The 109,989-nt window shown below is 37.4% G+C and overlaps 7 protein-coding genes and 1 pseudogene across 14 annotated transcripts; 6 read left to right on the forward strand and 2 right to left on the reverse strand.

Annotated features, from left to right (window-relative positions):
• The first annotated feature begins 5,401 nt into the window (after positions 1–5,401).
• Positions 5,402–8,211, forward strand: LOC110268126 (uncharacterized). The gene is made up of 3 exons (XM_088506402.1): positions 5,402–5,798; positions 6,191–7,183; positions 7,283–8,211. The coding sequence occupies exons 1-3, from the start codon at positions 5,474–5,476 to the stop codon at positions 8,104–8,106; spliced, it is 2,142 nt and encodes a 713-aa protein (XP_088362528.1). The 5' UTR covers positions 5,402–5,473; the 3' UTR covers positions 8,107–8,211.
• Positions 8,212–14,960: 6,749 nt separating this feature from the next.
• On the forward strand, positions 14,961–18,612 carry LOC107622616 (F-box/kelch-repeat protein At1g67480). Of its 4 annotated transcripts, XM_016324582.3 has the most exons (6): positions 15,073–15,223; positions 15,402–15,500; positions 15,587–15,661; positions 16,285–16,352; positions 16,452–17,327; positions 17,674–18,612. In XM_016324582.3, exons 5-6 carry the CDS (start codon positions 16,768–16,770, stop codon positions 18,299–18,301), a joined length of 1,188 nt encoding a protein of 395 aa, XP_016180068.2. In that variant the 5' UTR covers positions 15,073–15,223; positions 15,402–15,500; positions 15,587–15,661; positions 16,285–16,352; positions 16,452–16,767; the 3' UTR covers positions 18,302–18,612. The 4 variants fall into 4 exon arrangements, with proteins under 4 accessions (XP_016180067.2, XP_016180068.2, XP_088362405.1 ...); XM_016324581.3 differs by lacking the exon at positions 15,402–15,500 and having other exon boundaries at positions 14,961–15,223; XM_088506279.1 differs by lacking the exon at positions 15,587–15,661.
• A 14,061-nt stretch (positions 18,613–32,673) lies between these two features.
• On the forward strand, positions 32,674–38,501 carry LOC148579201 (uncharacterized). The gene is made up of 3 exons (XM_088489191.1): positions 32,674–32,779; positions 37,775–37,918; positions 38,320–38,501. The coding sequence occupies exons 1-3, from the start codon at positions 32,674–32,676 to the stop codon at positions 38,499–38,501; spliced, it is 432 nt and encodes a 143-aa protein (XP_088345317.1).
• Positions 38,502–40,077: 1,576 nt separating this feature from the next.
• On the forward strand, positions 40,078–41,866 carry LOC148579202 (uncharacterized; annotated as a pseudogene).
• A 671-nt stretch (positions 41,867–42,537) lies between these two features.
• On the forward strand, positions 42,538–43,593 carry LOC148579203 (uncharacterized). Its single transcript, XM_088489192.1, has 2 exons — positions 42,538–43,143; positions 43,234–43,593. The coding sequence occupies exons 1-2, from the start codon at positions 42,538–42,540 to the stop codon at positions 43,591–43,593; spliced, it is 966 nt and encodes a 321-aa protein (XP_088345318.1).
• A 2,042-nt stretch (positions 43,594–45,635) lies between these two features.
• Positions 45,636–100,041, reverse strand: LOC107623457 (uncharacterized). 5 transcript variants are annotated; one of them, XM_088506293.1, is made up of 8 exons: positions 99,919–100,041; positions 48,681–50,376; positions 48,008–48,059; positions 47,176–47,582; positions 46,899–46,958; positions 46,697–46,804; positions 46,396–46,441; positions 45,636–46,107 (listed from the first exon to the last, which is right to left on the reverse strand). In XM_088506293.1, the coding sequence occupies exons 4-8, from the start codon at positions 47,566–47,568 to the stop codon at positions 45,869–45,871; spliced, it is 846 nt and encodes a 281-aa protein (XP_088362419.1). In that variant the 5' UTR covers positions 47,569–47,582; positions 48,008–48,059; positions 48,681–50,376; positions 99,919–100,041; the 3' UTR covers positions 45,636–45,868. The 5 variants fall into 5 exon arrangements, with proteins under 5 accessions (XP_088362419.1, XP_016181207.1, XP_020969543.1 ...); XM_016325721.3 differs by having other exon boundaries at positions 99,885–100,027; XM_021113884.2 differs by lacking the exons at positions 48,681–50,376; positions 99,919–100,041 and adding an exon at positions 50,756–51,021.
• LOC148579204 (uncharacterized) lies at positions 65,399–66,382 on the forward strand. Its single transcript, XM_088489193.1, has 2 exons — positions 65,399–65,650; positions 65,810–66,382. The coding sequence occupies exons 1-2, from the start codon at positions 65,399–65,401 to the stop codon at positions 66,380–66,382; spliced, it is 825 nt and encodes a 274-aa protein (XP_088345319.1).
• Positions 75,654–78,466, reverse strand: LOC148579205 (uncharacterized). The gene is made up of 3 exons (XM_088489195.1): positions 77,931–78,466; positions 76,486–77,450; positions 75,654–75,766 (listed from the first exon to the last, which is right to left on the reverse strand). Exons 1-3 carry the CDS (start codon positions 78,464–78,466, stop codon positions 75,654–75,656), a joined length of 1,614 nt encoding a protein of 537 aa, XP_088345321.1.
• Positions 100,042–109,989: the final 9,948 nt, after the last annotated feature.

Here is a 109,989-nt window from a genome sequence, read left to right on the forward strand (position 1 = left end):
ACTCATTGTTTTGTTGGAAAGCATGCTAGAGTATCATTTCATAGTTCTGGACCTCATAGGAGATCACATGTTCTAGATTTAGTTCACACTGATGTTTGCACTATGGATGCTAAGATACTAGGTGGTGCATCATATTTTGTTACTTTTATTGATGATTATTCTCGAAAAGTGTGGGCTTTTGTTTTGAAATCTAAAGACCAGGTGCTCGGTATCTTCAAACACTTTCATGTAAGTGTTGAAAGAGAAACAGGAAGGAAATTGAAATGTGTTCGAGCAGATAATAGTGGTGAATACAGGGGTCCGTTTGAAGAGTATTGTAAAGGACATGGGATCAAGCTTGAGAAGACGGTTCCTAAGACTCCTCAACATAATGGAGTTGCTGAGAGAATGAATCGTACTATTAATGATAGAGTTAGGTGTATGCTCTCTCATACAAAGTTGCCTAAATCCTTTTGGGGTGAAGCAATGAGGACTGCAATAGATTTGATCAAGCTTTCTCCTTCAGTTCCACTAAATGGTGATGTTCCAGAGAAAGTTTGGAGAGGGAAAGATGTCTCCTATAGTCACTTGAGAGTGTTCGGTTGCAGAGCTTTTGTTCACATTCCAAGAGATGAAAGGTCTAAACTTGATGGAAAGTCAAAGCAGTGTATCTTCATGGGTTATGGTCACGAAAACTTTGGTTACAGATTATGGGATCCGATGAGCAAGAAGATAATTAGAAGCCGAGATGTGATTTTTCTTGAAGACCAAACTATTGAAGATCTTGAGAAGACAGATAAGCCAACAATAACTGTTAGACGTTCTGTTGATGATGAACCTGGTCCTTCCACTAGACCTCCTGTTGATGGGGGAGATGTAAAAGTTGATAATGATGGTGATGATTCGCATGATGAACCTACACCTTAACCTGAGGTGCCAGATGTTGAAGTTCCACCTGAACCACCAGTTGAGCCTGAATTGAGAAGATCTACTAGAGAGCGTCATCCTTCTCAGAAATACTCTCTTCATGAGTATGTGATGAACACTGAGACTGGGGAGCCAGAGAGCTACCAGGAGGCTATGTCTGATGAGCATAAGGAAGATTGGTTGAAGGCCATGCAAGAAAAAATAAAATCCTTGCATGAGAATCATACTTTTGAATTGGTGAAGTTGCCGAAGGGTAAGAGAGCATTCAAGAATAAATGGGTATTCAAGTTTAAAGCAGATGAAAATGTCTCACGGCTAAGGTACAAAGCTCGATTGGTTGTGAAAGGCTTTGAGCAAAAGAAAGGTATTGATTTTGAGGAGATTTTCTCTCCAGTTGTGAAGATGTCCTCTATTCGAGTTGTGCTTGGATTGGCGGCTAGCTTGAATTTAGAGGTTGAGCAGCTTGATGTGAAGACTGCATTCCTTCACGGTGACATAGATAAAGAAATCTATATGGAGCAACCAGAGGGTTTCGAGGTTAAAGGAAATGAGCACCTTGTATGCAAGTTGAAGAAGAGCTTATATGGGCTGAAGCAAGCACCAAGGCAGTGGTACACGAAGTTTGATTCCTTCATGGAAGGTCATGGGTACAGTAAGACTTCTTCTGATCCTTGTGTGTATGTTAAGAAATTCTCTGATGGTGATTTTATAATTCTCTTGCTTTATGTTGATGAGATGTTGATTGTTGGTCATGATACTAAGAAGATTGAAAGTCTTAAGAAAGACTTGATCAGGTCCTTTGCTATGAAGGATTTGGGTCCTGTAAAGAAAATCCTTGGCATGAGTATCACTCGTGACAGGAAGAATGGGAAACTGTGGTTGTCACAGCAGAAGTATATTGAGAAGGTTTTAGAGAGGTTTAGCATGAGTAATTCCAAACCTGTTAGTACTCCACTTGCTAGTCATTTCAAGCTGAGTTCGCAGCAATGTCCTACAAGTGAGAAAGAGAAAGCAGAAATGAAGAAGATTCCATATGCATCTGTAGTTGGCAGTTTGATGTATGCTATGGTTTGCACCAGGCCGGATATTGCTCATGCTGTTGGAGTTGTTAGTCGGTTTCTCTCTAATCCTGGCAAGGAACACTGGCAAGCAGTGAAGTGGAATCTCAGATACCTTAATGGTACTTCTAGAGTTTGTTTATGCTTTGGAAGTGGCCAACCTATGTTGGATGGTTACATAGATGCGGATATGGCTGGGGATCTTGATTCAAGGAAGTCTACTTCTGGTTATATGATGACTTTTTGCAGGGGGAGCTGTGTCGTGGCAATCTCGACTTCAGAAATGTGTTGCTTTGTCTACTACAGAGGCAGAATACATTGTTGTTGTTGAAGCTTCTAAGGAACTCTTGTGGATGAAGAAATTTCTACAAGAGTTAGGCATCAATCAAGAGAAATTTGTGTTATTTTGTGACAGTCAGAGTGCTATCCATCTCAGCAAGAATCCGACGTTTCATTCCAGATCGAAGCACATAGAGGTTAGGTATCATTGGATACGTCAAGCGCTTGAGATGAAGTCATATGCACTTGAGAAGATCCATACTGATGATAATAGTTCAGATATGATGACTAAGAGTTTACCTGCAGTGAAGTTTGATTCCTGTAAAGAGAAGGCGGGCTTAGTGGAGCAGCCTATCCCCACTTGAGTTGGTGAGGGGGAGATTTGTTGGTGGGTCCCCAACCAAGTAGGGTCCACAGTTTTTAAAAGAAAAAAAAAAGAAAAACAAATAATAAATAAATAAAAGAAGTGGCTAACAGCCACAGTGAGAGAGAAGAGTTTCATTCTTTTGAATGAAAAAGAAGGAAACAGAAAGCACGCCGTCGAGGGAGAAGAGAAAATTTGGGAGAAAAGGGCATGCCAACCTTAATCACATTGACTTGGTAAACTTACTCCATTTCTTATGAAATTTTAGTATGTTATTCCTGGTGTAGAGATGAACATTAGGATATAACTTGCTAGTTGTATTGCCTTCTCTTTTGCCTGATTTGAGATACCCACTTTGTGGAGGGTTTATGTTGATTCCATCAGTTTTGATGATGTATTTTGTTGATTGTTGAGATGCCCTAGTGTCACTAGGAAGACTGTTTGTATACCCATTATTCTGATAGTGGAAGATTTTATTGGACTAGGTCCCGTGGGTTTTTTGTCCCTCTTTTGGGGGTTTTTCCACGTTAAAATTCTGGTGTCTGATTATTTAATTTCTGCCATTATATTTGCTACTTGGAATATCTTTGGTATTGTCTATTTAATTGCACAGGTTGTGGAAAAATTATTTCTGGTGCTTCCGCTGTTAGACAGGTTCTTGTTTTGAACCTTTGTTGAGTTTTTCCAAAAGTACGGACTCCGACTTTAGCATCGGAGTGTCCTTGCAGATGGCTCCACCCGCCGACAGACCGACGAATAGGCCGAACGCGCCGCTCCAGCAACTCACGCCCAGGTCCAAATCCTCTCATTCCCTTACTCCATTATTCACCTTACCGATCCACCAAACACCCGAGCAACCGAACAGTATGTATAATGTAGGATTTTTCTGAAATAAAATAAAAAAATAATTATTTCCCTAAACCCGATTTTTCAACTTTAATTCCCCAAATACGATTTTTTTTATTTTATTTTTTGCATGTAGGGCAAGTTCGCCGCATCTCTCGGCGAACTCTATAATTTTTACAGAGTTTGCCTGACCCGGCAAACTTCTATATTTTTATAAAGTTCGCCTTATCCCCTACGAACTTCAATATGCTTCTTCATAAATATCAGATTGGGTGAGGAAAAAAAGTTGGAAGGTTAACAATGGTAACCATTATCATCGTCTCCAAAGTACATAGGAATACACAAGAATAAGTCGTATTTTTTTTTTTGAAAAATAGTTATTTTTTTAATTTATAATTAAAAAAATTCTGGTTAAATATGACTTATTGCTGTGTACTTGTATATTTCTGAAAACGATGATAATGATTGTTATTGATGCCGGCAACATTAAAAAAGTTATGCTTATTGTTTGTGTACTTTACTGCATTCTTATATATTATTGTAGACGATGATAATGACTTTAAAATTATAATTTTTGAAAATTTGGGTGAAGTTTGCTAGAGAGTGTAACGAATTCTATAAAATCATAGGGGTTAGGCGAATTCACTCTAACAAAAAAAATCACATTCCTAAAATTAAGGTTGAAATATTGAATTTAAAAAAATAATAAAATTTTTTATTTTATTTAAAAAAAAAAAACTCGTATAACGTAACTACTGTATATACAACTTTTTAGGACCTAAATTAAATGGCACTTTTTTTTTTACTGAAGATAGGAAACTCGAATTCGCAACCTCTTAATTGAGTATTGGGAGATTATGCCATTTGAGCTATAACTCATTGGCAAATTAAATGGCATTTTACCAATAAAATAGTTATTGAATTAAATTTTAAATACTTTAATCCATTTATATTTTTTTTTTTTACAAAAAATAAGAAACTCGAACTCGCAACATCTTAATTGAGTATAAGAAAACTATGTCATTTGAGCTATAACTCATTGCTAATCCATTTATATTTGCTCGTATCATGATGAATATAAAATATAAAATTATTATACGTTTACGTAATCAAATTTATACTAAAAGGGATACAAATTAAATATTAAATTTGGCTTACCTTTTCTTTTAGAGGCTCAATTTTATCGTTATGGAGGGCATGTGTGTGCTTTGCGTGGATATGGAGTTAGGGGGGACTACACACATATATGGGACAGAATTTTTGTCAGTGTGAGATGAAGGAACTCGGACCGTGCGAGTTCTTTGGATTTGAAAACTTTATAAACAAATCGCACGGTCCGATTTGTTTGGCAGCCGGATAGAACTCCAAGTACAAGGAATCGGACCCAACGAGTTGACATCCTAGGAATTGGTATGAAATCTCACGGTCCGAGTTCTTAGGTGAGAGTACGAATTGGTGATCAATGAACTCGGACCCTCCGTGTGGCAAGGAAACATAAAAATCTGATGGTCCGAGTTCGGTCTGAGAAAAATTTTTTTTTGGTTCAACTAAACCTAGTCGTAGGGTTCGAGTTCCTCAAAGGTTGTGATATAAAAGGGTGAAGTGAACTGGTAGGTGGGACAGAATGTGGGTCTTCCTTCTTCTTCAACGGCTGCGTCTTCCTTCTTCTTCAAAACTCTCTCTTTTTTTCAGTTTTGATTTTGATAATGTAGTATCTAAGAGCAAGCTTATGTTTCTTTTATGGTGAGTGAGAAAAATGAGTGACCGAGTTCAGCTAAAATTATTTTATTTTGGTCAGATTTTGTTAGAAACGGCTGAAGGAGTAAAATTTATTTGTGAGAGCCCAGTAGATATTGTTATTCCTTTTGTTATCTCATTTGAGGAGCTCAAAGGAGTAATCCGTGAAAAAATTGGTTCTGAGAGGGCAAGAAATATATCATGTATTCTATACAGATATCCCATACAGGTGTTTGGTGGATTCGTACAGTATCAATCCAAATATGTGACGGACGATGCAAGCATGCAGGAGATGTTTTCAATGTATATTGAAAACCGGTCTCAGATCTCGTTCATTGAGTTGTATGTTGAGTTTGAACAATCTGAGGCTGACCGGAATATTCTACAGGAAGATTATAATAGTGACAGTGAAGAAGAGTTCGAAAGCAACTATGAATTTGCTGTTCCGGATGGTGATGAAGATCAAGGTGAGAGAACCATGTGCCCAGATGTGACAGAAGTGGCAAATGCACTTGCAAACGAAGTGCCGTTTGAGGAGCCATCATTCATGCGAGTTTTAGACTTGGAAGCCATGCATGTTCCTGAATTTCCGGAATATATGACTGCAGGTACGTAATCGTGGTATAAGTGTTTTTGTAGTTACACATTGATTGAGGAATTTATTTTTTTTCTTTTATATGCTTCATGTGCTTATTAGGAAATAATGTTTATGCTGTATAAGATATGGTTGTAGCAAGTTGCATGAGTTTGTAACAATTATCGACACAGCTTCAATCTATTGTACGGTTCAAATGGCATGAACCGGACAGGACCGGCACGGTTCGTTTGGTTTTCCGGTCGAACCGGTCGGTCCGGTCCGGTTTTTTACATTTGCTGCTGATGTGCTTATGGTGTTTAGTTTGATATCATAAAATGTTGAACGATTTTTAAGTAAAGCATACTGGTTTTTTACATTTGCTGCGGTATAATGAAATTTATCTTATGGCATTTGTCCCAGCAGAAATTCCTATGGTCGCAGATGGTGAATTCGTCGTTGGGATGGAGTTCAGTTCCAGGGAAGCTGTTATTAAGGCGGTTAAGGAGTATACTATACGACGAAGCGTAGACTACCGGGTATATGAGTCTGAGCCGTTGACATTTTATGCCAAGTGTACACAGTATGGGTCAGGGTGTGATTGGCTTATCAGGGTTAGCTTGATCAGCAGGAAGTACTGTTGGGTTATAAGGAGGTATAATGGTAGCCACACCTGTACCACAGCCACCATTTCACAGGATCATTCGAAACTGGACTCTATCACAATTGCAGAAGCAATAAAGCCACTGGTTGAAGTTGATCCCTCCTTAAAGGTAAAATCAGTAATAGCTGAAGTGCAATCGAAATTCAACTACACCGTCAGTTACCGGAAAGCATGGTTGGCTAAGCAGAGAGCAATAGAAAAAATATTTGGAGGTTGGGAAGCATCGTATGAAGCCTTGCCTATATGGTTTGAGGCCATGTGTCACAAGGAGCCATCAGCTGTTGTCCATTTTGAGACTATGCCTGTATATCAAGGCGATGACTTGGTGGGTGATATTCGGGTACTGCATCGTGTATTCTGGAGTTATTACCCTTGTATTAGGGCATTCAGACATTGTAAGCCAATTGTCCAGGTAGATGGTACTCACTTGTACGGAAAGTATAAGGGTTGTCTGCTTGTGGCAGTTTCCCAGGATGGAAACAACAATATCGTTCCGATTGCGTTTGCTATTGTTGAGGGAGAGACTTCTGATGCATGGCATTTTTTCCTAAGTAACCTCCGTCAACATGTTGTTACTCGGGATGGAGTGGGTCTAATATCTGACAGGCACGAGTCCATAAATTCAGCTGTCGAACGAAGTAACGGAGCTTGGTCACCTCCTAGAGCTTTTCATATGTTTTGCATCAGGCATATAAAGTCGAATTTTCTGAGAAAATTCAAGGCACCTTACCTACAAAAATTGGTCGTTAACATCGGTAAACATTTACTAAATTTAAGGAAATTATTAGTAGATGTGCCTTAAATAAATCTATTGAATTTAATTACTTTGCTTTCTACATGCTTTGATCTGCTAGGGTATTCGAGGACGGTGCGGGAGTACGATGTGCGTTACCAGCGTTTAAGGGACCGCGGCGAGGCATACACAAACTGGTTAGACCGAATTCCTCGCGAACAGTACGCACTGGCCTTTGATGGCGGGTACCGATGGGGTCACATGACAACGAATCTAGTGGAGTGCATCAACTCAGTTTTGAAGGGTGCTCGCAATCTTCCCATTACAGCTCTTGTGAAGGCAACATTCTACAGGCTAAATGAGTTGTTCACCCGTAAAAGAGCGGAGGCGGAAGCCCGGATCAATGCTGGCCATGTGTTTTCTGAGATAGTGACATCGAAGTTGCATGCAAACCAACTTGCATCAGGAAACATACAGGTTAGTTGCTTTGACCGCCAGAATGAGGTCTTTGAGGTTCGTGAGATGCCAAGTGGGCTAGAGTTTGCAGTTGATCTACGTAGCCTTCGATGTGACTGTGGTGAGTTCCAGGTGGACCGGATCCCCTGTCGACATGTGTTCGCATGTTGTGCCAACCAGCGACTTGATTGGCGACTTTATGTTCATGATGTGTATAAGATGGATCAAGTGCGGCGGGTGTACCGAGCACGGTTTAGGCCACTAGGTAATCCCACCACATGGCCTGCTTACAACGGACCTCGGTTCATACCGAATCCGTACATGCGACGGGTGTCAAAAGGTCGTCCCAGGATGACGCGTTTTCTGAATGAGATGGACACGAGGATGTTACGTCGTCCTAGGCGATGTACTCTATGTGGTGCTGAGGGACATAGTCGAAGCAGATGCCGTCAGTTTGTTGGTTCAAATACCAACAGAGAAGCCCCCTAGGTTCACATTTTTAATATGATATTGTATAATAAAACCTGACTGAGCAAATGGAGGTAACATGACCTGCTATATGTAACCTTATAATTAATGACACTCTAGTATTATTCCATCTTTTAAAGTTTTTAATTTGTTCAAACAAAAATTAGAGTATAATCTAGATTTTTTTCCTTTATATATTTTTTAAAAACAGAAATTGAAATGTTAGATTTCAGCTTAAAATATATTTTATTTTTTTTAAAATTTCTAAAACAAACATCGGAAAATTTGATTTTTGTATTTTAAATCAAACAATGTCCTACAACTGCTTTGAAATATATTTTAGTGATACTATAAATAAGAATAAGAATTTTAAATTAAAAAGGAGGCTTGTTAATCATTTTTATATGATATTGTATAATAAAACTTGACTGAGCAAATTGAGGTAACATGACCTACTATATGTAACCTTATAATTAATGACACTCTAGTATTATGCTATATCTATATTAAGGTTTTAAGAGACATTATTACATGCTCCAGATGGCTGATACATCAATAATGTCCAACACATATAAAGTACTCTATATAAGGTCCAACACATACAAATAAGTCTAAATGATAAAATATTGTCATCATCACATAATGTCTAACCAATACAAATAACTCTAAACATTACATAAAGTCATCACAGTACATAATATCTAACAAATACATATAACTCATAACATTACATAACGTCATCAATACATTAAGTTTAACAAAAACAAATAACTCTAAACAAAAGGAAAGAACTATTTTCTCATTTTCCACTTTACATCCTTCACAAAGTTTTTGCATTTCTTGGCCGCTTTTTTGAAGACAGAAGGGGTGAAACGATTAGCACTCCGACGTGGCGGATCAATCCTCAGATTGTAACCTTTGACGTTGTCATCTGGACTACGTGCCTGACCTGTAAAAAATTTTGAATAAACAAGTATGTGCAGCACATTACATATTCAAATACCAACATGAATACCACAAATCAAGAAGCAAAATCCAATAAGATATGCCATTTATGCAAAGAAAGTAAATAAGTCATGGAATATGTAATGCAAAATAGTAAACATAATACCATCGTTGCGAGATTCTTCATCCTCATCGAACTCTTCAATTTCATCCTCGTCGTCATCGCCCTCTTCATCCGGGTCATCTACTAGATACGCATCGGTTTCTTGTTCGAGTGCGTTAGTATCTTCCTCAACCCGTGCCATGTTACATCGGTTAGGATTTTGACTGTTCAGAACACCTCGTCCACCGTCACTCCTACTAGAGTCAACAGATACAAAGCCTCCAGAAGCAACGGATGAGGTATGGCCTGGATACCTTGCATCTAACGAATACCTGCCAGGCATGAAATCAGGCAGATCGCCATGTTGTGAATGTGCTCCTTCTGCGGACATGAACCCAAGCAACTGGCTGAAAGAAGTTCCATCACCTATTTCAAACTGTGACATACCCCAATATTGTTGCTGTACTGGAAATGATGGGGTGAACTGTGGCTGAGGTAGATACTGGGTTGAGGCCTGAGGTTGTTCTTGTGGAGGCGGAACTGGAGGTGATATATGTTGCTCCTGCTCTTCATTGTCCTCATCCATATCCTGACTACCCTCATCGGTATCTTCATTACCCTCATCCATATCCTCATTGCCCACATCCAGATCCTGGTTACCTTCATCATTCTCTTCACCCGCAAGATTCGACAAGGCTAAGCGGTTCCCATATGTTGATCGGTACCAGTTCAGGTAGGTATCCAAGGAAGGCTGTGAAGGCATGGGAGGTTCAGAAAGAACGTAGTGATACCGATTGGTCCAATGCATTACCCAATTTGAATGAGTCGGTGTCGTGGCCCAGTTAAGATTTTTAGGTCCAGTCAGAGTCTCTCCATGAGCCTTATCCAATTTCTGTTCCTGAGAAGGTACTCCCTGAACGAAACCGAACTGTCGCCTGAACCTATCCGTGGCATGCCACTCGATACATTCAAACGACACCAATGGAACTGTAGCGCTCCAGACAACCGATTGCATGTATATTTCAGCAGGAATTATATTCGGATCCACACGATCCACAGCATAGGCAACCCAGACAAACTGAAAAATTAAAGAAAACTCATTATTACAACCCACAATACATAACTCTAACACAATGACTACTGGTTTTGTCGAAGCCCAATATTCCCAAAAGTAATGCTTCTTTAATTAAAACACACCTGGCCATCCTGAAGTTCATCAAAGGCCTTCCTAAAGTGAGCTAGCTTCAGATATCTATATCGTCGGTCCCCACGCTCCCAGTTACGCCACCTAAGCTTATGTTATCAATTAGCTCAACTGAATGTTAAATATCAAGAAATGGATAAATTGTAACATAATATTACCTGTTTGCAAGTGGAAAACTGCGGGGTTCTCTAGGAAGCGGCGATAGATATGGCAATCGGATCCAAGCCCAACCCAGCAGCAGTGTTAGTGGACCATCTATTTCCTTACAGTTATAACGAGATGCCCTGCATAACGCCCTGTAAAGGTGTGCTAGGCATGCCGAACCCCAACTATACTGTCCAATATTAACAAAATCACGAAGCAATGGTAGAAATTTCCAGTGCACACCTGCCCCTGACTTATCCCCAAACAGTATCGTCCCAATCAGCAGCATAATGTGACACCTCACATACCTAGTAATTAATAACAATCTAATATTATAACATTTCTGTAGCCTTAGCTAAAATGATGGTTAATACATTAATAGAAAAATATCTAATGTAGCATATTAGGCTATTATGTCAACAATATTACATAGTCCACATGGCTAATACATAAATAACTTCAGCAACATAATATGATACCTTACATACCTCTGTATACTGATCTCATCATTCAATTCTAAATTCTCTTTTAGATTCCGGAGCCATGTCAGTTTTATGCAGCTTGATCTACAGTCCTCTCTACGAGGTGCAATCCCAAATTGAAGCAGACACTCCGCCTCCATGGCTTCAAAACTACTCATTGTCATCCCTGTGACTGGAAGACCATCTGTGGGAAGACCAAGTATTAGAGCCACATCTTCAAGAGTCACGGAACATTCACCAATGGGAAGGTGAAACGTATGGGTGTCAGGGTGCCAACGTTCGATTAGAGCATTTACCAATGCTTTCTGACACTGAACTATTCCAATCTGAGACACATGATAGAACCCAGTAATTCGTAAATGCTCCTCCACCCTATCGTTATACCGATCCGGAGGAAGTGGGTGGTTACATGTCAACATTCTTAATTTCTACAAAAAACATAACAAATAACTAGTCATATAATTAACAGTTACTAACTTACCATCATCAATCATTTCAGTAAATCCTTATATAACTAATTCTTTTAACTTCTAAAATTATTTAATTAATCCTTAAAATTATTAATAATTAAAAAATAAAAGTCATGACCTATACATTTATTTATCCTTAACAATCAGTATATGCCATCATCAACATTTCTACAAAATATTAACATTCGTATTCTAAAGACTATAAACATTGTCATAATTAAAAAAATAGCATGGCTTAATTAAAATAATCCTATTAATCATTAAGCATTAACATTTTTCTCAGTCACAATACCAATAACAATAACATTAACATTTAAATTCTTCTCTAACAGATATACTAACTTTTTTAAAGAAATATTTAAATATGATTAATTAACTAAAACATATAATTATACTAAAAATTAATATAATTTTTAAAAAAATCTCAACATTCTCTACTGAATAAGAGATCTATTTACTTCTTCTTTTATACCTACCGAAATCTTTTCATCATTAATAATGATAATGTTTTCTTGTTAATAATAATATTTTTTTACTAAAAATCTGCAAAAAAATTTTTTAAAAATTTAAGAAATATTGAAATATTAGTCATAATTAATCTATTTTTTTATTTATCAACTGCATTTTTTACCAACAATCACCATCATAATAATTAAATTCTTAATATTAATAATTATAAATATAACTAAATTTTTAAAACTTAAAAATAATTAAAAAATACTTACATAATCAAGATCACTGAGATAATGAATAATATGAAGCTCACATCGATCAACATCTTTAATTTTATATTTTTTGGGCATGATTCCTTCTCCTCCACCATGCAAGGATGAGCTTCAGAAATGAAGAAGGAAGTTTGAGAGTGAACTGTGTGTGCTTTCGTTTTCAGATGGTGAGAGAAGAGCAAATGGGTTTCTTTATTCAAACAGGGGCACCGTTCGGGGGAAAACCAGGGAGCGACGCGTGTAAAGTGCAAGTAGAAACTCCCACCGTGCGATTGGCTTCATCGAAATCGGACGGTCCGTGACATTATTCAACTCGGAGGGTCCGAGTTCGAAACTTGCTGCAGGGGATTGCATGGCACTCGGACGGTGCGAGTTTGGTTTAGCACTCGGAGGGGTCCGAGTTGTTCCCCCCCTGACACCACCATTCTGTGCAGCACTCCCCTCCCCCATATCAGCGCACTTCACCAGCTGAGGCTCCATATGTAAATTAAAAAGTGTCTTTTAGAGTGTTTGCTAATGGAATTAAAATAATCATTAAAACCTAAATTTTAAAGTTTTTTGTTTGTTATAAATAAAATCTTTTAATGTTTATTTTCTCCACAAATAATCTTATAGTCCTAGTTATCTAAACCCGTACAAATAATCAATCATCAATGATTACCATAATTAGACCGGGAGATTAGTATTACACGCTATTAGACTCTCACACCAAATAATTAATCAAGTCCAAAAAAGCTTGAAAAATATTTGATTGATATTGGTTTCTAACCATTTTGTCTAACAAGTGATTAATCTCTTATAACAAAATTGATAAATTGGTATTAATAAAGTAATTTCTTATTTTCAAAAAATTTAGATGATTCAATTGCTCCATTATATTATTTTTAAAAAATTTAAGAATTGATTAGTTTGTGAAAATATTTTTTATTTTTATTTTTGTATTTTTATTTTTTTAAAATAATTTTTATTTTCAACTTTTAACATTTTAAAAAATATGATTAGGTTGTGAAAAGAGAATTCATTTTCAAGCATTGAAAATAATGAAAATATGTTTGATTAGTCTATATTCAAAATGTATTTTTAATATTTTAGAATTAAAAATTATATTTTTATTCAATTATAATTTTAGTTATTTAATTTTTTATTCGATTAACATTAATTTTTATACAGCATCAAATATGAAATAAATTATTATCTTAAAATAATTAATTGCATCCATAATAAAAAAAAGATTATTTAACAAAAATAATAATAATAAGTTTAGGGTAAAATGCGATATTAAACTAAATGGAAGAGAAAATTACATGATTCTACCAAAGCTAAAAACGTAACTTGGATCACCCAAAAGCTAATTATTCTGTAATTCGAATGAGACTAATTCGAATTTGCTATACCAAAAGTAATTCGAATAAGTTAAATTCGAATTAAACAAGATCAAAGTAATTCGAATTGAACCAATTCGAATTATGCATGTATTGAATCCAAGGAGTAATTCGAAAAATTATATACAACTATATCTAAAAATTAAATTCATATTTATTAGATATTATATCCATACACCGATGTTTTTAAATTTGATCGTAATTGAATTTGAAAAAATGTCAAATTCTTAAATTAATTTATTTAATTGATAAATTTACTCATAACATCTATAAATTCATACACATAACATTCATAATTTCATATTAATAACATCCATAATTTTGTACTCATAATATTTATAATTTTATACATATGATGTCTATAATTAATAAATTTTTATAATTAATATTACCAAATTTTAAACTATGCATCTTATTGTATTCTTCAAATTATTTCATATGTGCACTAATAGATCATGATTTTATATTTTAATATTTTTATTTAATATTCATATCTATGCTTATTTATTGATTTTAATATGACGAGTTAATAATTATTTTTAAAAATTTATTTTTAACTTTTGTTTATATTTTATTTTTTATTTTTTAATAGTCTATACGTAAAATATAAGTTGTATAGTAGAAATTGTTAAATTTTTTTAATTTAACCTCCATTAATTTTGGCAGAAAAATTGTATTTTAATGGGTAATAATATGATTGAGGGATGTTAAGAATTTGATTTGGGAAAACTGATATTGATTTTGGAAAGAATATTAATGACTTCAAGCGCGCAGAAAAAAAGTGAGTAATAAAAAAATGTATGTCACTTAGGTAGCATTTGGTAGAGAATTAGAGACTGAAAGACTGAGACTGGGAGACAGAGACTAAGAGACAAAGACCGAAATAAATTTTAATATTCTGTTTGATGCAAAGTGAGAGACAGAAATTGAAACAAGAATAAAAGTCTAATTTAATTTGCACAAAAGATAAAATTGGAATTAATTAATTGAAATGATGGTATTTTAGGTATAAAATGTTATTAAAATTTCAGTCTCTGTCTCTAAAAATTTCAGTCCTCTGTGTCCCTACTTTTTGGAGGTACTTAAATACTGAAATTTTAGGGATAGAGACAGAAATTTTAGTGTCCGTCTTTGAGCCAACAAACATGATACTGTGTCTCAGTCTCTCAGTCTCTGTCTCAGTATCTCAAAACAAACGCTACCTTACTTATAAAAAAAAAAAATTTATACTTGACATTTTTATATTGTAATTACTCTTTATTTACCTAATTTAAAAAATTATCTAAACAAATGAATCTAATTGGATTATTGTTTTATCTTCTCAATATATTAAAATTAAAATTTCTAAAAATAATATTAAAAATTAATTTGTGTAACAAGTTTTAATAACTCCTACATGTGGCCCCCTCTCTCTTCCTTCATCGGTGGAACACGGTTGTGCAAGTGCAACCTAACACTGATCTCATTCCTTCGCTGACTCCAATTATTACCATTTTTCTTCATTTTTCACGTTTGAACTCGGTCCGCATTCTTGGAAAGTCTTTATCTTTCCTACACTTTTGCTTCTAATTCTTCTATAAATACCCTTTGCCTCTTACATCCTCTTTTCTCTCTCTCTCTCTCTCTCTCTCTTTCCATATACTCTTCACTCTTAATCTTATTCTGCTTCCTCTTTCTCATCATGTAAGTCCTTTTTCTCTTTTCATCCTTTTCTTCATCATTATTATTGTTATTCTCTTTCCATTTCTCTTATTACAGATCTAATTAGAGTTTTCTCCGTATGCTGTAATATAATTCTGAATCTAGTTCTTATACTCCTTAAATCTTCTATTGATTTCATACATCTCTGCTCAAATAACAGATTTATATTACGCTCTTTAACATTAAGTTCCTCTGCTGAATGAATTTCATACCTGAAAACGTTTCAACTTCCAAACAAGGCTTTTCTTTGTCTGGTTAGGTATTATTTTGATTCTTTGTTTGTTTATGTCAAATGTGAAAAGTGAAAAGTGAAAAGCCCATCTGAACTGTGTAATTTGATTTCAGATCTGGTGGCTACTTCCGCTTCTGGATTTTTCAGCAAAGAATATTGATATCTCATACATATCTTACAGATTTTCAGTGCGTGGAACTGCTAAATATGTTCTAGTTTTGCTTTGTTTTGAATCTTCCTACTTACTTAGTTCTTATCCCATGTTTTGATCTTTTAGTAGGCTGATTATGACTTCATATTTGTCTCAACTATGTCACAAGTTGTTCAATTTTTCTCAAGATTTCGTACATAGTTCATCTCTTTTGTTTATGAATTGTTTTTGTGTTGAGAGTTGCACATTTATGAGATTTCAACAAAGTAGTGGAGCTTATCTTTTTGAAGTGTTAATAATCAATATAGTGTTTTAGATTCTAATGTTCACTAAAATTAATGTGAAGTTTTGCACAATTATTTCTTTGTATGGTATTATTTGTAATATTTTTGGGATAGAAGCTATGAAAATCAAACGCTTGTGCTGGACAATAGATGACTAGTTGTAAATTTTTTTACATTAAATTGCATAAAAATTAAATTTCTGTGGATTCCTGTCCAATTGATGTGTATATTGAAAAGAATGCCGATTGCTTTTGTTAACCCTCTAGATTGAACTTTTTCCCAGTTGAAGTTTCCCCATTGACTATGTATGTATTCCCTCAAATATTGCTACTTGTGTTGAAAATTGACTTATCTTTCTCCTTGTTTAACATTTCAGCAATATAAACTCGAAGAAAATGGAAGTTATAGGTGGCTGAATGTTGCCAAGTTCTATGGCCTACACTGGTATGACTGTGTTTGTACCTATAATAATTTTGTTGATTATCATTGATTAGTTTATTTTTTTAACTTTAGAATGTAACAAATTCTTGTTGTAATTTATAGATCTTTGGGCAATGTGTAAGGGAGGATACAAGTTTAGCAGCCTAAGAAACAATTCGCTGACGAAGATAAATCAGAGCAATCACAGTAGTAGCAGAACTTGTGTTATGGAATTTGAATCAGACTGGACAAAGCACAGAAAATCATCCGCTTACACCGCTCACGTGATTCGTTCTGCAACATCTATCTTGCCTTGGTCTTGTAGAGTCCCAATTGGTGAAGGGTATCATGAATTCCTTTAATTATATAATTCACATTAAGACCTTTGTTCATTGTTCGGTTAATTGGTCACGGAAAATTCTCTACATCTTGGAGATATATGGTAAGTGTACTTGCTGATTTGGAAAAGATGCCTGGTTTTGTTGCTGGAAAGAAGAGATCTACAGGCCGAAACATGTGTTTCACCAATTTGGCCAATCAAGACAAGTTAACTTCTTTGCAAACCAATCATTTCTTTGCCTCTGAGGTACTGGAAAACGATGATAGCCCCATTCTACCTGGTCTGCCTGATGATGTGGCAAAACATTGCCTTGCACTTGTGCCTCGTTCTAACGTCCCAACTATTGGTGGTGTCTGTAAGAGATGGAGGTCATTTATTCAAAGCAAAGAGTTCATTACTGTGCGAAAATTGGCAGGAATGGTTGAGGAATGGCTCTATTTCTTAACAATGGATACTGAAGGAGAGGGAACTCATTGGGAGGTTATGGATCGTCCCAGTCATAAATGCCAAGCTCTTCCACCGATGCCTGGTCCGGTAAAGGCTGGATTTGGAGTGGTGGTTCTTAATGGAAAGCTTCTTGTTATTGCTGGATATTCAACTACAGATAGAAGTACCTTTGCCTCAGCAGAGGTTTACCAATATGACTCGCTCCTCAACAAGTACGATTTTCTTTTGTGCTTTATCTAGAAATCTATAACTGAGAGTACTTAAATTGCAACATTTGTCAATAGAGATGGTTTATAATAGGATGCAATGAAATTGTTACTTCCATTTATGTATCTGACCCTACCTGGTACGTAAGACTTTCGTGTTTTTGTTAATTTAGTTAGAAATCTGGGGAATATATTGCATATGATTAATTCTGATATGAAATCTAGTTCAGGATAGCCTCTTTTCCTGTTCATAATTTGGAGAACTTAATTGTCTGTTAAGCTTGTGAATTTTCTCCTGTAATAATTTTGTAAATTTTTCATGTGTGTTTTCCATTTTGGATATTAAATGCAGTTGGAGCAGACTATCAAAAATGAATGTGGCTCGTTATGACTTTGCATGTGCCGAAGTCAATGGCTTGGTTTATGCTGTAGGAGGCTATGGATTGGACGGTGAAATTCTCTCTAGTGCTGAGGTGTACGACCCTGACACCGACAAATGGACACTGATAGAGAGTGTCCGGCGCCCAAGATGGGGTTGCTTTGCCTGTTCATTGGATGGTAAGCTCTATGTCATGGGTGGAAGGTCGAGCTTTACAATTGGAAACTCCAAGTTTGTTGATGTTTATGACCCTGAAGTCCACAGCTGGGGTGAGTTCAAGAACGGCTGTGTTATGGTCACAGCGCACGCAGTATTGGGAAAGAAATTGTTCTGTATGGAGTGGAAGAACCAGAGGAAGCTAGCAATATTCTGTTCTGAAGACAATTCGTGGAAAATGGTACCACTTCCACTCACTGGTAGCTCCAGTGTTGATTTTAGATTTGGGATATTTGATGAAAAGCTGTTGCTATTCTCACTGGAAGCAGGACCCTCTTATCAAACTTTGTTGTATGATCCAAATGCAGCTAAAGGGTCAGAGTGGCAAATTTCTGATATAAAACCATCTGGTGTGTTCTTGTGCAGTGTAACAATCAAGGCATGAATATGAAATACTAATGAGGATCTGAACTTTGGAGAGTGGAGTGGAAGTGGAAGACTTCATTGGCTTTTAAGTTTTATACATTTTAATAAAGTTTAGGAAAGTAGTTTGTGTGTTTCATTTTATATTTTCCATTTCTTCCACGTGTTTTGATTATGTACTTCTGCATGTGTCTTTTATTTATTTGGATTACGGTATCATTTAAGTCTTATATGTGGCATAATATGGTGTATTAAGTCCCAGTATGGGAACTCTTGGGTTACTTTGGTACAATTAATTTATTGAATTTGAGGCTTGAGCAGCACTTTTTCAAATTATGGTGAGTGAATGATGATTAACAGTAATAGTCATTTCAATTATGGTCTACATGTTTGTGCGCCTGGGTGACTACTCTCCAATCTGATATGCTAAAGTCAAAGTCAATAATTGAAAGGGAGCATCTATGGTGTGTGGTTGGACCAAAAAAATTCGGGTCTCTCAGTGGCACTTTTTTTTTTTTTGGGGTATTGTGGTACCTGTTGTTATTTCTGTTCTCCTTCACATATTTCAATCGTGTGAATGAATAGCACTTCAGATTTCAGTATTTTATCTCCTCAAATCTAAGATTAGTTTTAATGACATGAGTTTTTTGCGTTATACATTGGTCCAATTAACATTGCAAAACACTGGGCCTATGAACTTGTCCGTTCATGTGATCCAATAATTATTTTTTTTATTATACTACTATTTATATGAATGCATTATTATTGAAAAGGAAATTATCTTATATTAATTAGATTATTCACTGATCGTCACCAAAAAAAAAAAAAAGATCATTCACTGATCATGCATAATCAAAATTATTTGTTTTACTATACATTTTTAAAGTGAAAATTAATTAGTCTAATTTTTTATTAGACACAATCAATTAGCGTACTATGTTCATATATAAGGACATATCGTGGATTAAATATAATAATGCAAGAGTTACTATATTTACGGAATGAAATAATAACATGTACAATAATGTTACTGTACGGTAGTTCGGGTACCGGACAGTTCGGGGTGGTACTTCGGTTGGTAAGATGGGGTGTCGTCTGATTCTTGGTCGCGGGGTTGGAGCCGGAGCAGCCGACGTTCCGAGATCTTGGTGTGAAGGGGGGTGTCACCTGCAAAGACACTCCGACGCTCTAGTCAGTCAGGTGTGCAGGCGAAAAGTGGGTAATGTGATATGTGTGACGTACCTTGGGAGGAGAGTAGGACCCTTCTCTTATTACCTTGTCAGGAAAGTGGGCCCCATAGGATAGGGCCTCCTTCCAGGAAGTTTCCTTCTCTCCAGCTGTTACGCAGCTGGCAAGGAGGGTGCGTGGCCGGGTCGGTTCACACGCCTAGCTGGGCTGGGCCATAACAGTGCCCCCAATGCGCCAGCAATGGGCGTGAGCGCCGTTGGTGGCATGTTATGTTCTCCTTTGTGCGTCGTCGTTAGGTCGGCCGCTCGTGGAGAGGACGTGCCTTTTGCGCGTGTGTCTGTTCGTTGCTGGGGATAGCCTTTCGTCGCCTCGTTCTTCGCGTCAGGCATTTAATGCCCATAATGAGTTGTTTCGAAACCCCGCGCGCAAAGACTGTTTTACCTTTTGCCTTTCGCGCTTCTTGAGTCTGTGTCAGTTTTCTAATCCCCCAGTTAGTTTTGCATTTCATTTTCACTTCACTTCTTTGCTTTTACCATTTCCATCTTCTTCCCTCTCGAATTTCCCAGAGCAACATTTCTGCATCCCTGTGCATTCGCTCCTTCTTGCTCCCTTTCTACTCGCTGCAATTGTCCTGGTAAGCGTTCGCCCCTCATTCTTTGTTTTGCGTATATTTTACCTTCGTTGTCTATGCTCCTATATGCATGTTGCTCTTCTGGTTTCACTTGTGTGCTGGCTGACATTAGTGTTAGATAGGTGCATTAGGGGGTTACCATTCCAGGGCATTTATTTTTAGGCTTTTACTTAGGATTGGCTTCGGCCATGCTTGATTGCAATTGTTGAATAGGCAAAATGTAGTTTCAGGACCTTTTCCGAATTTCCAACCTCATATACTAACCGAGTGGTGCCCCCACTGTAGGTATGCCTCGTCACGTCTCACGATCCTCTACCTCAAGCGCGAGTTACGACCGATATGCTTGGGTGACCTCCGACGTGAAGGACTCCCCAAACCAAATGGGCGAGGAGGAGCTGGCCGAGTTCCGTCAAGCCGAGTACTTGTGCGGCGGGACTGACGAGGAGTCTAACTACGATGTTTCGTCCCTGCCCCTAACGAACGGTTGTACGAACTCAACCTCCACTCCCCCCGAGTTGCCGACGGGATTTGGTTCTACAAGGCAATGTTTACCCAATTGGGGGTTCGCATCCATTTCTCTTTCCAAATGGCGCTCCTTAACCGAGTCTCCGTGGCGCCGTCTCAGCTGCATCCGAACAGTTGGGCTTCCATCCGCTATTTCGAGATGGTGTGTGAATACTTAGAACTGTCGGTGTCCGTCGACGTTTTTCTTTATCTCTTCAACCTTATGAATCCTTCCAAAGAAGGGAAAGCAAGGAAAGGATTCATGTCCTTCCGATCTGCCCAGGGACGGAGGATTTTTGGCTTGTTTGAGGACTCTTACCATGGGTTCAAGGACAAGTACTTCAAGGTACGCCCAGTCAAAAGTCGCCATCCCTTCTAGTTGTCGTTAGAAGGGCAACGCCTCATCCCGACGTATTAGAGTTTCGGGGCGGGTCCAACACCTTTATTAAGGTGACCTACAAGGGGATGTCCGCTGTGGACAAAAAGATTGCCGACTTCACGACTAACCTATTTCACTATTTTGATGCAATGGAAATGTCTGCCGAAATGACATGCCTTGAGAATTTATACAACACCTTTCTAGACGGCAATAGTGATGAGGAAACGGCCGCCGAGAAACAGGATGCCCCACCTGAGAATAACGAGAAACAGGTGGTGTCCTCTCCCCGTGATGCCGAGATGTCGGACCAGAATGCTGATGAGGTGCATGCCTCTCCCGTTCATGGTGAGGCAGTTGGTCCTGGCGAGGGCTCGACCTCCAACCCTCAATTCGAGGAGGATGATATGAAGATTATTCACAACCCAAAGAGGAGGAAGCCGTCCTCCAGTCTCGAAGGAGCCCTCACTGTGATGGAGAGGAATTTTGATGACGGGAACTTTATAGACACGCAGCTGCTTCCTGGCACAGAGGAACATTTCCATGGCTCGGATCTTCCTGGGCAGGCGAGGTGGATGTATTGTTTTCTTCTTCGCGGCGCCGCCATAGTCAGGAAGGTCGAGTTTGAGCTGTCGGGAATGCAGTCGGTGCAGAGGAGGCTCGAGTCCTCTGTCAAGGCCAACAATCAATTTAAGGTGCAAGTTGAAACACTTCGGGAGCAGCTGTCCAAAGCAGAGGAGAAGCTCCGAGCTGTCGAGGAGAAGGCCACAGACGCTGAGGAAAAATTGAAGACTTCCGATGTAGCTGTTTCCCGGCTAGCTGAGCGGGAGTTGACTCTGGAGAGCCAGCTCAACGCTGCTCAGGACCGGGTCATTGCTTTGGAAAAGGAACTTGACGAGGCCGCCTCATTGGCCAAGACTGCTCAATCCGAAGCTGAAGAATATAAGAAGGAGTACAAAGAGACCGTGAAATAGGGGAAGATCGCCATCCTAATGACCGAAGAGGCCCTTAAGGCCCAGGTGAAGGTCGTGGCCCCTGACTTCGACACGTCGGAAATCGGGATCTTTAAAACCATCAAGGACGGCAAGATTGTCGATATGCCGAAGAAGTTATCTCTGTACTCTTGTATGAATTTTGTAATTTTTGTTTTTGTAGACCTCGTCGTGTAGTTTGATGAACTTTGTTGGATCTTAAGACTTTGACCTGCTTTAGTAGTCGCCTAATCGGCTTATGGTTAATGTTTTCCTCCGCTTACTTGGTAGTGCATTCTCGTTCTATTTTATTACCGTTTTGTTGGTATTGGTTTGTCGCTTGCGTTTGTTTACCGTTGCGTTGGTAATTTGACGAAGCCAAGTCGTGGCTTCATCATCGCTACAGCCGTTTGTTATGGCGTTAACTTAGTTGGTTTCCGGGGTGATCAGTCCCGGGGTACCATGTTGTTGCCTCGTTTAGCATGTATCATAAGAAGTTTGTCGTCGTGGGATGTGTAAGTGGGGAAAAGTAAACTTAACGAGTGAACATTAACAAGTGAACATTAATCGACAGTTGGACAAGTCTATTGCAATGATAAGTATTTAACAGAAGTAAATTATTTGATGGTAAAGTAAGAACCAGGTCTTACTGAGCTAGTCAGGTCGCCTACTCGGCGTGTTTGAAATAAGAATAAAATATTCTTAAGTTACCCGCGTTCCATGTTCTCGGGACTTCCTTGCCGTTGAGTCTTTCCAACTTGTAGGCGCCCCTACCGATCACCTCTTTGACCCTGTAAGGGCCTTCCCAGTTGGCTGCCAGCTTACCTTCCCCCTGAGTCGGCATCCTGATGTCGTTGCGCCATAGAACCAGGTCATTTTGTTCAAATTCTCTCCTGAGCACTTTGGCGTTGTAGCGTAGGGCCATTCTTTGCTTCAGCGCTGCTTCCGACAAATGGGACATTTCTCTGGCATCGTCTATTAGGTCCTTCTCTACAGCTTCTTCTTCTCCTCCCAGAAGCAACCGTGGGCTTGGTTCGCCGACCTCTACGGGTATCATAGCATCCACCTCGTATGTCAGGCGGAATGGGGTTTCTCCTGTAGACGATTGCTGGGTTGTGCGGTAGGACTAGAGGACGGAGGCGAGTTCGTCAGCCCATGCTCCCTTTTTCTTATCCAGTCGCTTTTTGAGGCCTAGCAAGATGACCTTATTCGCGGCCTCAACTTGGTCGTTCGTCTGGGGATGTTCCACAGATGAGAACTTTTGCTTTAAGCCTAAACCGGTGAGGAACTCTGTGAACTTCTTGTCGGCAAACTGCGTCCCGTTATCAGAGATAATGACCTCAGGGATGCCGAATCGAGTTACCATTTGCCTCCACATGAACTTTCGACAATTGGATGAGGATATGCTGGCCAATGGCTCAACCTCTATCCACTTGGTATAGTAGTCGATAGCAACTATAAGGTACTTGACTTGCCCTGGACCGACCGAGAAAGGTCCCAGGTGGTCGACTCCCCAATGTGAGAAAGGTCGGGAGGACGTTAGTAGACTTAGCTTGGTTGCCGGCGCCTTGTGGAAATTGGCGTTCTCCTGGCACTAGACGCATTTCCGTACGAATTCTTTGGAGTCCTTCATCATTGACAGCCAATAATAACCAGCTCTGATGAGCTTTCTTGCTAGGGTTTTTCCCCCGATGTGGTGACCGCAGCATCCCTCATGGACCTCCTTGAGCACATAGTCCGTTTGGTCGGGATGCAGTCATTTTAACAAGGATTGGCTGAGTCCCTTCTTAAACAACTGACCTTGTATGATTGCATATTTGGTTGCCTCCCTTCTCAATGTTCTAGCCGATTTCACGTCATTAGGGTTTTTCCGCTTTCCAAGAAGTCAGTGATCAGATCCATCCACGAGGGGCCTACCTTCGTCAAGTGGAGGGTGACCGCTGGCTCTTTTATCAAACCCTGAATGAGAGACCGGTTGCCAGCCCCTGGTTTTGTGCTTGCTAGCTTGGACAGGAGGTCTACCCGTGTGTTCCTTTCTCTCGGAACGTGTTGGATCGTGACCTCCTCGAATTATTTGCTCAACTCTTTGACCTTCTCCAGATACTTCTGTAACAGGGAGTCTCTGGCTTGGTAGGTCCGGTTGACCTGAGAAGTGACGACCTGCGAGTCACTACACACTTCTAGCCTTGTGGTCCCGACTTCTCGTGCTAAGATTAAGCCGCCCAGAAGGGTTTCGTATTCCGCTTGATTGTTTGACACTGGGAACTCGAACTTGATCGACTGTTCATATATGACTCCAGCGGGGCTCTCCAGGATGATCTCGGCCCTTCTGAACGTCTGGTTGGAGGCCCCATCTACGTGGAGCTTCCACCGTATGCTCATTGTCTCGGTTGGGTCCCCTGTTACTTCTACCAAGAAGTCGGCCATGGCCTGTGCCTTAATCGCATGCCTGGGTTCATACTGCAAGTCGTACTGGGACAGCTCGATGGCCCAAGTCATCATTCTTCCTGCTAAGTCGGGTTTCTGGAGTATCTGGTGGATTCCCTGGTCTGTCCTCACGACTATCTGATGGCCTTGGAAGTACTGTCGTAATCTACGGGAAGAGGTCAGGAGTGCAAGTGCCAACTTCTCTAATTTGCTGTATCTCAAGTCGGCTCCTTGCAGTGCTTTGATCACAAAGTAAATTGGTTGCTGAACCTTCCCTTTTTCCCGCACCAAAACCGCCGCCATCACTTCCCCCGTTATGGCCAAGTACAGGTAGAGTGGTTCTCCGACCTTCGGCTTCCCGAGGACAGGTGGTGTTGCAAGAATCTCTTTGAAATGGTTGAATGCTTCCTCACACGCCGGGGTCCATTCAAATGCTATCCCCTTTCTTATCAAGTTGAAAAATGGCAGGGCCTTCGCAGCCGACGCCCCGAGGAAGCGGGATAGTGTGGTGAGCCTTCCTGACAACCTTTGAACATCCTTGACATAGCCCGGGCTCTTGATTTGGAGTATTGCTTGACACTTGTCAGGGTTGGCCTCCACCCCTCTTTGGGTTATCATAAACCCTAAGAACTTTCCTGCTTCCATGGCAAAGGCACACTTGAGTGGGTTGAGCCTCATGCCGTGTTGTCGGAGGGAAGCGAACACATTTCCTAGGTCACTTAAGAGGTCTTCAGGCCGAGTGGTCTTTGCAAGGATATCATCCACGTATACTTCTACCGTTTTGCCTATGAGGTAGCTGAATATCTTGTTCATTAACCTTTGGTACGTGGCCTCGGCGTTCTTCAGGCCGAATGGCATTACCTTGTAGCAATATATTCCCCCCGGCGTTATGAACGATGTTTTCTCTTCGTTTGGCCGGTGCATCGGTATCTGATTGTAGCTAGAATAAGCGTCCATAAAGTTCAGATACCGATATCCCGCTTCCGCGTCGACGAGCGCATCAATCATGGGTATGGGGTAACAGTCCTTAGGGGCATGCTTTGTTGAGATCAGAGTAATCCACACACATCCTCCATTTTTCATTGTGCTTTTTTACTAGAACTACATTCGACAGCCATGTCGAGTAGTCGAGTTCCCGAATAAATCCCGCTTCGAGGAGGCTGGCCGTCTGCCTGGCCACCTCCTCTGCTGTTTCTTGTGACATTTTTCTTCTCCTTTGGGCCACCGGTCTGGCCTCCGCCTTGACGGCCAAGTGATGTGACATTAGTTGGGGGTCTATCCCTGGCATGTCGGCTGGCATCCAAGCAAATAGGTCACCGTTAGCCCTGATCATTTCCATTAGGGGTTTCTTCAGGTCGTGTGGGAGGTTTCTGTTCACGAAGGTGAATCCTCTGTGTCACCGACTCTGAACCTCTCTAAGTTCCATTCTGGTTCGGGTCTTGGCTTGTCGTTGACTCTAGCGTCCAAGTCGGCGAGGAACACTCCCGATGCCTCTTTAGATTTCTTCCTTAAGGAGAGACTGGCATTGTCGCAAGCGACTGCCGTTTCCAAGTCTCCTTTTATGGATCCCACGGATCCGTCATCAACGATGAACTTCATTACCAACATCTTTGTATTGATCACTGTCCTGAGATCGTTGATAGTCTTCCTTCCTAGGATGATGTTGTAGGCCGTGGAGTCTTGCAGAACCACGAACTCAGCCATTACCGATCTTCGCCCCTGTCCTAGTCCTACGGACACCGGTAGGGAGATTATCCCGTCTAGCTTGATGAAGTGGTCACCCAAGCCTACAACACCGTGCTGGTGAGTCTTTAGGTCGGCATCCCGTAGACCAAGGCATCGAACACGTTGCGGAACATGATATTCGAGTTAGCCCCGGTGTCTACGAGGATCCGCTTGATGAGGCCGGTTCCCACTCTGGCCGTCATGACCATGGGAGGGTTTTCCGCGACCTCATCGAACCATTGGTCCTCCGGACCGAATGAGATGGGTGGAACCCTCTTGGAGCTTCGCGCGGAAGATGAGGAAACCGCCAGGACTTTGGCGTCTTTCTTATGTGCCGACCTCGACCTTGGAGCCGCGTCTCTTGCTGTTACCACGTTCACTATGTAAGGCCGTGCTCGTTATCCTCTGGCTCATGACGTCGCTTCACCGCGCGGGTCTTGTCCTCTCCCTTGCGGTTGCGATCTCGTCTCCTTGGCTCCCAGATGAGATGGGAGAATTCGGCCAGTTTTTCATCCCGAATCGCTTGTTCTAGCGCGTCTTTCAGGTCGAAACAATCCTGTGTCTTATGTTCATAGCCCTTATGATAATCATAATAGAGGCTCTTGTCCCCCCCAGTTCGGTCCTTTAGAGGTCGGGGCTTCGACAAAATTCCCTTCTTGGCTATCTGTTGATAAACTTCTATGATGGGGGCGGTGAGGGGTGTTATTGGTGAACTTCCCGACTCGGGGGAACGGCCTGGATGTCTTGCCCGGACCGCCGTCTCTGGCGTGCTCCTTCTGTCTTTCCCCGCCCCCGTGCTGCCGAGGTTGATTGTAGGTGGGCTGCCGCTTGTTGGCAGCCACGACTTGACTGACTTCTTCATCGTTGATATATTCCCTGGCCACGCTTTGGATCTCCTGCATCGTCCACACCGGCTTCGTGGTGAGATGCCTCCTGAAATCCTCGTTCAGAAGTCCATTCATGAAACACAGACTAGCCACCGAATCGGTTAGCCCGTCAATCTCCAAACACTCGTCGTTGAACCGATCCAGGTATTTTCTGGTCGGCTCGCCGGGTCTTTGTGCCACCCCAAGCAGGTTGATCAGGTGCTTCGCCTTTGCAATTCTGGTAGTGAATTGGGCCAAGAAATTGCGGCTAATGTCCGAAAACCTGGCAACATAGTCCTGCGGGAGGCTGTTAAACCACCGTATGGCAGGTCCCGCCAGAGTGACCGGGAAGGCGCGACACCTCACTTCGTCGCCTACTCCTTCCAGGTTCATTCTGGCCTCGAAGGCCGTGAGATGCTCCTGTGGGTCTTGAGTTCCGTCGTACCTCATGTCCGTCGGCTTATCAAAGTGCTTTGGTAGCCGGACCTCGACGATGGAACGGTGAAACGGGGTTGCGCCCATTATCACGGGTCGTCGTGTTCTCTTCAGCCTTTCTTCGCCGTCTTTCCGATCTCGCTTTGTGGCGCATCTCCTCTCATGCCGGGTGTATATCACGGGATCACGCCGTCTTCTTGAGCGTTCCCGCTCTTCCCAGACGCTTTCAGACTCAGATTTCGGGTTGGGCGTGCGCCGGGAATGACTTCTCTGGGGAGTTCTTCCATGCGCCTCGTTAGATCGGGAAGGGCTCGGTTCAGAAGTCCTCTGGCGATGTTCCTGATCAGCCAGCTGGTGTTCTAGGTTCTGCATCCTATGACGTAATTTCTGCATTATTCTGGCACTATTGCTGCCTGTTCCCCCGAAGGGGCGTCTCTCTTGAGATCGTGAAGACGGCTCGGGTCATCGTGGAGGGGACCTCGTGCGTTCCCAGGAGGAAACCACGGAAGCCCCCCTCCCCCCACGGTCTCTGCCCCACGGGCATTCGTTCAGGACCTTATACGATGTCCATTTAGGCGATTTTTTCCCACAGACGGCGCCAATGTACGGTAGCTCGGGTACCGGACGGTTCGGGGTGGTACTTCGGTTGGTAAGATGGGGTGTCGCCTGATTCTTGGTCGGCGGGTTGGAGCCGGAGCATCCGACGTTCCGAGATCTTGGTGTGAAGGGGGTGTCACCCGCAAAGACACTCCGACACTCTAGTCAGTCAGGTGTGCAGGCAAAAAGTGGATAAGGTGATATATGTGACGTACCTTGAGGGGAGGGTCGGACCCTCCCCTTATATACCTTGTCAGAAAAGTGGGCCCCATAGGAGAGGGCCTCCTTCCAGGAAGTTTCCTTCTCCCCAGCTGTTACGCAGCTGGCAAAGAGGGTGCGTGGCCGGATCAGTAGGTCTTCGGGTCGGGTCGGTTCACACGTCTAACTGGGCTGGGCCGTAACAATTACTTTAATAGCTATAATTTATATATATATATATATATATATATATATATATATATATATATATATATAAAATAATCATAATCAACATGACTATTATAACGTTGGCATATAATAATATATGAAGAAATAATCATAGCTGCTTAATTAGAATAATACAAGAATATATTCTAATGGATAAAAAAATAATTATTGAGGCTAAAATATAGTAATCCAATAATATTATTTCTTATTTTAAAACAGATCAATCATATACTACATAAAATTATTAACAAATAATGATGTGAAAATGAAATTATCATTTTAAAAAAATTATCATAAATTTTTTATTTTACAAATCAATCATGCATAATTATAATTATTTGTTTTGAAAATAGAAGACATAAGAAATTGCATTGGCTTTGAAGACATAAGGATACTAATATAACATTTGGAAGCGAGAATGAGATTGAGAGACAAAAATTGAAAGACAGAATTTGAAATAAGTTCTAGTATTGTGTTTGATGAAAAAGTATATAAGATTAAGTTATGTCTCAAGTTTAAGATAAAAGTAGAGACTAAAATGTAATAAATTACTTGAATACCCCTGAAAACCGCACTGGAACAGGGTTGAGGACGGCAGCACAATAGCATCGACAGAGGTTCTAGCGAGCAAAGGTATGGCAAAGGTAGAGAACTAAATAAAACATAGACAAAGTAGGTTCAGGGACAAGAGCGAAAAGGTGGTGGCTGAGTAAGGAGACGCAAACACTATAATGTTTTTCGGTGACAACAACAACTTCTCCCTCCTCCTCTGTCACGCTCGTCGAGCTCTCTCTCTCAAGCTCTCCCTAAGCAAATCCAGCGACGATGCCGACGCCAGTTAGCACGAACAGCGAGGATAGAAGCTCGTCAACGTGGAAACAACCTCTCCTCTCTCTGTTCGTTGTTCTCTCTCTCTCTCTCCCTCCCTCCCTCCCTTCCTCCCTCCTCGGCGACTCACCTCGATCACGGTGGCTACTACGACGACGAGAAGATGGTGGTCCTGGCGGTGGCGATGGAGCAGCAGCTCCAACTGGGTATCTTCGATTCTTGTATTTGGTCTGAGAAGATGAGTCCTAATTTGATTTTGCAAAAAGATAAACTTGGAATTAACAATTTGGAATGAGAGTATTTTAGGAAAAAATTATTATGTAAATTTCGATCTCCGTTCCTAAAAATTTTAGTCCCATTTGTCCCCACTTTTTGGAGGTATCGAAGGGGCTAAAATTTTATGTCTCGAGACTAAAATTTTAGTTCCAGTCTCTAGCCAACAAACATGATACTGAGTTTCAGTCTCCCAGTCTCAATCTTAGTACCTCAAAATAAACGCTACCTAAATGGTGTAACTTATGACACTTTTAAAAATGCCTACTTTGCTTTTGAGTTGTTGCAAGATGATAAGAAATTTATAGATGTCTTAAATGAAGCATGTACTTAGGCATTTGCATTATTTATGAAGAGATTTTTTGTAATTTTACTGGTATCAAACAATCTTTCAAGACCTGACTTTCGTTTGGGAGAATTGTTGGTCGCAACTTTCAAATGATATTCTACATAGATGTCGAACGCATTTGAACATGAATGGTATAATCTTATTATCTTATTTATGCATTTTATAACTTTAAAGAATATTTTGTGGCTAGAGATAGTTTGTTGAACTAACTTTTTTAAACTGTGATAGATTTAATTTTGTCTTATGAAAACACCAAGAATTTTGTATTATTAGACATAGAAGATATTATGCATTCTTATAGAATGAGCTTGTAAGAATATTCTCCGATATCAATCTTTTCTGGTAGTAACTATGGAGACCTTAGAGACCTTAACATCATCGATCTTGCGTGCAATGACTATGGAGCAAAAAGAATCTTGTAACAGAGTTATGAGGGCTATGAACGAATTTGAGAAAGGATTTTTGTTTCCCCTTTATGGTCACGGTGGTCGTGGTAAAACGTTTCGTTATAACTTGATGTCATCAAAAGTTAGGTCAAAAGGTAAAATAGTGCTTAATATGACTTCTAGTAAAATAGCGTCACTTCTTCTACTAAATGATAAAATTATACATTCTAAATTTAAAATACCTCTTGCAGATAAATATTTTACGTACAATATCTAATTTGTATGTTCATTAGTTAATATAATTAATCAACGGATATTAATTGTATATTTTAGAGATGTAATAATTCAAATAAAATTAATAATTTTATATAAGCATAATTTGCTTCTCTCTTGTTAGATACATAATTTGCATGGCAATGTAGAACGAAAATTGCGGGGTAGAGTTGTAAAATTTTAATAGGAAGTGACGTTTTTTTTTTTAACTGGAAATAAGAAGTGACGTTGTTTGGAGCATGGACTAAGGAATTGATAATTCTCTCCGCGGAAAAAAAAAAGTATTTGGAGGAATGAAAGGGTGTTTAAGTTAAAAATGTGGATAGGTATGTACGTGCTCGCAATATTATCATAAAAGATTGTGAGAAGCGAGTTGTGGCAACATATAGTTTCTTTTTCCAGCCCACACAAATTCTCACCGGTACTGCCGTAAACACCTTTTTTATGAACCAAACAAATAAATCACTTATAAGACCCGCTTCATACATGGTATACGGCCCATTAACTATTGCTTAAAAATATATCAAAAGCATTAAATATATCTGTTTCATACATGATACACGACCCATTAACTTGTTTTTATTATTGTAAACTTGTTTACATTTTGAATACATTAAATATATCAAAAGCATTAAAACATTTTTTTTAATATGCTTAACTGATGTCCTTAGGACACAGGATAGCAAACCCAATATAATAAATATAAGTATACATATAATTAGATTACATACAGAGAGTCATAGACTACAGAAATAATTAGAAGTATATTGGTTTCAAATAAATTTACATAAAATTTTTTTAGATACATTAGTAAAAATAAAAGTGAAATTTAAAATCTCATACATATTAATAAAATTTTACATCACTAAACCATTTTTATCCGTTTTTTCCTTAAATAAATCTATGACCTTAGATGAGTCACAGTAATTTTTCAGCTTTTTCCTTCTCTGAATTAGTCCTTTCAGCTAAAATAGATCTAGGATGTTTAGACATAGTAAGAAATCAAACTAATTTTAATAATTATTTATTTTTATAATGATTTTTTAAATAATCAATTATATAATAATCAATTTATGTATGGATACCTTTGTTAGAAAAATAATTTTAAGATCATTTATTGCATTTAAAATATAATTTAATTTTTATTCTTTCTCACTATAAAAGAATTTTACATAGACAACCAATTGTATTACAAAAAAATAATTAATTTTCAAACTTAATATTTAAAATAGCGTCCTTTATTTATGAATCTAATTAAATACTCGTACAAAATTCTTTATATTGTCGTTGTATCAAAATTAGTTATTTCAAAATATATTAAAGATTTTTTTTAAAAAAATGCTATAATTACAAAATTAAATATGAAACAATTGTTCATATTATTTAACATTTAATATTTTCCGTAACATTACTAAAATCGTTACACTTTTAGAATAATCAACTTTAGCTTATAATGATGACATTCAGAATATTATTCTTGCTATTAAGCTATTATTTTTAGCTTAAAATTATTAATTTTCATTCTAATCTATCTTTAGTCTTTTAACTAAGGAAAAAGCAGCTTCTCTTGCCTTTTTAGATATTTCCCAAACATACATTTTGGTTGACATATTTTGCTCAACTTTGCTTTTCGCTGACCATATTTGTTAGCTCCTTAGGGAAAATTGCCTACCAAATGACCTTAGATAAAGTTTGGACAGAGCAATTTTATCAAGGATATTACTAGGGGTACAGATTATAACACAGTTAGATGATTAGATTATGGTTTCTCGCAGCAGAAGCCTACCATAGATGCACCCAGATTCAAGTCTCAGCTAAAACTGGATGTACTTTAAGAACTCATAGTGTGTGTGAGTAGTGTATAATGACCGAACAAAAAAAATTATGGTTTCTCAGATGACAGAATGGACAGCCACATATATCGGTACTCTTCATTTCCATCCTCCTTCAAAGAGACTTATAGGCGTAAATACTGGAACTAGTTTCAATTTACAGCTCTGTAGATTATTGTCCCATTAGATGGCACTTATCGTGGCTCTTTGGAGAGACGACGAACAAGAATAACAAAACCTCAAACTCACACAAACTAAGTATTAACTACTAAACCGTCTTTGGAAAGGATCGAGGACGACGACGACGATGGCACCCTCTGTCACTTCCGACGACGACGATGACAGAGGCGGGCTTCACGACGAGCACAGAGACGGTGAGGAGGAGAAGAGAGGCGGCGGCTGGGGGGCTAACGGTGGTTGATGGGGCTTCACGATGAGCAGGAGGCTGGGGGCTGACGGTGGCAGCAGTGTTTACTCTGATAGGGTTAGATAGGAGTGAAATTAGGGATTTTTTGAGAAACTGAGAATGTGAGTGAGGTTGTGAGAGAGAAGGGAGAGGGGGTCGCTGTTTTGATGCTGAAGGGGAGAATCGGGCCTTCAAAAAATCCGGTCCATTCAGTCGGTTCATTGGTTAATAATTGGTTCGATTGGTTTTTTAATCGATTTTTTAAACTACGGTTTTGGGGGTCAATCGAATCGGTTAGAGGACCAGTTTTCAGTTAATTTGGTAGAACTGGCCAGTCTGATCCGATTTTCAGAACCTTGCTTTATCTTCTCTTCCTTCACAAAAATAAAAAATTCACAAATTCAAATCAACAACATTTTACAGATTCATAATCAACATAATTAATCAGCTACTCACTCATTTAATGAAAGTATAACCTAACTGAAAAACTAAAAAAATAAAATTAAGAGTAAGTTTCACGAAGACACGAACCCAGAAAAGAGAGAAGACCAACCTGTCCGAGCACGACGAGGGGGAGGCATCAGCGACGGATGAGGACGCGGAGTAAGGAGATGCGACGACAGGGTTGCTTGGGAGCCACAAACGCGACGGTGCAGTACAGGGGAGCCACAGACGCAACGGCGCAGTATCGGAGATGCACCAGAGCCAGCGAGTCGAAGCAGAGGAGACGGTCGGCGATCGCGAGTTCTGGAGTTGGAGTGCGATTGAGAGAGAGACTCAGAGACTGGTGAAATGGTGAGGAAGAGAATCCTTCAAGTTAGGGCTCTCTCTCTCTCTCTCTCTCTCTCTCTCTCTCTCTCTCTCTCTCTCTCTCTCTCTCTCTCTCTCTCTCTCTCTCTCTCTCTCAATGAAACGACGTTGTTTTCGTGTTGGGAGGAAAAAAAAATAAAATTTTCAAACCGGCTGGGTTTATGTTCTGGTTAATGGTTATTAAGGATTTGGATATTCTGATGTCTCATGGTCAAAGTGTTGTAACCGCAAACAGTAAATGTTGTTGTAGCTACCGCGAATAGAAAAGGGGTTTATTGTGTTAAAATCTCTATGGGCTTGATTCCTCGAGATAAGGGATTGTTTTAAAATGAAAATATTTTGGATTTTGAATACCTGACAAGTTTAGTAGGTTAATGCAAATTGATTAATGTATGTGATGTAAATGATTTTCTGTTGTGATTGACACGTTGTGTTTGTTGGTGATTGGTTTATTTCTGAATTTTTGGTGAAATTGATTGAATATGTTAATTTTAATTTTCTTTATTGAAATTGATAATGATTGGTTTTGAACAACGGATTTGAAAATGTTGATTTGAAATGCTGATTTTGTTAGGTTGAGGTTGAATTGAGAAAAGCCGTGAATGGTGGTAAACTCCGGTTTTTAGGGAAAGTTCTGTCGGAATTTTTCTAAAAATTTGAAGAGTTTTGGAAATTTTGGTTATGATTTTGAAAATGAGTTTGGTTTGTTTAACTTTATCAAAAGAGATATGTCTTGAATACTTTTAAAGATTTTAAAGAAAATCAGATTCTTATGATTTTGTTAATTCGTGATTTTAACTCATTTATTTTTAATAACAACGAAAAGAGATTTGATTAACTAGTTAAAGATTTTTAAAATTAAATTAATTATAAATTCAAGGATTTGGGAATAGGAGAGTGAGTTTGAGGTTTTAATGGAATTAAATATAAGAGTTGAGAGAAAGAAGGTTATTTTAAGGAATATGATGATAAATTATGTGATGTTTGATCGATTTGGAGGAAAGTCATGCAACGGTTAAGACAAATATTGGAAGTTTAATGAGTTGTTGGGTGTTAGGAAGAATGGATATGGTTTAGGCTTGAACATGGATGAGGTTTGATGGGTATTGATCTCAAAAGAAAAGTGTTTGAGAAGTGTTATTGTGAAAGTTGCTTGAAATTGAAGATTTAGAGAAGTTTGGCTTGTCAATCTATAATATGATTAATTAGAGAAATAATTTAACGAGATTAAAGGGGTTATGTGGTGTTTGAGTTAAATTGTTATTGACTATGAATGATTATGTTTTATTTGAGTTAGTATACAATCTTGACCTCAAGTCTAGGGTGTTGTATTAGAGACCCATACCTACAAGTTGTATGTAACAGTCCAAGCCTCACCCGGTGAATGATAAAGGATGCGGAGTAGAGTTTTAGCGGTGTTATTAATGAGTTTGTTAAGGATTGTGATTTTAAGTTGAGATTACATAGATGATGATAAGAAGTGAGATTAATATGAAACTTATAATGAGAACTTGATTAAGTTGAGATGTGCGAGAGATTATGATTGAGAATGACGATTATGTCAGTAATGATGTGATGAGGATGATTATGATAATAAGAAATTATGATGATTGATTTTGATTGAGGAGGATGATGATAATTATGATAATGAGAAATGACAATGATTGATTTTGATTATGATTGTAAATGAAGTGAAATGAGTTTGAGGGTGAATTTGATAACTAAATTGACTCTGATTGAGATATACCTGATTAGGTAGATGCAGTGGCGTTGTTCCACTTGCTCCGGTTTATGGTTTGATTTTCTGGGGTAGATGCAAGGATGGTGGCTTTGGCCCGCTTGCTCCCAGTTTATATTTGAGTCTCCTGGGGTAGATGTACTGGTTCGCCCCCACTTGCTCCTGGTTGAGAATGATATGTGATTTAAAAATTTATCTGGGTCATGAATTTTCCTGGATAGATGCAGTGGGTCGGCTCCACTTGCTCCAGGTTGAGATTTGAGATTCTGTTGACCCTTCGTCGCAAGATATGGTCGGACACTTATACCTTTCCGAATGTTCCCCCAATGCATTTGATATATGAATATGAATTTTTGAGCTTGGGGATGCGTGCACGCAGAGACTGTCTAGGGTTCGCTACTAAAAATGTCGAGTTTGATTGTATAATCGACAGATGAGTTCATCAGCCATAGGGGCAGACATGCATCATTTGTATTTGTGTGTATTGTTTGGGTGTATATTTTGTTTTTAGTTTGTCTATTTGAATAATTGCATCTATCTACTATTTGATCTAGTTACTCTATATGTACTTTCTTTTTGTGTATTTTTTGTATTATTTTGTCTATATTTAAAAACTGAGATCCTCGTGCTGGTGGTGGTAACGTTGAAAGTTGTTCCTGATGTGGTGATGGAGGTTGAGGCAGATTAGATTTGGTATTGTCCTGATACTCTAGTTTATGTATTGATGGGTAGGAATGAGCAATATAAGTTTGTTTGATAGTAATCCCTTGGGCATGTCTTTGATCCTTTTTCCTTATTATCCAATTTACTTTATGGAATTGTAAACTAAAGAAATTCATTACGACTTTTTTAAAGTAAGTTTTCTCACATAATTTTTTCAAAAGGTTATTTTAAAAATAAACTGTTTTTATAATGAAATTCTTTCTATTTACAAGTATTTCTTTGCTTTGATGGTATTCCCTTCTTTATTGAGAATTCGAAAGGATGATGTTCTCACCCATTTTTATATCTAACACTTTAGTGACAGGTTTAGTAAGCTTTGGCGTGGCCGCAACCGAACTACAAAACTAATGTATTTGTATTTTTTGTTTTTAGTTTAGTTGAGATTCTTTTCTTTGTCATTTGTCATTTTGAGTTTTCAGAGTGGCAAGACTTGTATTTGAGGAATATTGAATAAGTCTATGTATTTAACAGGGATAAGTATTTTTTTCGTCCCCAAGGTCTGGGGTCAAAATCAATTTCGTCCTTAATCTTTTTTTGTTATTAAAATTATCCTCAACGTTACAAAACGTTATAAAATCGTCATTTTCTACTTTAATTTTATTTTTTTTACCAAATTACCCTTATTAAATAATAAAAATAATTAAAAAATAAAAACAAAACCTAACCCCCCTCCAACCCCCTCACCCCCTCACCGTAACCCCCCCCCCCCCACCCCCTCACCCCCTTCTTCATCACCACTAACCCAGTAACCCCCAATTTCCTTCTTCATCACCAAACCTCTTTCTCTCTCCCTCCTTCCCCAAGACTCTTACTCTCCCTCATCATTTACCCCTAACCACAAAATAAATAAAAAATTCAACAACAAGATCAATCACAAAATAATCACAAAATTAGCAACAATTCATCATCAATCATGTATATGTTCTTCAAAAATTAAAAAAAAAAATAGGAAGAACGAAGAATAGAGAAAGAGAAGGGTGAATCAACAATGGTGAAGCAACAACAAAAACAAAAATAGAGGCAGGGGCGGCAGCGGGTTGGACGCTGGGGCAGCGGCGGGTGCACCTCCGAGATAGCCCAAACGACAGCATGAGGGGTGGGGGGTTACGGTGAGGGGGTGATGGAGTGGGGTGAGGGGGTGGGAGTTATGGTGAAGGGGTGAGGGGGTAAGGGAGTGGGAACTGATGATGATGATGATGATGATGATGATGATGATGATGATGATGATGATGATGATGATGGGATGGGATGCGATTTGGGGTGGAGAGTCAGAGAGTAGGAGGAAGGGAAATTGGGGGTGGGTTTGGGGTGGGGGGAGAGACAAAGAGATGCTGGGTGTGGGTGGGGTGGGGTTTTATTTTTTTTTAATATTATTTTTATTAATAGTTAAAGGTAATTTGGTGCAAAAAAATAGAAAAAGACGATTTTATAACGTTTTGTAACGTTGAGGATGATTTTAATAAAAAAAAATGATTAAGGATGAAATTGATTTTGACCCTAGACCTTGGGGACGAAAAAAGTACTTATTCCTATTTAATATTATGTGAATATAATTATATGATTAAGTAGTTTAAAGTAAATACTTTTCAATTTCTTAATTAAAAGTTTGATTTGTATTCGCGAAGGTTCAATATTAAATAAATATAGTATGAAATTAACGAAGTAGAGATAGATAACGCTTGAACTTTTAGTACGATCATGAAATGCTAAAAGTTAAAGTGTTACACGCAGAACCAATAAGGTTCGTGGTGAATGAAAAGGACACTATTTCTGTGATCATTGAAACTGCCCTCAAGTCCTATGCTCATGAAGGCAGGCTTCCTATTCTTGGTTTTGATCCTACCAACTTCCTCCTTTATAATGCATGCTTTGACGGTATGGATATATATAGTTGAATAAAACTTACTGCTTTTTATATTCATTATTATTTCAATGCTTACCTAAACGCAACAGGTATTAGTTAGAGTCATGAAATCGCTTCTCTCAAAATTTAAGATGATGATAGGAGTTATATAAATGGTTATATTTATTCTAATACGCACTCTTACGCAACATCTTTTTAGGTTTGCATGAATTTTTTTTGCATAGATATTTTTTTTAGATCAAACTCTAATTTATGTCTGCATATCATAAAACTGTTACTTTTATAAATTTAAACTAATAGAAAGAGGCATATGAATAGAGATACAATATTACAATGATGTAAAGTTTGATTCATGATATTTTTGAAGTTGACTGGTTATTTTTATTGGTTTTTATAGAAACTGCTTTGACAGCTCTGAATCCATTGGAAGCCATAGGATCTTATGGGGTGAGGAACTTTGTGTTGTGCAAAAAGCAAGTATGTTCATCAAAGGCAGAACCGAACACAGAGCTGATATCGCAGAAAAGCAATGGTGGTAGTGGCTGGAAAGCATGGCTCAACAAATCATTTGGATTGAAAATTTTATCCCATTGAAGAGATATATCAATTTAGTGTAGTACAATGCAGTGTTCTAGCTATGATTGTTCTTTGTTATTCAATAATAATGTGTTTGTTGCAATTGTATGCTAGTGCTACTACTAGTTCCTACGGCTTAGAATTTGGTTTCTTTTTTTTATATAAAAAAAATATTTCGTATAGGTCAAATTGATTATTTATTTTATATAGGCGCCTATCCAAAAATGGAATATGAATCATTTACTATTGTTTCGATTTCTGGGCCATAATCATCATGGGAGAGAGATGGCCGAGTGGTTCAAGACACCATTGGAACTGCTATAAGTGCTTTGTTCAAGATAGCACAGACGACGTTTTTAACATTTAAGATTATGAGCTCGTTTAGAAAGTTTTAAAAACTACTCTTTTTTGTTAGGCTTTTGACTTATGAAAAGTCACATTAATATTGTTTGATATAATTTTTTAAATATTTTTAACTTCTTAAAAAGTTGTTTAAGAGCTTTTGAAGAAATTATTCATTTTCAAAAGCTATTTTATCGCTCCTGTTCAAAAGATGCATCTTCTTTATATGTGTATATGGACCTCTTTACATGCAACGCGTACTAATTTTAGACTTCAAAATTAACATGGGAATGAATATGCTATTTGTTTGGTATCCTATGATTAAAGGTACTTAATCTTATTCCATATATTGATAAATTCGATATATAATATGCGAAGTGGATAATGTTTTATGTGATGATAGGAAGGATAGGATAATTAAGAACATTCTATGTTATCAAATATAATCCATTGAAAGAAATTAACAAGAAAACAAACACACACACAAGCCTTAGTAGTCAAGGTTGGAATATTGAAAAAAAGAAAAAAATGTGGGAATACATATAGCCATAGAAGGTTGGATATATTTAAAAGAAGAGTAAAGTATCATTTATGTCCCCAACGTTTGGGGTAAGTCTCAAACCTATCCCTAACGTTTTAAACGTCCTATTTGTGTCCCAAACGTTTCTAAATCGAATCAATATTGTCCTACCGTCCAAATTACTAACATTTGGTTAACAGCATTACACACGTGGACATTAAGTGAGTAAGCCCAAAGGTTGAGATACACACGTCTGCCTCTTCGCGCCCAATATACCGTTCACTATAGCAAATATGAAACGTCAAAGAATCACAGCACCTCTACCCAACGTTTTTTATTCCAGTTCTGGTTACCACACACGTTTTTTCTCTTCGTCGAGGCTGACCGTAGGGAGGGGCTGCAAGGTAGTTGGCGGATCATTCTTGGGAGTTTTGCATGAAAGCTTACACCTTTGTTGTGGTGACAGAGTTTGATCGTGCGACGAGGTATGTACTTGAAAAAAAAATTTGTTTTTTGGGATTTTATTGAGTAGTTCTACGAAGAAAAGATGGCCAGCAATGTATGAGATTGCGTGCATTTTTAGGGTTTAGTTGGTTTTTTGTATTCTCAGCAAAATGTTCGTTGCTTATGTTAGTTAGGGCATGAATTTACGTTTTCTGGTGATTGAATGTGTGCCTGCGATTGATGTTGTTTCGTTATATTTGCCTGTTGTAATAGGGTCTGTTGGTTAGGATGAGTTATTTTAGTGTCAAAGTTTACCACCATGGTAGCTTTGGACTTCAACAAGGGCAATTGAAGTATTTGGGTGGGGAGACAACTGTCATAGACTACTGCAATGAAGATGAATGGAGCTTGATTGAGGTTTATGACATAGTGAGCAGACAAGGGTATTTGAAGAAAGATATTGCTGCAATGTGGTACAAATCACAGGATCAGAATACAGAAGAAGGCTTAAGGATGCTGCGAACTGATAAAGATGCAATGAATATGGCTAACATTGGGGTTAGGGAGGATATGGTGGAGCTGTTTGTAGTTCACAAAACAAGTGATATCCATGAGGTGGTTGAAGATGTACACTTGTTAGGGAGTACTGAAAGTAACATGCAAGTGAAGGGTGGTGGATCTGATGGGCAAGGCCCAATGGTTACAAGTGAGGCCCAAACAGTTGGACAGGTGGAGAAAAATTCTGGCCCAAATGTGGAGGAAGAAATTGTGGGTAACAAAGATGAATCAGATGAGGAAGGAGAGGGTAGTGATGGCAGTGAGGACGAGGACTATGAACCCAAGGGTGGTGAAGATGATAGTTGTGATTCATGGAGTTCTGATTCCAAAAATGGTGATGGTTCAGAAGATAGTGCTGCCGAAGTTGTGTTTGGTGATAGTGATGATGATAAGGAAGGGGCAGAGGGCTTAGTAGATGTCAACATCAGGGTAGGGGATAGATTCGAGGCTGCATCAACTGAAACCCAAACAGATGCAGCAAAAGCTAGTGGGAGTGCCAAAGGTAAGGAGAAGGTTGTTGCAGGTTTAGGTGATGAGGAAGAAGGATATGATTCTGAAGATTTCCTAGATATGCCTATTACTGATGATGATGAGAATGAAATAGTGTTGCAAAGAAGTATCCATTGCACAAGCAGCTAAAGGACATGAGTGAGTACAAGTGGGAGGTTGGAACTCTTTATGTCTCAAGAGAAGAGTTCAAGGATTGTGCCACTGCCTATGCTGTACACACTGGGAGGGGTTTGAGGTTTGATAAGGTTGATCTTCAGAGAGTGAAGGTCACTTGTGTGGAGGGTTGTAACTGGTTTGCATACTGTGGGAAGATTAAGAATGAGCAAACATGGCAATTAACCAGCTGCCATAACAAGCATAGCTGTTCTAGAGAGTTGAAAATTGGAATTATGCATGCAAAATGGTTGGACAAAGTGTTTCTAAAAAAGATCGCTGAGAATCCAAAAATAAAGCTCTCCACGCTAATGAACAAAGCATACAGCAAGTGGAATGTAGAGCTAACTAAGTCTAAAGCTGCCCGGGTTAAGCAGTTTGCACTTGATGAGTTACAAGGAACGTACATAGAGCAGTATCGGAGACTGTATGACTATTGTCATGAATTGCTGAGGTCTAACCCGGGTTCTACAGTTAAGTTGCAAGTGGAGAGACCACCTGAGTTTGCTTCTGAGAGACCAAAACCGGGTGTGGATTTAAGGCCAAAGTTCCAAAGACTCTATGTGTGCCTTGATGCATGCAAGAAGAGTTTTATGGTTTGCAACCAATAATTTGCCTTGATGGGTGCTTCATCAAGACACCATATGGAGGTCACCTTCTCACGGCTATTGGCTGGGACCCGAACGACCAGATACTGCCGATAGCCTACGCAGTAGTTGAAGCAGAGACTAAGGACACATGGACTTGGTTTCTCACGAATCTGTGTGATGACTTTGGTAGTGACAAGCTAATGAGATGCACCTTCATGTCTGACCAACAAAAGGTACTTATTTCTCTACTCACTTCATTCATATAATCAGTTTTAGTGTTAGACTTGCTGATAGCTACGTTATTGATCCTAGTTTAGTGTTAGAGTTGTTGCCTATAGTGAACCTAGTGATTGAAATGTATGACTTGTAGTATGAATTGTGCATGTCCATACTACTTCAAGTAAAAACTGATTAATTGTAATTGTCATTATCACATATCATGCTGATAATAGATTCTGTGATTAATTGAAATGTATGTACTTGGTTAATTGTCATTATCACATATCATGCTGATAATAGATTCTGTGATTTGAACTGTATGTACTTGGTTAATTGTCATTATCACATATCATGCTGATTTAATTACTACTTCAAGTAAAACTGATTTACTATGGATTTAGGGCTTAGTTCCAACCTTCGATGAGCTCATTCCCGGAGTGGATCATAGATTCTGTGTTAGACATCTTTATAGCAATTCCAGGAAGAGATTCCCATGTAGAATGCTGCAAAAGCCACTTATTTACAAGAGTGGGAGAGAAACATGGCTAAAATCCAAAAGGTTGATAATGGAGCCTACAACCACCTTATGGAGATTCCAACCAAATATTGGTGCCGGCATAAGTTTGGGACTTGGTCTAAGTGTGATACCTTGGTTAACAACATGTGTGAAGTATTTAACTCTGTGATTGTGGACGCCCGGGAGAAGCCTATAGTCAGTATGCTTGAAGACATCAGAGTATACATAATGAGGCGTTGGGCTGATAATAGGGATCGGATAATTGAATACCAAAGAGAGGTGTTGCCCGGTATCAGGACTAAGGTTGAAAAACAAGCTGATGCAAGTGGTAAGTGGGTGAGCACCTATGCTGGTCGTGACAAATATGAGGTAACTAGCATCCATGGAGGCAAAGAGAAGTTCGTGGTTGACTTGAAGAATCACGAGTGTTCGTGCAGGAAGTTTCAGTTGTCCGGAATCCCCTGTGCCCATGCCATGACCTGCATTAGGAAGATGTGCTTCAATGTGGACAACTTTGTTGCAAACTGTTACAAGAAGGAAACTTACTCTGACTGCTACCAACATGTGGTGTATCCAGTAAATGGCCCCAACCTGTGGGTGAAGACACAGTTTGATGACGTTTTGCCACCAGTCTACAGAAAACCCATTGGAAGGCCTAAACTGAAACGGAATAAAGCTGTAGATGAGAATTCAACTAGGGGAGGAGTGTCTCGCGATGGGCAGACTCAGAAGTGCTCCTATTGTTTTGCTAGAAGCCACAACAAACGGACCTGTCCAAAGAAGCGGAAAGTAGCTGCCACTACTTCGGTAAGTACAATAGTTGTTTTTTCTGGTTTTGGCTTCATTTTGCCTGATTGCATTCAAAGATTATAATGTCGTATTGTGGCTGTTAACTAGGCAAACAAAGTTGCTGGGTCTACAAGAAGAGCTACAAGAGTCATTTCTAGCACTATCTCAAGCACTGTGTCTAGTACTATCTCCAGCCAGGCTTCTAGGCAATCACAAGCTGCAGCTAAGAAGACCAACACATCAAGGCCAAAGAGAAAATCACCTTCCAATGATATCAGTTCCCAGCAATCTCAGGCTAGGTCAAAGAAGGCTAAGATGACTCCGTCAAACAATAATTCTGGACAACAACTCAAGGATGCTGCCAAGCACAACAATCTCAGAGTGCTGCCAACCCCATCCAAGCACGTCAGCATATCCCAACTGAAGTTTATGGCTAGGACACCTCCAAAAGCATGGAAGAAGATGTGATGATGATGATGTGTGCAGTTTCATGTTTTCTCTTTAGTATCATTATAATTTGTCAAAACTAGTTTAAAGACTCCCTTTTGTTATCTCATACAGTTGCTGTGGAGCAAATAATGTAGCTCCTATTTTGTTATTTTGCTGTGAACCTATTGTGCTTGTTGCTAATTATCTCATACAGATGTTGTGGAGCAAATAGTGTAGCTCCTATTTTGTTATTTTACTGTGAACCTATTGTGCTTGTTGCTAATGACAATCTTAATGGTTAGTGATTAAGTAATATATTACAGTTCAGATTGTTGTCATGATCATGACTTGCTTCATTTAAGCAGAATGCAAAATGTAACACTTTATTTCAGCTGCAAAATATAACAATGCAAAATATAACACTTTAAATAGAATGCATAATATAACATTGCAGCTGCACAATATATCACTGCACTTTTTTACACAAGCACAACATAGCATTTTGCCAAACTTAAATCATCAAAACATCATTTCATTACAATTTCATTCAGTTCAACAAAAAACCAACCATGTCAACATCAGTGCTATTTCTAGGCAAAAATACAGAGCACAAGTTGGGATCTAATGATATTCTCCTAAATCTCACTATCTCAACATCATTGTAGTAAAAGTCTCCCAAATTTGGTGCTGCTTGTTTTCTCACAAACCAATATTAGGGCAACTGTCCATCCAACTAAAGCAACTCCCACTGCAACCATGAACCTGAACTCAACCTTCTCCATTTTGCTCTTCAAATTTCTGACCTTCATCCTTAACCTTGAAACTTGTGGGGGCTCTTCCTCTGGTTCTGCCCATACAAAATAGCCGCATTCTTCTCCAATCTATACCAAATATGACACAACCGAGTCACACCCACAGATTGTCAAAACATATAACTCAACAACAAGAAACGCATGGCTAAAACTCACCCCAAAGTTAACGCAACCCCAGAACCTCCGCCCGGAATTTTCTGCCGTCGATGAGGTGGCGAGCACAGGCCGTTCCCCACAGTAGCAAGTTGTCCTCCTACGACGTGCCTGGTTTCTATTTCGTGTCGCCTGCTTGCTGCCGTGTGTCGCTTCAGATTGGCATGCATCAGCCTCCATCCTTTTTCAACCAGAGAAGTCGAGCTTCGCAGAAGGTGTAGCATCAAAGAGGAGAGAAGATTTGCAGAATTAGAGTTTCCAAGAGGATCATTCTTTGCTGTTTATCTGTTTCTTTTTTCTTTTATTTTTAATTCAATAACGGTCACATAAAAACGCCCTGCCACCGTGTACAATAACCTTCACGTATGCAACGCCGTTAACCAAATGTTAGTCATTTGGACGGTAGGACAACATTGATTCGATTTAGAAACGTTTGGGACACAAATAGGACGTTTAAAACGTTAGGGATAGGTTTGAGACTTACCCCAAACGTTGGGGACATAAATGATACTTTACTCTTAAAAGAAAGGTCAAGAATTAAAGAGATTTCCATGTTTTTATTTCTTTAATTTTAATTTATGGGTAACATGATAATAATTGCGGAAGAATAAAAGATTTTGGTTTCACAATTTTTTTAAGAAAAAATAGAAGCATCAAACGGGATTACACAGCACGGATACTGACCTTTAGATGAGTATGAAGAAATTATGTCGTTTAAACTATAACTCGTTAGCCCAATTAAGGTGCTTTAGACTCTCAAAATTATATATAAATTATAAAATCCTATTATGGCATGTTTGCCTAAAAGTAAAAGAAATAAATTTTGCTAACAAGGTATGTTTAATCTTGCCAACGGCCAAGTTAGTAACTTGTACAGTAGTACCAACCAATGAAGAAAGATTATTATTATTATTATTAAATCAAATAAATATTTGAAAAATGCACACGATGACTGATGACAAATAGATTCATGAAAATACTTAGCAACAAATTATCCCTTATAATTTATGAATTTGGTCGCTTACATCATAAAGATGGAAGTTATTCACAATTTAACTCGGACATATTTAGGGTTTCAAATATATGCAAAATTATCACACAAAAAACAAAGTGTAATGTAGATATCTTAGAGACTCATCGTGTTTTATTTCCATAGTTACAATTTACAAGAAATATTAAAAAAAAGTACAAGTGAACTCCAAAATTGTTCGGTTAGTCTTAGTCTTAAAATAAGATTATGAATATATACAAAGAGAAAACACAAGTACATCCAATTATTTTCCATTTCTTTCTTTGAGAATACTCAATCTCTATAATAAATCACATTGGATCAGCTCAGCTGCAAAAAACTAACTGGACACATTATTTGAATCCGAATACCCTTCAGTAAGTAATCGCCTCTCTTCCTCCTCTAACCTAGCAAGCCATTTGAATCCAAGATCACATCCTGCCTTTGCCGCTATCTGGAACTTTTCTCGTGCCATCTCTACCGGATCAATTGCAAGACTTTCTTTCCCCTTCCCAGCTTTGCGAGTAGCAGAACCTCTCTTCGAACTGAATTTTGTTATTGTTTCTGGAACCTTAACACCTGAGGCAGAATACTTTATTAGTATCATAGTGAAAAACTACGTGATAAAAAAGCGTAAGCAAGCCACCATATCAAATCCAATCTAATTTATGTTTAGACCATCCCCTTTGCTTTCTGCAATCATGCGCAATAGAGAAACCTACTTTTAAAACTGCTCGATTTTTAACCATAAAAAGATCTTGGTAAGCAAGGCATAACCAAATGATTGGGATGGGGATGAAAAGAACTGAAACACCCAACAATATAATACAACAAAATAAGGAAAGGAACACAAGCAGGCACACTGACCTTTAAGAAGAAGAGATCCAAATGCTATAGCTGCTCCGGCATGGCCCTGTGTACACATAAAGATTAAAAATAAGAAACCAGCACAAAATATTCTATAATCAAGAAACTAAAAAATCTGAACTTCTCAGACTCCTGAATGAAACAATAATGAAATAAATCAATTAGGTTATGCTTAGACTCTTCTAGATTACAAAGGGTGTAGACAATGTTGCGCTGACCAAAACCGGGACTAACCAGACATATAAGGAAACTAAAATCAAGATAGTTTAACAAGCAATACAAGTCTAGTATCTCATATTACCTTCTCTGAAGCCCTATGAAAACACCACAATGCTGAAGCAATATCTTGCTTCACGCAATCGCCCGTCAAATATACAGCACCCAAAAGGTAAAGAGCACCTGGATGCAACTAGAACACAACACAATAAGCACAAGTAAGGTTTTGTCAGGAATTCATAAAACAGGGAAACCAAAAACCTTCAATATAGGTAAGGGAAACATACCTGATCAACAGCTTTCTGCAAATAATAAAAAGCTTGTTGATCTGATTGGACGTAGTCATTCTGCGACAGAAAAGTAATATATCAGCAATCATCATTATGTGTCAATCTAATTCTTAACATCAAAACCAGGCAAGTAAAATAAACAAGAAACCAGTGATCCCATTCCCTAAACCTCACTAGCTAACAAAAAAATAAAAATCACATAATAGAAAACTTGAATCCACAAATGATACAATACAAATTAATAACCTAGCATTTCAGTGAGTCAGTGACGCACCTCAATTCTCAATTGACAACCCAATGCAAATTGTGCATCAGCATCACCCATGTCAGCAGCTTCGACCAATAAAGCAGCTCCAACGGCTTTATTAGCGCCAGGAACATGATACTTCATGTGCAATCTGGATAACCAATACCTAGCATGCGTGTTGGTGTTGTCAGCCTCCAAAGCAAGCTCAAAATTCTCCTTTGCTCTAAGAAGCAGAGGGATGAGGCGTGTATCATTGAGCTCGCAGTAATCAATTACCCTATCGACCTCCTTCAACGCGTTCCAACCTTTTGCGATGAACGCCATCGCCTTCTTGTTCCTATCATGCATTCCTCTCTGCTGATTCAATTGGAAGAAACAAGTGGCAGAGGGTTTCCGCAAGGACAATGCCCTCCACAGCATCTTTCTCGATGGAGCTGCTTCACGGTGGTGAGAGGAAAGAGTGAGAAAAGAAGAATGGTGGCATTGAGGCATATAAGTATAACCTAAAACCCTAAACCCTGATCCGGGTGAAAACCAGGTGTAGATTAGAGGTGTTCAGTTTGCGGTTAGGTTCGGTTTTTTGAGAAAAAAAATCATTCGAACTAATTATATATAAAATATTCGATTTGTTTTTGTGAAGCCAACTTGTTTGGTTTGATTTTTCGGTTTTTGCCGCTAATTAAAAAAAAATAACATGTCCTAAATTTCTAATCATATCTAGTATACTAAAAACTTGTCCTAAGCTATTTTCAACTAATAATATGCAAAATAATACCAAGTACCAACATATAATTAACAAAATAACAAGTTCAATTTCATGAAGTAATAAAAGGTTACACAGCACAATAATAAAAATTACCAATTCCACCTTCTAATTCACCAAAGACGCATTAAGTTTCTTTTGTTCTTCCCTGCATGAAAGCCACCACAAACATCAATTAAACATCAGAGAGTAAAAAATATGAAAAGACAAATATTTGGTCAACAATTTGACAATTTTGTTTCTAGAATGTTTAAAAATACAACACAACTACTATTTGCTAATTCCTATTCATAAATTCTCAATTTGCCAAACCTTCCCATTACCCAGCACACTTAATTTAAGGTGGTCCAACAAAGTAATCACCAACTATTCTACATAGTTTGCAACGAGATACTACCATGTGATCAAAACAGATCATGTCACTTTGCTTATGCAGTTATCCAAGAGATCGATGAAATATTCATTATGTTCACGACCACAATTCAAATGCATAACAAATCAAGAATCAAGAACAACGACCAAGAAAATCAGAATTAAAAATCAAGAATCCGAACAAAAAAAAAATCAAGAACAAATTAAAAATGTCCCAACCAACAATCAGTAACAAATTAAAAATCATAAATCAGAACACAAAAATTAGAATAACAGCCATAAATCAGAATCCGAACACAAAAATTAGAAATTTAGAATTAACAAGACAAAACCAAAATAAAAAAAATAAGGTCAGAACAAAAAGAAATCAAAATCAATAAATAATTAGAAGAATTACCTGAGACTCGAGACTAGAGCAGGACGAAAAAACCGAACAACAGACATGACGGTGAGACACGAAGCTGGAAACGGAGGGACTACGGATAGAGGTTGGATGGAGACGAACGGAGCACGACGGCGACGACAAAACCGAGGAGCAGAGGAAGTGTGTGGCTGAGAACTATGATGCTGGACGGCGATGCGACTGTGAAGTTGTCCGTCGCCGGCAAAGAGTGGAGAGTTTTGAGGTTACGGGCATGAGGGTGGGTGAGTGCGGCCCTTTGGAGAGTGGAGAGAGTGTGTGGTGTGATGCGAGTGATTTAGTTTGGGGTTAGGTTTTACTGATTTTCTGTGGAATTAAAGGTATACCAACCTAAATACCTAAAATTAAATTATACTTTTACATGCCAATGAGTTATAGCCAAGGTTATGAAAACCGAACCGGTCATCAAACCTCTTTAGTCACTGGTTCACTGGTTCATTGGTCCAACTAGTCCAACCAGTGATTCAACCGAAAAAACCGTTTTAGAATAAAATAATAAATAAATTATAAAGGACCAAAGATGAGGGTACTCCAAGAACTCCTATTAGATGCAACAGCATTCAACATTATCACATATTTTCACACACACATACAAAGCCTTAACTCAAAGAACAACCACAGCAAGTGACTTGGAAAGAAAATGTAAACACCGAAACAATCACAAGCATACAGAACATGTGAATATTATTATAGCAAACATAATAATAAAATAGCTCTTCTAATGCGTCTCTGAAAATATCCCAAATCAAGAAAACTACATAATCTGATCCACTTGATTCAAAAAGCTACATATATTAGAAAAATTAAGAATCAACTAAAAGAAAAAGAAAAGGATGGCCTGGTTGATTCGATTCAATTGCCTGAGATGAAGAATCAAACAGGGCTGAGAAGCTGAGAGTTTAAATGTTAAACCTCAATATTCAAATAACATGACTCCATTATTGTTATTATTACACCCTTCTAATGTCACAAACTCAATATATATTATAGTCTGTTGACACTTGTGTATTCACAACTTGGCCTCATCATTCTGATTCATACCTTAAGTAGAAGAAAAAGTCCCAATAAGCTTTCGTTACAATTTTATCCAGAGAGTTGGGGTTTTGGTTCGGAGTTCATGCCAATGATAATGACGAGAGGGATGAATCCGTGAATCAATAACATAGGCAGTGCAAATTTTAACAAAGTTCACCACAATGATTAACAACAACAAAAAGCAATGAAGGAACACTCAGTAATATAGGCAGTGCAAATTTTAACAAAGCTCATCACAATGATTAACAACAAAAAGCACTGAAAGAACAGTGAATCATTAACATGGGCAGTGCAAATTTAAAATTTAAAAGTTATCAATTTAAAATTTATCATCAAATACAATCAGTGAGCAAAGCCAAGCAATCAAGCACTGACTGAGCATTCTGTTCTGATTCTGTGACTGGGAAGTAACAAATTCAGCAACAAATTTAACAAATCCTAGTAAAGTCCCGATTTACACAGCAAAAAGACAAATTTATTGATTACCAATTCAGCAAAGGGAAATCTGGAAAAGAGAGAACACTAAACCAAAACATTAACCAATAGTCACAAAACACTAAACCTTCACCCAGCAATTACAAACAAAGCCCGCAATTACAAACATTAGCACATTATAAAACATTCCAAAACACTAAACCTTCACCCAGCAAAACCAGCAACTACAAACAAAGCCATCAGTAAATTTGAACAAAAAAATTAAGAGCCATCAGCAACTAACAGAGCCATCGAGCCATCAGTAACAGAGCCATCAGTAACAGAGCAAAGAATTGAAAGCAACAGACTAACAGAGCCATCGAGCCATCAATAAATTTGAAAAAAAAAATTTACAGCCATCAGCAACCAGCAAATACAAGACAGATCCATCAGCACAGACAATTACAATTTACAAAACATTACAAGAAAAATGGAACAAAAATTGAACACCAATTTCAGAACTTCAAACGAAGAAGAAGACCGAACATTCAGAAATTAAAAGGAAGAAGCGAAGGCGAAGAATTGAAAGCAGGGCCACTAACCTGGATTCCGTGCCGAGAAGCCAGCGAAGATGAAAACGACGTGCCGAGCAACCTGGGGGAAGAGGAAGATGAAAACTACGTGCCAGCGAAGATAAAAACGACACGGGGAAGAGAAAGCAGCGGCGGCGCTGAGGACCTGGGGACGGCGGCGGCGGTGAAGGGCTAGGGTTTTCCTTGGCTTCAGAGGTCTCCAGGGAGTGCCCGAATGATTGGGGGAAGAAGAGGGGGGAGGGGGGAGTTTGGGTTCACGAATGGTTCTGCAGTTCTGCTTTTTTTTTTTTTTTTTCCCAAATAAACAAAACGGCGCCGTTTTATTCGAACCGGCCGATTATCAATCCGATCCAACCGGCCAATAATCGGCCGGTTTGACGGTTTTCAAGCGGTTTTTTCTCCAACGGTTATAAATATCGGACCAGATCGTTTTTAATACTGGTTCCTGGTTAAACCGGTTCGACTAGCCAGTCTGGTCCGATTTTTAAAACCATGGTTATAGTTCAAATGGCTTAATATTTTCATACTCATTTAAGAGGTATAAAAAAAATCAAGAACTCTAATTATTGTTTTTGGTATCTCTTATTATAATTGAGATTGAATGGCAAAATTAGTAGAATGTCCATTCTAATGAATGGAAGTTCAAACCCAGAATCATGTTTGCGTTTAAAGGAAAAAAATTAGGCAAACAAAAATTACAGCGTTCAAGAAGATTGAACGTATTTTTTGTGCTTTCAACGTGTTTGCTAAACACACACATAATCTCTCTATACTCACCTAAAAAAATCGCAGGTTCGAGTCTACCTATCTTTAGTTAAATAAAAATTACACTTCTACATTATGAAACTAACGTTTGCGTTAAAAAAACATTATATCCAACACCTCAAAGGCAAAAAAGACGCTGTGCAGTGAAGGAGATTTATACTAAAATAAATATGTAAAAAAGAGGTTTATACAAACTAATTCTTTATTCATAAATATCAACAAAAATAATGTTACAATCTAAAAAATCAATGTTTTAAAAGGAGTAAAAAAAAAATCTACGGGCACTACTTCAAAATAATTAAAAACTAAAACGAAAGAAAATTGATTCAAGAAATTAATAATAGTATCAGTTTATTTCCTATGCATAAGCATCTTCACTCTCATCCCAACAATCATTATGTGCTGGCATCTCATTCTCTCCAACAAATTTACAGTCGTCACCTTCATCGACAACAATAGATGTGGTGACTCGAAGCTTCACATCAAATGGCCAAATTCCTGCATAGCGGTTACATCTAGACATTTTCATGATCTCCCTGGCAAATTCGCATATGGAAGGCATAATTTCATCTAATAACTCAGTTGACAAAAACATTGAAAAGAAGGTTTCTTGCAAGTATTTGAATTTCTCTTTGACATCATCATTGGTGGGTTGCAAATAACTAAGAATTTTATTCCAGGAAACCAAAAAGGTTTGGTTGATAGTAGTGGAAGTAAAAGAAGAGAATTCATCATCAATATGTGGTTTAGAACTTGATTTCTTAGTGAATTTTCTATGTTAGATCATTTAATTGATACAACAAAAGTTTATATGGAAGCGATTATAAAATGAATTTTCTTCGGCTATAGGCCATAAAGATAGTTTTTTAGAACATGTGAATTCTATTGAATAGGTGTAAGATCCGGTTAATTATCGGCTAATTAACCCATAAATGAGAATTTATTCTAGAAAGCCAAAAATGTTATTTTTATGGCTTAATATGATAGAGGAGATTGAGACGAGAATTTCGGTACCAATTTTATAGAAATCGGACCAAGATTGGACCGAACGGGCCAAACCGATCCAACCGGACCCAAAGTGGGCCCTTGGCCCAACTAAACTAAACCAAAACCCTAGTTTTTAGCACTCTCTCTCCTCACAACACACAAACACACGCTGAAAATGGAGGCCATGGAGGGAAGAACACTCTCTCAAGTTCTCTCCCTTGGTTGATCTTCAAACCACCATAACTTTTGATCTAGAGCTCCGATTGTCGCACCGTTTGTGGCCACGCGTTCACTGCGGAGAGCTCTACAAAACCCATACAATCAATCTTGAGGTAAGCCACGTTTTTCTCTTCTAATTTTCAGCCTTGATTTCGAGTTTCATGAGCAAAAATGTTGAGATTTTGGGCTCTTTGATGTTATAGGGCCCAACTCTCTTGAAGGAGAAGGTTAATCTTGTCTCCTTGGACCTTGGGTGTGGTAAGATTCTCAACTCTACTGTAATTTGTTGTTCTATGATGTTTGGGTATTGAGATATTGTGTATGGGTATGATGATTGTGGCTTAGGTTGTGTATATGTGAATATTGGAGCTTGATTGGTGATTTTGGAAAGCTTGGGAGAGGATTTTGTGTGATAAAATCTATTCTTGGAGGTGTTGAGACCTTGAGAGCTTGTGGACAAGTGGTTTGGAAGTGCTCCGGTTGAGCTTGGAAAATCGGCTAAGGTATGGTTTCGGTTTCCCGTATCTAATATGTAATGTGGTAGGAAATACTTAGGCTAGAGGCCCTAAGATAGGCATTGAATGGTTGATATTGTTAAATGGTTGAGATATATGATGTGATCATATATGTGATTATGAATATTGATGCCTTGATTGTGTGATATATGAGAAAATGCATGTTGTGATATATGCTTGATGAATGAATGAGGTTGAATTGATGGGTGGTACCATGTTGATGGTGAGTATGATGTTGATTATGTATAATGATGGTTGATTGAAAATGGTATTATTGGAAATTGGGATGAGGAAGGATGTATGACATGATATTGTGTTTGTCCTTTAGCCATTTGATTGAGAAGTGTTAAAATGGTTGGATGTGGTTTTGGGAACCTTGGTAAAGTGTCAATGTGTGAGTTGAGGATGGCTTGATATTGATTTTTGGTACATTTTGATTGATTTCAAAGAAAAGTGATTAAATTGGCATGTTTTGATTGATTTTGAAAAGAGTTGAAAGTGGCTTGTTTTGAAAATGGCACTTTATGGTTTTGTATAAAAACATGGTTTTTGGGCATACTTTGACGGGACATAACTTGGACTACGGATCTCTGATTTGTGCCAAATCTATTTAGAAATGAAATTGGATCCGGGATGTCTATGCCGTTCGAAGAACGGGTGAAAAACGATTTAAAATGAGAAAGTTATGTCCGTCGGAAGATTGGGGGTTGAATCTGTAAATTCTGCAGCTTTTAACTTAGAAAATTTTTAGCAGAATGACCCTCCGCGCGTAGGCGCACTTGGCGCGTACGCGCCGTTCTTTGAGAAAGTACCATCCACGTGTGCGCGTGGTGTGCGCGGGCGCGTCGATGCGCTGTACCAAATGCCCAACCATTTTCCCGAGAGTTGTGCCAGAGTTGTGCCAGTTTTGTGCCTGGGGCGCAAGAACACCCACGCGTACGCGTGGCTGACGCGTGTGCGTCGTTGGCTAATTTTCAATCCCCGCGTCCGCGCGTATGACGCTTGCGCGTCGATGGGTTTTAAGGCCATCCACGCGTGCGCGTGGAGTGCGTGTACGCGTGGCCTTGTTTTCATCCCAAACTTGATTTTTGAGTTTTAAAAGCCAAATTTCATACTTCTAAGCCTCCGATCTCACCATTTATGTCTTAAATCATTATGATGTTCCTAGCATGAGAAGAGGGGCTAGCGAATATGGTAACTTGTGAGTGAAGTAAGGGAAAAATGAATGATCAATGAGGATCAAAAATGATTATGTGAGATGCGGAGGATGGCGGTGGAAATGCTTGTTATGCCATGGGCCGAAGAGCCATAATTGTTAATGAATTGGCTGGTTATGGATTTAACCGTGAGCCGGATGGCTGGATTATGCCGTGTGACGGTGGAGCCATGTTTATGGCTAAGTATAAATGCATATATGCTGTTGAATGAATTGTGAATATTTGCACTTCCACCATCAGAGATGAGGGTTTCCCTGGGAGGAAGCAGTGGCTAGCCACCACGTGCTCCAGGTTGAGACTCGAAGCTCTGTTAACCCTAGGTCGTAAGTGTGGTCGGGCACTGTGAAAGGCCCGGATGAGCTCGCCCCCGTAAATATTCACCAGTGAGGGTGATGGATATGGATCATGATTATGATCAAGTTTATGATGAGTATAACTCGAGTTGGGGATGCGCGACAGAGGGACAGTCCAATGGTTAGCTACCAAGACTTGTCGGGTTGGCTCTATAACCGACAGATGATATCATCAGCCACTAGGGACAGGCATTCATCATATGCATACTATATGAATTGTTTGAGATTGCCTATTTGACTGCATATTACTTGCTAATTGTCTAAATGCCTTACCTGTTCCTATTTGTAAATCTCTTGTCTAATATAACTGTGTTTGCTATATTATACTCCTGCTGGTGGTTGGGAGGTCTGAAGAAATTGGAAAGGAAAGTATTAGTTAGACTGAAGAATCTTTAGTCAGTTGCCACTTATGGTTTAGCTCGTTTATAAGCTTTGATATTATCTGGAGGAAGTTCTAGGATTGCCTTCGGCTTTCCTCTATTATTATGTATTATATATGTGGAAGCTGTTACCGTGCTGGGACCTCTGGTTCTCACCCGTGCGGATTTTGTGGTTTTCAGATGCAGGACGCGAGGCTTCTCGTTGAGGCATGCTGGAGACTTCTGGATTAGCGAAGATCCTTGTTCTCGGGGCTCTGTTTTGGTTTATATATCTTGTTTAGATACTTTTATATCCATTAAATAATACAAACTGTGATGACTCCTCTTATAGGAGGTTTTGGAGAATAGGTTTCTGTATTTGTGCCCCTTTGGGTTTCCTTTGGGGTTTCCTTATTTTATTACATGTATATATTGCTATGCTCGGACCGGTTATCTTCGCAGCCGGATTTTGAGTCTTGATATTCCTGTTTTTGACACTCCTTTGTATATATATATATAACCTCGCGTTAGCTTATCCCGGTTTGTTATGTTTATCGATCGGAGTGTTGCGCTTTCGAGTTACGGTTTTTGTTTACCCCTTTTTTCTACAAAGGCTCCTAGTTATAATCAATTATTCATACTACTATACGTACTAAATTTATGTTATAGAGGTCGTAATACCTTGCCATCTCTGAATTATGACTTAAGCATAAGACTCTGTATGGTAGGGTGTTACATTATGGTATCAGAGCAGTTCGTTCCTGTAGAGCCTGAGGGATGGACTGACTATGCTTCTGTGCATTCTCTGTATGTGTGTTATGTGCTATTAGTATATCTGCTTGATATAATTGGCATAAACATTCATGAGCATGCATTTGGGACTTTGAAGCACTAGACTTCCGATATTGAGACTGATCAACTTAATATCGATTGTTTGGTGTGTATAGAAACTAGATGGCGCCTCGTGGACGCGGTAGAGGTCGTAGGAGCGGTCATACGAATGCTCGTGCACCGAAGATTAACCCTAATGACCCGGTAAACTTTATGACTGCATTGGAGAACGTGGCTGCTGCTATGCAAGCCATTGTTGAGGCTCTTGGTCAACAGATGAACAACCATGATAATGACGGAGGTGGAGTTCAGGACCCGATGACACTGGCAAACTTTTTGAAGGTTAATCCACTTAAGTTCAAGGGAACCACTAGCCTGACTGAGGCCGATACATGGTTTCAGGCCATGGAACGAGCACTGCAAGCGCAGGTGGTACCTGAAGGGCAGCGTGTAGAGTTTGTTACCTATTTGCTCACTGGGGAAGCGTCGCATTGGTGGCAAGGAATCCGACGCTTCCTGCAGCAGGGTGATGATTATATCACCTGGGATGTCTTCCAAGAGAAGTTCTATAAGAAGTACTTTCCGACTTCTGCCAGGACGGCCAAGGAGCTTGAATTGTTGCAGCTGAAGCAGGGTACTATGTTCGTATCTGAGTATACTGACAAGTTTGAGGAGCTGTTCAGATTCTCTCGTATGTGTCAAGGGAGTCCGGTGGAATATGAGGAATGGAAGTGTGTTAAGTACGAAGGAGGACTCTGGAGCGATATTTTCAGTTCGGTGGGGCCAATGGAGATTAGGACTTTCTCCGAGTTGGTGAACAAGTGTAGGGTTGCTGAAGAGTGTGTGAAGATGGCAGCCATTGAGAAAGGAAGTCATAAAGGATCATTTCTACATAACCGAGGGAAGAGTTTTGCACCTAGAGGTCCGCCTTTCAAGAGGGGAGGCCCAACAACAACTACTCCCAAGGAAAAAGGTTTGGGAAGCAACCTCAGAATGATCAAGCTTGTACTAGGTATGGAAGTCACCATCCGGGAGTACCATGCAAGGCCGGATGGGGTTTGTTCTACAATTGTAGAAAGGCGGGGCATAGAGCCGCAAGTTGTCCAGAGCAGCAGAAGCAAGCTGCTGGGAAAGCACAACATACCGGTCGGGTGTTCACCACCTTAGCTAGGGGTGCAGAGGGATCCGAGATACTCATTCGAGGTAACTGTGAAATGGCTGGTCAAACTTTAAATACTTTATTTGATTCGGGAGCATCGCATTCATTCATTGCATTTGAGAAAGCCCATGAGTTAGGATTGAAGATCGTAACCTTAGGTTATGACCTAAAAGTATATAATGCTACCCATGAAGCCATGGTAACTAGGTTAGGATGCCCGAAAGTTTCGTTTAGGTTCAAGCAGCGTGATTTTGTCCATAATTTAATCTGCTTACCGATGATCGGTCTTGATCTTATCTTGGGATTGGACTGGTTATCTGAGAACCATGTCCTGCTTGATTGTTCTACAAAGTCGGTGTACTTTATGCCGGAAGATACAGACGGGCCGGTTGTGGTGAATAGTTACTACTTAATTCGATGATGGTGAACTGTTCCGGAATCGAATGTCAGGGTATCCTGTTGTTAACCGCGGGTGTTTCGGGTGATGACCAAATGTTGGATCAGATTCCGGTAGTGTGTGAGTTTCCGGAAGTGTTTCCCGATGATATTGAGGAATTTTCACCTAATCGAGAGGTCGAGTTTGCTATTGAATTGGTGCCTGGGGTGGGACCAATCTCAAGCGCTCCTTATAGAATGTCACCGTTAGAGATGGCCGAGCTAAAGTCTTAGCTAGAGGAATTGTTGGGTAAGAACTTTATCCGACCAAGTGTTTCCCCGTGGGGTGCTCCAGTGTTACTGGTAAAGAAGAAGGATGGGAGTATGCGACTCTGTGTGGATTACAGGCAGCTAAACAAGGTCACCATAAAGAATAAGTACCCATTGCCAAGGATTGATGATCTCATGGATCAGTTACAAAGAGCTGGGGTTTTCTCCAAGATCGATTTGCGATCCGGTTATCACCAGATAAGGGTGAGGGGTGAAGATATCCCTAAGACCGCTTTCAGGACTCGTTATGGTCATTACGAGTACACTGTGGTGTCCTTTGGGTTGACGAACGCTCCTGCAGTATTCATGGATTACATGAATAGAGTGTTCCGTCCATTTTTGGATAAATTCGTTGTTGTCTTCATTGACGACATACTAATTTACTCCAAGAAGAAGAGCATGCGGAACAGTTGAGGACCGTGTTGCAAATTCTAAAGGAGAAGAAACTCTATGCGAAACTGTCTAAGTGTGAGTTTTGGAAGGATGAGGTAAAGTTTTTGGGTCACGTGGTGAGTAAGAAGGGAATAGCCATAGATCCAACTAAGGTGGAAGCTGTGATGGATTGGAGGCAACCAACCACAGTAACTGAGATAAGGAGTTTTCTGGGTTTAGCTGGCTATTATCGAAGGTTCATCAAGGACTTTTCGCAATTAGCTTTGCCGTTGACAAAGTTAACCCGCAAAGAGACTCCGTTTGTTTGGACTCCTGAGTGCGAGGAGAGCTTTCAGATATTGAAGAAAAAGTTGACCACTGCACCTGTGTTGGTGTTACCTGAGCCGAACGAACCATTTGAGGTGTACTGTGATGCCTCACTAAAGGGTCTAGGATGCGTGCTGATGCAGCATCATAATGTGGTGGCGTATGCCTCACGACAATTGAGACCTCATGAAGTTAGTTACCCTACGCACGATTTAGAACTCGCTGCGGTCGTGTTTGCCTTGAAGGCGTGGAGGCATTATCTCTATGGGATTAAGTTCCAAGTCTTCTCCGATCACAAGAGCTTGAAATATCTCTTTGATCAGAAAGAGCTTAATATGAGGCAAATGAGGTGGATGAAATTATTGAAGGACTACGACTTTTAGTTGAATTACCATCCGGGAAAGGCAAATGTAGTGGCGGATGCGTTAAGTCGGAAGTCGTTATATGCGACTTGGATGATGCTTCAGGAGGAGAAGTTGCTCAAGTGATTCGAGAGTCTAAAAATTGGTGCTCGAGAAGTATCTGGAACCTTGTGTTTGAGCCGATTAGAAATCTCGAGTGATTTTAAGTCCGAGCTCCTAAAGGCTCATGAAAATGATGAAGCATTATGGAAGGTGTTACCGGCTATCGAGCAAGGAAAACAGTGGAGAGTGTCGGAAGAAAAAGATGGGTTATGGAGATTCAAGGGTAGGATCATTGTGCCGGATGTTGGCACTTTGAGGCAAGATATCTTAAAGGAGGCACACAAAAGCGGATTCTCCATTCACCCGGGAAGTACTAAGATGTACCATGATTTAAAGGCGATGTTTTGGTGGCCGGGTATGAAGAATGATGTGGCGGAATATGTTTCAAAGTGCTTAACTTGCCAAAAGGTAAAGATTGAACATCAAGGACCATCTAGGATGTTGCAACCTTTAGAGGTTCCGCAATGGAAGTGGGAAAGTATTGCAATGGACTTTGTGTCGGGATTGCCAAGGACTAGGACTAGTTTTGATGCTATCTGGGTGATTGTGGACCGACTGACGAAGTCAGCTCACTTTTTGCCCATTCGGATGACTTACACCCTTGAGGAGCTAGCTCGGTTATACATAAAGGAGATTGTGAGACTCCATGGTGTACCTGCTACTATAATCTCTAATAGAGATCCTCGTTTCACTTCGAGGTTCTGGGGTGCATTTCAGAAAGCTTTTGGAACCCGATTAAGCTTGAGTACAGCGTACCATCCTCAAACAGATGGTCAATCCGAGAGGACGATCCAAACACTAGAGGATATGTTGAGAGCTTGTGTTTTGGATCAACCGGCGAGTTGGGATCGGTATATGCCGTTAGAGGAGTTTGCATACAATAATAGTTACCATGCGAGCATCGAAATGGCTCCGTATGAGGCATTGTATAGGAGGAAATGTCAATCTCCGCTATGTTGGTATGAAGCTGGGGAGAAAGGCTTGTTGGGGCCGGAAATGATAGCTGAGACCACTGAACAAGTTAAGAAAATCCGAGATAGGATGCTTACGGCGCAGAGTCGCCAGAAGAGTTACGCCGATCAGAGGCGGAAGCCCTTGGAATTTGAAGAAGGAGATCATGTTTCCTGAAGGTTACTCCAACCACAGGAGTAGGTAGGGCGATTAAAGCGAAGAAGTTGAATCCTCGATACATTGGTCCATTTCAGATCTTGGAGAGGATTGGACCGGTAGCGTATCAGATGGCTCTACCACCTCATCTTTCGAACCTGCACGATGTGTTTAACGTGTGACAGCTTCAGAAGTACACTCCTGATGCTAGCCATGTATTAGAACCTGAGTCGGTTCAGTTAAGAGAAGATTTGACGCTTCCAGCGGCTCCAGTTAGAATTGACGATACTAGTATCAAACGGTTGCGTGGAAAAGAGGTTTCATTAGTCAAAGTGGCTTGGAGTCGAGGCGGTGTTGAGGAACACACCTGGGAACTTGAGTCGGAGATGCGAACGGATTATCCGCACCTATTCTCAGGTAATTGGATTTGAATTTTGTGGGCAAAATTTCCAATTAGGTGGGTAGGATGTAAGACCCGGTTAATTAACGGCTAATTAACCCATAAATGAGAATTTATTCTAGAAAGCCAAAAATGTTATTTTTATGGCTTAATATGATAGAGGAGATTGAGACGAGAATTTCGGTACCAATTTTATAGAAATCGGACCAAGATTGGACCGAACGGGCCAAACTGGTCCAACCGGACACAAAGTGGGCCCTTGGCCTAACTAAACTAAACCAAAACCCTAGTTTTCAGCACTTTCTCTCCTCACAACACACAAACACACGCTGAAATGGATGTCATGGAGGGAAGAACACTCTCTCAAGTTCTCTCCCTTGGTTGATCTTCAAACCACCATAACTTTTGATCTAGAGCTCCGATTGTCGCACCGTTTGCGGCCACGCGTTCACCGCGGAGAGCTCTACAAAACCTATACAATCAATCTTGAGGTAAGCCACGTTTTACTCTTCGAATTTCCAGCCTTGATTTCGAGTTTCATGAGCAAAAATGTTGAGATTTTGGGCTCTTTGATGTTATAGGACCCAACTCTCTTGAACGAGAAGGTTAATCTTGTCTCCTTGGACCTTGGGTGTGGTAAGATTCTTAACCCTAGTGTAATTTGTTGTTCTATGATGTTTGGGTATTGAGATGTTGTGTATGGGTATGATGATTGTGGCTTAGGTTGTGTATATGTGAATATTGGAGCTTGATTGGTGAGTTTGGAAAGCTTGGGAGAGGGTTTTGTGTGATAAAATCTGTTCTTGGAGGTGTTGAGACCTTGAGAGCTTGTAGACAAGTGGTTCGGAAATGCTCCGGTTGAGCTTGGAAAATCGGCTAAGGTATGGTTTCGGTTTCCCGTATCTAATATGTAATGTGGTAGGAAATACTTAGGCTAGAGGCCCTAAGATAGGCATTGAATGGTTGATGTTGTTAAATGGTTGAGATATATGATGTGATCATATATGTGATTATGAATATTGATGCCTTGATTGTGTGATATATGAGAAAATGCATGTTGTGATATATGCTTGATGAATGAATGAGGTTGAATTGATGGGTGGTACCATATTGATGGCGAGTATGATGTTGATTATGTATAATGATGGTTGATTGGAAATGGTATTATTGGAAATTGGGATGAGGAAGGATGTATGACATGATATTGTGTTTGTCCTTTAGCCATTTGATTGAGAAGTGTTAAAATGGTTGGATGTGGTTTTGGGAACCTTGGTAAAGTGTCAATGTGTGAGTTGAGGATGGCTTGATATTGATTTTTGGTATATTTTGATTGATTTCAAAGAAAAGGGATGAAATTGGCATGTTTTGATTGATTTTGAAAAGAGTTGAAAGTGGCTTGTTTTGAAAATGGCACTTTATGGTTTTGTATAAAAACATGGTTTTTGGGCATACTTTGACGGGACATAACTTGGACTACGAATCTCTGATTTGTGCCAAATCTATTTAAAATGAAATTGGATCTGGGATGTCCATGCCGTTCGAAGAACGGGTGAAAAACGATTTAAAATGAGAAAGTTATGTCCGTCGGAAGATTGGGGGTTGAATCTGTAAATTCTGCAGCTTTTAACTTAGAAAATTTTTAGCAGAGTGACCCTCCGCGCGTAGGCGCACTTGGCGCGTACGCGCTGTTCTTCGAGAAAGTACCATCCACGCGTGCGCGTGGTGTGCGCGGGCGCGTCGATGCGCTGTACTAAATGCCCAGCCATTTTCCCGAGAGTTGTGCCAGAGTTGTGCCAGTTTTGTGCCTGGGGCGCAAGAACACCCACGCGTACGCGTGGCTGACGCGTGCGCGTCGTTGGCTAATTTTCAATCCGCGCGTCCGCGCGTATAACGCTTGCGCGTCGATGAGTTTTAAGGCCATCCACGCGTGCGCATGGAGTGCGCGTACGCGTGGCCCTGTTTTCATCCCAAACTTGATTTTTGAGTTTTAAAAGCCAAATTTCATACTTCTAAACCTCCGATCTCACCATTTATGTCTTAAATCATTATGATGTGCCTAGCATGAGAAGAGGGGCTAGCGAATATGGTAACTTGCGAGTGAAGCAAGGGAAAAATGAATGATCAATGAGGATAAAAAATGATTATGTGAGATGCGGAGGATGGCGGTGGAAATGCTTGTTATGCCATGGGCCGAAGGGCCATAATTGTTAATGAATTGGCTGGTTATGGATTTAACCGTGAGCCGGATGGCTGGATTATGCCGTGTGACGGTGGAGCCATGTTTATGGCTAAGTATAAATGCATATATGCTGTTGAATGAATTGTGAATGTTTGCACTTCTACCATCAGAGATGAGGGTTTCCCTGGGAGGAAGCAGTGGCTAGCCACCACGTGCTCTAGGTTGAGACTCGAAGCTCTGTTAACCCTAGGTCGTAAGTGTGGTCGGGCACTGTGAAAGACCCGGATGAGCTCGCCCCCGTAAATATTCACCAGTGAGGGTGATGGATATGGATCATGATTATGATCAAGTTTATGATGAGTATAACTCGAGTTGGGGATGCGCGACAGAGGGACAGTCCAATGGTTAGCTACCAAGACTTGTCGGGTTGGCTCTATAACCGACAGATGATATCATCAGCCACTAGGGACAGGCATTCATCATATGCATACTATATGAATTGTTTGAGATTGCCTATTTGACTGCATATTACTTGCTAATTGTCTAAATGCCTTACCTGTTCCTATTTGTAAATCTCTTATCTGATATAACTGTGTTTGATATATTATACTCCTGCTGGTGGTTGGGAGGTCTGAAGGAATTGGAAAGGAAAGTATTAGTTAGACTGAAGAATCTTTAGTCAGTTGCCACTTATGGTTTAGCTCGTTTATAAGCTTTGATATTATCTGGAGGAAGTTCTAGGATTGCCTTCGGCTTTCCTCTATTATTATGTATTATATATGTGGAAGCTATTACCGTGCTGGGACCTCTGGTTCTCACCCATGCGGATTTTGTGGTTTTCAGATGCAGGACGCGAGGCTTCTCGTTGAGGCATGCTGGAGACTTCTGGATTAGCGAAGATCCTTATTCTCGGGGCTCTGTTTTGGTTTATATATCTTGTTTAGATACTTTTATCTCCATTAAATACTACAAACTGTGATGACTCCTCTTATAGGAGGTTTTGGAGAATATGTTTCTGTATTTATGCCCCTTTGGGTTTCCTTATTTTATTACATGTATATATTGCTATGCTCGGACCGGTTATCTTCGCAGCCGGATTTCGAGTCTTGATATTCCTGTTTTTGACACTCCTTTGTATATATATATAACCTCGCGTTAGCTTATCCCGGTTCGTTACGTTTATCGATCAGAGTGTTGCGCTTTCGAGTTACGGTTTTTGTTTACCCCTTTTTCTACAAAGGCTCCTAGTTATAATCAATCATTCATACTACTATACGTACTAAATTTATGTTATAGAGGTCGTAATACCTTGCCATCTCTGAATTATGACTTAAGCATAAGACTCTGTATGGTAGGGTGTTACAATAGGAGGTTGATACCTTAGCCATGAAAGCTTACTATTAATTAATAAACTAAGTTGACAATGAAGAAAAATTGTAGCTTTAGGATCTTTTGTTTTTACTCTAATATTATGGTTATATATATAATGATTTCATACAACAAAATCATAAATGTTTATCTTATGTTATCTTATCTTATTAGATTGTTTTAGATTTAAAATCTTATTTACTAAGTCAAATATGGTAAGATTTAGAATCTAGGATTTGGAGAGACAAATTAAAAAAAAAAAAAACAGATTAGATACATAATCTTAAATTTGCATTATTATAGATATGATTTCAAATTTTCAATTCTTCCACAACCTCTCAAGAAAGCAGTAACAGCACCACTCCTACCCTACTCAGCGACCTCTCCATACAGACCCTCCCATCCCTTCCTTCTCTTCAGAAACTCACACCTCAAAACCTTAACTTTTCAGTCTCCCACCATTGCCAAACCCCACCTTCACACTGCAGCCTCAACGGGAACACTCTCGCCCCGTCACCTCCCTCGCTCTCCAACGAAACATTGACTAGCCCAGAGGGAAAGAAATTGGAACATTTTCAGCTATTCTCTCATTACACCAACGTTGTCAAAAATAGAACAGAAAATCACAACAATTCCACATATTAACAATCACCAGATCAAAAAGAGCAACCCAACAACATTATCTGGTCATATGAACAAATTAACAAGATGAAAAGTAAAGTCGGATCCGAATAATTATTCAACTTAATAACTGGTAAAAAACACAGCAACCTAATAAACACAGGCCACAGAACAGCACCTCAAGAACAATTGATCAAATTACCGAATCATTAGGTGATACACACATGAACTAAGATCAAAATCATTATTTAGATTAACAACTCCACAAAAATATAGCAACCTAACACTCACACAGTCGAATAACAGCGCCTCAACAAAAATTCTATTGATTACTAACAAACCACACCACAAAGCCAGTACAAGAAAAAAAGAAAGAATCACCCAAAATCAACCTACAACTCAGCAGCACAATTCCAACCTTATCAGAAACTGTACCACCATAATTCTAGAAACATCTTTTTTGCCTTGCTGTAAAAGATGTTGCCAATCATAGAATTACCCAAGTTTCACCACTCAATAATGAGCTGTAGTTTCAGCCCTATTGTATATATATAGCTACCATTTTTATTTGTAATGCAAGAAGAATATAACATTCTTTTCACTCATTGGTCATTGTCTTTTGCTCTCTCTATTTTTCTGCACTTTTAGTGTTCCGTCTTTGATGGTATCAGAGCTCCAATAGGGGCCTGCTGCACATCCACACCATGTCTCAGAACAACCAAGAAAAAATTGATGTTACCCAATCACCATCCAGTCCATACTATATTCACCCAAGTGAAACACCCTCTACTGTCCTCGTCTCTCCGCCACTCACCGGCGACAACTACCATCAATGGTCTCGTGCTTTCTCCATTGCACTTATCTCAAAGAACAAGATAGGTTTTTTGGATGGAACCATCCCAACTCCAACCACCGATGACCCGCTCTTCCCTTCCTGCCGTAGATGCAACACATTGGTCTCCTCCTGGATTTTCAATTCCCTCTCAGCGCCCATTGCTCAGAGCGTCATTTATTTCGACTATGCAGAAGCAATTTGGGAAGATCTTCGCAACAGATTCTCACAAGGAGACTTGCTCCGTGTTGCTGAGCTATAAGAACAAATTTATGGCCTCAAGCAAGGATCTCTCTCCGTCACTCAATACCACACCGCCCTCCGAGCACTATGGGAAGAGCACGACACGTACCGCCCCGTCAAACCCTGCATATGCCCGGCTCGGTCTTACCACGACCAAAACTTCATCATTCGGTTCCTCAAAGGCCTAGACGACCACTTCACTGTCGTTCGATCCCAAATCTTGCTCATTGACCCCCTTCCACCAGAAAGCAAAGTCTTCAACATGGTGATTCAACACGAGCGCCAACTCCAAGGAGGCGGTAGTGTTCTCGACGAGCCGATCTTCCTCACCAACGCCGTTATCACGCCACAACGACGCCTAAATCCCGGGCGCGGCCGCGGACGCATCACCAATGGTGGATGCAGTGGAGCCGAAAAAGTATACGTCTACTGTGGGGGAACCGGCCACACCGTCGACGAGTGCTACGGCAAGCACGGCTATCCACCTGGCCACCCACGCTACCCCGGCCGTCCTCGGTTCAATGATCGCAGCAACTCCACCGCCTCCTACACCAATGCCGCTGCCGCCAACCCTAATTCCTCATATCAACAACAACTCAGCAAAACCGGATGAAGCAAAGAAGAGACCTACCCAACTTCTGGGCCTAGTTTGTCACAAGCCCAATACCAATCTCTCTTAGCTATTCTCCACAATGTTCATGGGCAGCAGTTTGCAGACAAACCCACACCACAAAGTCAACATAGGCCATCTGAGGCCAAGTCTGGTATCACTGTTACACATACAAACACTGCATATTGTTCTTTTCATTTCTCATCCCATTTATCACCTAACACACCTTCTATAAGCTCACACAACAATGGCAAATGGATACTAGATTCAGGAGCTACTGACCATATCTGTTCTTCATTATCATATTTTCAAATGCACCACAAGATCAAACCGATACATGTTTACCTTCCAAATAATTCCATTATCACTACACACTATTGTGGGTTAATAAATTTCTCACCACACCTAACTTTGCACAACGTTTTATATATTCCTAGTTTCACCTTCAATATTTTATCTATCTCTAAACTAATCACAACTCTCTCATGTCAATTACTCTTCTCTGAATTTTTCTGCCAAATACAGGATGCGAAATCCTTGAAGATGATTGGTTCGGCTGAATTGAGAGATGGATTGTACTACCTAGCCGAAAAGTTGCAACCACAAAAACCCATTAGGACCAATAGTTCCACCAACTTAGCCAATGTTAACAACTTCATCCCAACCCCAATCACAGATAGCAATGTATGGCATTGTAGGCTAGGCCACCTCTCGGACCAAAGATTAAGAGAACTCCACCATCAATTTCCTTTTATTAATCCACATGTCAATGAATCTTGTGATGTCTGTCATATGGCAAAACAAAAGCGATTGTCTTTTCCTTTGAGTACAAATAATGCATCCAAACCTTTTGAATTAATACATTTAGACATTTGGGGGCCTTTTTCCAAAATATCAATACATGGGCACAAATATTTTTTAACTATTATTGATGATTTTAGTATATTTACTTGGATAATCTTACTAAAATCAAAAGGAGAAGTTGGCACAAAAATTCAGAACTTCATCGCCTTAGTCAAAAATCAATTTGACACCAATGTCAAAACCATTAGATCCGACAATGGCCCTGAATTCCTTAATGATTTTTATGCCAAAAAAGGCATTCACCACCAAAAGTCTTGTGTCGAAACACCACAACAAAACGGAAGGGTAGAACGCAAACACCAACACATACTCAATGTCGCTAGAGCTTTAATGTTCCAATCAAACCTCCCCCCATCCTTTTGGTCCTATGCTGTAAACCATGCTGTCTTCTTAATAAACAGAGTTCCCTCACCAATCATTCAAAACAAAACTCCATTTCAACTTCTCTTCCACAAACCACCTGATTTTCACTCACTCAAAGTTTTTGGATGCTTATGCTATGCCTCCACCCTCACCAACCACCGTTCAAAGTTTGATCCCCGTGCTAGAAGAGGTGTTTTCATAGGTTTCAAAACCGGCACAAAAGGCTTCATCATACTAGACTTAGACACCCGTGAGATTTTTATCTCTAGAAATGTCCAATTCATTGAGTCATGCCTCCCTTTTCACAAACAAACTAAACCTGACCAAAACCCCTCCAACCCTCCCAACATCCTTCCCCAATCACCCACCATCTTTGAAGAACCCAATCCACAACCACCACACTTAGCAACATCCCAACCTTCATCAAGCACAATTCAAACACCCACAACGGCTCAAACCAACAACGATGGAACTCCCCTCCCCCACACAAACACAAGTCTAATTCCTTCTTCTATCACTTTCTCAGCCCAAACCACCTCGTCCACTCTTCCCACAACCCCAACCACACTACCCATTTCTGTTGCACCCCGCCGCTCCAATAGAACCCATGCCCCACCGCGCAACTTGGCAGACTACTATTGCAATCTCTCTCTCACAACGCCGCACCAACCATCTTCAAGATGCCAGCATCCAATCTCACACTCACTCTCGTATACACGAGTCTCACCCCATCACCGACGCTTCCTCTTCTCTGTCTCCACAGAAGCCGAGCCACGAACATTTGCAGATGCCAAAACTCAGCCATGTTGGCGTGACGCCATGCGAGCTGAAATTTTGGCCCTAGAACAAAATCAGACTTGGGACATTGTCGACACTCCCGCTGATGTGAAGCCCATAGGTTGTCGCTAGGTCTATCGCATCAAACGCCAGCCCGATGGCAGCATTGAATGCCACAAAGTGCGACTGGTGGCAAAAGGATATGCACAAATTGAAGGGGTGGATTACCTCGAAATCTTTTCTCCGGTGGTAAAGATCACCACCATTCGAGTCCTCCTTGCTCTGGCCTCCATCAATAATTGGACACTGCACCAGTTAGACGTCCACAACGCCTACCTCCATGGTGACCTCCTTGAAACTGTGTACATGAGCTTGCCACCTGGTTTAACACCTTCCAAGCCTGGTCAGTGTTGTCATTTAAGGAAGTCTTTGTATGGCCTTAAACAATCAGGAAGACAATGGTATGAGAAGCTCAGCTCCTTTTTACTCTCGTGTGGATACCAGCAGACCCTGACGGATTACAGCCTGTTTTTCAAAGAATCTGGTAAAGCATTTACTGCCCTCCTTGTCTATGTCGATGATATAGTCGTCACTGGTAGCTCTGTTTCTGAGATTGAATCCATTAAGGCTGCCTTAGATTCTAAGTTCAAAATTAAGGATCTTGGCACACTTAAATATTTTCTTGGCATTGAGGTAGCGCATTCAGCTGCTGGCCTCTACCTTTGCCAACGAAAATACTGTTTGGACATTATCATTGATGCTGGCCTTACCGTTGCCAAATCCTCGTCTACCCCAATGGATGACTCCATTCGCCTCAGCCAAAACACCGGAGAACCCCTTGATGATATCACTGCCTACCGACGGCTCATTGGCCGCCTCATTTACCTCACCACAACCAGGCCTGACATTACCTTTGCTACTCAACAATTGAGCCAATTTGTCCATAACCCAAGCAAAATTCACTTTAATGCAGCCATCCGCATTCTCAAATACTTAAAAGGATTGCCAGGCAAAGGCATCTTTTTTCCAAGGGACTCCCCGCTCCAAATCTCTGGTTTTAGTGATGCCGATTTGGGACGCTGCCCCGACACTCGCCGATCTACCACTGGATATTGTTTCTTCCTTGGAAAATCTCTCATATCCTGAAAAATCAAGAAACAGGACACAATATCTTGTTCCTCAGCCGAAGCTGAGTATCGAGCTCTCTCTACAACTACCAAGGAATTACTATGGCTACTCAACTTGTTTCAGGCTCTCAACATCAACTGCATCCGCCCACCCGCGCTATACTGTGATAATCAAAGCGCCCTCCACATCGCTGCCAACCCTGTCTTCCATGAGAGAACTAAACATCTCGAAGTGGATTGCCACTTAGTTCGCGAAAAAGTTCAAGCTGGACTTTTGCACCTCCTTCCCGTTTCCTCCTCCAACCAACTTGTGGATGTCTTCACCAAAGCACTACCACCCCGCCTTTTCACTGTCAACATATCCAAGCTGGGATTGAAAGATATCTTTCAATCATCAGCTTGCGGGGGGCTAACAAACCACACCACAAAGCCAGTACAAGACAAAAAGAAAGAATCACCCAAAACCAACCTACAACTCAACAGCACAATTTCAACCTTATCAGAAACTGTACCACCATAATTCCAGAAACATCTTTTTTGCCTTGCTGTAAAAGATGTTGCCAATCATAGAATTACCCAAGTTTTACCACTCAATAATGAGCTGTAGTTTCAGTCCTATTGTATATATATAGCTACCATTTTTATTTGTAATGCAAGAAGAATATAACATTCTTTTCACTCATTGGTCATTGTCTTTTGCTCTCTCTATTCTTCTGCACTTTTAGTGTTCTGTCTTTGAATTACCAAATTAACAATAACAATATCATGAACTCAGAACATCACCACAACAACATTTAAAATAGCTAAGTCCAACGAACAACATCAATAAAGACCTGACAAGAACCTAAATACAGGAAAGAACAAGAGAACAAGGAAAAGAAATCACTTCACTAAATTCTGAGACTCGAACACACTTCTTCTGGAGGTCAAATCCTGGAACAATCAATGGATAGGGAGCTCCTATCATGGCTGAACGGCGGAGGAAGTACGGCAATGCCGCAGAGGAGGCTCAACCAAAACAGAGGGCAAAATCGTGGCGAAGATACGGCTAGCTGGCGCAAATAAGGGGAAGATACGACGAAGCTCAAAACTGAAGGGAAAACTTGGCGACCAGACACGGTGCAACGGCGACGGGAACGGCGGTAACGCTACAGACCGTGACGGCTGCGAACACATACGAAGTCCCATGCCAGGGAACCAGAAGCACCGACGGCCGCCGAACACATCGAACGCCACGTGACGACAGAGACGACATTCAACAACACTGATGTTATGGCAGTGGATGAAGAGGGCTGGTTCAGCTTCGACGACGGCAGTTAGACGGCCGCAGTGTCACAGCACGAGGAAGAAAACCTCAATAGAGGCTAGGTTTTTTTTTTTTTGTGATGGAAGGTATCCCTTCTTGCCTCTCCTCTTTGACTAAAACATTTAGATATGAAAAGAGGTACTCCAATTTTTTTTAATATTTTAAACATAAATTAAAAAATTCGACTACAAAAATCATGCGTTTGGATTTTTATTTTTTAAATTAAATTATTTTACGTCTTAAAAAAATATCATAGAAATTTATAAATATTATTGTTAATTTAATATTAAAAATAAAAATATGTCTTTCTTTTTAGATTAGGATTTTTTTTCTTTGATTTTTTTGTTATAAAAAAATTGACTTAAAAATAATTAAAAAAATGAATTAAAAATTTTAATAAATTACTTTATTATTGGAATAATGGAATATAGAAGATGAATATAGAACTAACATTTTTTTAGTGATTATAGAACTAACATCTTGACAAAAAAAAGTTTTTCACATTTTGAGTACATGTTGTTAAAGATGAGTGATTCAATGATGACGTGAGATTTTTTATCAATATTAGTTAAATTCTTAAGAAACGGACAAATGTTTCTTATGTACACAATCTTAACGGTGTTTATTGGGTTAAGTCATTTAAAAAAAATTATCTCTTTTATTTTGAAATTATTTGGATTTTCGAATTGACCCCAAACAATTGTTATATATATTAAAAACTTTCAATTTCTGATTCTTGAAACATAATTTTGACTTCATACATAATCTTTAATTAATATGTTCATAGTCCGTAATAAGTCAAGTGAAAGGTTTTATTATTAATATTTAATTAAATATCTTTAATAATTTATTATTAAAATTTAATAAAAATTATTTTCAGTAAAATTAAAGATATACCAATTTAAATATCTAAAATTAAATTGCACTTTTTACATTCTAAAAATTAAATAACTAACTAACTAAATATATAGTCATTGTACTTAAAAGTTAATTAAATAAATAATTTACTAAATATTGCTTGCAATAATTACATTTGGTTTTTAATTCTCGTTGAACCTGTTTGATTCTACCTGAACTAATATTTGCGTTAAAAAAAATTATATCCATGATAAAGTATGAAGTAGAGAGGAGGTTGCAAGGAGGATTAATGTTGTGAGAGAAGAGTGGCAGAGAGAAGAAGTTCACGAAGTAAAAGATTTCTTGCTGAAGATAATGGAGAGTCACAAAAACTTGTAATGAAGCTACAGAGTAGTTTATATACAATTAGTAATATTTTGCTAAACCACTAAGTCAACCACGGTTAGTCCTATTAGAATTCTAACTCTAGTAACTAAACTAGTCTCTAACTAACTTCTTTATTATATCTAAGCTGAGCTGGCACCTATATCAGCTAACATCCCCCTCAAACTAGGAGTGTTAGGAGTGTGAATGTCCAACAATCCTAGTTTGGAACAGCATGAATTGAAAGGCCCCGGAGCTAGTGTTTTAGTAAATAGATCAGTTGTTTGATTGTTAGAGGTCACAGGAAGACAGTTTGATGATACCCTCATGAGCTTTGTCACGAACTATATGGCAGTCCACTTTTATGTGTTTCGTACGCTCGTGCAGAACAGGGTTGGCTGCCATAGCCAAGGCAGATTGGCTATCACTATAGAGGGTGAGAGGTTCTTCATGATTAACTCCAAACACTTGCAGTAGTCGAAGTAACCAGAAGCCTTCACATGTTGCATTTGCTAAGGCTCGGTATTCGGCTTCAGATGAGGACCTTGATACTGTCAGTTGCTTACTACTCTTCCATGAAATCAATGTTGTGCCCAAAAAGAAACAGTATCCAGAAACTGACCGTCGGGTATCGGGGCATGTTGCCCAATCAGCGTCTGCAAAACCTAAGAGTTTAAAATCTGTAGCAATAGGGAAGAATAGACCAGTAGAAGGAGTATTTTTTAAGTATCTCAAAATTCGTAGAGTTGCTTTGTAGTTTTCATTGGTGGGAGACTCCAAATATTGACTTAATTTTCCAACCGCAAAGGCTATGTCGAGTCTTGTGTTGGTATGGTATTGCAACTTACCAATGAGTTTTCTATACAAAGTAGGTTCAGATAGGGATTCCCCTGAAGTCTTAGAAAGGTGAATGGAATAGTCCATCGGCGTCGAAGCTGGTTTTGCCTCTAGTAACCCAAATTCCTCCAAGAGATCCGTAGTGTACTTCTTTTGATATAAGGCAAGTCCATGTTTGTTATAAGCAACCTCCATACCTAGGAAATATTTGAGCTTTCCTAAATCTTTGATACTGAATCTGGCATCCAGAACAGATTTGATGCTCTCAATTTCTTTAGCATCATCCCCTGCCAACACGAGATCGTCTACATATGCTAGAATCGTAGTAAAACCTGAAGTTGTTCACTTGGTGAACAATGAATAGTCAGACTTTGATTGTGTGTACCCAGATTCTGCAAGGACTGAAACAAGCTTGGTGTTCCACTGTCGGCTCGCTTGCTTCAAACCATATAGCGACTTGTTCAGTTTACAAACCGAACCACGAGGTGCTTGCAAACCCTGAGGAACCTTCATGTAGACCTCTTCAGGTAGATCCTCATGGAGAAAAGCAGTATTAATGTCCAATTGTTGTAGAAACTATCTCTTTGGGACAGCAATGGACAATAGAACTCTCAGAGTAGTCATGCATACCACTGGACTAAATGTGTGGAAATAGTCAAAACCGGCTGTTTGGGTAAACCTCTTTGCAACCAATCGTGCTTTGTGTCTTTCTACAGTTCCATCGGCATTAAACTTCACCTTAAAGACCCATTTTGAATCGATAATATTCTTCCTAGGAGGTAAGCTACTAATAGTCCATGTTCTATTATTCTCAAGAGCTCGAAGCTCGTCATTGATTGCATTTTGCCAACAATTCAGTTTCACAGCTTCATCAAAGGTTTTGGGTTCTGAGATGGCTGCTATGGCTAGTGAGAAATTTTTAAATTTTGGGAATAGCCTATTGTAAGAAACATATTTTGAAAAAGGATACTTATTGGCAGATGAATATGCTAATGTAGCTAGAATGGTAGAGCATTTGTAATCCTGTAAGTATGCAGGGGGTTCTTAATTCTAGATGATTTTCTAGGAGCTAGATGTTGAGTCATGGAAGATGATGATGCAGTGTTTTGATGATCAAGGGATGCATTGTTATCATTAAATGATGCAGGGGTATTATGCAATTTTGGAGGGTGAGGGATGACTTCCTCAAAATGCTCATGAGATGGTGTGATGTGTAAGGGATCACCATGATACTTGGATGCATGATACAGTTCACAATTCAAAGAATCATCATATTGATGCATATTAAAAATTTTCTTATTTGTGTCATTGTCATTAGATGAGTTCAATGCTTGACAATAATCAGGAGTAGCATTAATATGAAAAGGAAATACATTCTCATAGAATTGAACATGTCTAGATATAAACAATTCCCGTGTATGTAAGTCATGCAAAACAAAACCTTATGTGTTATGCTTATAGCCTAAGAAAACACATTTTCTTCCTCTTTTGTCAAATTTCTTTCTATAAGTGGTTAGTGTAGTGGCATAGGCTAGACACCTGAAGACCTTCATTTCCATTATACTTGGAGATTTTTCAAATAAAATTTCATAAGGAGATTTGTTCATTAGATTTGAGCTGGGTATTCTATTTATGAGATGGGCAGCGTGCCCAACTGCATATGTCCAGAAGCATTTTGGAATTGAAGAGTGAAATAATAAAGCTCTAGCCATGCCCAAGAGGTGCTGATGCTTTCTCTCAACCACCCCATTTTGTTGGGGTGTTTCCACACATGATTTTTGATGTATGATGCCATTATCATTGAAAAATTCGTGCAAGTTAAATTCAGTCCCGTTATCTGTTCTAAAACACTTTACTGTTGTGATAAATTGGGTTTTCACATAGGCCACAAATTGTTTTATCAAGGTTTGGACTTCAGACTTGAGTTTCATAAAATAGAGCCAAGTGAACTTGCTCTTATCATCAACGACAGTTAGAAAATATTTATGTCCAACAGTTAAAGGAGTGGTCATTGGGCCCCAAACATCAAGGTGCACTAAATCAAAAATTTTATTAGATTTTGTAGTACTATTTAGGGGTAAGTATGATTTTGGTCCCAAAAGTTTAGTGCCAGAATCGAAACCGTCCCTCATCTAATTTTCGATATAAAATTGTCCTTAATATTTTTTTCGTATTAAAATCGTCCTTTTTAATAAATTTTTTTGTTTTATTCCTAAACTACCACTATTCCTATTTTAATAATAAAAATTATAAAATTAAAAAAAAAAGAGAAAACGCGTGTTGGGGGGAAGGGGAAGAAAACGTGTTGGGGGGTGGAAGAAAAGGGTATACGAAGGGGGAGGGGAGGGGAGGAGAAGGGAAGGGGGGAGGGGGACGGCGTCGGCGAGCCTCCATCGTCGCCGCCTCCTCCAGAACTCTGATGATGATGACGATGAAGGGGGAAGGGAAACCGCCGTCCCGCCGCCACAGTCTCGCCGTCTCGCCGCTGCAATCGTTGCCTCTCTCTTGTCCAGATCAACCGCGACCCTCTCCCCTCCTTCTCTTCTTCCCTGCCTCAGATCTCCTCGAACGCCGTGACCTCGTCGTCGCCGCCGCCTCCTCCAGAACTCTGATGATGATGACGATGAAGGGGAAAGGGAAGCCGCAGTCTCGCCGTCCCACCGCTACAGCCGCTGCCTCTCTCTTGTCCAGATCAACCGAGACCCTCTCCCCTCCTTCTCTTCTTCCCTGTCTCAGATCTCCTCGAACCAGAGCTCACTACCGGTGAGCCTCTCCTGCTTCACCATGGCGCAGCAACGTGGAGCCTCCCCTGCTTCACCACCACGCAGCAACGTGGAGTCTCCTCTGTTTCACCACCGCCAGCGAGCCTCCCTGCTTTCCCTCCCTCAGTCCCTGTCGCAGAAGGAATCAGAGCCACCACTACCTGTTACCCTCCCTCCAGCCCCTTGATTTGATTCTGGGTTAGTTTAGCTGGATTTTAATTTTCTGTTAGTTGATTTTAGGTTATTGAATTGCTGAAAGTTGCTGCTGAATTGTTGTTGTTGTTATTGAATTAGCTTAGGTTATTGAATTTTTGTTAATGGTTAATTGTATACAAGATCCATGGTTGTTGTTCTTCTGCATCTGGTTGTTGCTATTGAATTTGATGTTGGTCTGGATTTTCCTAATTTGTTCTTGTTCTTGTTCTGGATTTTTCTAATCTGTTCTTGTTTCCTATTTTGTTCTTGTTTCTTATTTTCCTAATCTGTTCTTGTTTCCTAATCTGTTTCTCATTTTTGTAATTGAAGATAAATTTGGGTATTTTTAATTCTTGTAATAGAATTTTGTTAACTATATCTAAAATTTTGAAATTTTGAGTTTTGTTAATGGAAGAAGAATTTTTATTCTGAAATTGTTTTGAATCTAGAATTGAAGAATTTGTTAATGGAAGAAGAAGAACAAGAAGAATGAAATGGTGGAAAAAAAAGGGTATTTTTGTCATTTAAAAAAATTTTATTAGAAAGAACGATTTTAAAATGAAATGCAACATTAAGGACGATTTTAAATAAAAAATTACAAGAGGGACGATTTCAATTCTGGCGCTAAACTTTTGGGACCAAAACCATACTTACCTCTACTATTTACAAAAGGCAGATTCTTTTGCTTGGCAAAGTGGCAAAAATCACATGGTTTCATATTTTTTGTATATTCTATGAGAGGGTAATTCCTCTTTATTACATGCATTCTATCTATAGGAATATGTCCAAGTCTGAAATGCCATAAAGTTGTAATGTCTTTTACACTATCAGCTATATGCAATGTGGATGAGCCGCTAGTAGTGTGAGTGATGTGTCCAGCAACTGTGCTTGTGTGCTTAGGATGAGATGATATTAATGCAGTGCTATTTGATGACTGTGGTGTTAATGCAGGAATAGTCAATGTGTATAAGCCTCCATTCTCATTAGCATACCCAATTATCTTCCAAGTACTCCTGTCCTGTACCTCACAAGTAGTGTCAGAAATTGAAAAATGACATTTCAATTGTTTAGCAGCTTTAGAAACTGATAACAAATTGAAAGTAAAGCATGGAATGTACAACACTCCTGTGAGATACAACTTATTTGAAAATATTACTGTCCCAGCAATATTAGTAATTGTTTGATGTCCATTTGGCAGTTTAACAAGAATAGGTTTAATATGTTGGTAACTGTAAAAATTAGCTAAAGAGAATGACACATGATCGGTTGCACCACTGTCAATGACCCAAGTATGTGGTGAAAAAGTTTTAGTGAACAAAATATGTGAAATTTGAGAGCTCATTGTTAAAGTGTATGTTGGAAAACCTGGTTGTAGTGAGGGATTTGGGTTGGTGATTTGATTAGGCTGTAGAGTATTGTCTTGTTGGAGAAGTGCAAGCAGTGTGTCTTTTTGCTCTTGAGATAAAAGAAGATGTGATGTCTTACTATCTCCTTTCTGAGTTAAAGTTTGCAGTGCCTCACTGGATTTTTCACTGTCCTTTCTAGATAAGGTGGCTGCACAGTTTATTGTCCTCTGCATCTGCCTCATGTGTGGAGGAGGTCCATACTTCTTGTAGCAGCTGTCCACTAAGTGTCCAGTTTTATGACAATATGAGCAGAGTTTAGGAGGTCCTCTTCCTCTTCTACCAGATCTACCTCTTCCAAAACGACATCTACCTCCTCTAAAGCTATTTGCATTTGAGTATTGTTGTTGTCCTCGTTCACTCTCAATTTAATCCGAGGAACTCATTAGGGCTCTTGCATCATTGATCTCAGGCGAGTGCAACTGCCTCTCTTGTTGGTTTAAGAGTGAAAATGTTGTGTTGATGTCAGGTAAAGGCTTCATAAGCATCAATTGAGATCTGACATTGCTATATTCTTCATTAAGAACTCTCAACAATCTCACCAATTACCTCACTTTCCTGTATTTTCTTACTATTCACAGACCACAAATGCATTCTGGACCACATAGACACTTCGGAATCGGTTGAAAGGTTTCTAATTCCTCCCAAATAGTTCTTAATTTTGTAAAATAGGCAGTCACAGAAAGGTCCCCTTACCTAGCAGCATACATTTCTTCTTCTAATTCGGCAACCCTAAAAATATCTCCTTGGTGATACCTATGCTCTAAGTCATTCCACATATCACATGCATTCTCATTCCAAATCACACTTTGAGAGATTTCACTACTTAATGACAAGTTTAGCCAAGCTATCACATATGTATTACATTTTTCCCAAGTAAGAAAGTTCATGTCTGATTCTTCAGGTTTGGGGAGAGATTCGTCAATAAACGATAATTTATTCTTTGACTTGAGTGCAAGTCTCATTGCTCTAGTCCAAGAATGATAATTCGAAGCATTAAGAGTCACATTCACAATTGAGATTCCAGGATTCTCACCTGGATGTAGATAATAAGGGCTGCTTGGATCCAACATCACGTTCGCATTGCTTGAGGATGAATGATCAGATCTGTTCTGGAAACTTTGAAAATTGGAAAATTGATTCAGAAGTCTTGCAAGATTCTGAATTTCACTCAAAGAGAACACGTCTTCCATGTTCGAACTTGGATTCTCCAAACTTTCCTCATTCGCCATAGTTGGGCCGAATCGGGAAGCTTCAACAACAATCTCTTTCTTCTCTCTTTGCTAACTCGGATTCTCGTCACTTTCGCAACCTCCACACTCACCGCACCATGATAAAGTGTGAAGCAGAGAGGAGGTTGCAAGGAGGATCAATGTTGTGAGAGAAGAGTGGCAGAGAGAAGAAGTTCACGAAATAAAAGATTTCTTGCTGAAGATAATGAAGAGTCACAAAAACTTGTAATGAAGCTACAGTGTAGTTTATATACAATTAGTAATATTTTGCTAAACCACTAAGTCAACCACGGTTAGTCCTATTAGAATTCTAACTCTAGTAACTAAACTAGTCTTTAACTAACTTCTTTATTATAAATATCTAAGCTGAGCTGGCACCTATATCAGCTAACAATCCAACACCTTAAAGGCAAAAAAGACGCTGTGTAACGAAGGATGTTTATACTAAAATGAATACGTAAAAAAGTAATGCTTTATACAAATACAATAAACCATTTGGGTCAATGTGTAAAATTAAAAGATTTCATCCATGTTGGTGAAAAAACTTTGTGGACCTTCAAATTTTTTGCTATTCAGATACGTATTTAACAAAAGCAAAGTTTTGTTTTATATATGGAAAAGTATAGGTAAACAATGAAAATAGTAAACAATGTGAATAATAAATATGTCGGATGTTTAATTCAATAGGTATGCAAATGATTATGTTCATTATTTTTAATTAGATTGTTATTTCTTTTGATTCAATTTACTCATGTACAGTTAATAATAGTTAGATGTTCAATTTACTAAGTATGCCTATGGTTATCCTAATGTTAAGATTTATGAGGTAATTTGGGGATGAAACATTTTTTTTTTAATTTTATTAAGTCAATTTTAAAATTCATTGTTTACATTATTTACAAAATTCATTGTGTACCTAGCAAAACCATATATATATATATATATATATATATGGAGAGACTTCTTCGGTAGAAAAAATATTGTGGTGCATGAAGTTCTAATGCTCTATGATTTATATGAAATTTAAAAAAAATTATTTTGATTACGTATTACTATTAGTAAATATTTTTGGGTCCTAGGTCAGGTTAAACAGATTTAGACATTTTCATGATCTCCTTGGCAAATTGGCATATAAAAGGCATAATTTCATCTAATAGCTCACTTGACAAGAACATTGAAGAGAAGATTTCTTGCAAGTATTTGAATTTTTCTTTATCATCATCAGTGACAGGTTGCAAATGACTAGGAATTTTATACCAAGGAACCAAAAAGGTTTGGTTGACAGTAATGGAAGTAAAAGAAGAGAATTCATCATCAATGTGGTTTAGAGATTGATTTCTTGGTGAATTTTCTATGTTGGATCATTTAATTGGTACAACAAAAGTTTATATGGAAGTGATTATAAAATGAATTTTCTTCTGTTATAGGCCATAAAGATGGTTTTTTAGAACATGTGAGTTCTATTGAATAGGAGGTTGATCTTCTAACCATGAAAGCTTACTAGTAATGAATAAACTAAGTTGACGTGAAGAAAAATTGCAGCTTTAGGATCTTTTATTTTTACTCTAATGTTATGGTTATATATATAATGATTTTATGGGAAAAGCTCTACATCCATGTAATTTTTTTATTCAAGCTATCCAAGTAACTTCAATCAAGCGCACCTCCCCAATCCCCTTACGCGTTTGTTATACACGCGCCTCATATAACGTATATAACGTAAACCTTCTCCTGCATGATAAACCTTTCTCAACGTAAACCTTGTTCTCTTCTCACGTTCTTCTTCTTCAACCTAATAAAATTCGTCGTTCTCTTCTGTTTGCATTTTTCTTCTCTGCTTGCATTCTTCATTATTGATCTGCATTGAATTCAACGTAATAATAATGGAAACAATAAATGATTCAACTTCAAATCAGTTGAATGAAGTTATTATGTTGAGACAGCTAGAAAATGATTGTTGCATACTATCACAATAATCTTAAACACTAAACAAAGTAAAAGGAGGCCATCGAACCGAACAATATTCATCTGGTGAATCAAAATCACAAAGACTACCGAACCGAACAATATTCATATGGTGAATAAATTGTGATCAACTTTCAATAAACAAGAATAGTATTTCTCCTCCTCTTCCTCCTACTCCTTCTTCTTTTAAATTCGCACACGTAGGTTTTTCTTCTTCTTTCGTTATAATCATCACCAACAACACCAACATTTTGCTCGGTTAAGTGGAGTTACTCATTTTGATTCACTTAATTGTTAATGTGTTCAGTTGAGTCCTTGTGCATGCAGAAATATTTTTCTTACTGATTGAATGCTTATCACGTTTATTCAGCACATGATTGGTGTTTGGTTCAGTGGTGTTGACCATTTCGGATCACCTGATTGTTATGTGTTTAGTTAACTTCTTTTGCATGGAAAAATGTTATTCTTGATGATTGAATGTTTATGACGTTTTATTCAGCACATGAATGTTGCTTGATTAAGTGGAGTTGCTCATTTTGATTTACTTGATTGTTTGTGTGTTCAATTGAGTCCTTGTGCATGTAGAAATATTTTTCTTGATGATTAAATATTTATGACATTTTATTCAGCACATGAATGATGTTTGGTTCAGTGGAGTTGGACATTTCAGTTCATTTCTATTTTGCACAATTCAAAACTCTTCCTCCTCACCTTCTACTGCTTCTTCACTAGGGAGAGAAAGAGGAAAAGACAAAAAAAATATAGCAGCAATAACACTAAAAGAATGAAGATATGGAAAAAACACGTGAAGAAGAAGGAACACGAAAAAGAAGGGGGAGAATGAGGAGGAGGAGGAAGGCGAATCTCTGTTGCTGTTTTCATTCGTTTCTGGTTGTTCCTTGCCAAATCTTCTCGCAATTCTTCTTCAGTAGTGGTTTTCGCAAAGAACGTCACTGAAGTTTGAGTGATTTTGAGAGAGATTCGAAGAGAATGAGCGGTTTCGTGTTGAGGAAGAAGTAACATTTTTTCATAATGAGCGCGAAGTAATGAAAGGTTTTCGGGCGCGTATTTTCACTCGTCATTAATGCGCGTGACTCTATTTGGACTTGGGCCAACTTGATTACATTACATGGTTACATGGATGTGTAGCGCGCCCTTGATTTATACCGCAAAATCATAAGCATTTATCTTATCTTTATCTTATTAGATTGTATTAAATTGAAAATCTTATTTATTAAGTCAAATATGGTAATATTTAGAATCTAGAATTTGGAGGAACAAATTTAAAAATAAAAATTAGATACATAATCTTAAATTTGCATTATTATACGTATGGTTTCGGTTAATAATTTTCACTTTGTAATTTATTAAAAGTTGGAGATAAAGATTTGCTCCTGAGATGTCAAATATTAAATGGAACAGAGAGTTAACCCATTTTAGGAGCTCCGTAAAATGTTTCAGATTGACTAGAACACAGTTTATTTGGTGTATTCTTGGATTACTAGTGATCAACCGTATAATATATCAAAAACTAATGGTGCAGAAAAATAAATAAATAAAAAAAAGACTATATGAAACACAAACTTGCAATATAGTTGTGCTAAGAAGATCTAATTTTTGTGAAGAAGCAAATGATTGAAGTAAAATGTCCTATAATTAACTTATCTTTGCATTATTATTGAATACTGATGCACCTTAAGTCCCTAATATCAATTTTAGAATTACTTTCACACGCTTTTAAATGTTAAATATCTTGGTTGCATACTAAGAAAATTTTAATCTTAAAATATAAATTTTTTGCAAAGAAAATAATTAATTTTTTCTTTCAATAGGACAAAAGCAGGTTAGAAACTACTTCAGATCATGCTTTTGCTTTTTATATTTAATTTTTATTTTTAGAAAGATTTATCCAAATACCAATATTATTTCACAACAACAATTCTAGAACATTGATAAGCTATTTTAAATTAAATATAGTTTTGAAATTCTAACTTTTTTAGTTTTAAATAATAAAGTTGTTATATTTTGTTTTTAAAAATATTTTTTTATTTATTAAAAAATTCCAAAATTTTCCTTAGTTTTCAAATATTATCAGAAAGAAAGAATAATTGAAACATTGTTGGCTTAGTTTTTCACATATCAAACTATCGAAGTTTATAGAATAAGTGGGGGAAGGACGTTCAACTAGGTTTAGGAGAAAAATAAAATGCCCATTCCACAATGAAAAATGTATGGCTCTGGAAAAAATAGACAAAAATATTAATAAATGAATCGGGTACATTAATAAATGAGCTTGAAACTAAGAACAAGTTGATAGGGAACAAGTCCATAGGGCTGTCATAAAAATATGTAAGTACAAACTAATTCCAGGTCCTGCAAATCATTTCGCATATAAAACAGCATTAGAGCATAGAATGGATGACGCTGCAAATTCATAAAATATTACTAGAAATATTCAACTTAATAAAGAACCGATGCACAATATTATGCTAGATTCTATTAAAATATTAATAAACTAAATTATGTCTATTGTGTCTGCTTCTCTCCTCAACATCAACCCCATAATCCACACACACATTTTCATAAATGCTAACAATGATCAATAATATTTATATGAAAGGAGGGTGTGAAGGCATGGAAGAAGGAAAAAAATTCAAATATGTAATTTTAGCAATACAAATAGAAAGAAATGTAAATAAACCAATTGAAGCTTGATATTACCTAGATCCCCCAAATAAAAAAATGTTACGTAAATGTCCCTTATAAAGATTTTTATATAAATCAAAAGATTTCATACAAATGGAATAGATTTCATTCGATTTATGCATGTATTTTGTCTATCTTAGTAACTCAATTCGATTTACTTAGTAATACGAATTACACTATAAATTGAATTTGGCTATTTCGATTTACTACTATTTTACCAAAAAATATAAATAGATGTAGGCTAATTCGATTTATTAGGGTGCAAAGCGTATATAAATACCAGTTGAACGTAAATTCTATAGCATAAATCGAATCCATGCAATTATTTTGATACACCAACAATTATATCTATATGGAGTTAATGCTAAATCAAATTCAATTAGTTCGATAATACGAGTCTATGAAAAAAATTGAATTTTATAAAATCTAAAAAATTTTATTATGTAATAGGTTAGTAACGAATACATTATAAATTTTTATATAGTTACATGATAACAATGTTTAATTTAAAAATTGTTATTAAAATTTTAGTTGTACTCGTTACAAAATATGAATAATTATAATAAAACTTTTAAAAATTATAACAATATATAAATATAAAATGAATTGACCGATTTAAAAATAAGACAATCTAATAATATTAAAAGCCAGTCAATTTAGAAACGTAATTTAAAAAATAAATCCTTCACATATTTATATAATTATAAATTTATGATATGATAAATACTTTTCAAAAAATTATTCTAATGCTGGACTTCTAAACACTGAATTATTTATTTAAATAATTTAATTTTTTAACCTAATATAATAAAATATCTTTAAACCTCCTTATTATTATTATTATTGTTGTTGTAAATAATTTTGTAAAATGTGAACATTTCTTAGAAAATTTTATGAGTACTATAAAAATTTGTGAGTCCAATCTATGTAAATTGGTTCAAGAAAATTTTTTTTGTACTCGTGACATCTTTTAAAGAAATTTTATAAAAAAATTATTGTAATTATTTATTTTGTAATAAGTACAACTAAAATTTTAATAATAATTTTTAAATTAAACATTGTTATGATGAGTACTATAAAAATTTGTAATGTACTTGTTACTAATCAATTACATAATAAAAAATTTTAAATTTTATAAAATGCAAATTTTTTTTTCATAGACTAGTATTATCGAATTAATTGAATTCGATTTAGCATTGGCTCCATATAGATATAATTGTTGGTGTATCAAAATAATTGTATGGATTTGATTTATGCTATGGAATTCACATTCTAACTTATATTTACACCCTAGTAAATCGAATTAGCCTACATCCATTTATATCTTTTGGTAGAATGGTAGTAAATCGAAGCAATCATGTTCGATTTATAGTGTAGTTCGCATTACTAAGTAGATCGAATTGAGCACATTTGATTAATTAGAATTGACAAACTATATGCATAACACCCATTCGATTCGCATGAAATTCTACTAAATCGAGTGAGAGTGATTCGATTTACCACCAACATATGTAAATTGATACTAGCTGTTTTCATTTATATAAAAATATTCATTAAGAACATTCAATTTATTTACATTTTTACCCCTATAAGGCAAAAGTCTACAACACATAATAAATATAACTAGGTGAAGCATCCTAAAAGAATTGTGATTGGCCAAACATGTAAATTCACATGTGAATATTATGAAACATTTATAGAAAGAGTAAGGCTAACTGCAGATAATAGAAGCATAAACAGTGAAATGCTTTCCCTTGATTGGAACGGTGCCGTCATGTGCACACCATCCATGGGGAAGCTGTGATGCTAAAGGTGTATCATCTCATGTTTCAATCACAAAAGAAGTCACATCATATAGGAGCCACTACTGCACTATGCAGACTTAAATACAAGACCCCTGTTTCCTATGGACTGTATAGTTTCTTGTTTTCTTCAAAGGCTTTTTTAGGTCTAAATCGCCTTCTAAAAAGATTTAGCAACCATTGGATTTAATTATCAAAACATCTATCATAGCAAAGAGTTTTATTTGCTTCTGTTTCTTTGCGGTTCTGCTGCCATCCAATGCTTCCGACTTTGTTTTATTGAAATTCGCGCATTTCAGCCATCAAATTCGGTTTCCATAGCCGCGATCCTCTCCGTGCTCCAGCATTCATCTTTCCGGGTTGCTGGCTTGTTTTGATTTTCATATTCCTTTCTTTCTTTCTTTCTTTCTTTCTTTTTATTAATTGTGATTATTCTATTTATCATATTCACTATTGTAAATTCAGACAAATTATTTTTTTATTCATAAATATCAACAAAAATAATGTTACAATCTAAAAACTCAATGTTTTGAAAAGAGTGAAAAAAAAATCTTTGGAGCACTACTTCAAAATAGTTATAAACTAAAACGAACGAAAAATTAATTCAAAAAATTAATAATAGTATCAGTTTATCTCTCCCATGCATATGCATGCATCTTGGCTCTCATCCGAACAATCATCATCTTTTGGCATCTCATTCTCTCCAACAGATTCACAATCGTCATCTTCATCAACAATGGATGTGGTGACATCAACAATGGATGTGGTGACGCGAAGGTTCACTTCAAATGGCCAAATTCCTGCATAACGGTCAGATTTAGACATTTTCATGATCTCCCTCGCAAATTCACATATGGAAGGCATAATTTTATCTAATAGCTCTGATGATAAGAACATTGAAGAGAAGGTTTCTTGCAAGTATTTGAATTTTTCTTTATCATCATCAGTGGTGGGTTGCAAATGACTAGGAACTTTATACCAAGGAACAAAAAAAGTTTGGTTGACAGTAGTGACAGTAAAAGAAGAGAATTCATCATCAATATGTGGCTTAGAGGTTGGTTTCGTGACAATTTTTTTTTGTTGGATCATTTGATTGGTACAAGAAAAATTAATACGGAAGCTATTATGGAATGATTTTTCTTCAGTTATAAGCCATAAAGATGGTTTTTCAGAACATGTGAATTCTATTGAATAGGAAGTTGATCTCTTAGCCATGAAAACTTACTATTAACTAATAAACTAAATTGAGGTGAAGAAAAATTGCAGCTTTAGGATCTTTTATTTTTACTCTAATGTTATGGACTTATGGTAATATATAATGATTTTATACAGCATAATCATAAGCATTTATCTTATCTTATTATCTTATCTTATTAAATTATTTTAGATTTAAAATCTTATTTACTAAGTCAAATATGGTAAGATTTAGAATTTAGGATTTGAAAAGACAAATTAAAAAAAAAAAGATTAGATACATCATCTTAAATTTGCATTATTATAGATATTATTTAAGTTAATAATTTTCACTTGTAATGCATTAAAAGTAGGAGATAAAGATTTGCCTATAAACCTGAGATGTCAAATATTAAAATAAAAATGTTCCAAACAACAATCAATAACAAATTAAAAATCATAAATCAGAACACCAAAATTAGAATAACAGCCATAAATCATAATCGGAACACAAAAATTAGAAATTTAGAATCAACAAGACAAAACCAAAATAAAAAAAGTCAAGGTCAGAACAAAAAGAAATCAAAATCAACAAATAATTAGAAGAATTACCTGAGACTCGAGACTAAGGGAGGACGAAAAATCCGAACACCAGACACGACAGTGAGACACGAAGTTGGAAATGGAGGGACGATGGAGACGAACGGAGCACGAGGGCGACGACAAAACCGAGGAGCAGGGGAAGTGTGTGGCTGCGAACTATGATGCTGAACGGCGTTGCGACTGTGAAGTTGTCCGTCACCGGCGAAGAGTGGAGAGTTTTGAGGTTACGGGCGTGAGCGTGGGTGAGTGCAGTCCTCTGGAGAGTGGAGAGTGTGTGTGGTGTGATCTGAGTGTTTTAATTTAGGGTTAGGTTTTACTAATTTTCCGTGAAATTAAAGATATACCAATCAAAATAAAGAGACTAAAAAATTTTAATATGGAAGCAAAATGAGTAATATACTTTAACATGGTAATTTTTTGTGTTTTTTAAAATTGTGGGAGTACACAATTTCGATTTGTGTTCAAAAAGTTGAAAAAAATTCAGTACACAATTGAAAAAAACCCAGAGTACATAACTCGGACTATGCGAATTCTTTGGTCATGAAATTTTGTTTCACAAATGACATGATCCGATTTGCAGCTGATGGAATTTGAAATCTGAAACGTGGAATTCGGACCCTCCATTTTTCTTGTTCTGGGTAATCTACTTCCTCTAATCCCACAACAAGGTGAAACACCCCTACTCCCCATACGCGAGTCCAACACTTCCTTTGCTTCCATATTCAAATTAAAAAACGAAATAAAGAGGTTTATATAAATTAATTTTTTATTCATAAATATCAACAAAAATAATGTTGCAATCTAAAAATTTAATGTTTTAAATGGAATAGAGAACTAGCTCATTTTAAGAACTCCTTAAAAATATATCAGTTTGAACATAACACAAACTTTATTCGTTGTTTTACAGGATTATTACTGATCAACTACATAATATATCAAAAACTGATGGTGCAGAAAAATAAATAAATAAAAATAAAAAGACTATATATGAAATGAAACACAAATTTGCAATATAGTTATGTTCAGAAGATTTGGTTTTTGTGAAGAAGCAAATGATTGAAGTAAAATGTCCTATAATTAACTTATTTTTACATTATTACTAAATACTGATGCATCCTAATATCAATTTTAGAATTACTTTCACATGCTCTTAAATGTTAAATATTTTAGTTGCATATTAAGAAAATTTCAGTCTTAAAATGTAAATTTTTTACAAAGAAAATAATTAATTTTGCCTTTTAACAAGACAAAAGCAGGCTAGAAGCTACTCCTGATCATGCTTTGTTTTTTATATTTAGTTTTTATTTTTAGAAAAAGTTATCCAAATACCTCCATTATTTCACAACAACAATTTTATAACATTGATAAGATTTTAAAATTCTAACTTTTTGAGTTTTAAATAATAAAATTGTTATCTTTTGTTTTTGAAAATATTTTTTTATTTATTAAAAAATTCCAAAATTTCCCTTTCGTCCCACGTATCTTGGAAGAATAAAGATTCACTTGTCTTTCCCTACGTTTCTCTAACTTTTCACTTTCTTCCTTCTTTCCAACCAACTTAAATGATCATCCCGCAAAATGTACCATATTACGAAAACCACTGATATTATCAGAGAGAGAGAGTAATTGAAATGCTGTTGGCTTAGTTTTTCACATATCGAAGTTTATAGAAAACCAGTGGAAGAAAGAAGTTCAACTAGGTTTAGGAGAAAAATAAAATGGACATTCCACAATGATAAATTTATGGCTCTGGAGAAAACAGACAAAGATATTAATAAATGAATTGGGTACATTAATAAATGAGCTTGAAACAAGGAATAAGTTCATAGGGCTCTCATGTAAAAATATGTAAGTACAAACTAATTCCAGGTCCTGCAAATCATTTAGCATATAGAACAGCATTAGAGCATAGAATGGATGACCCTGCAAATTCATGAAATATTATTAGAAATATTCAACTTAATAAAGAACCGATGCCCAATATTACGCTAGATTCTAATAAAGTATTAATTAACTAAATTATGTCTATTGTGTCTGCTTCTTTCCTCAACATCAACCCCATAATCCACACACACATTTTCATAAATGCTAACATGATCAATAATATTTATATGAAAGGAGGGTGTGAAGGCATGGAAGAAGGAAAAAATCAAAACATGTAATTTTAGCAAAAGATTACAAATCTATAATTTCCCTAAAATAGAAAGCAAAAAGTCTACAACACATAAGGGTGTTCTTGAGAAGCTATATATAGAGAAATACAAAGATAATGGTAAAATATCAATGATCACGAAGTCAGCATCCATCAGATTAAGATTCAATTTCTTTAACAAGTTAAACATTGAACAATTAACATGTCAGGGAATACGCCAATCAGAGTTACAAAAAGATTACCGCGGTCGAATTATGATTATTATACAGAAAACAACACAGCCTTACAAGTCACTATATGGTTTAGGGAACTCTTAAAAACTTTTATGGGGAATAAAATTACACATTAAGCAATAATATCAATTTCGTGACCACCGATATTTGTATGTTTAAAAGAGAAAACCCACCACTGACTAGAGGTACAATGTAGCTTAATGTGTGGAAAACGATCCAACATAAAACTCACCGGCAAGTGTACCGGGTCGCATCAAATAATAATAACTCACATGAGTGAGGTCGATCCCACAGGGATTGATGGATCAAGCAACTTTAGTGGGTGATTAATTTAGTCAAGCTAACATTGGTAAGTGATAATTGATGCAGCAGAAAGTAAATGACAAGAAAAATTAAAGTGCAGAAAGTAAATTAGAAACTTAAAGAGCAAGAAATGTAAATTGCAGAAACTTAAACAACAAGAAATGTAAATTGTAGTGAATGTAAAGGGGATTGAGTGCAGGGAATTTAAAGGAAGCAGTAAGCAAAACGTAAAACAATTGCAGAAGAATTAAATTGCATGAAAAGTAAAAAGGGGGCTAGGTGCTGGAAATTAAAAGAAAGCAGTAAAGCAAGCAATTGAAGATATCTTGAGAACAAGTAACAGGAAATTTAAAGTGCAGGAAAAGTAAATTCAAATCACAGCAACTCAAATGTAAAGTGTAGATGAACAAAAGTGCAGGAAAATAAATTGAGAGCATTAGGAACAGAAAGTAAAAATTGCAGAGAAGGAAATTGTAGCAGAAAAGTAAAACAGCAAGAAAACTCAATTCAATTGTGAAATCTAAAAAGACAAGTGAAGATCTCAGGGGATCAAAGAGACTAGAAAACAAGTCTAGATCCCACTCCCTTCCTTGATCCAATAGAGAACAAGATGCAGGAAAATTAAAGATGAAAACAATGAAGAGAACTTTGATTCAAATCACAATTCACTTGAAAGTTTGCAGAAGAAGAAAACAGAGAGAATTCTCAAGGTGAGATTGAAACAGAATTTCTTCAATTCTCAACCCAAGATTCAAGACAAGAATGAAAACTAAGAGAGAGCTCTCTAATGGAGCTGACCTCCCTCTGCTCTCTAGTAGAGCCAGCCTTTTTATAGGCTTTTCACAAAATGAAAATGAAAATGAAAAATGAAATTCTAAACAAATTACAATTAAAAATAAATTCCTAAGCCAACTTGTTCTTGTGCCTTGAAGTGATGTCCATGGGCTTTTAAATTTTGGTACAGGATTGAATTAATTTGATTTTTGGACCATGGGTCACACTCCCAGGGGATGGCTCAGTTCAAATACCAAACTGAGCGCCCAATGTGCTTTTGTGTTGCCCAATTTGATGCGCCCAGCCTTGTTCAAGTTGATCTTCAATAGAGCTCAGTTGGAAAATTGAACTGAGCTCTATATCTTGCCTTGGTGTGCCCCATTGTGCGTGTCACAGCTCCTTTGTCCGTGTCAAGGTGCGCATGGCATCTCCTTGGTGTGCTTCTTGTTGCGCCAAAGTGTGAGGGATGGGGGAAGAGTAGTGCTCAGTTGGGAAAACCAACTGAGCTCCCCATTTGTAGCGCCTTGCTTTGGACTTCATGTTTCCAAGTTCGAACCTTAGTGGAAGCACTTTTGTGAGCCTTTTTCTTGCATTTTCATGAGTGGGAGCCCGATAAAGCTCAGTTGGGAAAGTGAACTGAGCGCTCTTTCCTTGCTTTCCTTGTTTTCCTTATGTCTCCCCCTTCGAATCTTGGTGAAGCCACTTTGTTCTATTTTTGCTTGTTTTTTGTCCTTAAAGATGCCTTTCATTTGTGCCTCAATTTCATGCCAAATATGGACTATCATATATCGTTGGAAAGCTCTGAATGTCATCTTTCCAACGCAACTGGAAGCACATCAATTAAACGTCTGTAGCTCAAGTTATAGCCCTTTGAAGGAGGCATGGTGATGCTGTAAACGCCCAAGTTTTAACTTAGCGAAAATTCTTGCTTCCAAGCTAAGTTTCTTGTACGGCAAAGCTAAGTTCACTTAGTGAACTGAGCTTTGTGAGTGCTGATTGTGAAGCTTCCTTGATTTGGTCATGGGCCACGCTTTTAAAAGCGTGGCCTAAGGCTCCAAAGTGTGTTCCAACTTCAAAGTGTGCCCCAAAACTCTTTTCTTCTTTTTAGCTTATTTTTTTGCTCTTTTTGCTTCTTTTTCTTCTGATTTCCTACAAAATTTATAAAATCAAAAGATCAAGGAAATATACCATTTAAGCACAAAAGAATGCAATATTTAAGCACTAATTATCAATTTCTTGTATGAAAAAGTATAGAAAAACATGACATGATGACATGTCATCACAACACCAAACTTAAATCTTGCTTGTCCCCAAGCAAGAAAAGAATCATGCAATAAAGATTGACAATCCAAGGTAAGAAGAATAGCAACTCAATGTTCATGGTAGGCTAGTTTTCTATGCATGCTACAATCACAAAAGAAATGTAAATGATTGATGCTTCTATCTAGCTTATTTTATGAAATCTTTTCTTATATTTCTTCCTTGAAACAAGCTTTTGATTTTCTTATTAGCTTCTCCTTTTGGGTGCTTTGCCCCATGAGTTGATAACAAAGCTACGATTCTAAATGCTTTGTTTTCAAGTATTACCACTTGATACATAAGCACCACAAGCATTTGAATTAGAGGACTTCATTAAGCTCATTTTTCTTTTCTTTTCTTGACTCTCTAATCATTGATGCTCAGAACCTTGAGCTTTGAGGGAGTACTTTTGCACTTGAGCCTAGCCTTTACTTCTAAGTATTTTGTTTTTAAGCATTTGGCTTGATACATAAACACCACAAGTACTTAATAATGAAATTGTCATTGGTACTCAGAGCCTTCAGCTTTCTCATTCTTTCCCTTTTTCTTTCTTGCTTTATTTGTATTTGCTTTTTCAAGGTTTTCATGATTTCAAAAGATTTCACAAAATGTACTAGATGAAAACTTCAATGAAATAAAATCCAGTGCAATTGAGAAACAATTAATCATACTAGCTTTCCAAAACTTATATGCACATGCTAAACTCTTCTTTAATTCCTTGTTTGTTTATGATCATGATGCTTTATTGCTTTTGAACTCATAAAACTCAAGTTGGTAGTCATAATGGCATGGCAACATGTTACAAATTAATATTCAAGCTATGCTTATTTCATACACACATGTAAACAGAGAATATAAAGACAATCATGCAATTTAAAGCGCTAGAAACAAAGGAGAGGAAAAGGAACTTTACAACCTTGTAATTCATCTTCTCTATTGTTGTCATTTTCCTCCCATTCTTCCCTTTCCCTTGCCAAACTCAGAATGCTTGTTCATCCTCAAGCAACAATTAGAACAATGGCTATGGGGCTAAGATGGATCATGAATGTCTTATACAATGAAATGTTAGTAGCACATGTGTTTTAAGCAAGCAGAATTAAAGATAACAATCAAGGCACAAGAGACAAAGACATTTTGATTGCATAGATAAGAAGGTGTGCACAATACATTGCATAAAAGATAAGTGGCACACCAAACTTAGTTTGACACTTTCACTTGAAATTGATGCAAGTATCTAGTAGATATGGGAACCAAATTTTTGTTGCATAGTAACACCAAACTTAGAATGCAATCCTATGTCAATTTATTTGAATTAAAACTAAATGAAAAAAGAAAAACTGTTACATGTTAAATACAATCACCAAGTGAAGAATCTGTCATGAATAAGAATGTCTTGGTGAAGTATTAACAAGAACAGTTAAACAGTAAATTAAATGAAAGCAATTAAAGATAGAAAAATGACTAAAGCAAGTAGAATGAAAAAGTGTTAAATCAAAAGAGAAAAATAAAACTGTAGAGGCATTATGATTATGCAGACAAGTAGTGTTGCTTGAATGAATTGCATAGAAAATAAGTGGCACACCAAACTTAGAATCTTGGTGTGTCACTTTCATTTTTGATTTGATGCAATCATCCAAAAAGATTGAAAACAATTTGTTGCAAGGCAACACCAAACTTAGAATGTAACCATATGCCTATTTATTGAATTTAAACAAAGCAAAGAAAGAAAACAAAGCAGAGAAGAGAAATTATACCTACGGTCTACCTGTTCTTCACTTTCTTCCTCTTCTTCCAATTTGTAAAGAGGAATGACCTCAAGGGGGAGAGGTTTCAGCTATTGTCCCCTTTCTTGGTTTCCTCTCAGCAAGCTTTCTTTTGTACATGGCTTGATTGAGCTTGCTTGCTAATGGTCCAGGGGTTGGATTGCTTGTGGTTGACCCTTTATTCTTCATGAATATTATCCTTGGTAGCTTGGTCACAATCCTCTTCTTGGTGCTTTTGTTAATTGCCTTCACTTCCTTGAATCCAAGTCTTGGTGGTTGTGTGATTGTTGGAGTCTTCTTTTCATCAAGAGCCTCTTGTATTGGTGGTTCCCTGAGCCTTTCCTCTTTCTTCTTTACTTCACTTGAGTGTGAATTCTCTTGAGTATCTTCCTCCATTTTTTCTTCATGATTTTTCATTAATTCCTTTTGGAGGGAATCTTTATGTTTCATTGTCATCTCAAGTAGCTTTTGTGATTGTAAAATCCTTGGCTCATGTCCCTCATCCTTTATTGTAATTTAACTTTCAACAGGGACCTTTTGTTCTTATTTTTCCACTTCCTCACTCACAAATTGGTCTTCATCCTCACTGTTTGATGGTTCTAAGTTCCCCCTTGTTTGCTCTAAGGGCCCATTCATCTTCTTGAGGATGATTTCTTTCCAGGATTGGGGTTGTGTGTATCTTTCCACGAGTTTTTTATGTATTTCAATGGCTTGAAGGTAATCCTCATCTGCTGGTTCAAGAGATGAAGGTTGAGAGTAATTTTGTTGACATGGATGTGTTGTGGTGAAGTTGTGTTGAGGGGTGTGGAATGAGTTGTGTGATTGATGGGATGACATGTATGGATTTTGGAGGAAACTTTGTGTTGAGGGATAATCAAGTGATGAAGAACTTTCAAATGAGAAACTAGGACGTGAGGGTGGATGCTCTTTCATTCCTTGGTGATACTCCCAGCCACCATTAGAATAATGACTTGAATCATTTTGTGGTGGTGGGAAGTATCCCATATGATTCTCTTACTCATCTTGTGTCTCTGAAGCAAATCTCCATGAATTGGAGTGCTCAGAATGTGTATTCTCTTGGTGACATTCCCAGCCATCATTAGAGATTGATGATGGTGGGTAATATCCCATAAAATTTTGTTTGACCATAAGATGAGTTGAACTCCATTTGTATTTTGTAAACATCAATGAAAATTGAAATTACTCATATCAGAGATGAGAATTTCTTAGTGAGGCGAAAACACAAACACCTTGGTTTCAAGAACAAAAACAAAAAAAAATGCTTAATCTAGACTTTTCACCCACTTAATCATTGTTAATCTAAATCAATCCCCGGCAACGGCGCCAAAAACTTGATGTGTGGAAAACGATCCAACACAAAACTCACCGGCAAGTGTACCGGGTCGCATCAAGTAATAATAACTCACATGAGTGAGGTTGATCCCACAGGGATTGATGGATCAAGCAACTTTAGTGGGTGATTAGTTTAGTCAAGCTAACATTGGTAAGTGATAATTGATGCAGCAGAAAGTAAATGACAAGAAAAATTAAAGTGCAGAAAGTAAATCAGAAACTTAAAGAGCAAGAAATGTAAATTGCAGAAACTTAAACAACAAGAAATGTAAATTGCAGTGAATGTAAAGGGGATTGGGTGCAGGGAATTTAAAGGAAGCAGTAAGCAAAACGTAAAACAATTGCAGAAGAATTAAATTGCATGAAAAGTAAAAGGGGGTTGGGTGCTGGAAATTAAAAGAAAGCAGTAAAGCAAGCAATTGAAGATATCTTGAGAACAAGTAACAGGAAATTTAAAGTGCAGGAAAAGTAAATTCAAATCACAGCAACTCAAATGTAAAGTGTAGATGAACAAAAGTGCAGGGAAATAAATTGAGAGCATTAGGAACAGAAAGTAAAAATTGCAGAGAAGGAAATTGTAGCAGAAAAGTAAACCAGCAAGAAAACTCAATTCAATTGTGAAATCTAAAAAGACAAGTGAAGATCTCAGGGGATCAAAGAGACTAGAAAACAAGTCTAGATCTCACTCCCTTCCTTGATCCAACAGAGAACAAGATGCAGGAAAATTAAAGATGAAAATAATGAAGAGAACTTTGATTCAAATCATAATTCACTTGAAAGTTTGCAGAAGAAGAAAACAGAGAGAATTCTCAAGGTGAGATTGAAACAGAATTTCTTCAATTCTCAACCCAAGATTCAAGACAAGAATGAAAACTAAGAGAGAGCTCTCTAATGGAGCTGACCCCCCTCTGCTCTCTAGTAGAGCTAGCCTTTTTATAGGCTTTTCACAAAATGAAAATGAAAATGAAAAATGAAATTCTAAACAAATTACAATTAAAAATAAATTCCTAAGCTAACTTGTTCTTGTGCCTTGAAGTGATGTCCATGGGCTTTTAAATTTTGGTGCAGGATTGAATTAATTCGATTTTTGGACCATGGATCACACTCCCAGGGGATGGCTCAGTTCAAATACCAAACTGAGCGCCCAATGTGCTTTTGTGTTGCCCAATTTGATGCGCCCAGCCTTGTTCAAGTTGATCTTCAATAGAGCTCAGTTGGAAAATTGAACTGAGCTCTATGTCTTGCCTTGGTGTGCCCCATTGTGCGTGTCACAGCTCCTTTGTCCGTGTCAAGGTGCGCATGGCATCTCCTTGGTGTGCTTCTTGTTGCGCCAAAGTGTGAGGGATGGGGGAAGAGTAGTGCTCAGTTGGTTCATGTTTCCAAGTTCGAACCTTGGTGGAAGCACTTTTGTGAGCCTTTTTCTTGTATTTTCATGAGTGGGAGCCCGATAAAGCTCAGTTGGGAAAGTGAACTGAGCGCTCTTTTCTTGCTTTCCTTGTTTTCCTTGTGTCTCCCCCTTCGAATCTTGGTGAAGCCACTTTGTTCTATTTTTGCTTGTTTTTGGTCCTTAAAGATGCCTTTCATTTGTACCTTAATTTCATGCCAAATATAAACTATCATATATTGTTGGAAAGCTCTGAATGTCAGCTTTCCAACGCAACTGAAAGCACATCAATTGGACGTCTGTAGCTCAAGTTATAGCCCTTTGAAGGAGGCATGGTGATGCTGTAAACGCCCAAGTTTTAACTTAGCGAAAATTCTTGCTTCCAAGCTAAGTTTCTTGTACGGCAAAGCTAAGTTCACTTAGTGAACTGAGCTTTGTGAGTGCTGATTGTGAAGCTTCCTTGATTTGGTCATGGACCACGCTTTAAAAAGCGTGGCCTAAGGCTCCAAAGTGTGTTCCAACTTCAAAGTGTGCCCTAAAATTCTTTTCTTCTTTTTAGCTTATTTTTTTGCTCTTTTTGCTTCTTTTTCTTCTGATTTCCTATAAAATTAAAAGATCAAGGAAATATACCATTTAAGTACAAAAGAATGCAATATTTAAACACTAATTATCAATTTCTTGTATGAAAAAACATAGAAAAACATGACATGATGACATGTCATCATAGCTCAGAAGAAGATTATTGAAACACCCATCATAAAGCAACCTACGGATACCCACAGGCTTAATCGTTCCCCTGTTTCAGCAATAACTCAAGAAGATAAAATCACTGATTATCATCCAATCAAATATATTTTTATGCTCACTTACTTTGTAGCATCTCATGTTAGAGCTTTCTGGGCAAAATAAATATCTAACATAAAATTATATTCCTTAATACATCCCCACAATGGTAAAGTTAGGACTCAAGGATTCCACCATAATTTAGCCTTGTGAACAGTGGCGGAGCTTAGTTCAGACAAGGGGGGCATGCTCCCAAACTTTTTATAAAAAAATTAGTAGTACTTGTTTAAAAGATAAAAGATAATTCAATTAGTTTAAATACTTTACTATGACTTAAAGTACTCATTAAGTTCAATAAGTAACACTCTCTCTATCTTTAAGTTCAAATATAAAAAATTAGATATTTTTTATTTATTTAATTTAATATTATTTTATATTTTACTATTTATTTAATTTAATTTTTTATATGATAAAAAATAATAGAATATTCAATAAGTATTAATATTATTGTATTTGTATAAATTGATAAAAAAAATTCAATAAATATTATAAATTTTAATATTTGTCCTTCTAACTTCTTCTTACATATTTTACAGGATATATATTCAAATTTTATATAAAATAATAATAAAAAAAAAAGAATTGATGCATTTTTTAAGAGGAAGGCTAATATTTAAGAATGAGAACATATAATTTTTACAATATCAACACCTGTGGATAGTTCTTCTACTTTAATAAATCACAAAAAAGTGAAATACAACCTTCAAAAGTTCAAAAGGTTACATCTGATGAGTTTGACCTTAATTTTTCATTTTTCTGGAAAGAGACCCTGAAAAACGGCTTTAAATTTGATAATATCACCCAAACCAGAGAGATGAAATTAGACGAGCTTATCTTAAATGGGGTCCATATCAAAAATATTTTGACAATTATCTTCTATGTGGCCCCTCAAAATTTTGTTTCAAGTTCCGCCATTGCTTGTGAAGATCACAGGACATTAAAATGCATTTTGAAGGAGGAATGCTCTAAAATAACTAGGATTTATAGAAAAGATACATAAATATCTATAGAAGTGGTTGAGGTTGTAAAAGATGAATATTAGCACAGAAATAAAATGAGATTACAACTAAAATCCAAACCTTCTCTATTTGCATCCATCATAAAATCATAATGAATTATTATATCCCTAGATTTTCAACCAAGAAAGGTAAGTCATAAACACTCACTAAGAATCCATATCCTTCTTGTTTAAAGGTAAGCAGGTGCGGTACAACTAACTATGGTTTGATAAGTCAGGATTGGACTAGGGTTAATAAACTGATTGATTTAAAGAATTGCAGTACATGATATTGATAAATTGACAAATGGAAAAATCTTTAGAGCATCAAGCACATGGAGCAAAGCAAAAAAAAAAAAATTACAGAACCAAAGGGAAAAGTAAAACGATAAAATTCCATGGTAAACCAAATGCAGATATGGCTTCTTCCCTACCCTTCGTTCTGCTCCAGTCATTTCCATAGCATAAACAAAGAAAACAACTAGATATTTGAAAGCGCACATGCAAGATTAAAATGAAACTTCACACAGTAGTAAATCAAATAGGAGACTGTTACCTATTCTTGCCGCCTTCCAAAAGAACCCACGAAATCTGTTGCAAAAGAACTTGTCACTAATGTCACTTGTTCAGCAAGTTCTAAACATATGCTATGAAGAAAGCAAACAAATTTGCAAAATTCAAAAGATATATCCAATGATTCAAAGAATCAAAACATAATATATCTAGGTGAAGGATTCTAAAAGAATTGTGATTGACCGAGGCAAACATGTAAATTCACATGTGAATATTATCATACATTTGTAGAAAGAGTAAGGGTAACCGCAAACAATAGAAGCATAAACAGTGAAATGCTTCCCCTTGATTCAATGTTTAATATCGTCAAAATTACGGACTCTATTCAATAACAGAAAATAATGGTGCCGCCATGCGCACACCATCCATGGGGAAGTTGTGATGCTAAAGGTGTATCATCACATGTTTCAATCACAACCAAGAGTCACACCATACAGTAGCCACTACTGCACTATGCAGACTAAAAATCCAAGACCCCTGATTGATAGTTTCTTTTTTTTTTTTACCCTTCCCGATTTTGGCTCTGTTTCTTCAAAGGCTTTTTAGTCCTGCAGAATTGAAGCAATGGGGGGAAATGACGGCAAATACTAGGAGAAGACAACAAAATAGAAAAAGAAAACAACCTGCAGCTCCAAAGGGGGAACCAAGTTAATGAGAGCTAGAATTTAGATGGTTTATTTCATCATTCTTTAGTTTAAAGACATGATGAGACAATGGCTTTGCTCTTTCTTTTAAGTTTTTAGTTTTTATGTTCTATGTCTTATGTTTATTTGCTGAATTTTCTATTATATTTGCTGCATTAATTGGATGTCTTATGACTACAAAAATGATTATATGGATTAGATTTTATAGTTTATTATATTTGTAATTTTTCTGCATGTTTTTTTGTATATATATATTTGCATTTTTTAGGTAATCCGCCATTTCCGCCATTTTCAGCAATGCCATCCGCCATTGTTTTATGGCGGATTTTTGGCTCACCACCATGAGCCGCCATCCGCAATCAAAAACTATGATAATAATGACGAGAGGGATGAATCCGTGAATCAATAACATAGGCAGTGCAAATTTTAACAAAGTTCACCACAATGATTAACAACAACAACGAGCACTGAAGGAACACTCAGTAATATAGGCAGTGCAAATTTTAACAAAGCTCATCATAATTATTAACAACAACAAAAAGCACTGAAAGAACAGTGAATCAGTAACATGGGCAGTGCAAATTTAAAATTTAAAAGTTATCAATTTAAAATTTAACATCAAATACAATCAGTGAGCAAAGCCAATCAATCAAGCACTGACTGAGCATTCTGTTCTGATTCTGTGACTGGGAAGTAACAAATTCAGCAACAAATTCAAGTTACAGAAACAAATTTAAAAAATCCTAGTAAAGTACCGATTTACAGCAAAAAGGCAAATTTATTGATTACCAATTCAGCAATATGCAGAAATACAGGGAGAAGGGAAATCTAGAAAAGAGAGAACACTAAACTAAAACATTAACCAATAATCACAAAACACTAAACCTTCACCCAGCAATTACAAACAAAGCCAGCAATTACAAACATTAGCACATTATAAAACATTCCAAAACACTAAACCTTCACCCAGCAAAACCAGCAACTACAAACAAAGCCATCAGTAAATTTGAACAAAAAAATTAAGAGCTATCAGCAACTAACAGAGCCATCGAGCCATCAGTAACAGAGTGAAGAATTGAAAGCAACAGACTAACAGAGCCATCTAGCCATCAGTAAATTTGGAAAAAAATTTACAGCCATCAGCAACCAGCAAATACAAGAAAGATCCATCAGCAGACAATTACAATTTACAAAACATTAAAAGAAAAATGGAACAAAAATTGAACAACAATTTCAGAACTTCAAACGAAGAAGAAGACCGAACATTCAGAAATTAAAAGAAAGAAGCGGAGGCGAAGAATTGAAAGCAGGGCCACTAACCTGGGTCCCGTGCCGAGAAGCCAGCGAAGATGAAAACGACGTGCCGAGCTACCTGGGGAAGAGGAAGATGAAAACGACGTGCCAGCGAAGATGAAAACGACGTGCCAGCGAAGATGAAAACGACGTGCCAGCGAAGATGAAAATGACACAGGGAAGAGGAAGCAGCAGGGCGCTGAGGACCTGGGGACGGCGGCGGCGATGAAGGGCTGGGAAGAGGGGGGGTTTTGGTTCACGAATGGTTCTACTTTTGTTTTGTTTTTTTTTCCCAAATAAATAAAACGGCGTCGTTTTATTCGAACTGGCCGGTTATCAGTCCGATCCAACCGGGCAATAATCTGCCGGTTCGACGGTTTTTAAGTGGTTTTCTCTTCAACGGTTATAAGTATCAGACCGAATCGTTTGTATTGTTAGTTTTCGATTGAACTGGTTTGACCGGCCGGTCTAGTCCAATTTTTAGAATCATGGTTATAACTCAAATGGCATAATATTTTTATACTCGTAGAGGTATAAAAAAAATTCAAGAACTCTAATTAGGCCCAGTTTGGGTAAATAACTTAAATAAGTTCTTTTGAAAAAAGAGATTAAAGTATAAGGACTTTTATTAATAGCAGTTTATAAATAAGTTATTTTGTGTTTGGATTTTTAGTTATAAAAGTACTTATTTTAAAGTTCTAGTGTTTGGATAAAAACTCAAAAAATAAATTTTTTTACAGAAAAAAAGAATATTAAAATAACGATGATAAGAAATACTTTCCAATATTGAATGTTGATTTTACATAACCTAATCACTAATATTGTGTATGATATGGTAGATGAAAATAAAAAATAAATATAAAATGTGTGTCAATGTATATTTTGTTGTTGTTTTTTATTTTTTTTACTCCTATTAGAACTCCCTTCTCCTTTATTGAGGTCAAGAACTTGTTATAATTAACTATGAAAATAATAGCAAACTATAAAATCACATGTGAAAAAATAAAATTAAAACTGAAATTTCATACTACAGTTAAATACAAATTTAATAATAAAAAATAGAGTGATAAAATGATAAAAAAAAAAATACTTAGAAGGAATATATGCAGTAGGTTGTTCAAATGCAATATTGTCTAAAAATGGTGGTGGAGGATCAATACTTCCATAAGATGAATCATTACGTGAAAATGGTGAGGTTTGAAACATTGCGTGAGAATGATGGTGGAATGATGGTGGAAGGTCAGTGCTTCTAGCATACTTGCGTAAAAATGGTGGTGAAGGGTCAGTATTTTTCACAGAGTCAAGAAGGAAAGTTGATTTTTTTGTTTTGAAATTATTTTTTTTTAAGGAAGTGGTAGAATGACTTATCGAAAAATAAGTCATATATTTCTACTTCTTCAAAAAGCTATAAATTAACTTTTCGAAGCTTTTTTTAAAATGATGCCAAACACACAGATTGTAACTTTTCATAATCCAAAAGTTAAAAAAAAGTACATTCTGCTACTTCCCAAACGGACTCTTATTGTTTTTGGTATCTCTTATTATAATTGAGATTGAATGACAAAATTGGTAGAATGTCAATTCTGATAAACGATGTTCAAACCCAGAATCATGTTCGCGTTGAAAGGAAAAAAATTAGGCAAACAAATATTACAGCGTCCAAGAAGATTGAACGTGCTTTTTGTGGTGTTTGCTAAACACACCCATAATCTCTCTATACTCACCTAAAAAAAGTCGCGGGTTTGAGTCTACCTATCTTTAGTTAAATAAAAATTACACTTCTACATTCTGAAACTAACATTTGCTTTAAAAAAACATTATATCCAACACTTCAAAGGCAAAAAAGACGCTGTGCATCGAAGGAGGTTTAAACAAAAATAAATACGTCAAAAAGAGGTTTATACAAACTAATTTTTTATTCATAAATATCAACAAAAATAATGTTACAATCTAAAAATTCAATGTTTTGAAAGGAGTAAAAAAAAACAAATCTACAGTGCACTACTTCAAAATAATTAAAAACTAAAACGAAAGAAAATTGATTCAAGAAATTAATAATAGTATCAGTTTATCTCCCATGCATAAGCATCTTCACTCTCATCCCAACAATCATTATGTGCTGGCATCTCATTCTCTCCAACAGATGCACAATCATCACCTTCGTTGACAACAATAGATGTGGTGACTCGAAGCTTCACATCAAATGGCCAAATTCCTGCGTAGCGGTTACACCTAGACATTTTCATGGTCTCCCTGGCAAATTTGCATATGGAAGGCATAATTTCATCTAATAACTCAGTTGACAAGAACATTGAAGAAAAGGTTTCTTGCAAGTACTTGAATTTCTCTTTGACATCATCAGTGGCGGGTTGCAAATAACTAGGAATTTTATTCCACGAAACCAAAAAGGTTTGGTTGATAGTAGTGGAAGTAAAAGAAGAGAATTCATCATCAATATGTGGTTTAGAAGTTGATTTCTTAGTGAATTTTCTATGTTGGATCATTTGATTGGTACAACAAAAGTTTATATGGAAGCGATTATAAAATGAATTTTCTTCGGTTATAGGCCATAAAGATGATTTTTTAGAACATGTGAATTCTATTGAATAGGAGGTTGATCTCTTAGCCATGAAAGTTTATTATTAATTAATAAACTAAGTTGACAATGAAAAAAAATTGCAGCTTTAGGATCTTTTATTTTTACTCTAATGTTATGGTTATATATATAATGATTTCATACAACAAAATCATAAATGTTTATCTTATGCTATCTTATCTTATTAGATTGTTTTAGATTTAAAATCTTATTTACTAAGTCAAATATAGTAAGATTTAGAATGTAGGATTTGGAGAGACAAATTAAAAAAAAAACAAAAAATAATTAGATACATAATCTTAAATTTGCATTATTATAGATATGATTTCAAATTTTCAATTCTTCCACAACCTCTCAAGAAAGCAGTAGCAGCACCACTCCTACCCTACTCAGCGACCTCTCCATACAGACCCTCCCATCCCTTCCTTCTCTTCAGAAACTCAAACCTCAAAACCTTAACTTTTCAATCTCCCACCATTGCCAAACCACCTTCACACTGCAGCCTCAACGGGAACACTCTCGCCCCGTCACCTCCCTCGCTCTCCAACAAAACATTGACTAGTCCAGAGAAAAAGAAATTGGAACATTTTCAGCTATTCTCTCATTACACCAACGTTGTCAAAAATAGAACAGAAAATCACAACAATTCCACATATTAACAATCACCAGATCAAAAGAGCAACCCAGCAACATTAACTGGTCATATGAACAAATTTACAAGATGAAAACCGTAAAGTCGGATCCGAATAATTATTCAACTTAATAACTGGAAAAAAACACAGCAACCTAATACACACAGGCCACAGAACAGCACCTCAAGAACAATTGATCAAATTACCGAAACATCAGGATCAACACATATGAACTAAGATCAAAATCATTATTTAGATTAACAACTCCACAAAAATACAGCAACCTAACACTCACACAGTCGAAGAACAGCGCCTCAACAAAAGTTCTATTGATTACCAAATTAACAATAACAATATTATGAACTCGGAACATCACCACAACAACATTTAAAATAGCTAAGTCCAACGAACAACATTAATAAAGACCTGACAAGAACCTAAATACAGGAAAGAATAAGAGAACAAGGAAAAGAAATCACTTCACTAAATTCTGAGACTCGAACACACTTCTTCCGGAGGTCAAATCCTGGAACACTCAATGGATAGGGAGCTCCTATGATGGCTGAACGGCGGAGGAAGCACGGCAATGCCGCAGAGGAGGCTCGGCCAAAACAGAGGGCAAAATCGTGGCGAAGATACGGCTAGCTTTCTGTCTTTTTTAAAAATTAGACGGTCCGATTTCTATTCTCTAAATTAAATCATTTCACATTTTAGAAAAATACTACAGCAGTTTACAATTCAAAAAAACATCATTGTTAATCTAATATTAAAAATAAAAATATGCCTTTCTTTTTAGATTAGGATTTTTTTTCTTAGTTTTTTTTTCTGTTATAAAAAAATTGACTTAAAAATAATTTTTAAAAAATGAATTAAAAATTTTAATAAATTACTTCATTATTGGAATGGGATGCTACACATCCATGTAACCATGTAACCAAGTTGGCCCAACACCAAAAAAATCCAATACCATTAAATGAAATGAAATACACGTACCCAACACACACGAAATCGCTCTTGCCCAATGCTTCTTCTCCCCCACGCTTCTTCTTCTTCTCCCGCGCTTCTTCGCCTTCTTCTTCGCGTTCCTCCTTCTCCTCCTTTTTCGCATTCCTTCTTCTTCACGTGTTTTCTCCTTATCGTCATTCTTTTGTTGTTGTTGCTGCTGTATTTTTTTGTCTTTTCCTCCTTCTCTCTCTAGTGAAGAAGCAGTAGAAGGTGAGGAAGAAGACTTTTGAATAGTGCAAAATGAACCGAACACAGTACTCATGGTAAACCGAACACAATACTCATGGTGAACCGAACATAGTACTCATGGTGAACCGAACACAATACAATTGTATTGTACTGAGTGAACGAAACATAATCCATTATATAAAATCAAATTCAAACAGCTTTCTGCAGAATGAACCGAACACAGTACTCATGGTGAAACAATTGTAGAGTACTGAGTGAACGAAACATAATCCATTATATAAAATCAAATTCAAATAACTCTACCTACAATTTACATATTATCAATTCAATTTAATTCAATTCGGTACACCTCCGTCCATTTAATTCAATTCAAATTAGCAATTGCATTCCATTCAATTCGATTCAAAATTGAATAATCCAAACTTTGTCAGTTTGATTCGTTTCAGAAGAGTAATCCAAATCGCTCTCCTGTTTACCAAAAAATTATGAACCCCTAAACACTGAACCCTAAACCCTAAACACTAAAACCAGAACCCTGAACACTGAATCCTGAACCCATAAACCTTAAATCCCTAAACCTCTAAAACTTAAATCCTAAACCCTAAACCATACACCCTAAAACCTAAAACCTAAACCCTAAACCCTAAACCTTGAACCCGAACCCTGAACTCTGAACTCTGAACCCTGAATGCTAAATCCTAAACCCTAAACCCTAAACCCTGAACCCGAACTCTGAACACTAAACTCTGAACCCTGAATGCTAAACCCTAAACCCTACCGTAAACCCTAAAAAACCCTGAACCCTGAACCTTAAACCCTAGACCCCTAAACCCTAAACCATCAACCATGAACACAGTGAACCGAAATTAATACACGGGATGAACCGAAAGTTTGAAACACACTGAACCCCTGAACCCATAAACACTAAACCCTAAAACCTAAAACCCCATCGTCATTCTTTTGTTGTTGTTGCTGCTGTATTTTTTTTGTCTTTTTCTCCTTCTCTCTCTAGTGAAGAAGCAGTAGAAGGTGAGGAAGAAGAGTTTTGAATAGTGCAGAATGAACCGAATACAATACTCATGGTGAACCAAACACAGTACTCATGGTGAACCGAACATAGTACTCATGGTGAACCGAACACAATACAATTGTATAGTACTGAGTGAACGAAACATAATCCATTATATAAAATCAAATTGAAACAGCTTTCTGCAGAATGAACCGAACACAGTACTCATGGTGAAACAATTGTATAGTACTGAGTGAACGAAACATAATCCATTATATAAAATCAAATTTAAATAACTCTGCCTACAATTTACATATTATCAATTCAATTCAATTCAAATTAGCAATTGCATTCCATTCAATTCGATTCAAAATTGAATAATACAAACTTTGTCAGTTTGATTCGTTTCAGAAGAGTAATCCAAATCGCTCTCCTGATTTAAAGTTGAGTCATTTATTGTTTCGATTCAGAAGTGCAGATCGAAGAAGAAAATGAAGAAGAATAGGAAGAAGATAAATGCAACCAAATCGAAATAAGAAAAACTAGAAGATGAACGCGACCAGAGGAGAACGACGAAGGCACTGCAGAAGAAGAAGGAGGTTTACATTGCAGTAGAAGGTTTACGTTGAGCAAAACTTTAGGTTGCAGCACGTTATATGTAGCGCGTGTATGACAAACGAGTGAGGAGTGGGAGACGCGCGTGTGGAAGAAATTACTTGGTTAACAACCATGTAAAAAATACATGGATGGATAACTTTTCCGTTATTGGAATATAGAAGATTAATATAGAACTAACATTTTTTTTGGTGATTATCGAACTAACATCTTTATAAAAAAAAAGGTTTTTTCACATTTTGAGTACACGTTGTTAAAGATGAATGATTCAATGATCACGTGAGAATTTTTACCAACATTAGTGAAATTCTTAAGAAACAGACAAATGTTTCTTATGTACACAATCTTAACGGTGTTTATTGGGTTAAGTCATTTTAAAAAAATTATCTCTCTTTTATTTTGAAATTATTTGGATTTTCGAATTGACCCCAAACAATTGTTATATATATTAAAAACTTTCAATTTCTGATTCTTGAAACATAATTTTGACTTCATACACAATTTTTAATTGATATGTTCATAGTCCGTAATAAGTCAAGTGAAAGGTTTTATTATTAATACTTAATTGAATATCTGTAATAATCTATTATTAAAATTTTATAAAAATTATTTTCAGTAAAATTAAAGATATACCAACTTAAATATTTAAAATTAAATTGCACTTACATTTTAAAAATTAAATAACTAACTAACTAAATATATAGTCATTGTCCTTAAACGTTAATTAAATAAATAACTTATTAAATATTGCTTGCAATAATTACATTTGGTTTTTAATTTTGGTTGAACCCGTTTAATTCTGTCTGAACTAACATTTGTGTTAAAAAAAAATTATATCCAACAACTTAAAGACAAAAAAGACGCTGTGTAACGAAGGATGTTTATACTAAAATAAATACGTAAAAAAGTAATGCTTTATATAAATACGATAAATCATTTGGAGGTCAATGTGTAAAATTAAAAGAATTCATCCATGTTGGTGAAAAAACTTTGTGGACCTTCAAATTTTCCGTGGCTATTAGGTATTTAACAAAAGCAAAATTTTGTTTTATATATGGAAAAGTATAGGTAGACAATAAAAATATTAAACAATGTAAATAATAGATATGTTTAATTCAATAGGTATTATTATTTTTAATTAGATGGTTATTTCTTTTGATTCGATTTACTCATGTACAGTTAATAATAGCTGGATGTTCAATTTATTAAGTGTGCAGATGGTTATTATAATGTTTAAATTTATGAGGTAATTTGAGGATGAAGTATTTTTTTTATTTTATTGGATCAATTCTAGAACCTATTGTTCACATTGTTTATAAAAGTCATTGTGCACCTAGCAAAACCCAGGGAGTGTTAGGTAAACAATGACTATCTTGAACAACATGAACAACTACCAATCAAATAAAAACACACTACACCTCCAAATTACCCACCTAAATCTTAATATTAAAATAACCATTCGTACACCTAATAAAATAAACATCCGATATATATATTATTCACATTGTTTAGTATTATTGTCTACCTATACTTTTCCATATATATATATATTTGGAAAGACTTCTTCGGTAGAAAAAATATTGTGGTGCATGAAGTTCTAATGCTCTATGATTTATATGAAATTAAAAAAAATATTTGGATTATATATTACTATTAGTAAATATTTTTGGGTCCTGGGCCAGGTTAAACACAGATCCCACCCAAAATACATCCATTTCAGTTGGACACCACCAGTATGCCGCTGTAACTACCATGCGCTCCATCTACCCGTAACTCTGCTATCTTTACTGTTGACTCTGGTGTGTGTTCTGGGTTCCGTTGACTCCGAAATTCATGCTTCTCAACCATCAAAGCCGGTTTCTGCGTCAACCTCTCCGTCCTCCTGTACTCATCCTCCTGGATTACTGACTTATCTTGATCTTCATACTCCTGTCTTTCTTTCTTTCTTTTTCTTCTTTTTATTAATCGTGGTTACTCCATTCATCATGATTCACCATTGTAAATCCAGATAAATTAATTTTTTATTCATAAATATCAACAAAAATAATGTTACAATCTAAAAACTCAATATTTTGAAAGGAGTAAAAAAAAATCTACGGGGCACTACTTCAAAATAATTATAAACTAAAATGAAAGAAAATTGATTCAAGAAATTAATAATAGGAAAAGTATATGAAACCAACTCTAAATCAGCGAAGAATGGAACAACTTAATTAATTATAGATATAGTAATTAATTTTATTTATTTATGATTTAAAATATTGGTTATTAAATATTTTACCACATTCAAATTAGGAAGAGATACGTTCAGTATCATTGCAACGTGAATCACGGAAACTAATTCAATTAGCTTCCGTCTCTTCACCCTTCTTCTTTCTCTAAATGCCTAAAACATGATAAACCAGAAAATAGATTTAGAACCATCCAATTTACAAAGAAAAGAAACATCCTAATGCCTAGCATAAGCACCATCCACGTAGAGGTTTTGGATTCACCCAGAGGCATTTAGCTGGTTTTTGGCTGATACCCTCTTGGTTCCCTAGCATTGTTGTTAATAATAATATCAGTTTATCTCCCATGCATAAGCATCTTGGCTCTCGTCCCAACAATCATCACGTGCTGGCATCTCATTCTTTCCAATAGATTCACAATCGTCATCTTCATCGACAACAATGGATGTGGTGACGCGAAGTTTTATATCAAATGGTCAAATTCCTGCGTAACGGTCACATTTAGACATTTTTATGATCTCCTTGGCAAATTCGCATATAAAAGGCATAATTTCATCTAATAGCTCATATGACAAGAACATTGAAGAGAAGGTTTCTTGCAAATATTTGAATTTTTCTTTATCATCATCAGTGACAAGTTGCAAATGACTAAAAATTTTATACCAAGGAACCAAAAAGGTTTGGTTGACAGCAGTGAAAATAAAAGAAGAGAATTCATCATCAATATGTGGTTTAGAGGTTGATTTTCCGGTAAATTTTTTATGTTGGATCATTTGATTGGTACAACAAAAATTTATATGGAAACAATTATAAAATGAATTTTCTTCTATTATAAGCCATAAAGATGGTTTTTTAGAACATGTGAGTTCTATTGAATAAGAGATTGATCTCTTAACCATGAAAACTTACTATTAATGAATAAACTAATTTGACATGAAGAAAAATTGCAGCTTTAAGATCTTTTATTTTTACTCTAGTGTTTTGGTTATATATAATGATTTTATACAGCAAAATCATAAGCATTTATCTTATCTTTGTCTTATTAGATCGTTTTAAATTTAAAATCTTATTTACTAAGTCAAATATGGTAAGATTAGAGAAACAAATTTAAAAAAAAAAGATTAGATACATAATCTTAAATTTGCATTATTATAGATAGATATAATTTCAGTTAATAATTTTCACTTTGTAATGTATTAAAAGTAGGAGATAAAGATTTGTCCCAAAGATGTCAAATATTAAATGGAACTGAAAGCTAACCGATTTTAGGATCTTCTTAAAATGTGTCAGTTTGACTAGAACATAATTTATTTGGTATATTCCTGGATTACTAGTGATCAACTATATAATATATCAAAAACTAATGGTGTAGAAAATTAAATAAAT

Source organism: Arachis ipaensis, chromosome B10, assembly GCF_059453495.1.
Source record: "Arachis ipaensis isolate K30076 ecotype BB chromosome B10, ASM5945349v1, whole genome shotgun sequence".
Classification (NCBI taxonomy): Eukaryota; Viridiplantae; Streptophyta; class Magnoliopsida; order Fabales; family Fabaceae; genus Arachis; species Arachis ipaensis.

What these genes read in the sequence shown, in the direction of transcription:
- LOC148579204 (XM_088489193.1), top strand. Translation starts at nt 65,399, where the DNA reads ATGTCTCAGAACAACCAAGAAAAAATTGATGTTACCCAATCACCATCC. An exon ending in GCCGTAGATGCAACACATTG is followed by an intron (nt 65,651 to 65,809) that starts GTCTCCTCCTGG and finishes TATGGCCTCAAG; the next exon opens with CAAGGATCTCTCTCCGTCAC.
- LOC148579201 (XM_088489191.1), top strand. Translation starts at nt 32,674, where the DNA reads ATGGCACCCTCTGTCACTTCCGACGACGACGATGACAGAGGCGGGCTT. An exon ending in CGGCGGCTGGGGGGCTAACG is followed by an intron (nt 32,780 to 37,774) that starts GTGGTTGATGGG and finishes TGTTACACGCAG; the next exon opens with AACCAATAAGGTTCGTGGTG. An exon ending in TTATAATGCATGCTTTGACG is followed by an intron (nt 37,919 to 38,319) that starts GTATGGATATAT and finishes CTGCTTTGACAG; the next exon opens with CTCTGAATCCATTGGAAGCC.
- LOC110268126 (XM_088506402.1), top strand. Translation starts at nt 5,474, where the DNA reads ATGCAGGAGATGTTTTCAATGTATATTGAAAACCGGTCTCAGATCTCG. An exon ending in TCCGGAATATATGACTGCAG is followed by an intron (nt 5,799 to 6,190) that starts GTACGTAATCGT and finishes TTGTCCCAGCAG; the next exon opens with AAATTCCTATGGTCGCAGAT. An exon ending in AAAATTGGTCGTTAACATCG is followed by an intron (nt 7,184 to 7,282) that starts GTAAACATTTAC and finishes TTGATCTGCTAG; the next exon opens with GGTATTCGAGGACGGTGCGG.
- LOC148579203 (XM_088489192.1), top strand. Translation starts at nt 42,538, where the DNA reads ATGCTTGAAGACATCAGAGTATACATAATGAGGCGTTGGGCTGATAAT. An exon ending in AAGTAGCTGCCACTACTTCG is followed by an intron (nt 43,144 to 43,233) that starts GTAAGTACAATA and finishes GCTGTTAACTAG; the next exon opens with GCAAACAAAGTTGCTGGGTC.
- LOC107622616 (XM_016324581.3), top strand. Translation starts at nt 16,768, where the DNA reads ATGGTAAGTGTACTTGCTGATTTGGAAAAGATGCCTGGTTTTGTTGCT. An exon ending in TATGACTCGCTCCTCAACAA is followed by an intron (nt 17,328 to 17,673) that starts GTACGATTTTCT and finishes TATTAAATGCAG; the next exon opens with TTGGAGCAGACTATCAAAAA.
- LOC107623457 (XM_088506293.1), bottom strand. Translation starts at nt 47,568, where the DNA reads ATGCTGTGGAGGGCATTGTCCTTGCGGAAACCCTCTGCCACTTGTTTC. An exon ending in TGCAGAAAGCTGTTGATCAG is followed by an intron (nt 46,805 to 46,898) that starts GTATGTTTCCCT and finishes GTTGTGTTCTAG; the next exon opens with TTGCATCCAGGTGCTCTTTA. An exon ending in TTCATAGGGCTTCAGAGAAG is followed by an intron (nt 46,442 to 46,696) that starts GTAATATGAGAT and finishes ATGTGTACACAG; the next exon opens with GGCCATGCCGGAGCAGCTAT.
- LOC148579205 (XM_088489195.1), bottom strand. Translation starts at nt 78,466, where the DNA reads ATGGCGAATGAGGAAAGTTTGGAGAATCCAAGTTCGAACATGGAAGAC. An exon ending in GAAGAAATGTATGCTGCTAG is followed by an intron (nt 77,451 to 77,930) that starts GTAAGGGGACCT and finishes CTTAGTGGACAG; the next exon opens with CTGCTACAAGAAGTATGGAC. An exon ending in GCCTTTTGTAAATAGTAGAG is followed by an intron (nt 75,767 to 76,485) that starts GTAAGTATGGTT and finishes CTTCTGCGACAG; the next exon opens with GGACTGAGGGAGGGAAAGCA.